The sequence below is a fragment of the Papio anubis genome, chromosome 1 (assembly GCF_008728515.1).
Source record: "Papio anubis isolate 15944 chromosome 1, Panubis1.0, whole genome shotgun sequence".
In the NCBI taxonomy this organism is placed as follows: Eukaryota; Metazoa; Chordata; class Mammalia; order Primates; family Cercopithecidae; genus Papio; species Papio anubis.
Window position 1 is genome coordinate 128406275 of NC_044976.1, and position 144100 is coordinate 128550374.

General features: G+C 39.5%; 3 protein-coding genes and 1 pseudogene across 29 annotated transcripts; 1 reads left to right on the plus strand and 3 right to left on the minus strand.

Moving 5' to 3' along the window:
- Positions 1-7142: 7142 nt before the first annotated feature.
- Positions 7143-38310, minus strand: FCRL2 (Fc receptor like 2). Of its 5 annotated transcripts, XM_003892856.5 has the most exons (12): positions 36963-38307; positions 35697-35717; positions 30316-30573; positions 29774-30058; positions 28411-28698; positions 27226-27504; positions 26850-26966; positions 11049-11076; positions 10273-10358; positions 9957-10022; positions 8285-8313; positions 7143-8188 (listed from the first exon to the last, which is right to left on the minus strand). In XM_003892856.5, the coding sequence occupies exons 1-12, from the start codon at positions 36991-36993 to the stop codon at positions 8150-8152; spliced, it is 1527 nt and encodes a 508-aa protein (XP_003892905.1). In that variant the 5' UTR covers positions 36994-38307; the 3' UTR covers positions 7143-8149. The 5 variants fall into 5 exon arrangements, with proteins under 5 accessions (XP_003892905.1, XP_009182252.1, XP_021780872.1 ...); XM_009183988.4 differs by lacking the exon at positions 27226-27504 and having other exon boundaries at positions 36963-38309; XM_021925180.2 differs by lacking the exon at positions 35697-35717 and having other exon boundaries at positions 36963-38308.
- Positions 38311-54905: 16595 nt separating this feature from the next.
- On the minus strand, positions 54906-80318 carry FCRL1 (Fc receptor like 1). 23 transcript variants are annotated; one of them, XR_002516875.2, is made up of 12 exons: positions 80109-80318; positions 66917-66937; positions 63669-63935; positions 62199-62486; positions 61737-62015; positions 61294-61410; positions 59910-59937; positions 58530-58612; positions 58301-58308; positions 58050-58189; positions 57465-57493; positions 55776-56541 (listed from the first exon to the last, which is right to left on the minus strand). XR_002516875.2 is itself a non-coding variant. In XM_009184009.4 (12 exons), the coding sequence occupies exons 1-12, from the start codon at positions 80137-80139 to the stop codon at positions 56483-56485; spliced, it is 1272 nt and encodes a 423-aa protein (XP_009182273.1). In that variant the 5' UTR covers positions 80140-80318; the 3' UTR covers positions 55776-56482. The 23 variants fall into 23 exon arrangements, 17 of the variants coding, with proteins under 17 accessions (XP_009182268.1, XP_003892906.1, XP_021780940.1 ...); XR_001894683.3 differs by having other exon boundaries at positions 57465-57496; XM_009184009.4 differs by having other exon boundaries at positions 58128-58189.
- A 10972-nt stretch (positions 80319-91290) lies between these two features.
- CD5L (CD5 molecule like) lies at positions 91291-101711 on the minus strand. Its single transcript, XM_009184042.2, has 6 exons — positions 101447-101711; positions 99144-99170; positions 95873-96193; positions 94148-94489; positions 92940-93260; positions 91291-91718 (listed from the first exon to the last, which is right to left on the minus strand). Exons 1-6 carry the CDS (start codon positions 101472-101474, stop codon positions 91714-91716), a joined length of 1044 nt encoding a protein of 347 aa, XP_009182306.2. The 5' UTR covers positions 101475-101711; the 3' UTR covers positions 91291-91713.
- Positions 101712-125983: 24272 nt separating this feature from the next.
- On the plus strand, positions 125984-126847 carry LOC101019217 (annotated as a pseudogene).
- The last annotated feature ends 17253 nt before the right edge of the window (positions 126848-144100 follow it).

Below are 144100 nucleotides of genomic sequence, written 5' to 3' on the forward strand. Positions count from 1 at the left end.
TATTATGAAATTCTAGTAGTGAATTTTCAGCTCTAGAAGTTCAGTTTGGCTCTTTCTTAAAATGACTATTTCTTCTTTCAGCCCTTGGATCATTTTACTGGATTCCTTGGATTTCTTGGATTGGATTTCAACTCTCTCCTGAGTCTTGATGAGCTTTTTTACCATTCAGATTCTGCGTTCTATGTGTGTCATTTCAGTTATTTCAGAATGGTTAGGAACCATTGTTGGGAGGCTCCAAATGAATCGACTCATTTGAAGGTAAGGAGCTATATTAGTCTGTTCTCACATGGCTAATAAACACATACCTGAGACAAGGCAATTTATAAAGGAAAGAGGTTTAATTAACTCACAGTTCCATATGGCTGGAGAGGCCCCCACTATCATGGCAGAAGATGAATGAGGAGCAAAGTCATGTCTTACATGGCAGGAAGCAAAGAGAACATATGCAGAGAACTCCCTTTTATAAAACCATCAGGTCTCGTGAGACTTACTCGTTATGACAAAAACAGCACAAGACCTGCCCCCATGATTCAATTACCTACCATCAGGTCCCTCCCACGGCACGTGGGAATTATGGGAGCTACAAGTCAAGATGAAACTTGGGTGCGGACACAGCCAAACCATATCAGCGGACATTCTGGCTTTTAGAATTGACAGAGTTCTTGTGCTAATTCTTTCTAATCTGGGAGGGTTGGTGTTCCTTTAACTGTGGCATAAGTTGGATATAGTCAGTTGGCTTCATTTCTGGATGCTTTCATGGGGGCAGGGCTCTGTATAGGATCTTTATGTGTGGTGAAGTCTTGCACTTGGTTTCACAAGTGTATATATAATCAGGGTAATTTTTGGTCTTGTCATTTGCGCTGCAGTTCAGTAGATGGCACAGAGAGTAATGGCTGGTAGCTAGGATAATACCCAGCCACAGAGCTCTTTGGTACTCTCATATTCCAGACATGCTCTGCAATGGGAGGTGGGGGGAGATTGCTCACTCACTAAGTACATTCCTGGGCTTTGGGGGAGCCCTCTCTGGTCACTGGCACCATGTGGCATTTCTTTTGTTAGGTGTTCCAGGCTGTGTGTGCTCTCCTGGGCAGAGGCCCTGGCACGAAGATAGGCTATACCTTTTCTGAACCAGCCCTGTAAAGGGAAGCATGCCTCATTCCTGACTCAGCCCAGGGACTCATGCATCTTGCCCCTCTCAGTGCTCTGAGAGTGGAGACTCCTCCCCTACTTCAGTTCCAGCCAGAAATCTTGACTTGGTACTCCTAAGCTGTGTGCCCCAGCCCTGGGGATGCCAGGACATCCTGCAGCTCAGGGTCAGCCTTCAGCTGCACTGGAGAATGCAACGTGCTCCCAGGTCACTGGAAAATTACTAAGGCGGAGTAGCACACTCAGGTTGGGCTATAGAGGCTGCAACATACACCCACCACTGTGAGGTGGCTAGTGGGGCATGGCTCCTGGAAGGAGCCACTGGGCAGAAGGGTTTGCAGAACAAATACACCCTGGTCCCACAGGGTCACTGGTCTTACTCTCTTCCTGGCTCAGCCATCAGCTGAGGCCAGTGCCTGCTGGAGGGTGATGGGGAGCCCAGAGGGATTGGAGCCTATGGCTATGCTTTGCTGGAGCTGCCCAGTGCACAAAAGCTGCTCCCAGGCTTTGGATCATCTGAAGTCTGTCTCTGCTCCCTGGGGAGATCCCCCGCCAATTCACATGTAAATGGGGGACACAAGGCCCCCTGTAACTAGGGTCACAGAGGTCCATGGTGAGAGTGAGCCATCTCTCAGTTCCCCTGCTCATCTATTTCCCAGGAGCCACTGGGTCTGGGAGCTAGCCCTGGTGTTCAGATACCTCACACAGGGTTCCCAGCTTCCTCCTTCAGCATCTGCTTCAGAGTCACCTCTTTATACACTCTTGACATTTTCTCTTCATAGATCTGACCAAACTATGCTGATTTACTCAACGATTTGTCCTCTCTAAGTGGGGGTGGTGCTTCTTGGCTGAGTCTATTAGAGAATCTTGTCCAAAAACCCAATTGCATATTCTTGAGCAGACTACTCAATCTCCCTATCCCTCGGTTTCCTCAACTTTAAATGGGGGAATAACCTATAAAATAATTATGAAGATTTAATAAATATTGGTAAATTGCCTAGCCTCTGGCATATAAGTAGCACATTATAAGTGGTTATTACATAAAATATGCACAATTATTACTCATACTTCAAATTCAGTATAGGAAGTTTCAAAAAGCTGAGAAATGAGGATCTCTAATCAAATAACTTTCAGAGACAGCAATCAGAATTTTAACCACAATGCCTCTTTGCTTAACCATCATATAATTCCCTCTCCTAACAAAGATAGTTCATCAATGGTAATAACATAGGTGACTATGGGCTTGGGTCTGATATTTAATTTGCCCAGAAATAATTTAGTATGCTGTACAAACTACATAGAATAATTTTAAAGTTCATCAGAAAAAAAAATAATCTAGAATGGTTATAATTATTGTAACTATTCAAATTTTTATATTGAAATGATTCTATATACATAGGAAATTACAAAATAATGTACAGAGAAGCCCTGTGTAAGCATAACTCAACATCTTTCTATGAGAACATCTTGAATAACAGTACAGTTCTATCAAAACCAAAAAATTGATATTGTTACCATCCACAAATTTTCTTCAAATTTTACACATTTTTAAAAGTCGTGTGTGTGTGTGTGTAGTTTTATGCAATTTTATCCCATATGTAGCTTTATGTAATGACCACCATAATGATCAGGAGAAATAACTGTCATCACCAGAGGACTCTCTTTTGCTACATGTTCACAGTCACACTGGCCTTCCTCCACTCTTAATCTCTGGTCTTCCTCCACTCTCAGTCTCAGGTTTCAATCACTAATCTCTTCTCCATCCATATAATTGTGTTATTTAAAAATGCTATATTAATGGAAGTGTGGAAATAAATGGAAACCAATCTTTTTAGATAGATTTTTTTCACTCAGTACATCCCTGGAGAACCATCTTTGTATATATCAATAATTTCTTCCTTTCTATCGCTAACATTCCATGGTATGAATGTGCCAAAACTTGTTTATTCATTCAGTGAAAGACTTTGGGGTTGTTTCTCGGTTTTAGTTATTATGAATAAAGCTTCTATAAACACACATATACAGATTTTTCATGAACATAGGTTTTCATTTTCTCTGGGATAAATGCTCACTAGTGTGATTGCTGGTTCTTATGACATACACATGTTTAAAAAGGAAATGCCAATTGTTTTCCAGAGCGGTTACCATTTTACATTCTCACCAGCAATGAATGAGTGATCCAGGTTCTTTGTCTCCTTGCCAGTATCCCTTGTATGCCAGCACTGAGAAACCTTATTCGCGTGAATAGATAGATTGGAATAAAAGGACTTTTTATTAAAAAAAAAAATAAAAGTTTTACACGATTTTTCTGAGACTTGTCTGAGGATCATTAATGTGTCTTTATCACTTAAAGACACTTTGCTTAACCCAATTATGCAGGAAACATTGAGAAAAATAACAATACACCAACCTGCTTGATTGTCCTCCTTAGAAGCTCACGTAAACAGTGATCTCCTTTAACTGGGCATTGGTCCTGTCCAGTGATGGCTATAGGTAGGCACCATGCCCATGCCTTCAGTATTCTGATAGCTGCTGGCTCTAGGGTTAATTGTAGGGATGAGATTATGCCATTTTTTGATAACCCCATGGGACATCCCAACTCTCAGTCCTGGATGCTCAGAGAATGTCATATCTCCTGGTAAGATGACACGATTACCATTTTTCATTTTAGCCATTCTGATAGATGTGTACTGATGTCTCATTGTTAGTTTAATTTATATTTCTCTAACAGCTAATGTTGAATAACTTTTCATGTGATTATTACCTGTTTTCTGTATGTAAATCCTCTTTGGAGAATGTTCACGTTTTGTCCATTTTTAACTTGGATTGTTTATTTTTACTGTTGCATTTGATAGCTCTTGATAATGTCTAGATACAACTCATTTGTTGGATATTGGATACTAATATTTTATCTAAACCTTTAAATTGCTTTTTCATTCTATTAACAGGATCTCTTACAGAGTAAGATTTTTAATTTTGAAGAGATCCAATTCAGTGACTTTTTCTTTTATAAATCTTTTCTATTCTTTGTTTTAGTGTCAACTCTAAGACCTCTTTACCTATTCTTAGTTCATCCCAAAGATTTTTTTCATGTATTTTTTTCTAAATTTACTAAATTTTTACATGTTACACTTGAGTATGTGATCCATTTTGAATTAATTTTTATGTAGGATGTGAGATTTAGATTAAGGTTCATTTCCTTTGCTTATGGATGTCCAATTTCTTGAGTACTATTTATTGAAAAGGTTACACTTCCTCCTTTCAATTGCTTCATAGACTATCAAAAATCATTTGAGCATATTTGTATAGGTATGTTTTGGAGTCCTCTGTTCTGTTCCACTGACCTATGGGTCTATCCTTCCACCAGTAACATCCTGTCATTATTACTGTAGCTATATAATAATCCTTAACATCAGGAAGAATAATTTCTCCCACTTTAGTAATTTCTCTCAAAACTCATTTTGCTATCTAATATTTTTAACAATGGCTAATGAGGAAATATCAGCTATAATATAATAATACATCTTAAACTCTAAAAATAAAATAAGCATGATAGCTGCCAAGAATGGATAGACCAAAATAATGGAACAGAATTACAGTTCAGAATAGACAGTGAAGATGAGAAAAAAGTGATATGTATATAAATTTAACAAATTATAGCCAGGCACACTGGCTCATGTCTATAATCACAGCACTTTGGGAAGCCAAGGCTGGAGGATCACTTGAGGCCAGGAGTTCAAGACTGGACTGGGCAACATTGTGAGACCCTCATCTCTACAAAAATATTTTTAAAATTATCTGAGCATGGTGGTATGTGCCTGTAGTTCAAGGCAGTAAGCTATGATCATGCCACTGCACTCCAGTGTGGGTGACAGAGCAAAACCCTGTCTCAAAAAAGAAAAAAAAAAAAGAAAAAAGAAAAACAGTAAAGAAAGTATCATAAAGAAGAGAGATACTTATTTCAAGATTATTATCATCCTTGTGATTATTTTTATTTTCATGCTGAATTTCTTTTCTTTTCATATTACCATTAAAATGACCAAAGAAACAAAAATTATGAGAAATGTACATAAGCACAATGACACATATAAAACAGAAATTTTGAGAGATTTCATGTAGATGGAACCAAATAAATGGAAATACCTTTGAGTGTCCCTAGGAAAGACCTTCATAGGAATTAAGCATCCTAAACATCCACCACCTAATTTCTGATCTCTGAGCATCCAGGACTGAAAGTTGGGATGTCCCATGGGGTTATCACAAAATGGGACAGACAACCTCATCCCTACAATTAACCCAGGAGCCAGCAGCTATCAGAATACTGAAGGCATGGGCATGGTGACTACCTACCGCCATCACTGGACAGGACCAATGGGCAGTTAAAGGAGGTCACTGTTTAAGTGAACTTCTAAGGAGGACAGTCAAGCAGGTTGGGGTATTCTTATTTTTCTCAACGTTTCATGTGTATTTGGGTTAAACAAGGTGTCTTTAAGTGATAAAGACACATTAATGATCTTTAGACAAGTCTTACAAAAAATTGTGTAAAACTTCTATTTTTAAAAAATAAAAAGTCCTTTTATTCCAGTCTATTCATGTGAAGATTTCTCAGTGCTGACATGTGTCTATTTTAAGAAAATTAAAATAGAGTTGAGGGTTGAGATTTTTGCAAACTTATATCCTATGTGCCTAACACTTGGTTCTTATAGATTTTCAATAAATGTCTGGTGAATCAGTTGACTAAATTTATTCACGGATATATGTTTCAATTCTAAAATGTTAAAAAGTACTCCACTGAGTCATTAAGAGGTGGATTTTAATACAATTTACCTTTTTATGTTTAATGATTTATTTCCATGGTTTTGGTCAGTTTTGTACCTATAATAATTCTAAAGATAATTCAATGCAGAAGAAATGTTTTAACACAGAGGCTTATGATCACAGAAATTTTTTAAAATGAAAGTGATCAGTAAAGTATTTTCAGAAATAAAGATGAATTACATTGCACCTAAAATTTTGAATGAAAAAATGCCAGTGAAAATGTGCATTCACAGCCATAAAATTAAAAAAAAAAACCAAACTTGCACACAGTGAAGGGAACAATAGAGGGCAAGGTGGGGATGGTTAATGGGTACAAAAAAAATAAAAAGAATGAATAAGACCTACTTATTAATAGCACAATTATAATCAGTAGTAACTTAATTTTGTATTTTACAGTAACTTCAATAATGTAACTGGATTGTTTTAAATGCAAAGGATAAATGCCTGGGAGGATGGACACCCCATTCTTCATGGCATGATTATTATACATTGCATGCCTGTATCAGAATATTTCGTGTACCCCATAAATATATACACTTACTATTTATCTCATGTACCCCATAAATATATACACTTACTACATACCCACAAAAATTTTAAATTTTTCTTTGAAAAAGAAGAGAACAATAGAAGCTGGGGCCTCCTGGAGGGTGGAGGGTGAGAAGAAAGTGAGGATTGAAAAATTACCTATTGAGGGCTGGGCGCGGTGGCTCCTGCCGGTAATCCCAGCACTTTGGGAGGCCGAGGCCAGCAGATCATGAAGTGAGAAGATCAAGACCATCCTGGTTAACATGGTGAAAACCCGTATCTACTGAAGATATACAAAATTAGCCGGGCATGGTGGTTAGTGCCTGTAGTCCCAGCTACTAGGGAGGCTGAGGCAGGAGAATGGCGTGAACCAGGGAGGTGAGCTTGCAGTGAGGTCGAGATCACGCCACTGCACTAACCAGAGCGAAACTCCGTCAAAAAAAAAAAAAAAAAAGAAAAAGAGAAATTACCTATTGAGTACTAGGCTAATTACCTTGGTAACAAAATAATCTGTACACCAACCCCTGTGACATGCAATTTACCCATATAACACACCCACAGATGTACCCCCTGAACCTAAAATATAAGCTGGAAGAAAAAAAAAAGGAAAATGTGCATTCACAGAGAAAAGAAAATATGACAGTATCGAATCCATAGAATATTTATATTTTATTCTATATACTTATAAAAATAATATCATAGTTTATTGCAAACACATGTTTACTATGTGAAAAATCACAATTTTGCAACTGTAGGCATACGTTGGTGATATTGCAGGTTCAGTTCCAGACCACCAAAATAAAGCAAATATTGCAATAAAGCGAGTCACACAGATTTTTTTTGTTTCCCAGTGCATATAAGTTATGTTTACACTCAACTCTATGCACATAAAGAAGAAAATCTGGAGGAAATGGCTAAATTCCTGGAAACATACAATCTCCCAGGATTGAACCAGGAAGGGGCAGAAACGCTTCCTAGACAAATATCAAGCTCTGAAGTTGAATTAGTATTAAAAAACTTACCAACCAACATAAAAGCCCTAGACCAGATGGATTCACAGCTGAATTCTACCAGATGTACAAAGAATAACTGGTACCAATCCTGCTGAAACTATGCCAAAAAATCAAGGAGGAAGGGCTCCTTCCTAACTCATTCTATGAAGCCAGCATCAGCCTGATACAAATATTCTGGCAGAGACACAGTGGAAAAGATAATTTCAGGCCAATATTCCCTATGAACATATTTGCAAAAATTCTCAACAAAACATTAGCAAACTGTATCCAGCAGCACATAAGTAAGTTAATATACTACTATCAAGTCGTGTTCTCATCACCTCACAGTAGATGAAGGTGAGACCTTGTATCTCTTGCTTATTCTTCCCTCAACCCTTTACACACTGATTGCTTAAGAGAAGGTAGCAGAAATAATTTACTTGCACAGTGTCTGAATGTAGTAACAGTTCAATGAATATTAATGAGTAAAAGAAGATATTGGAGAAGGAACATGATCAGAACAAAAATGATGACAGGAGGTGGCTCCTGAAGCATGTTGTGGCTGTGGCAGGTGATAAGCCTCGAGCATTTACATAAGGTTTTATGGCAAGTCTTAATGATGCCCCATCCTTGTTGTTGATCTTCCCTTCTGATTCCTCCAAGTGTTATGATTTCTTCACAGAAGAGTAGATGACTTGGGAGTCCTGGGAGAGACATACAGGAATAAGGAAAGAAGTGATCAAGAAAATAAATAGGGTGGAGGAAGGAAAGATGAAGAACTTCCAAGGAGTCTAGCTCACCTTGTTCTCCAGAAGTGTCCTGATGTTTGCTGTTAAGAAAAAAGTAATAGTTCTGAGCTCTTGCATTCTTACTTAGGCCTCACTCCCAGACTTTATGCCCCAGGGCATATAACTACTATGCTTAGTGTGTGGAATTCCATTTTCTCCTGTTCTGTAAAATCCTTTCTTAAAGTTGTTAATGCTGAAGTCCTTCTAAGACTCTATCCATCTTCCAAGCCCTCCACCAGCACTTACTAACGAAGTGCTTCTCTTCTCTAAGGCAACTTCCCATAGGTCATTGTCTTTATACTTTTTTCCTCTTGCCTTCTCTATTACAGCACTCTGTCAGGGCTGTTTCCTGTTGTTTCTTCATGTTCCTGAGATAACCAACCATGTGTGGTTCACCTCAGTACATAGAAGGAAATTGGAGTCGAATCATAGATAACAGAAAACAGACTCTGAATCATACAGTATTTTGAGTCTGGTTGCAGGAGCTGCTTAGTGATGTCTGCTTCTTTTCCCCTTTTTCCAGGTATGCACAGTGGGATGACATCCCCTTCCTTTCCCTGAAGATTTACAGCCAGAAACTTGGAAAATGACTGCACTTTTTGATTCTGCTAGGCTGGTCAGACAGAGAAAAAGAATGCTAGAGTAATCAACTCCCTATAGGAAGTTGAAGTGGCACAAATCTAAGCAAGGCAGGCAGAGGACCCAGCTTCAGAGGCTCAGAGGAGAGTAGCTAAATGACTACTGACCAGGAAATCAGCCAAGCTGTCAAGAGCCACTGGCTCCATCAGAGGCAACCAGGAGCACAGAACAAAGGATAGCTTTTAGGGTTGTTGGTATAAGGGTTATAGTTTTAAGGGCACTGGAGCAGAAGCTTAAAGGACACTCCTCTGCACTGCTGCAGAACTCAGCAGTTCCTGCAAAACTACATGTCGAAGTGAAAATTCTCTAGGTCATGTTGATTTATTCAGTTATTCCTCCCATCCCATATGAAGACTGCAGATCCTTCAAAGGAGACACTTTAATGACCCTGTTCACCTGAGAGAATTCCTCTTGGACTTTAGACATGCTCACTCTTGCCTGACTTCCTTCTTTTGCCTTGAATCTTAGATTCTCCCTGACTATCTAATGCCATTCAAATGAAGACTTATTATACCATCTCCCTATTTTTTTTTAAGTTTGGTTTCTTCATAAGAGCCTACCTCCAGGTATCTCTTGCTCCCTCCTGGATCAACAGATTTCCTATCAAGGGCAAGCGATGTATTAAAGCCTCTATTGCTGGCCGGGTGCAGTGGCTCACACCTGTAATCCCAGCATTTTGGGAGGCTGAGGCAGGTGGATAACTTGAGGTCAAGAGTTTGAGACCAGCCTGGCCAACATGGTAAAACCCCGTCTCTACTAAAAAATACAAAAATTAGCTGGGCATGGTGGCACATGCCTGTCATCCCAGTTGCTCAAGAGTCTGAGACAGGAAAATCGCTTGATTTTCCTGTCTCAGCTCACAGGAGGAGATTGCAGTGAGCTGACATTGCACCACTGCTCTCCAGCCTGGGCAACAGAGCAAGACTCCTTCTAAAAAATAGATAAATAAATAAATAAATAATAAATAAATAAAGCCTCTATTGCATACAATGCATGACTTTCCTGTGAATATGCATCTGACAAGAAGCACTTTGTAGTTTCTCACCTGAGCTTTCTGGCTGCTGGATGCTCCAGACCTGAGAATAAACCACATCCACATCTACAGAGCCCACTGCAGGGAGAAGACAAGAGTTCACAGATGTTAGTGGCCAAGGGTTCACTTCACACACATCTTCCCCATCCCTGGCTTAATGATTATATCCTTCCTCCCAACCCCAACATGATTCTGAGAGAGTCATTTATTTATTGAGAATGGCTGGGCCTCAGGGGTTGAGGTGCTTAGACCACCTAATGGTCTCTACTCCTGTCTCCTCTTTCTTTTCTGCCTCAGCCTCAGAGCCCCTCCCAGTGGAGACACTCACCATTGACATACACTGGCTGCAGCTCCTCCATTTTTGGGATTGGGCTTGAATAGGTGAACTCCTGAGGATTCAGCCTGCAATCACCTCTGTGAGAAAGTGAATTAACTGCATGATAGTCCCCAGGGCAGTGAGTGAGAACAGAAGGGAGACTGGCTGAGGAGAGAGCAGGTAAAAGCCCTGCAGTCATGGCTCTCTGCTTGGGTGATTTGATGGCCCTTTGTATAGACTGTCTACTTGGATATGGCCAAAATGTTCTGTTCCTTATCTTGGCTTTTTCAAAAGTTATAAATAAGACAATGATATTGCTCCAGAATCTTTTTTTTTTCTTATAAACTGTCATAAAACTTTGCCTGCCTTTTTCTCATTACTTTATCTCTCTCACTCCTTCTTGTACTCTGGACATATACTATATACCTATAGCACAGTATGTCCCTTGAGGAAATACACTTTTTGTGTGTATGTTCATTCCTCTAAATAGCTAACAAAAACTTACTTATACATTAAAGATATTCAATAATCTTGAATATATGAATTTATGTATTAATTTAAATGTATGTAATCCTATACAAGATAACACCTAGGATCATGTGGACCACCTTAAGACAGTGCCTTGGTGGCATAAATGTAATGCAGTAGAGACAAGAGTAAGTATTATAGAAAGATATCATGTTAATTACATAGCCTCAATCTCAACATACAAGCAGAGTACAGTAGGTATTTAAAACTGAATGAAGGAGACCTCTAGAATTAAAATTTTTACTAGGAAGAGTTCTCACCTAGGTTCATTAGTGGCAGAACTTTCTCCTGAAATGCAAATAAAACAAAATTCATTTCAGAGAAGGAAGCTTTATCTCTTAAAATTTTGACATGATTTAACTACATATAATCGGCTGGTAAGACATAGGATATAGAAGAGTAATCCAACTGTATTTCATCTAAATGGCTGCTTATATATTCCAACACAACTAGTTGTCAGTAAAATAATTCATTCTTTTTTCCCCACTGATTTAAAATGCCACTTGAAATGGCAAACCTTGCATGCACTGGTAACTGTTTCTTGATTTTCTATTCTGTTCTATTGTCTCTTTGGCTATTCATGTACAAGTACAATGTTGTTTTAACTATCATAATGTATAACATATTTTAACCGTTGATGACTGATTTTATTTTATTGCTCTTCTGTATTAGATTTTATGCAGCCATTCTTAATATTTAAACGTTTGATATTTGCAACACCTAGTCTGTAGGAGTGACCTTGGGGCTAGGCTGGATATTGACATTTGTAAGGCAAACTAGGCCATCTCTTGTACCTTTTGCTTTGTGGAGAGATGTAAAACAAGAAACACAGCATATTAGCATAGATGTATCAGCTGTGTCTTTAGAGAGAATCCTCATAGTGATCCAGGAGATATTTTCTAGTCCTCCAGTTAATACCTCAGAAACAATGCCACATAGATGTGTATAGGGGCCACCCTGCCTCAAAAGCTTCATGCTTGGTAGAAATCAGTATCACTTGTAACACCCATGAGTGTATGTGTGTAGCTTCCAGAGGTCACCACTACAAGAGACATGCTAAATTTCAAGAGTTACATTGCACTTGGGGATACCCCAGCTGTGCTTCCCATCAGGCTTATATAATCCTAGTCAAAGTCCTCCCAGTTTAGATGCAGTTTGCCAATCATGGAAAAGACTGCTAGTAGCTCAGTCAATATTTCAGCTTTGTTAGGCTTTACAGAAAATAGAGCTAGAAAATTAACTTTGATTTAGTTTGCCAAGGAGAAGGTAAAACTTCTTTATAATTAGCTTGTTTAGTCTTCAAGGAAAGGCATGACCTCAGAATTGTCTACCAAGCCAAACCGTCGTTAAAGCATAAGTCGGGGGAGTCGGTCATATTCAAACATGTATTAAATAAACGTATATGTTTCCAACAACTCCTTCTTGAAGAAATTACTTTAAAATAGACTTCAAAAATAGTTCTACTATCTAAGCACTTTTGAATAATAACAAAATCTGGTGATACATTGGCTCACAAAGAAAACCTCCAAAATATTCCAAAAATCAACATGGTACACATAATATTCCTTGATCATAATGGAACTGGTAATTCATAACAAAACTTGAAAAAAATTGACATATGTCTATAATTTATCAATTTAAAGGAAGCAAGTCTTAAGTAACTAAATACATATACAAATATATAAGAAAAAAAGAAGACTATCTAATTTGTTCAAAAGAATAAAACTAACAAAAATAGAAGGCAATAACTAACAAAGATAAAAGCAGAATTCCAGAATTAGAAAGAAATATTGGTAGATAAAATAATAAATTCTAAGAGTTTTACCATACAGGAGATAGAGGCACTATCTTTCTAGATGATTACATTTCAAAGGGACGGCTTCCAAGTCTTAGAGATAGACATTTCTGGGTTGTAAAACTGGCAAGAGGCTAAGAGAAGATTTACATCTCAATGAGGCAGAGAAAGAATTTACAATCGCAAGTTCTCTAAAGCAAATGCTCTAAGAAAAGGGAGATGAGGAGCCTATAGTCAATTTGAGGACAATATTAAGGCCAGCTTGGTGTGGGGAGGAGAGCCCTGTGTAGACACATGCCTGAGGAATCTTAAGGAGCAAACTTTCTCTTGACAAGCAGATAAAGGAACATTTATTTCAGGGGAGATATGGTCATCTGCTGGAGGCAGGAGCTGCATTTTTACAGGTGGGTGCAATGGTGTGCGAATGTTTCTTGTGGATGGACTTGAACCCTGTGGAAGAGAGGCATAGCTTGAAGCCATTTCAAAATCTGGCCAAGAGGACTTCCTGAAGAGGTATGGGGTTCCAAAATAAGGATGGAGGGGAAGGGGAAGAAGGCTTTAGATTCTTAGAAACTGAAGAGAGATGTTAAGTGCTCAGCTGGAGAAAAATGAATCACCTGCATCACAAGATGCAGGCAGGTAATGTTAATAGTTGGGGGGCTCTGGAGAATTCAGAGACACACCCCCCAAATAGGAGCTGATTTTCTCAACCCAGCAAACCTGGAAAGTCAGCTTTTTTGGAGCCAGGAAATCAGTGCCAACCATGGGGGCTTCAAAAACAGAAGCAACTCAAGGAAAGAAAGAAACATCTGGCCAGAACCCTTTCTGTATTGCAGAAGGCTGGCCTGAAGAGGGTCTGAGATGAGTGGGTGGGAGGTGAATGCTTTAACTTTGAGATTCAGAAAGCTGATTAATGAACAAGCACTCTATGGAGAAACTATGTTTTTGCTGTTGTTTGCCTAAAATTATGTAGGAGTGATATGGTGTGGCTGTGTCCCCACCCAAATCTCATCTGGAATTCCCACATGTTGTGGGAGGGGCCCAGTGGGAGGTAATTGAATCATGGGAGCAAGTCTTTCCCGTGCTGTTCTCGTAATAGTAAATAAGACTCACAAGATCTGATGGTTTTAAAAAGAGAAATTTCCCTGCACAAGCTTATCTCTTTGCCTGCCACCATCCACATAAGATGTGACTTGCTCCTCCTCGTTTTCTGCCATGACTGTGAGGTTTCCACAGTCAGGTGGAACTATAAGTCCAATTAAACCTTTTTCTTTTGTAAATTGCCCAGTCTCAGGTGTGTCTTTATTAGCAACATGAAAACCGACTAATACAAGGAGTAAGTGGATGGAGTATGGGCCTGCCTGTGATTTCTACCAGAGTCGGGGAAAATATAATCCTCCAAGAGTATGAATGGGCAGTGGAAAAGGAAGATAAAAAATTAAGTTTTATGGTTGCACTCTAAGAGCACCCTTGTTCGGTGAATCAGTTATCATACCAAAAATTAATCAATATCTCAGGAATAAACTTAGCAAGAAATGATGAAAGCCTATATAAGTAAAACTCTAAAATACTATGACTCAAAATTTACCAAAAGTAGACACACCCTTTGATAGAAAAATTTCTCATTATAAAGCTGTCAATTCTTCCTTAATTAATCTCAAAATTTAAGAGAATCCTAACAAAAATACTTTATTGAGAGACACTGATTATATTGCTTGTGGGGAAAAACAAATAAGCAATAATATCCAGAAAAATTCTGTAAGAATAACATAGTCATGATGGGAACAACCTTAATGGAAGAAAAAAATGTATTGTTATAAAGCAAAGGCATACAAGTCACATACACAAACACACGTATGCACATACTGATATACACACAAACAGAATAGGGCTTCAAAGTTAGATCTGAATACTATCAGATACTTAGTATAGCTGAACTGCTTTTATCCATAACACTTCTGTCACTGTGTGTGTGGGGTTTTTCTTCCCCATACCAGCCGATTTTCCAACTCTTAGGACACTAATTACAATTAAACTCAGTTCTGACACTACTCAGAGTTAGTGCAGACCCCACAGGTAAAGGGGCGTGTCCCGCAAAACTGCCCCCCGCTCCAGATGCCAATAATATGTCATGGGCCTCATATCCTTCTGATCAAATGGCTATAAATTGGAGATTCCCAGGACTCCTTCCTCAGTTTCAATAATTTGCTATATAGAGCTCGAAGAAACACTTCAGTTACTCTTACTGGTTTATTACAAAGGATATTATAAAAGATACAAATATACAACCAAATGAAAAACATTAGGTAAGACAATGTCTGGAAGTGTACTGGAGTGTCTGTTCCCAAGGGAATGGGGTGCTCTATCCTCTCAGTACACTGATGTATTCACCAACTGGCAAGTTCCCCAAATCCCATTGTTTAGGATTTTTATAGTTGTCCAATTACATAGGTATGATTGATTAAATCATTGGCAATTGGTGGTTAGATGAATCTTCAGTCACTCTCCTGTCCTCAGAGGTCCAGGGGTGGGGTTCGAAGTTCCAACCCTCTAATCACAAGGTTGGTGTTTCTGAAAACCAGCTCTCATATTGAAGCTATCCAGGAGCCCCTCTGTTGAGGATCATCTCATTAACATACCAAAGACACTCAACACTTAAGGAATTCTTAGAGTTTTAGGAGCTCAGCAGTCAGGAACTAGGGACAAAGACCAAATATATTAAATAATTTCTTCTTATGTCACAATACCAGAGGATATTATAAAGGCATCACTTTACTTAAAAAAGATAATTAAACAAATTGCACAGAAATAATGAAATAGCTATCTGAAAAAAAAGATTAGATTCTAGTTCAGTACTTATTTAAAAAGATTTCTGGATGTGTCACAGATATTTGAACCAGAGCAACTCCATCTTGAATAGGAGTTGGGTAAAATGAGGCTGAAACCTACTGGGCCCTGTTCCCAGACAGGTAGGTATTCTAAGTCACAAGATGAAATAGTAGGTTGGCACAAGATACAGGTCATAAAGACCTTGTTGATCAAACTGGTTGCAGTAAAGAAGCCAGCAGAAGCCCAAAAAAACCAAGATAGAAATAAGAGTGACCTCTAGTTGCCCTCACTGCTATACTCCCACCAGTGGCATGATGGTTTACAAATGCCATGGCAATATCAGGAAGTTATCCAATATGGTCTAAAAAGGGGAGGCATGAATAATCCACCCCTTGTTTAGCGTATCATCAAGAAATAACCATAAAAATGGGCAATCAGCAACCCTTGGGGCTATTCTGCCTATGGAATAGTCATTCTTTTATTCCTTTACTTTCTTAATAAACTTGCTTTCATTGTACTGTATGGACTCGCCCTGAATTCTTTCTTACTTGAGATTCAAGAACCCTCTCTTGGGGTCTGGATCCAGACCCCTTTCCAGTAACAGACGGATCACAAATTTAAGCATAAATATAAAATGACATAATTCTAGAAGAAAATATGGGCCTGGCACAGTAGCTCACACCTGTAATCCCAGTACTTAGAGAGACCAAGACTGGTAGATCACTTGAGCTCAAGAGTTCAAGACCAGCCTGGGCAACATGGAGAAATCCCATCTCTACAAAAAATACAAAAATTAGCCAGTCACGGTGGTGCATGCCTGTGGTCCTAGCTACTCAGGAGGCTGAGGTGGGAGTATCACTTGAGTCCAGCAAGTTGAGGTTTCAGTGATCCGAGACTGCACCATTGCACTCTAGCCTGGGTGACAGAGCGAGACCCTGTCTCAAAAAAAAAAAAAAAAAAGAAAAAAAGAAAAGAAAAAAAACAAACAGAGAACATTTTTATCATCTAAGAATGGGGAAGACCTTCCAAAATAGGTTACCAAACCCAGAACCCATAAAAGAAGATATTGATAAATTAGAACACATAAAAATAATTATTTTTATAGTAAGAATTTCAATATGAAAGGCAATGCAAAGTGCAGACTGCAGACCCTTTTCACTATTCATACCTCAGACAAAGAGCTAATATATTTAGTATAAAAATATAATCTACAAATCCGTAAGAATGAGATTAAAAACCCAGCGTAAAATGATGAAACTATGTGAACAAAGAGCTCACCATAAATAGAAACATAAATAAAAACTACAGGGCATTAATGTTTCTCAATTGAGAAACAGGCAAAAAGTCAAAACTTACAACACTGTGTGGCTAGTGTGTCATAAACAAGCATGTTTATGACATGTCCTTATGAGAGTATAATTTAGTGCAACTATGAGTAACCCTTGACAATATCTATCAAACTAGAAAGGTATCTAATTTCAATCTAGAAATTTTATTTATAGGAATTAATTCTACAAGCATACTGTACATGCAAGAAATGACATCTAAAAGAAAAATTATTGTAGCATTGTATCATGTAAAACAACTTGAGATCATCTAAATCTCCATCAATAATAAATCATTAACATTAAGATAACTATTGCAAATCCATGAATAGAATGCTTTGCAACCAGTAAAAAGATATTACATTTCTATATATATTTATATCAAATAATTCTCAAATAATATTCATAGAAAAGTGAAGTATAGCATATAGTATGTTATTATTTGTGTGAAAATAAAGAATATGTATGTATACAAAGACATCATGTAAGTCTAAAATATCTCTGGAAAAATAAATGAGATATTGCTAATAGTGGGAGCCTCTGAGGAAGGGAACCAAGAGGTCCAGGAATAGGTGTAAGAGAAAGGATTACTTTTTACTGTCATATTCTTTGATATTGTTTGAATGCTTTACTAGATGTATTTGTAACATATTTATTCAGTTATTTATTTTAAAGAAGAAATAAAATATATTGGGCCACTCTGAAAAGGACTATATTGATAGTTTATTTTAGTTTATTTTAGGTTGACATAGAGGTATCATGGTCCTCATGATAAGAGATTAGCCAAAGAAAGAAAGCATTACTTTCATTAGGCAAGAGCCACTGCCTTGTCCTTATATTTCTATGCTGTACAAGGCTCAAAAGTAAATGATTTAGGGTATGGCTAATTTTTATAGGCGTCCGAGGACCTTCATGGAAGGAAAGGGATACTCTGACTTTCTTTAGTTATTAAATCATCTTTTGATAAATTGAGGAGGTCCCAATTAAGTCATCTACTTGAAAGAAAAAATTGTCTTAAGTGAAACTCACCATGAAATAAATTGCCAGTTTGGGATATCTGGCCAGGCATGGTGACTCATGCCTGTAATCCCAGTGCTTTGGGAGACCAAGCCAAGAAGATCATTTGAGCCCAGGAGTTCAAGACTAGCCTTAGCAATATATAAAGTCATCTCCAGAAGTAATTAAAAAATTGGCAAGGCATGGTGGTGCACTCCTGTGGTCCCATCTACTTGGGAAATTGAGCCAAGAGGATCACCTGAGCTTGGGACATCAAGGCTGCAGTGAGCCATGATCATACCACTGCACTCTGGCCTGAGTAGCAGAGTGACACTTTGGAAAAAAAAAAAGGTTGGATATCTGAAGATCAAAGCCATGAACTGAGATTGAAAACTTCTGAAGCAGCCTAATTTTGGAAGCAAATTTAGTAGACAATAATTTTGTGTGGTTATGTGCTTGTAAACTAAAAAGTAATAGGAAGATAGTATGTGAGGTAACACATATGTTAATTAGTTCAATCTAGCAATTCCACAATGTATACTTATTTGAAAATATCATGCTGTACATAAATATATACAATTTTTATCTGTCAGTTAAAAATTAATTAATTTTTTTTTAAAGTTACAAGAGTGGGAGTGCAGGTCAAAAACCATGTGGTAAATCCACGCAGTAAAGGCTCTCAATTTGTTCCTATCTTCTTGTATGCATTGTTTTGCAATGTGACTCTGTCATTTGTCAGCAAAGAGGTAGACAGTATTTCTCTACCGCTTGCATTTGGTTATGACCATACGACTTACTTTTTGATCAATAAGACAGTAACAAAAGTGACAAATTAGGAGGCTTATATTAGTACTTGTCCTTGTTTGGGCACATTTATAGACTAAATGTTTGTGTCCTGCCCAAATTCCATATACTGAAGTACTAATGCCAAATGCGATTACAGTTAGAAATAGAACCTTTATAGAAGTAATTAATTTTAAGTGAGGTCATAAGGGTGGAGTCCTGATACAACAGGATTAGTATTCTTATAAGTAGGGATGGGTTGATGGGTACAGCAAATCACCATGGCACATGTATACCTATGTAACAAACCTGTACGTTCTGCACATGTACCCCAGAACTTAAAGTATAAGTTTAATAAAAGAAGGGACAACAGAGAATTCGCTCTTTCTCTCTGCATGTACACAAAAAGAATTCATGTGAGCACATAGCAAGATAGTAGCTGCCCACAGCTAAGAGAAGAGGCTTCAGAATGAAACTTATCTTGCTGGCATCTTAATCTTAAACTTCTCAGCCTTTAGAATTGTAAGAAAATTAATTTTTGTTCTTTAAGCCACCCAATCTATGGTATTTTGTTGTGCTATCCCAAGAAGACCAAAACAGACACCCTACACTGTCTTCACAGGAAATAACAACTATTCTCTTTTGTAAGTATAAAACAGTTGAAGATGGTCTTGGTGTATCATGGCGTAGATCTGAGGTAACTTTCTCATTTTGTGGGCCAGGAAACAGAGCAGAGTTGGTTACCCGCATAGAGGGTGGCTATATCACCCCTGAAAGAGCAGTGATGAGGCAGGAAGCTCTATAAAAGAATAAGGAACTGGGAAGATATTCTGGGAATAAAGTAGCAGAGAGGGGTGCAGAAGTGTAATATCACACTTACTTAGATCATCTGTTTAAAAAATAAAACTTCCATTGAACTTGAGAATAGTGGCTTTCACAAAAGGGAAAAAAATACCTAGGAATACAACTAACCAACAAGGTGAAAGAACTCCACAGCAAGAATTACAAAACACTGCTGAAAGAAATCAGAGATGACACAAACAAATGAAAAAACATTCCATGCTCATGGATAGGAACAATCAGTGTTGTTAAGATGGCCACACTCTTCAAAGCTATTTACAGATTCAAGGCTATTCCTAGCAAATTACCAATTACATTGTTTATAAAATTAGGGGGAAAAAAATCTAAAATTCATTTGGAACCAAAAAAGAGCCCAAATAGGCAAAGCAGTCCCAAGCAAAAAAAAAAAAAGAAAGAAAAAAAAAAAAAAAAGAAAAAAGCTAGAGGGATAACACTATACAACTTCAAACTCTATCACAAGGCTACAGTAACCAAAACAGCATGGTACTGCTACAAAAACAGATACACAGACCAATGGAACATATTAGAGAACACAGAAATAAAGCCATTCAACTACAACCATCTGATCTTCTACAAAGCTGATAAACACAAGCAATGGGGAAATAACTCTCTATTTAATAAATGCTGATGGGATAACTGGTTAACCATATGAAGAATATTGAAACTGGACCACCACCTTTCACTGTATACAAAAATCAACTCAAGATGGATCAAATTCTTAAATGTAAAACCTAAAACTATAAAGATTTGATATGGTTTGGCTGTGTCCCCACCCAAATCTCATCTTGAATTGTAGTTCCCACAATCCCAACGTGTTGTGGGAGGGACCCAGTGGGAGGTAATCGAATCATGGAGCTGGTTACCCCCATGCTGTTCTCGTGCTAGTGAGTTAGTTCTCATAAGATCTGATGGTTTTAAAAAGGGCTTTTCCCCCTTTGCTTGGCACTTCTCTCTCCTGCTACCCTGTGAAGAAGGACATGTTTGCTTCCCCTTCTGTCATGATTGTAAGTTTCCTGAGGCCTTCCCAGTCATGTGGAACTGTGAGTCAATTAAACCTCTTTCCTTTGTAAATTATCTAGTCTTGGGTATTTCTTTATAGCATTGTGAGAACAGACTAATACAAGACTCTAGAAGAAAACCTAGGAAATACCGTTCTGGACATTGGCCAAAGATAAGACTTCATGATGAAGACTCCAAAAACAATTGCAATAAAAACAAAAAATTGACAAATAGGACCTAATTAAACTAAAGAGCTTCTTCACAGCAAAAGAAACTAACAGAGTAAATAAACAATCTGTAGAATGGAAGAAAATATTTGCAAACTGTGCATCCAACAAAGGTTTAATATCTAGAATCTACTAGGAACTCAAACAAATCAATAAGCGAAAACCGAACAACCCCGTTTAAAAATGGACAAAGGACATGAACAGATACTTCTCCAAAAAAGACATATATGCAGCCAAAAATCACATGAAAAAATGTTCAATATCACTAATCATTAGGGAAATGTAAATCAAAACCCCAATGAGATACCATCTCACACCAGTCCGAATGGCTATTAAAAAGTCAAAAAATGAGATGCTGATGAGGTTGCAGAGAAAAGGGAACACTTAACACATTGTTGATGGCAATGTAAATTAGTTCAGCCACTGTGGAAAACAGTCTGGATATTTCTCAAAGAACTTAAAATAGAACTACCATTTGGCCAAGCAATTTCATTACTGGATATATTCCCAAAGGAATATAAACCGTTCTACTGTAAAGACACATGCATGCATATGTCCATTGTAGCACTATTCACAATAGTAAAGACATGGAATCAACCTAGATGCCCATCAATAGTATACCAGATAAAGAAAATGTGTTACATATACACTATGGAATACTATGCAGCTATAAAAAATGAGATTATGTCCTTTGCAGCAACATGGGTGAAACTGGAGACCATTATTCTAAGTGAATTAACACAGGAACAGAAAACCAAATATCACATGTTCTCACTGATATGTGAGAGCTAAACGTTGAGTAAATATGAACACAAAGAAGAGTACAACAGACACTGGGACCTATTTGAGGGTGGAGGGAGGGAAGAGAGTGAGAATTGAAAAGCCACCTATTGGGGCCAGGTATGATGGATCACCCACGCCTGTAATGCCAGCACTTTGTGAGGCTGAGGTGGGTGGATTACTTGAGGCCAGGAGTTCAAGACTAGCCTGGTCAACATGGTGAAATGCCATCTCTTCTAAAAAAAAATACAAAAATTAGCTGGGTGTTATGGCAGGTGCCGGTAATCTCAGCTACCCAGGAAACTGAGGCAGGAAAATCGCTTGAACCCGGGAGGTGGAGGTGGCAGTGAGCCAAGATTGTTCACTTTCCAACCTGGAAGACAGAGTGAGACTTCACCAATAAAACAATAAAAGAAAGAAAGAAAGAGAGAGAGAGGGAGGGAGGGAAGGAAGGGCTGCCTATTTGGTATCATGCTGATTACCTGGGTGACAAAATTATCTGTACACCAAACCTGCAACACAACTAATTTACCCATGTAACAAACCTGCACATGTACCTCTTGAACCTAAAATAAATGTTGGAAGTAAAAAATAAAATAAAATACTGGCTTAAATGTTTACTATGTGGAAGAAAATTAATGAGTGTCCAAAGTTTATTTCACCTGTTGTAGTAGATAAGCATAAGAAAGCATTTTCCAAGAGTTTCAAAGCTATCATTGAGATTCTGATGTGCCCCATGTTTGTCCGGTATCTGATAGGTTAAAATAAATAACACCTTACTGACATAGGTGAAACTTATGCGAAGAGAATAGGTAAAGCCAGGTGGTGCAACAAAGGTAGGTTTCAGGCTTAGTAGATATAAGTTCTGGTCTGCCCTCTACTGGCTGAGTGACCACAAAAAAAAAACCTACTTAAATTCCCCAAGATTGTTAGACATAGAAAATAAGATACTTAGGTTGGGAGCGGTGGCTCACACCTATAATCCCATCACTTTGGGAGGCTGAGCCAGGCAGATAGCATCAGCTCAGGAATTCGAGACCAGCCTAGGCAACATGGTAAAACCCCATCTTTACAAAAAAATTAGGTGGGCATGGTGACATGGGCCTGTAGTTTCAGCTACTCAGGAGACTGATGTGGGAGGGTGGTTTGAGCCTGGGAGATCGAGACTGCGTGAACCAAGATCGTGCCACTGCACTCCAGCCTTGGCAACAGAGCAAGACCTTGTCTCCCCAGAAGGATACACTTAAAAATAACTTGATAATTACAGATAATATATGTAAACCTGCCATATGTGGTTTACACAATAATTGGGTCATTGGTAATTTTTTTTGAATTGCGAAATAGTAATAGGGCTCTCAGTATGACAAATCATTCTGATTTATCTAAATTCTTGACATTAAAAATAATATGTTACAAAAACAAATAGTCATGCTGAAAATGTGAAAAACACGGCAGCTTAAGGAATATGTTGGTTGTAAAAGGTAGATGCCTTCAAACTTCCAGTAGTGGTTACTGAATGCATTTGAACCAAATCTACTAAGGACAACTAGAAAAACTGGGCAAAAGAGTTTTAAAGTCTGTTTACAAGCATTGAAGTGGTAATAAGATAGTGAAGACTTGAGGAGACAAGAGAGCAGAGAGTATCAGGGAGCGTGAGGACAAGCCCACCCAACATGATTTTGCCCTTCCTCTGACCATGCCAGAGCACACAGAATGGGGGCCAGGGAATTGCCCAGCCCAGTGCACCACGATGGCACCTAACACTCTTCCAGGGGACCTGAGGTTGGGCTTACCAATTCTGCCACTATCACCACAACTGATACCTACCCGCATGCACCATCTGCAGGTCTGGAGTCTGACCTGCCCAGCCTATCACAGCTACTACCAACACCAGTATGCACTGTTTGGGACTCAGAGGGTGGACCTGCCACTGCCATTGCCCAAACCATGCTGGCTGCCCAGGGGCCTGAGAATCCTTTCACCTCCCTGGCCCAGCATTGCCACTTCAGGTATGTGACTAAGTCACTTGGAGGACCAAGAATTGGCACATTTTTTAACACTTTTATTCAAATTATTGGGGTACCAGATGGCAAAGACAGAATGAAAAGGTTAGAAAACCTATTTAACAAAATAATAGATGAAAACTTCCAAAGTCTAGCAAGAGATTTAGACATCCAGATACAAAACCTCTTAGATCCCCAAGCAGATACAATGCAAAAAGGTTTTTCCATGGCACATTATAATAAAACAGTCTGAAGTCAAATACAAGGACAGAATTTTTTAAATGGCAAGGGAAAAACCTCTAGTCACCTATAAAGAAAAACAAAACAAAACAAAACAAAACAGAAACACACTCCAACCTTCCAGGCCAAGAGAGAATGAGATGAAATATTCAAAGTGCTAAAATAAATAAAGTGCCAGTGAAGGAAACCAAATCCAGCAAAATATTCTTCATAAATAAGGAGAAATAAAACCTTTCCCAGACAAGCAAAAGTTGATGAAATTCATCACCACTAGCCCAGCCCTGCAAGAAATGCTTAAGGGAGTCCTAAACCTAAAAGCGAAAAGACAATACTTACCATCATGAAAATGCATAGGTATAGCCAGGAGGTGCAACAAAGTTAGGCTTGGTAGTCAGGTACTGATTGAATAAACATTGCAAACCACTTAAATTCCCCAAGATTGTTAGATGTAGAAAATACACACTAAGAGAAAAAACAACAAGGAATACACAAAACAACCAGACAACAATTAATATGACAGGAAGCAAACTTTACATATCAATAATAACCTTGAATGTAAATTGATTAAATTCTTTACTGAAAATATATAGGCGGGGTGCGGTGGCTCACGCCTGTAATCCCAGCACTTTAGGAGGCCAGGGCGGGAGGATCATTTGAGGTCAGGAGTTCCAGACTAGCCTGGCCAACATGGTGAAACCGCGTCTTTACTAAACATACAAAAAAATTAGCCAGGCGTGGTGGCAGGTGCCTGTAATCCTAGCTACTTGGGAGGCTGAGGCAGGAGAATCACTTGAACCCAAGAGGCAGAGGTTGCAGTGAGCCAAGATTGCGCCACACTCTGCACTCTAGCCTTGTGACAGAGCAAGACTCCACCTCAAAATAATAAATAAATAAATAAACAACAGTTAAAAAAAAAGACAAAAATAAAGGGATCAATCCAGCAAGAGGTTATAGATGATATATATGTACTTAACACCTGAGCACCCAGATTCATAAAGTAAATATTACTTAAAAAAGAGAGATAGACTTTGATACAATAATAGCGGGGTAATTCAACACTTCACTCTTTGCATTAGACAGATCATTCGAATAGTAAATCAACAAAGAAACATTGAAATTAAACTGCACTTTAGACCAAATAGCCTTAACAGGCATTTATAGAACATTTTGTTTACATTTACAGAATATACATTTTTCTCACTTATACATGGAACAGTCTCCATAATAGACCATATGTTAGGCCACAAAACAAGTCCCAACAAATTATTAAAATCAAAATCATATCAAGTATCTTCTCAGACCACAAGGATATGAAACTAGAAATCAATACCAAGATAAATTTTGAAAACTGTACAAATAAGTGGAAATTAAACAACATGCTCCTAAACAACCATTGGGTCAATGAAGACATTAAGATGGAAATCAAAAATATCTGAAACAAATTAATATGAAAATGTAACGTACTAAACCCTGTGGGATACAGCAAAAGTAGTGCTAAGAGGAAAGTTTACAGCAATAAACAACTACGTCAAAAAAGTAGAAAGAATTCAAATTAGCAATCTAATGAAGTACCTCAAGGAACTAGAAAACCAAGAACAAACTAAATTAAAAATTAGCAAAAGGAAAGAAATGATAACAGAACAGAACCAAATTAAATAGAAACTAAAAAAAAAAAAATACAAAGGATCAATAAAACAAAAGTTGGTCCTTTGAAAAGAAAAACAAAATTGATAAACTGCTAGCTAGACTAACCAAGAAAAGAAGACCCCAATAAACATAATCAGAAATGAAAAAGCAGACATTACAACTGACACCAAATAAAAAAAAATCATCAGAGATTATTGCAAATAAACAGGAAAACCTACAAGAGATGGATAAATTCCTGGAAACAGACAATTTACCAAGATTGAATCAGACAGAAATAGAAAACCTGAGTAAACCAATAATGAGTGGCAAGATTGAACCATTAATAATCAGCTTCCTAACAAAGAAAAGTCGAGGACTGGATGGATTTACTGCCAAATTCTACCAAATGTATAAAGAATTAATACAAATCCTCCTCAAACCATTCCAAAAAAATTGAAGAGAGGGGAATTCTCTCTAACCCATTCTACAAGGATAGAATTACCCTGATACCAAAATCAGACATGAATACAATCAAAAAAGAAAACTACAGGCCAATATCCCTGATGAACATAGACACAAAAATCTTCAACAAAAGATGGAGAGGGGCGCAGGGAGAAAAACCTAACTTCTGAAATCATTTGTTCCATGGAGCATTTACTGATTGCAGAGAGAACACCAAGAGTCTTGTGCTTTTGACAGTGTTTTGGGGTTTGGAGACATAGCAGTTTCGAACTCATGGTGTTATATGTGGAAATTTTAAAAATATGGTTTAAAATTCTTTGACAGTTCTCCCATTTAGAGATGAAGTCTGTGCCCTCTCCACTGATACCTGGGCAAGTTTGAAGCACCAGGACATAATAAAATTGCCGTAGAAGTGACACAACATCATACTTTTTGGAATTCATTGATTAAATGTATTGCAGCTTCATTATCACACTTGCTTTTTGGAGCCTGAACCAAAATGTTAAAAGTTTGACTACTTTAAGGTCATCATGCTGTGAGGAAATCCAGGCCATGTTGAGAGGCTGCATATATGTGCTCTAGTTGACTCTTAGCTGAAATTGCAAACTATAGCCGGCATCAGCGGCCAGACATATGGGTAAAGATGGCTTCTTATGGTCTATATCATGGATCCAAGAATTCAAGGAGTCATTGCTCTTTTCATAAAGAAGGTGGCTAATAAGAAATGGATAAATAAAAAGAAAAAAGAGCACATTAAATTGTTTGCGTTCCTTTAAATCTGGCTCCTTACTCCATTTTGCTCTGTTGTACATAAGCTAATTATACCAGTTGAAAATTACTAAATGGCAATTAAAAATTAGACTTTTTAATTTAAAAGTCAAGCATGGAGGGAATGTGTAAATAATTTAATCTCAAGTGACTATGCACGGGGAACAACGACATATTGTATAATTAGCAGTATGACCACATTGAGCATTGCACAGAGTCTTGCAGAATTGTGAAGCATAAAAAGAAATTATTGGATTTTGGAGCGTTTTCTTTTCTTTCTTTCTTTTTTTTTTTTTTGTAATTTCAATCTGTATTAGTAGTGGAAAGGTCAGAGCAAAATATGGAAAATCCAAATAGTAGATACAACCTGATATCTTGTGGAACAAGGAATACAACAGCAAAGCAACACCAATGAAAACAAGGACACCAAACAGTCCCCAGAGAACTCCAGCTGTCATGAGGTCTCTTCTATGGCCATCAGGTCCTAAGGAAAGAAAGCAGTGCTTCAGCCCCAGAGGTTAAAGACTTGGGCCCTTCATATAAATGCTATATAGGGATGGTAAATACAAATTCATGTAAGAGATCATTGAAGTGGAGTCTGTACTCTTCAGGTTGGTGTGGGGAGAAGAGAAGCAACTGGACGCTGAGATCACGTTCTCCCTCTTCACACACAGCAGACATCTCCAGGCTGGTGAGACACAGCCATTGTCACCAAACTCTGTATCCAGGTAACACCCACCCACCTGAGATGGAGACTGGCACTGCCTCACTGTGCTGGGCCCCCAGGCCATTGTCAGCCTCACAGGAGTAGTTTCCAGAATGTTCTGCAGTCAGAGAGAGGTTGAAGGAGGCCCCTCCTCCAGAGGGGGCTGAGCTGTTCCCCAGGGTGACATCCTTTTGATAAAATCGGTACAGGATTGGGGGAGAGCCTCTCAGGGCCTCACAGTGAAGCTCCAGCAGGTCCCCCACTGCAGTCTGGGCCCCAGGAGACCTGAGGGTGAGGACGGGGCGAGACACTGGAACTGACAGACACAGAGGGGCTATCAGAAAAGATTTGTGATGCTGCAATAGATTCACAAACTGCCATCCTGCAGGCTCAGCAAAGGGCCTGGCCCTGTGGCTGTTGCATACTTTCCATTCTCACATTTCCACTAAAACAGTTAGAGGTAATTTTCTCAACAATATATTTAGATGTTTGAGGGGAATATTAGTTCTGGGTGCTGCCTACAGACACGGTCATCTGCTGTTCTCATCTGATTGTTTTCCTGTGCCCATCCAGCTCCCTTCATATTTCTTTTTTTTTTTTTTTGTATCCTATAATTTTTTATTAGGAAATAATTGTGAGATTTCTATAATATTATAGTTGTTCCTGGGAAAATTGATACATAGGAGCATTTCTAAGCATGTATTTAGGTATGTTTGTTCAGCCCAGTTCAGGACTGTAGGACTGGGTTAGAACGAAAACGGCTACTTGGTTACACCACCAGGTAATTTTCCACACCAGTAAATCACCAATAACATGGCTCCAAATGTCTCCCTTTGGGTGCAGTTTCGGCAAGCTAGAAACACTCTAATCACTCTGAAGGAGATGACATAAAATGAAGCCGGTTGTTACCACTGTGAACCTTTTAGATCCATGATACTTCCTGGCCCAGAGCCCAAAGGTTTCATGTAATAGGTGTTTTATTATCCTATTTTAGGAGTGCAAGAATGCTTTTGCTTCATAATCAATTACAGCCCTCTTTATATTTCCTTCTACAAAAAGAAACAGGTCAGCAGTCTAACCTGCAAGGGTAACCCATTTTCAAATTGCTTTTGGTTCTCCACAACACTAATCCCTGGGGCCTCCTGAAATTTCCTCAGAACTTCTGTGTACCATGACCTTGGTTTGGGAATTTCTGGAAAATATGAATGAGAGTATCACTCACTTCTCACAGGGATATTCACCACTTTGCTCTGGATAGACTCATGGCCGTTGTCAGCTCTACAGTAATATTTGCCGGCATCACTCTCCTTCACAGCTGGGATCTCCAGCTCTGCTGACAAGGAATGCTGGGTTTTCATTCCCAGACTGGTTCCTGTGGCCTCTCTGTACCAGGAGAATGTGACATTTCCTGTACCCGCAGTCACTGAGCAGAGCAAGATCAGTTTTTGTCCTTCAGTCACCTGTCCCCCGGGGGCCCGGGTCTCCAAGCTTACGTTAGAGATGGGGATTCCTAGATGGATATAAGATAACAGGTGAGAACTCTAAGGGAAACTCTGGCGACAGAGTTTGACTGATTCCATTCTCTAATGCAAGGAGTGGGAATGTGGATATTGTATAGATAATCCATCATAAGCATTCACATGGAGGTAGGGAATCTATAACAATTATCCTTGAGGAATGTGGATAAAGATATTTGTATGTCCTAACCCTGGCCAATTTCATGGGTAGTAATATTTAAAGAATTTGTGATGGATCAGCCACTCCATGGGACAGGAAACTGTTCAATTTTTTGGATGAGTCACAGACACCTGTTGCGCAGAATATAGAGGGGCACTGATATCTTCAGTCCTGCCTTGGAAAAGTCATTATTCCTAACCAACAGTCCCAATAATAATTCCTCTATCATTCTTAATTTCAAGGTTCAACCAAAGACAACTTCTCCTCTGACCACTCTGCTCATTCACATCTGCTTTTCCTGATGCTTCAGGTAGTACTATATGTTTATATATATATAAACATATATATATATATATGTAATCTTTCTCTTTTGTTGTTAAGTAATATTCACTGATCAAACCTTCATTGATCACTGACTGTATGCCTTGGCATTTAGTAGTGGGTGGGGCACTTCAAAAGGCAAACCACCCTTTATATATACATATATATGTATATATATATGTGTATACATATATATATATGTAGCACCACATTGTCTTCTGGTAAGTCAATTTGTGTTGCAATCTCATCATGTGGAGACATTTGGAGGGCCATTAGACAGCAGGTGGTTTGCCTTTTGAAATGCCCCACCCACTACTAAATGCCAAGGCATACAGTCAGTGATCAATGAAGGCTTGATCAATGAATATTACTTAACTAACAACAAAAAAGAAAGAGTATAAAGGGCTTAGTCCATTTCTGATTCTTATGCAGTAGAAAGCCAGGAGCAATCTGGAGGGATTTTCTAGCTTAATTTTCACTTTCCTAAAGGACAGGAGTTGAACAAAGAAACAAAAAGACTAGTAGTTCAAGCTGAAGCTACAACACTCCTATCTTTTTTCTCCAGTCTCAGCTTCACTGATACTTGCTTTGCACGTGAATCTGGGATTGGAGGCTCTGTTTTCTGATCCTGTGAGTCACCGTTTCTGCCTCACACCAGTAAGACCCTGTGTCTTCACTCCACATGGCAGGAATCTGGAGCTCCGGGGAGCTGCTCCATCTTGACCCCAGGACCTGATTTTCTCTGAAGAAGCAGAACTGGAGTTGAACATCCAACCTCTGTGGAGAGAGCTGGGTCTCACATTTCAGGCTCACTGGACCCCCTTCGATGGGCTGGAAGGAGCTGGCTGTCAGCACAGGGTGTTGAAAGAGCTCTAGAGAGACGGATCACAATAGTCCCCAAAGCAGTGAGAGCTAAGATTCCTGCTGAAAAGCCCCTGGTAAGAAGCAACCCCAGCAAACTGGACATTCAGAGCCAGACACCTCTCACCCATCATGGCTCCCATGATGGTCGAACCACAAGCACTCCCGTCTATATCTGGCCCATGAGCAACTTTCCCCTACCAAGTACCCACCCTGCTTGCTGCCATGGTCTCTTACCCAGCCCATCCCACAGAAGTGAGGGTTTTACCTTGGACTTTTATCTTTACTATATTTGAACGTTTATCCCAGAAAAAGACGTTTCCTTTGGTACTACAGAAATAGTTACCACTGTCACTTAAAACTGCACTTTGGATAAGGAAATCTGAGACTTTTTTGAAAACAGATAACTCTTTGTTATCCTTGTGGTAAGTCATCTTCTGAATTTTCCAGTTCTCTACTCCCTGGCATTTCAGAACTATGCTGTCTCCTTCGAAGACAGAAGAGGGCGCCACAAGGGTCAGCGAATCTGCAAGAGAAGGAGGGAAACTGGATTTGCAATTCCTGCAGAGAACCCAGACAGACTCCATTGGCAGTGAGGTGGTCTCGGGCATAGCTTCTACTTCTTTAGATAAGGTGGAGGTTCCAATCCATGCCTTAATAACTGAGAGTTTCATCCCATGTTTCCTGAGGGGATATCTTAGCTTGTACTGCTATCACAAAATTCCACAAACTGAGTGGCTTATCAGTAACAGAGATTTATTTCTCACAGTTCTGGAGGCTGAAAGTCTGAGGTCAGGGTGCCAGCATTGTCAGGTTGTGGTGATGGCCATCTTCTAGGCTGCAGACTGCCAACTTTTCTCTACACTCACATGGTGGAAAAAGAATCAGCTAACTCTCTGGCCTCTTCTTATGAAAGTGTTAGTCCTATTCATGAGCGTTCCACCCTCATGATCTTATTACCTCCCAAAGGTACCACCTACAAATACCATCACATTGGGATTAGGGTTTCAACATATGAATTTTAGGGAGATACAAACATTCAGTCTATTGCAGGGGTGTCAAGGTAAACATGGTTTTTTAATGTTCATGAAGGAGTGTTCTGACAAACTCCTCATCTTCAGCCTTCTCCATCAGTGACACCACACAGGGAAACCATTGCCCTCAGTGGGCACTTCATTTTCTCATGCCCCATACCTTCATCCAGCCCTCAGAACTCTACACTGTGTTATAAATTCAGGTCCCATGCCCTCTCCTTGCCTCACCAAATAAAAACCATCAAGTAGTGTGGATTATTGGGAATAAGCCAGTTACTGGAATAAGATCCAGTATCTTTAATTATCTACTCGAATTCTCTACTCAAATGCCTTCAGAAAATTTTTCTCATCCATTCAGAGAAGTAGAGATTATTTTTAATCCAAGGCTCAGTTCCTAGAGAAGGATCATATAAAGAAAAAAGCTATTGCCAAAGACAAATGTCCTCCCCAGAGGTTGCTTTCCTCAGATTGATCACAGGTTCTCTAATTTTGACCCTGTCACTTCATTTATTTATGGTACCAGACTATGTTTTGTGTCTATGACATCTTCATGATATTTTGTGATTGTAGTAGAGGATTCCGGCCACAAAGTAAGGAATTAAGTTATACCTCAAATAAAAATCTTCCTTATCACTATTCGATTGTATCATGACTGTCAGATGTGTAGTAGAAGGAAGCAGAAGTCAATAACATAAGAGATGTGATGATTCATAAAATACTACTACAGAGCTACAGCTAAAAAGCCACAGGAAATCTGTGGCATTTGGAAGTATAATTTTTGGCAAAATGTATGGCTTCCTACTGGCTATTTCAACAGAACCAGAATTACCTGTTGGACATTGGGAAACAATCTGATTTTGTGTGTGTGTGTGTGTGTGTGTATAATTAGAAGGGCAGAAAAGGTGGGTTGGAGAAACAATTAACTTAATTCAAGACTTGTGCCCTCCTTTGCAAATGGATACTAGATCTCATGGAAACTCCACCGTGGGACTTGGAATCAAGCCAACTTTTAAACCACTGGTACAGTCTTCCTCCACAAACAGGAAATATTCCTGTAGAGAACACCTCTGGAGATAGGAAGAGGAGTTATAATTAGTGACACTGTTGAAAAGGGCATGACAGGCAGCCTCACTGGCTCTGGCTGCCACTGACAAAGTGAGACTTTGAGTTGGTCGTTAGGAATTATTCATATCCTCAAACTGCTTGGTAAGAGGCAGACTGCCCCAAGAGCAAGCCAGAGGATGCAGAGCAGTGAGGAGCGGATGATCCTGAGTCCATAATGGCAGACCAGCAAGTGGGAGCAGCAGGGTGAGCCGACTTGCAGCTCTGAGAGGAATCCGCTGGGGAGAGGTGCTAAAGCTCAGAGGCCTGGAAGTGAAGATGCAGCCAGAAAGAGTCATCATCACCACCATGAGATACTGCTTGATTTCAGTTCTCACAACGTTTAACCTAATGGTGAAGAGCCAGATCACACTGTTTTGAATCCAAGTCTACTATTATTGGCTGTGTGATACTGGACAAAGCACTTTATTCTTTGGACCTTGGTTTTGTAACCAAGTATCCTATTTTTCTAAGAAAAGAAAAAGAAGTATTTTTACCTTTTTCATGCAATTATAATTTTTACCTTCTCTCCATCATCCACTCCTTGCACTGAACGTGTATCTAGCTGTGTTTACTTAAGAGGTTCCAGAGACAGAAACTCGAACCAGGTGCCTCTAGAACTCTCTCCCACCAGAAGCTTGCCTCAATTTACAACCTAGTTCTGCCCACACTGGTGCCAGCCAAATCACTTGACAGATGACATCCAAAGCAAGTCACGTAGACTGGCACCACCTCGCTCCCTCCCCTGCATGCTGTTCACATCAAGTCCCCCTTTAAAAGCCCTTGCCTTCTGCCCCAGAAGTAGAAGTGGTACCCTCAAGGCAGAAGCCTGTACTACTTCCCCTCAGCTAAGTTTTGGAATTAAAAAGTCACTTTCTTTCTACCAGATCTCTCTCTTATTCATTGGACTTTGCAAGCAGTGAGCAGCTGGACCTGTGTTCAGTTACAGTTTCTCATCTAAGAGATGGAACAACAAAGAGCATTTGCCTCTCATCAGGCTGCCTTAAGGATTCTGTGAGAGAAGCACACAATGGTGCTGGCATTTATGGACCACTCAGTGAGCCACAAATCTTCACAACCGTAGCGGGGGATGTCTTTGTTGCAGAAGCTAATGATGGCTGAGGAGGAATAAGAGGACATCATAACTGCACTTCAAGAGCAACTAAAATAATGGGTTTCAGGTCTGTGAGATGGGGTGGACTCGGGGATACTGAATAAATGAAGGTGACTTGAAGTCAAACCCCCTGAGAGTGATGTCCTACCTATGGGGTAGACATAAGTTGGTCCATAGTTTCATATCAGGGAAGCCCAAAGAGTCAGAATAGGGTTTGTGTGAGAGTTTGTATCCACTTGCTTCTAGCATGACTGTGACTGCTCCGATGCCAACCACCTGGCAGTTTGGAGGCCTCAGCAGAAGAGTGCTGGCTCTACACTGGCTGTCATTGTGGTGCAACCTCAAGAGTTCTAATCTGTGTGCACCATTAGCAGAGTGCAAGGAGTCAGAGGCCCTAGAAAGGGAGGGCAACAAGTCTCAAAGCTGACTTGTTCATCCTCAGGGAGTTCCAAGTCCTCCAGCAACTGGCTGAGAGTGGCTCTACCTGCAGAGGTGCCCAATAGAATCATGCTGACCCCCAGAGAGTACAGAGGAGAACTGCAGTGGAGGGACAACGGTAGGGGGCTGGGAGAACAGAGAAGTTCTCTGTAGAGCAAGTAAATAGGAGCACAAAGATTTAACTCAGAGCAAGATGTACAGGACTGAAGAGTTTTTTCACAAGTATTTCAGTGAAAAATATCTTTACCAGAGCAACAGCAAAAACAAAAAGCAAATGGTATTTCTCAGAGCTTTGTATGTGAGGGCAAGGTCGCAGGTGGTAAGTGCAGTATGTAGGTGGGGCTGAAAAGAGGAAATGGGATAGAAGACTGCGTTGAGGCAATGGATGGGGACAGAAAGACCTTTACAGCTGCTCTGCTGAAAAGCATGTTCAAACCTTGGAAGGGAGTGTATTTCTCAACAGACCAGAAACTTTTCTCTGGAGACAAGACTGGGGTTCAGAGGCCAAGTGACTGCCCCAGCCTGCATAGCAGGTATGTAGCAAAGCCATGATTTCAGTTTGTTCTTTCTGGCTATATAAGTCCTGCTCTTTCCAGTACATCATGCTGAACTAAGTTCTCTCTTACTCTCTTTAAAAAGAAAAGATCTCAAACTTCTGAAGAACATCTCAGTTTTCTGAGAAACTCTTGCTAAAGGAAAGGAAAGAGAATGAAGTGGCTGTTTCCCTGTTCTCTGAACGGTTGTAGGTGATTCACTTCAGGGAGCCTGCTGCCTTGGCATGATTCCACTAATGGTCAGAAACCTCCTAAGTATTAATAAAGATTTCCTCTAATTTCCATCCAGACAGATAGTGGAGTGATGGGTATCACAGGGTGGGACTCCGGGACCGTATGTGGGACTGAATGAATGCAAGAGACCAAACTTTCTCCTGAGCAAGCTCCAGGTAGGACCCCTGAATGTCTCCCTGGACACTCTTGTTCCATTCAAGGTGAGACCGGGATCTACTTTTCCCCACATTGTTCCTTAGAGCAAAAAGAGCCCCTTCCACTTGGTAGCCAGCATTCAATGGGCAAGGGAACAATTCTCCCTTTCTTTAGATTTTGTCTTGGCTCATGTGAAGATTCTGTATATAGAATAGAATATTTTTCCCATTGACTTTCTTCACTGAGCACAGATTTAACTCAGAAAGAGTGAAATAAAATTAGCTTTATTTCACTCTTTATGATTAGAACAGTAATACATGTATTTTTTAAAAATCAAAACTAAATACTAATTCTAGAGCAGGGGTTGGCAAATTGTGGCCTGTGAGCTGGCCAACACTGTTTTGGTAAATAAAATGTTATTGGAACACTGACATCCTCATTCATTTACATATGGTCTATGGTTGTTTTCCTGCTACCACAGCAATGGCATTGAGTAGTTATGGCACACACCTGAAAAGCTTAGCCTATTTACTCTCTTGCCTTTTACAGGAAAAGCTTGCTGACTCCTGAGCTAGAGCTAGAGAAGCAATGAGGACACATGTTTATTCTGGCTCTGCAGAAGTTTGTATTTCTGACATATTCCTCTATAAATAACTGTTTTAAGAACTGTGAAAACATTCAGCATTCAGCCAGACAATAATGAGGTATTACAGTCCTATAGGCAGGAAAGTAGTTCTCTCCAAATTGTTCTTTTCTTCAATCTGCATGCTTTCTTTCAGATATTACTGCCCTTCTTAAAACCAGGCTTTTAAAGAAGAGGCAAGCATGCAGGGTCTTGAGAAGGTTAGGTGGTACCTGGTCACCCAGACGTGCAAGCAGTGTTGGAAACAGATTGCGTGACCTCAGAATATGTCAGCCTAGAGGGCAGTAATATTAGGACATCTTCACAGGCTTTCCAGAGCCACCTCTATAGAATCCTGGGGTAGCTGGGTGACTGGTATGCCAGAGACCAAGAACAACAAAGACAAGGAGGACTCACCTGCCTGTTCAGTGACTGCAGCTGTGAGGAGATCAAAAGCCAGAGATTAGCACACAGCATTTGCCCTCATAATTTATAAATTTACATTACTGTGGTAAATTGCTCAAAAACTTCTTTCCATTTTTCCTTTCTTTTCTATTTCCCTGATCTCTCATTACTAATAATTCAATCTCCTTCGAGCACATATCTAACTCATTAATTGTAGTCACAAGGCAAGTTGCAAACCCAACGCTTGACTAAAGGGATTGTCGAGAATACCCACATTGGATATTTAGTGACTCTCCTTGATTTCATTTTCCTTCCACCATCCCCACCACTCTGTCTCACACTCAGACTTTTCAAGTAGTAGATAGACATGACAACATGATCACAAAAGGCTCATCAGGAAACATACACTGTGAGAGTTCCAAGAAATCAATAAATCAGTCTCTTTCCAATGGCCATATTTCATGTTAGGGCCCTTTTATTCCAATAACAAATATTTATTTAGTGCTTACACAGCATAGAGAAAGGGATCTTATTTACTCTCTCACCCAGGCTGTAGTACAATGGTACAATCTTGGCTCACCACAACTTCCACCTCCCAGGTTCAAGCAATTCTCCTGCCTCAGCTTCCCGAGTAGCTGGAATTACTGGTGCCTATCACCACGCCCGGCTAATTTTTGTATTTCTAGTAGAGATGAGGTTTCACCATGATGGCCAGGGTGGTCTCGAACTCCTGACCTCAGGTGATCCACCCGCCTTGGCCTCCCAAGGTGCTGGGATTATAGGTATGAGCCTCCGCACCCAGCCAGGAATCTTACTTTCTAGCAGCAGCTGTCATCTCCCTCGTCGTCCACGATTAAACAGAGGAATATTAGCAAGGGGTCTCAATGCATCTGCTGAACCCAAATCTTATAGATAACAATTGAATAATCGGTGTTCATGGAGGAGAAGGGCAGTGCTAAATGCTAATATTATGAACATTTTACTATGAGAATATTATATTACTCAATGAGATCTAAGATACCAAAATAGCAATTCATGACCAGCAAATGGTAAAGTGGTCCACCTTGAACATTAAGCATTGTGCTTAATGCTTAATGGATGTGCTGCAATTTCACTGTCCTCAGCCTACTTCTTTGCATCTGCCTCTGAAGCCCAAGCTGCAGGCAGAACCTGAGCATCCCCACCAGTCCCGGGGCTCTGATAAAACCTCCGACCTTTCGGGAGCGGTAGACCTCATTCTGCTGCCACCTCACTTCTCAGTCAAATTATTGAACTCACCAAAGATGACCAGCAATGACCACAGCAGCATGAGGACCTAATCCAGCTATTTGAAAGGAGATGTACTCTTGGCCGCCAACTGGAGCCTCTGAGCAGGCGATGAAATGTGCCTTTCAGAATAGGTTTTGTATAATTAGCAAAAAAGGAAGTAGAATAGTGCCACAATGTTTAACCATTATCTTTGTCCTGGAAGGGCTAAATCAATCATAGCTGATTCTCTCAATGCCAGAGAAATTTTGTATCTTGACACTCATGATAATACCTGGCATTTACATATGGGTTGTAATGAGTCAGACACAATTCTAAGTGCCTCGTGCTTACAAAGTTATTTATTACCTTCAGCAAGTTACTGAAGTTGGCACTATCCCCTTTCACATGATGGAGGAAATTGAGGCACTAGTAAAAGTAAGTGTCTTAGTCCATTGGGGCTGCTCTAAAGAACACCTTAGACTGAGTAATTTATAAACAACATAAGTTTATCACTCATAGTTCAAGAGGCTGGGAGGTTTAAGATCAAGGCACCAGTAGATTCAGTGTCTGATGAGGGCCTGTTTCTCATAGATGGTGACTTCTATATGTCTTCACATGATGGAAGGGGCAAAAAAGCTCCCTCAAGCCTCTTTTACAAGGACAGTAATCCCTTTCGTAAGAGTTCCACCCTCATGACCCCTAAAGGGTCATGTAATAAAAGGTGGGTACCTTTTATTACTATTGCATTGAGGATTAAGTATCAACATAAGAATTTTGCCAGGACACAAACATTCAGACCACAGCAGCAAGTGAAATGACCGAGATCAGCATAGTCAATTTCTAGTAGTAACAGATCTGGGATTCAAACCCAGGCAGCCCAGTTCCACAGTCTGGCTCTTAAACATTGTACCCTATTATCTTGGTATATTGCTTCTCAGTGTTCTTAAAATAATAAGACCATTGTTTCAATAGCTCATATTTCTTAAGTAAAATTTTTCTTAGTCAATCACTGACTTTCTAGAATGAGATTTTACTAAACTTCAAAACACTTGCACTATATTGCTGAAAACATTGCTATCTTTCTAATCTGTAATCAAAATATTGCCTATTTCTAAACTGCATTGCTTTTTGTACCCCAGGCTGATCCTAATATAGTTATCTCACACAAAGCAAAGCATGTGTTACGTCAACACCTATTATCACACTCACTTTGATCAGATGTAGTCCTGGTGGATGCTGTCTCATAAATGAACCTTATGCAGGATGAGACTCTAAACCACAGAATCACAGGTGCTTATAAATGAGGGATTGACTGAAAATATTCATAGACTCAGTGTTACCTGTTCAGGTACTTAACATTTACCTGAATACTTAACATTGAATTGTTAACAATTGAATATTTAACATTTTATTATATTATCATGGTTTTACTTTGAGAAATGCTAATATTTATATGTGATGGTCATTAAAGCCTTGCTTATAATAATGTTAAAAGAAAATACTAAAAATATCTCACAAGGAGAGATGTATGTTAAAAATAAGTTACATGCCAAAATGCTGTGGAGAACCAAACAGCTGTTAAAATAATTCTGTGGAATAATATTTAATAGCAAGATGTCTAGGATATATGATTTAAAAAAAAAGTGGGCCGGGTGCGGTGGCTCACACCTGTAATCCCAGCACTTTGGGAGGCGGAGGCGGGTGGATCACGAGGTCAGGAGATCAAGATCATCCTGGCTAACACGGTGAAATCCTGTCTCTACTAAAAATACAAAAAATTAGCCAGACATGGTGGCGGGCACCTGTTGTCCCAGCTACTCAGGAGGCTGAGGTAGGAGAATGGCGTGAACCCAGGAGGCAGAGCTTGCAGTGAGCCAAGATCGTGCCACTGCACTTCAGCCTGGGCGACAGAGCGAGACGCCATCTCAAAAAAAAAAAAAAAAAAAGAAAAGAAAAGAAAAAGAAAAAAGGAAAAAGTGACTATAGAGTGCACTTTATCTGCTGCACATCATCCCCCGCTCTCCAATAAAAAGTGTCTGAAACAATTAGCACCACAGAGTTACTGTAATTAAATAAAAAAAAATCTAATTAAAGCTGATTTTTACTTTCCTCATTTTGCTTATCTGTGTGTTCTAGTATTCTTACAATAAACATATGCTATTTATGTACTTTTTAAAGATTCATAAAAAAACTAGGTTTTATGGCCTCTCTCATCTTAAAGTGTTGAAAACAATACTACTTTAACTTTCTGCATAGGCAAATGGTTTGCATGTGTTTGAAAGTACAAGTTGCTCTTTCCCAGGACCAAAGCTAGTCACTGATCTTATCATCAGGTCTTGCCTACTGAATGGGTTACTAGGTGGCCTATAATTCCTTCCCATTCTGACCAATCTGGAAACTATAGAAATTTTGTGGTTGGGAGGGAATTAAGGAAAGGAGCACAGAGAGGATCATGAAAAGGATGGTAGTGGATTGGTGGTAGATACAAGTTTTTCATAGACATCAAGGAGATTTTTCAAAATATCCATATCCCTTCACTGATTTCTATATACCTCTATGGAAATGTGGCCTCTTCAGTTAAGAATCAATATTTCTTAAGGTATTACCAAATGGTATGAGGTAAAATTCAGTTGGTATAAAAGGTGCAGGTGGAAAGCAGCAATAAGGAGGTGGGTGGGCCACAGAGGTGGCAACATATCCTCTATGATGGTGAACATGTTTCATGTGGGTGCTACTCTGTATTTGACAGATCGCAGTAATTTACATGTGAATAGGGCATATCCTAGAAGCATAGCTAAACTTGAATGCACAGTAGGCACTGTGACCAGAGATTAAGAGGCTTAATAGACACTTGGATGGCGGGGGAGGCGTGGGCAGGGGAAAGTAACTTAAAAATTAAGGCAATAGTGGCAGAAATAAAATTATGTGTTTGGAGGTTTGATCAAAGTGAGAGATAACAATACTTTTTGTGCAGGGATATTTTGCCACCAACAGGAGGGAGTCACGTATCAGAAAGAAGCAGCATTAGACATACATATAAATGCCTCTTGATCAACCAGGTAAACCCTTAACATGGAGATTCCACAGGTGGTAACATACTGAAGCCTATTCTGCCAGATGCAGAGCAACAGTCATCTCTGTGAACCATGTTCAACGTCCTGAATGGAACACAAAGTACAGTGCCTAGTTGGGGCATGCCAGAACTGAGACAGAGACAAACAGAGCCTTCAAAAAATATGTCAGAATAAAACAAATCACACCTCTTACTTGATGAATTTGATTACTAGGACAGTTAGAGTGGGAAATTAAAAAATGAAACAGGTTAACTTCCAAGATCCCTAGATAACATCTTTTGAGCTTGGGGTTCCCAGGTCACTATGAGAGAATTAAATATCATAATATATGTGAATTACTTATCATAGTAATTGCTCCATAAATGGCAGTAGAAGTAGTCATAGTCATGGTCATCATCATTGTTATGGCAGCAGTGGTAGTAGCAGTTTTAATAATTACTATAATTACCTTGAGCAGCATGATATATCTTTGCTGAGCGGGGCTGTCCCTAATAATTTCCTGTCCAAGATAGTAACTAGATACTTTCTGAGTTCTATGGAGGTGATATTGATTGTTGAAGAACTTCTGGGACAGAACTGGTTAGACCAAATATTGTCTATGCAGACACTCTCCAATGTAATTTAGACAGAGCCAGGCCCTTCTGCCCAGAAGATTTTTTACAATGAAATTTATTATTTCTAGAAGTCCACTAGGGCTCTGCATGGAGCAAATAGCATGAAAGAGAATTCAGACTGTTTAAATGCTTGGAAGCTAGTGGTCATTACCTTCATGGAAGATATGAAGATAATGATACCCCAGAGAATCAGAGAAGACAAGAGTAAGTTGAAGTTTTAGATAGTGTATCTCTAGGGGACTGGAGTTTAACAAAGTTCGATTTTTTCCTCCTTCATGAAGATTATCAGTTCCTTTAGTAGCAATAGAAGCTATGGTAAATCCTTACTAAAGAAGGTATTACTATTCCTACGGTGGAAGTGGAGGGGAACCCAGCCTTGGTGTCTGAAGGGAGGCAGAGACGCAGGAAGACTTAGGGAGGCTCATAGAAGACATCAGAGCAATATCTGTGGTGGGGAGCAGCATTCTCTCCACGTGTGAAAATACCTCCTAGCAAGTGGCCTGGGCTCTCTGAGAACAGCAGGTGGGGAAAGATGCCTAGAGGTCAAATTCAGTTCACAGCTTTCTACTTTCTGTTTTAATTGTAAATGTGTGGGCTTTCCAGAAGGTGGATGGGTTATGACTTTTCAGACAAGAAGGCCAATGACCAAGGGAAGCTGTGAACCATGGATCGTCAACTACACCAACCCTTAGTAGAATCACCCACAGCAGATTCCTGTGGGTGTCTTTCTGGCAGACTGGTGAGGATCAGTTGTGTTGTAGTAGAAGAAGAAAGCAAGAACCAAGATCCAGATTACACTGATGGCTTTCTGTCTTGTTTTACCATGTTTTTTGTTTTTTGTTTTTTGCTCACTCTTCTAACACACTCTGCTAATAACTTTTTCACAGTTCATAAAGATATGATTCCCAAGCAGAATCATTATTCATTCAGTCATTCATTCATGCATGCATGAAGCCATGCATTCAGTTACTCAGTTGAGTTTTATTCAATGTCCTGTACTTGATGGGCAATATACTTGGCACTAGACATACCCAGATAAAAAGATATAGTCCATATCCTTATGGAAATTGCATTCTAGCATCAGAAGACTAACAGAAAAGAGTAAACATACTTGTGTCCCACTGCTGTGGTGGAGCTCTGTACAGTATGTGAATGGACACAGTGGAGATTAAGGAGTAAAGGCTTCCAGAAGAAATGAATATTGAGAGATAGGTAGATTTTAATCAAGCAAATAAGACTTAGGAAGATGTAGAAGTTCCAGGCCTAGAAAGCATCAGGAGCATGGTAAGAGGTCAGGAACCCATTCAGGCTGCTCAGATATCCACAGGCACTTTAGAATGGCAGATCCAAAGGTACGAGGAGGAGCATCACAAGAGGTAAGGCCCAAAGGTGGGAAGGTGGGAAAATTTTTATATTTTCATAGGGTAGAGGAGACACCCACTGCATTCCCAGGAAAGAACACCATTAGATAAAACTCTTTCGTTCCTTTTACCATTGTCCCTTTATTCCTACTATTTGTTCCTCTGCGTGGGAGGAGAGGCTCATCTGATTGGTGAGTTGGGTTGAATATGTCAGCTCATGACCTTGTTCTCTCTCTTCACTTGTTCTCAAACAGAAAATAATATCTTCCTGCTCATTTACTTATGTGTAATTATCTCAATGAGTTGCCACAGAAGCCAGGGTCCTCTGCTGTCTGAACACAACTCTCCTAACAGTAAGTCCCAAAGCCTATTGATAGAAAAGTAGAGAAAATCTCCATTTGGCTCAAATATAAGTCACATGATCTAGTCTGGTATGGTCATTATTAAAGCTGATATTTTGTCTCCAGTCTGACTTTGTCAACTTAGTTCCAAACCTGGAGAAGAGACATAAGGTGAGTAGCACCCGTAAACTCCTAAATATTTCAAGACTAATGGTGGCATTTCAACCATGATCAGAACATGATCATTTTGAATTGGGAAAGCAGGGTGTATGTGGACTAGAGGGAATAGAGCTAGAGATCAATAGAAGAGATGTATGGCCACTGATACCGTCCAGGATAGAAAAGACGAAGGTTTGAACTAAGGTGGTTCTGATGAAGAGGAGGAGATAAATTTTGCCAGAGTCAAAATCTGCAGAGCTTCGTGCCTGATTAGGGGTGGGGTGTAAGAGTGGAACCAGAATCCAGAAAGATATCTAGGTTCCCGGACTTTGTTTTTACTGAGTGACAAATCTGCTTCAATTTTATTTACGGCAGCCTGCTCTGCTTCTCTGGATTGAAATCTTATTTTTTTCCCTCATAATCCTTTATCCCCAAGATTCCTCTTAGAAGCTATCCCACACTTCCTGTGACCAAGCTCATTGCAATCTCATTATATAAATTTTGCAGGGATCTGCCAGATGAGCTGCTTCCTCATATTTTGTCTCAGCTTTAGCCTCCTTTCTTCTTTCTTCTCTCTTTAACCATCTCACTCAAATTTAGCACTGTCATTTCCTCAATGCCATAGCGGCAGATTTGTCTGTGTCTTACAGGAAACTTACACACCTTGTGACAAGAAACCACCATTATTGATCTGTCCAGGAAAACTAGTCATAAGAACAAGGTATAAATGTATAAATGGCCCACTGATGAAGGAACCCAGAACTGAGACAAGGATAAGTCAAAGGGTGGGATCAGTTCTAGAGCTAACTTCCAACAATTTCAGTGTCTGTGCGTAACTAAAAATAGGATTTTCTTCCAGTGCTTCTCAATTAATTAAATTTTTCACTTTTATCTGGCATCAGATACATAGGAAACTATAAAGAAAAATAGTTTAAAGATATAATTGTGGTATTGGTGGATACAATATTGGGAGAAAGAAAAAGGTTTTGGTTGCAAGGGAAAGATGATTATAGAATAATAGCTCTCCACAAATACAGAGAAAATTAAGGATCATCAATATTATCAGAAAGTCTCTGACTCTAGCCAATTGAATCATCAGTTACTTATAATGGAAGACATGATCCAAGATGGCAAACTAAGCACTAGTATTTAAATTTTCTTACTTTCAAAATCCCCTTAGATGATGAAAAAATTTAAAAATCAAAATAAAATTCACCACCACTGGGAAAACAAGAAGTGCGGAATACTAGTTCTGGCAGGTTTGGGTAGACTAAAACACCTGAAAATTCTCCCACTTTGAATTCTCCCACTTAAATGCTTGTAAGTGATGAATAAATATTACACATTATTTAAATACATAACTATATATGTAAGAAAGAAGAGAAATTCCCCCGTTGTAGATAAATGAGGAAGTGAAAGCAGAGTGTTAAACATGTAAATTGGCATTAGCGTTTCCCTGAGAGGAGTAAGGGAGGAAATTAAACAGTAGCTACTTTTTTTTTTTTTTTTTTTTGATGGACTCTTGCTCTGTCGCCCAGGCTGGAGTGCAGTGGGGGCAATCTCAGCCCACTGCAATCTCTGCCTCCCAGGTTCAAGTGATTCTCCTGCCTCAGCCTCCCAAGTAGCTGGGATTACAGGCACCCGCCACCACGCCCGGCTAATTTTTGTGTTTTAGTACAGATGGGGTTGCATCATGTTGGCCAGGCTTGTCTAGAATCCCTGATCTCAAGTGATCCACCAGCCTCGGCCTCCCAAAGTGTGGGATTACAGGTGTGAGCCACCACGCCCAGCCAACACTAGATACTTTTTATAGGCTTAGTGTTTAAAGTCCATGTAGAACTAGGAAACAAAACCTTAAGGCTTCAAAAGGAAGAAACTTGAAACTAAAACACCTGCATAAAGTGTGAACCCTCAAAAGACTACCTTTTAATAAATGAGTGGTGGGTCGGGGGGGAAAATCCACCCATCAGCACAGAGAGATGATAAGCAAGTTTGTCTTTGTATGAGTTCTGGGAAAAACATAAAATTTCCCCTGAAATAACTAGAGCCCAGAACCATGCCACATCAATATGCGTGCTCTGGGAAAGTCCAAAGAAGGAATTACCATAAAAATTGTTCCTAGGCCAATGAAATTTCCAGGGCTCAGCAGAAACAAATGCAAACTGGATTTTGAAGGACACAGCAGAAGCCCAGGCCACAGTGACACCAGCAAGATGGCAAACTAGAAGATATTAGGCTTCATCCTCCCTCTCACACAAAAAAGATAGTTATCTATGAATGATAATAGCCTTAAGAGGGCTCTAGGGTCCGTTTAAGAATTTACAGCAACAGATTCGATTTAAAAAGGAAAAAAAGAAGAATGATTACACAGAAATAATTTCTGGGGAGAATGGTGTACCTAAGACATCTGGAGATGGCTAGAAACAAAGACAGGCTGGCGCTATTCAGATCAGCCAGGCAGTAGGTGGCCGGCTCTGCAGAAAACATGGGCATTTTCACCACTAAGGCAACCAACAGCCATCCCTGCTGCAGACTCCCAAAGAGAAGATGCTGCTGCATGCCACCTTGCACACCATTATCAGTGCAGCAATGAGGATGCCTGTGCCCTAAGCACACCACGCCAGACTCAAGCCATGGTTCCTCCACGTGTGACCATGCTTCAGACCCCAACTCTGTGCCTTTTTTCCATGGACACTATACATCAGACACTGGTGCCACTACCACTGCAAGCATGCCCTCAAGATGAACCTGGCAAAAAAGAGACCCTCTTAGCCATGACTTCCCCAGTGGAACAAAAAGAGATTGGAAGGACCACCATAGCCTTCACCACTGAAGACCCTAACAGCTCTCACTATTGCTGAGGACACCTACTGCGTTGGCCACTGAGAATACCTGCAATCTTTGTCAACACCAATCTCAGCTGACAGAGCTGCATGGAGACTAAACTTCTGCACCTTCAGTGGAGCTAGAACTGCTGCACTCCTTCACCCCCAGCTGGTACCTTTGTCCCATCTCAAGGGGAAGATTTTTCTCTGCTAAAATCAGTCTATAAAGTCTAGAAGAGATGACTGCTCCATCAATGTGCAGACATCAAAGAAAGGCAACAAGAAAAAAACAAGAAAACAAAATACCACCAAAAATTGCATGCCTGTAATCCCAGTTACTCGGGAGGCTGAGGCTGAAGAATCACTTGAAGCCAGGAGGCGGAGGTTGGAGTGAGCTGAGATACCACCACTGCACTCCAGTCTGGGCAATTTAGTGAGACTCTGTCTCAAACAAAACAAAACAAAACAAAAACAAACAAACAAACAAAAAACCCAATGATCTTCCAGTAACTGACACCAAAGAAATGAATTCCAAATTTGCCTGACAAATAACTCAAAATAATTGTTTGGAGAAAGCTCTGTAAACTACAAGAGAACACCCAAAGAATTTAACAAAATTAGAGAAATAAGATATTAACAAAATGGAAAATTTAGCAGAGGGATTAAATCATTTTTTAAAATAAATTCTAAAGCTGAAGAATGTGATGAATGAAATGAAAAAAAGGCAATAGAAACATCAGTAGCAGAATTGAGAAGCAAAAGAATTTGTGAATTTGAAGACATTATTTAAAAAATATCCAGTCAGTGGATAAGGAAGACTGAAAGAAAAAGAGAAAGAATTCCTATGGAATTTATGAAACAGCATCAAGGCAGCTAACATTTGCATTGTAGGAATTTAATAAAGAGAAGAGATCAAGAAAAGGACCAAAAGTTTATTTGATGAATGATGTCTGGAAACTTTCCAAATCTAGGAAAAGATATAGACATACAGGTACAGAAAGCTCAACTATCTCCAATCATATTCAATCCAAAGAAGGCTACACCAAGACATTTTGTAATCAAACTGTTAATAGTCAAAGACAAAAAGAATCTTGAAAGCAACAGGAGAAAAGAAGGTCTTATTATAAGGGGATCCCTAAAAGGCTATCAGGGGATTTCTCAGCAGTAATTCTGCAGGCCAGGAAACAGTGGGATGATATATTCAAAGTGCTGAAAGAAAAAAAAATGTCCAAGTGGCTAGGCACAGTGGCTCATGACTGTAATCCTAGCACTTTTGGATGCTGAGGCTGGAGGATTGTCTGAGGTCCAGAGTTCAAGACCAGCCTGGCCAAAATGGTGAAACCTCATCTCTAGTAAAAACACAAAAGTTAGCCAAGTGTGGTTGCGGGTGTCTGTAATCCCAGACACTCAGGAGGCTGAGGCAGGAGAATCACTTGAACCCAGGAGGTGGAGGTTGCAGTGAGCTGAGATTGCACCACTGCACTTTAGGCTGGGCAACAAGAACAAAACTCCGTCTCAAAAAAAAAAAAAAAAAAAGAATAAAGAAAAGATATTCAACAAAAAATACTTTATACAGCAAAGCTGTGCATCAGAAATGAAAGAAATACTTTCCCAGATGTGCAAAAGCTGAGAGAGTTTATCACCACTACATCTACTTTATAAGAAATGCTCAGTGGAGTTCTTCAACCTGAAAGAAGGGACACTAACTGATAACATGAAAACATGTAAAGTAGAAAACTCACTGGTAAATATTAACTCATAGTCAATTTCAGAATATTCTAGTACTGTAATTGTGATATGGATGTCATTTATATCTCTAGTGTAAAGGTTAAAATGCAGAAGTATTAAAAATAATTTATAGCTATAATAATTTGTTAATAGATACACAATATAAAAGGATGTAAATTATGACATCAAAAACATAAAATGTGTGGGGAGGTAAAAAGTATAAAGTATTTGTATGCAATCCAAATAAAGTTGTTATCAGCTTTCATTGATATAACTACAAGATGTTTTACATAAGCATAGTGGTAACCACAAAATAAAAATAAAAACCTATAATAGGTATATGAAAGATAAAGAGAGAAATTAAAGCATACATACCACTACAGAAAATCATCTAATCACAAAGGAAGACAGCAGGAAAGGAAGAAATGAACAAAGGATCTATAAAGCAATCAGAAAATAATTTAACAAAAGACGGTAATAAATTTTTACTTATCAATAACCTTGAATGTGAATGTGTTAAATTCTCCAATCAAAAGATATAAAATGGCTGAATAGACTTTTTTAAAAGACCAAGCTATATGCTGCCTACAAGAGACTCACTTCACCTTTAAGGGAGCACATAGACAGAAAGTCAAAAGATGGAGAAAGGTAGCCCATGCAAATAGAAACCAAAAGAGAGGAAGAGTTACTATATTTATGTCACACAAAATAGACTTTCATTCAAAAACTATAAAAACAGATGAAGAAGATTATTAATAATAAAAATGGGTCAATTCTTCAAGAGAATATAGCAATTATAAATTTATAACCACTCAATATCAGAGCACCTAAATATATAAAGCAAATTGAATTGATATTAAGGGAGAGATCAACTGCAATAGAATAATAGTAAAATTATTGAATGTTCCACTTTTGACAATGAATAGATTGTCAAAATCAATAAATCCCATAGGCTTTCTTTATTCCTTTCCATTATTTTTTCTCCTCTGATTGGATATTTCAAATAACCTGTATTTGAATTCACACATTCTTTCTTCAGATTCTCAATTCTGCTGTTGACACCTCTATATGCTTCAGACACAAAATCAGCAAAGAAATATCACACTTGACCTACACTTTAGAGCAAATTGACCTAACTAACATCTATAGAACATTCCATTGAACAGTAACAGAATAGGTATTCTTCTCAAGTATACATGAAACATTCTTCAAGATAGATCACATGTTAGGACACAAAACAAATATTAATAAATTTAAGAAGATTGAAATCATATTGCTGATTTCAACCACAATGTTCCAACCACAACGTTATGAAACTAAAAATCAAAAACAGGAGGAATGTTGGAAAATTTACAAATATATGAAAATTAAACAACACATGAACAATCAATGGTTTGAAGAATAAATCAAATAGAAAATTAACAAAATCTCAAGACAAACAAAAATGAAGATATGTTCTAAAACTTATGATATGCAGCAAAAGCAGTTTTAAAAGGAAAATTTGTAGCAATAAATGCCTACATCAAAAAATATAAGAAATACCTTAAATAAACAACTTAACATGATACCTCAAGAAACTCGACAAAGAAGAACCAATTAAGCCTGAAAATCAGTAGAAGGAGGAAAATAACAAAGATTAGAGTAAAAATAAATAAAATAGAGACTAGAAAAAAATCATTGAAAAGATCAATGAAACTAATGGTTGCTTTTTGAAAAGATAAAACTGACAAAGTTTTAACTAGACAAGCATAAAAATAGACAAAACTGAAATAAATAAAAATTACAAATGAAAGAGAAGACATAACTGATACCACAGAAATAAAAAAGGTTATAAGAGACTACTATAAACAACTATATTCCAACAAATTGGATAACCTTAAAGAAACAGATTAATTCTTAGGAACATACAATCTACTGACATTGAACATGAAATAATAGAAAACCTGAATGGGCCAAAAATGAGTAAGAAAATTGAATCAGCAATTTAAAGAATCTCCCATCAAAGAAAAGCGCAGGACCTGTTACCTTCAGGGCTGAATTCTACCAACAATTTTTAAAAAGAACTAACACCAATCCTTCTCAAACTATTGCAAAACATTTGAAGACAGAATACTTCTAAACTCATTTTACAAGGTGAGCATTACTCTAATACCCAAACAAGACAAGGACACTACAAGAAAAGGAACTACAGGCCAAAATCCCTGATGAACATAGATGCAGAAATCCTCAACAAAATTCTAGCAAACCAAATTCAGCTGCACATTCAAAGAATCATTCACCATAATATCAAGTGGAATTTATCCCTGGCATGCAAGGATGATTCAACATAAGCAAATCAATAAATTGATACATCACATTAACAAAATGAAGTACAAAAACTATATAATCATCTCAATAAATGCAAATGCAAATAAATGCAAAAAAAAGCATTGTAAAACATTTAGCATCCTTTTATAATAAAAACTCTCAACACATTAGGATAGAAGGAATGTACCTCAACATGATATAGGCCATATATCACAGCCCACAGCTAACATCATACTCAACAGTGAAAACTTAAAGCTCTTTTTCTAAGCTCAGGAACAAGGCAAGGATGTCCACTATCACCACTTCTTTTCAACATAGTTCTGGAAGTTCAAACCAGAGCAAGTAAGCAAGAAAAAAATCCCAAAGGCATCAAAATGGAAAAGGAAGAAGTACAGTTGTCTCTGCTTGAAGATAACATGATCTTACACACAGGGAACCATAAAGACTCCACCAAAAAACTGTTATACAGTAGTATACAAGATACAACTTTAACATACAAAATCAGTAGCATTTCTATACACTAACAACAAACTATCTGAAAAAGGAAATCAAGAAGACAATCCCATATAAAATGGAATAACATACTTAGGAATAAATTTAACCAGGTAAATGAAAAGTCTCTATACCAAAAACTATAAAATGTTGGTCAAAGACATTGAAGAAGATACAAATAAATGGATTGAAAGAATTAGTACTGTTAAAATGTCCATACTACCCAAAGAGATTACAGATTTAATGTAATCCCTATTAAATTTTGAATAAAATTTTTAACAAACAGAAAAAAATCCTAAAATTTGTATGGAACCACAAAAGGCCCCAATACAAAAAACAATTTAGCAAACTAATTCTGCTAAAATTTAATGCCATTTAATTTGACATGGTGAAATTTGTTCTTGAGCAGAAAGAACAAAGCTAGAGGTATTGCATTACCTGATTTCAAAATGTACTCAAAGCTTAATAATAAAACAAGCATGGCAACGGCATAAATGCAGAAATATAGACCAATAGAACTGAGTAGAAAGCCCATAAATAATTTCACAAATTTATGCTCAATTGATCTTTGGCGAAGTACACACAAGAACAGGAACAAGAACACACAATGGGGAAAGGACAGTGTTTTCAATAAATGGTGTTGGGAAAACTGGGTATCTACATGCTGAATAATAAAATTGGATGCTTATCCTACACTATACACAAAAATCAACTTAAAGACTTAAATGTTAAAACTTGAAACTGTAAAATACTGGAGAAAACATAAGGAAAAACTTCTTGACTTCAATCTTGACAAAGATTTTTTTTGGATCTGTTCCCAAAATTATCGGCAAAACCAAAAAACAAAAAACAAAAAAAACCAAAGACAGTATCTGTGAACCATATACCTGACAAGAGTTAGTATGCCAAATATATAAGAACCTCATGTAAACAACAAGGAAACAAATAATTCAGTTAAAAAGTTGGCAAAGAACCTGAATAGATATTACTCAAAAGAAGACACACAAATGGCCAGCAGGTATATAAAACAGGTATATATTAAACATTACTAATCATCAGAGAAATGCAAATTAAAACAACAGTGGAATAGCACCTCATACCTGTTAGAATGTCTACTATCAAATAGACAAAAGATTACAAGTGTTGCCAAGGTTGTAGAGAAAAGGGAATTGTCTGTGGGAATGTAAATTAAAACATTCATTATAGAAAACAGTATAGTAATAGAGTTACCATATGACCCAGCAATCTCACTACTGGGTTTACATACAAAGGAAATGAAATCAGTATGTCAAAAAGATATCTGCACTCCCATGTTCACTGCAGCATTACAATAACCAAGATATGGAATCAACTTCCCTGTCCATCAACGAAAGAATGGATTTTTAAAATGTGGAATGTATACACAATGTAATACTATTCAGCCTTCAAAAAGAAGGAACTTATATCATTTATGACAATGTAGATGAATCTGAAGAGCACTATGTTGAGTGAAGTAAGTCAGGCATGGAAAGACAAATACCACATGATCTCACTTACCTGTGGTATCTAAATAACTCCAATTCATAGAAGCAAAGAATACAATGGTGGTTGCCAGGGATTGCGGGGCAATGGGGAGTTATTGGACAAAGGATGTAACATTTCAGTTAGAAAGTTTTGGAGATCTATTATACAGCATGGTGTTATAGTTAATAGTAATGTATTCTATATTTGAAGACTGCTAAAAGATTACCTTGTAAATGTTCCCACTATAAAAAATGGTAAGTATGCAAAGTGATGTATATGTTAATTAGCCAAATCTAATCATTTCACAATGTATACATATATCAAAACATCACATTGTGTACCACAAATATATACAATGTTTATTTGCCAATAATGCCATAATAGCCTTCATACACACGCAAAAAATAAAGGAACCCAGGCCACATGGAATCCCCACATTGTACAGGACACTTCTCAATGTAAAATCACAAAATCTACCAAACTACCATAAACAAGGTTTAAATACGTGAGAGGAAGAAAGATTGGTAGAGGCTAGAGTTCAAGACCAGTCTGAGCAACATAGTAAGACCCCATCTCTAGAAAAAGAAAATTAAAACTTAGCTGGGCATGGCGGTGCACCACTAGTTCCAGCTACTTGGGGGGTTGAGGTGGGAGGATTGCTTGAGTCCAGGAGTTTGAGTTTGCAGCAAAACTATGATCATGCCACTGTGCTACAGCCTGGGTGATAGAGTGAGATTCTGTCTCTAAAAATATTATAATAAATATAAATACATTAAATAAATAAATATAAATAAAATAAAATATGTGATAAACTCAGGATTAAATGTCTAAAACTTCAAGTAGTAGATTTATCTGAGAATTACAGTGTATTTAAACTTTAAGCTTGTTAAAAATCATAAAATCAAGTGTTAAGCCAATAATAGTAAAACACAACAAATAACAAAAAACTCTGTGAAGGAATGATAATAATGCCAATAATAATTTATTTTTTGAGGACTCAATGTCATTTCAGGCACTGTCTTAAGCATTTTCACAAATAATTTTACTGAATTACCAAAACAACACTATATTTATTTATGTACAATTGTTATTTCAATTTTACACATCAAGAAGCACAAAAGGTTAATTAATTTAACCAAAACTGGAGAGCTAGTAAATAATGGAGGCAAAATGTAAATCCAGACAATCCTCTGAAACCATCCTTTTAACCATTTTGCTAATAAAATCTCAAAAAATGTAATCATTGAAATAGAAAATAAATAGGTTAAACAATAAAATAGATAAACAGTTGAAGAAAGAACTAGCAAACTGGAAGATATAGATTAAGAAATTACCTAAAATGCAATGAGATAATGAAATGAAAATTTGGCAAGACTAATTAAGAGTCATGAGAATAGAATGAAGTCTAGGAAACTTCTAACATAAATTTCTGAGGGAAAGAATTCAAATAATGCTGCAACGCCTGTAATAAAGTAATAACCAAATATATTTTTTTCTTTTTTTTTTTTTTTTTGACCGCGGGTCAGCTCTGTCGTAGGCTGGAGTGCAGTGGCGGGATCTCAGCTCACTGCAAGCTCCGCTCCGGGTTCACGCCATTCTCGACTCAAGCCTCCCCAGGTAGCTGGGACTGCAGGCTCGCCACCTGCATGCGGCTGTTGCCGCCATTTCTTAGTAGAGAGGCAGGGGTTTCACCGTGTTAGCCAGGATGGTCTCGATCTGCTGACCACAAATTGATCACCCATCTCACGGCCTCAAAGAGATGCTGGGATTACAGGCTTGAGCCACCGTGCCCGGCCAATAACCAAATATTTTCTAAACTTGAAAAAAGGCATGATACCTTCGACTTGAGCTATGAATCTCTAGCAAAATAAATCCACATTTAGACAAATCATAGTGAAATTGCATAATATCAAATATAAAAGTCTTAAAGGCAACTGGAGAGAAAAGATAGATTAATTATAAAGAAACAACAATTAAATAGATTTCTCAAAGAAAGCAGTAGAAGCTAGAAGACCATAGAATAAAATATGACAACTGTTGTGCACAAAGCTATGCTATTGATCTTAAATTCTGCTTTTGGACTTTTTGGACAAATAAACTCACAGACCCTATCAGAAATGATGGGAAAGTTTAAGTTCTTAAAGAAAGAAATTGATTAAGAAGAAGTGGAATGTAAGAAGCCATAGATAATGTTTAATGTGAGTATTAAGGTAAAGAAGGGATGATCATACAATACAAACAAGTTCAAACTCCTGATCACATGATACTCCAATTTCATCCTTTGAAGCCCTCCATGAGCTCCAGGCACATGGCACTGGCAGGCAAAATAAAAAATGTAAAAAAGCTGTGTTAGTTTTATGAAAGGAAAATGAAAATGTCCATGGACCAGAAACAGAAAATCAAAACAGAAAATGTAAATGGAGAAAATAAGAAAGCAAGGATATCAAGAGAAAGAACATGAAAGCATGGAAATAGAAAGTACAGAGCTCTGAGCTGGGACTAAATTTGATGTGCCTGAGGAAACCTGAGGCTAATGTGTTTGAAGTGAATTATGCAAGGGGAAGAGTGGTAGGAAGATCTGTAGTATTAGTTGGAGTCCAAAACAGGCTTAGGTTGAATTTAAGTGAGATAAAATAGAATAATAATAAAAGGGAAAAGAACAGACTATTTCAATAAACAGTAGTGAACAATTTATATGTTTGAAAAAAAGTTAAATCCCTACCCCTCATTTTAAATTAAAAAAATACATAAAGATAAAAACAGTAAAAGTTAGATTCCTACCTCATACCACATATACACATAATGTATTGAGTGAATATATAATAAAACTATGGAGGCATTGTAAGAAAATATTAGAATGTTTTATAACACGGCAACATGGTCTGATAGAAAATGACAGAAATATAGGAAACTTAGAAGCCAAGATTTTAAAAAATTGAGTTCAACTGTGCAAAAACTAACCTTCCATATTTTAAAATTCACTGTAAACAAAAAGTGAAGTGAAAGATTGTACAAAAACATTGGCATCATGTACAATGGAGAAATGGTCAAAAGCATAATGTTCAGTAGTTGTTTTCAGAGTGGCATAAATAGACTGGACATGAGTATGAGGGAACTTTCTAGAGTGATGAAAATACTTTAAATCATGATAAGGGTTTGGATTACTTGAATGCATACATTTGTCAAATTGATGGAACTATGCACATAAAATCTGTGTATTTCACTGTTATAAATTATGCCTTAATAAATAATTCCTATAAAAACTGTAAGAAAAACACAAATAACATAGAAAATGGGCAAAGGCTGAACACAGGACTCTTTCTCTCTCCTGCTGCCATGTGAAGAAGGACATGTTTGCTTCCTCTTCTACCATGATTGTAAGTGTCTGGAGGCCTCTCTAGCCATTTGGAACTGTGTGTCAATTAAACCTCTTTCCTTTATAAATTGCCCAATCTTGGGTATGTCTTTGTTAGCAATGTGAGAACTAACGAACACACCCCACAAACTGATTTCCCAGATGTTATGGGTGGAGATATAAATTGATACAGCCTTACCTTAGAAACATTGAAGACTATTTAACAAGAATATTTAATATGCATAATCTAGCAATACTAGATTTACAAATTTATCCTTCAGATAGTCCAGCAGGAGTGCATAATATGCTTGTACAAAGACATTTGTTTGAACTTTGTTTTTATAATATGAATTTTTTTGGAATCTCCTTAATGTCCACCAGTGGTGAGAAGGATTAAAATATATTATGATAGTACTTAATGCCACTGAACTGTACACTTAAACATGGTTTAAATGATCAATTTTATGTTATGTATCTTTACTACAATAAAAAATAAAAAAGTTATGATTTATCTATATAACACACTACTATTGAGACTTTTAAAATAGTATAATAGATCTATTTGAAAATATTTCATGATGGTTTGTTAGATAGGTATACTTCTAAATGTTTATATACTTACATGTATGTATAAGTATGTACACAAAAATAGAAAATTATCTAGAGAGCTACCTGTAAAGGTTTTAGCAATAGTAAACATTTGTGTTAACTTACAGGAAAGACTTTAACTGTTTACTTTATATACCTCCAAATGTTTATTCATTCATAAGAATGAGTGTCTGGTTGTTTTAAAATTAAAATACATTGCTTGAGCCCAGGAGTTTGAGACCAGTCTGGGCAAAATGGTGACATCTGGTCTGTACATAAGACGAAAATCAGCCAGGTTTGGTGGCATGTGCCTGTAGTCCCAGCCACTTACGAGGCTGAGGTGAGAGGTTTGCTTGAGCCTGAGAGGCAGAGGTTGCAGTGAGGCGAGATTGTGCCACTGCATTCCAAATTGGGTGACAGAGTGAGACCCTGTCTCAAATTTAAAAAAGAAAAAATAAGATATAGACTTCAAACCATATTACCAAGATTTCAAAAATTTTGTGAATAAAAAAAGACACACTGTATTTATAAAGCTTCTAGGGGCTGTAGTAGATACATAATTTTGGATGTGGTATAGGTTGGCCTATATATACAGAATATGTGACTAAAATTAAGTGTAATCACAATAACTTTTTATGTAACTTTGTTTTAATTCTAATTTGGTAACAGTGACTCAAAATAAATAGAATCATATTTTAGGTGGAAACTCGATGACCCATGTAAGTGGCAGGGCTGGAGTTCTGTGCTGTCTGGGCAGAGAAAGCACTTGGACTGAATGATGATGGTCACAGCTCTCTCTGTGAAGTCCTGCAGAATCACTGACCTTGAGTTCATGTGCTCTAAGCTTCACTGTCCCTCCACCCCAAGATCCTAATTTATTTTATTCCATCCTGTTTTCTCTTGTAAATAGAAGAGCACAAGTTGACCTTTCTCAAAAGAGCCAGCAGGAATCTGGTTCTGATAACAAAGTTCCTGTCACTCCTGTGTCTATTGGTTCTCCTAGGTAGTTTCTTCAGGGCTGCGCCAACTTCACTTCACAGTAGATCAGTAGATGAAGGAATAGTGCCATGGAGAATAGCATCCAGAAGAGGTATACTGGAAAGCTAATGCCCCAGGATCTCTGAAGAACATTATCAGGTCTGAGGCTTGGGGTCATGGATGGTTTTCAAAGGGCAGAATCCTCCATAACCTTACATAGCGTCTTCATAGTCCACATCCGTAATGTTTGCTTTCCTCAGCCTGGAATAGATGTCTAAGGAAACCTGGAAGCAAAGGTTAGGACTAGAACAGGGAAGACAAGCAGAATATGCCTCCACTGGTCCTCTTCCCCAGTCAGCTTGGATGCATCTTATCATGGCTCATCACACAATGCAAAAATCAGGGCCTCTTGAAAAACTGTGGTCCAAGGCCAGCATTTTCAGAGTGCCTGTATCCCACTGGCAGACTACAGAGATGATCCTGATAAGCTGCAAACTGATGCAAACATACAATGCCTTTCCTCATTCTTATGGGCCATTGTTAGGCAGCCCCATGGGCTGTCATCTTTTAAAAGGTTGTCAGAATTTTATGTTCATAAATTAAATTTAGCATGTCACTGGAGTTTACCAAGGATTTGAATTTTGTCCTGAGATATTTGGCTGCCACACTACACTAGACAAAACTGCAAAGCACCTACTGTTTTTGCACACATGCACAGAGTTGGAATTTCTGCAGTTTTAAGAAAGTATTTTTGTATCAGCTATATCTTGAATTATTCAAAGTTTACCAAATGCTAATTTTTAGTGACACAAATTACTATTAACTTAGGTTTGTTCAACATTAATTTACTTCCTGTAGATTGTTTGGTTAACCTTATAATACAAAATGATGGATGTATGGCTCAATAATATTTTAGGATAAAGATTTTCCAATAAATAGAATTTTGAGACTAGGTATGCACCCTAGTTTAACTAAAAATCATTCATGTGTGCATTGCTAAAGTAAGTGAATTTTTAAGCCTCCAAAATTTCCTTGTACAATGACCCTTTATTGTTGTAACTACATGTTTTTACCTCAATTGCGTTGGGAGATAGAGAAGAGGTAGACCATGGGATTTTTGCTCTAAGTGGCTATAATTTAAGAAGTTTGAGAACCAGTCCCCAGAAGAAAGAAAGAACATGGAGAAGAGAACAATAGAGACTCTTACCTGGTCCTCCATATGTGTCCCCAGGGTTTCTGCTGCGGAGAAAAGGCAAGTGCTGTGACATTCCACTTACATTTAAAGTCCTTCATTAAACTTGTGTTAAGAAAAGCTTCTTCCTCTCCCATCCATTTCCCATTAATTGATTTCCATTAATATTTTCTGTCTTGCTTTTCTGCTTATCACAAGTATGATTCCCTTAGTAGCCAGAGGAAAATTGGCAGCCTGGGGGTGGGAAGGTAAGTAGAGCCCCTATGCCAGGAAGGGCCTTTATACGTCTCAGCTATTCTGGGCCGACCATGTGTAGGATGGGACAAAAGCACCGGCTAGGCAGCTGTGCTGGGGTTATGAGGAGCGTGTCAGGCTACTCAAAGAGGGCAGGCAGAAGCCATCACCTCTGATGCTGCCACATGACTGGGGAGTGAGGCATAAAATGTAGGCCTTACAATGACACCTTATTGTTAACTACATGTTTTTACCTCCATTGTGTTGGGAGGTTGGGAAAAGGCAGGCCATAATGGGATTTTTGCTCTTTCTAAGTGACTATAATTTAAGAAATTTGAGAGCCCAGCCCCAGAGAAAAGAAAGAACCTTAGCATTAGCTCTGGGCTCTACTCAAGGTAGCTCCAGACCCAAGGACAGCCATTAAGTATACACGGTGATGCTCACAGCCTTCTGCTCTGAAGAATGCTGTTGTCTGCCATGCACAGCCACTGATTGTTCTCTTGGTTCTAGGAAAGACAAAAGTTAGAGACGAATTTACTCCCCCGTGTCTCACCTGCTGCTGATTCCTGCTCCGGCTGGTTATAGTACACCAACGAATAAACATCATGCCCACTTACAACATTCACTGCAAGAGAAGGAAGGAGACTTCATGACACAGCTCCTGATTCCTGTCTTTAAAATTACTCCATACCTTCCACCTGTCACAGCCATGAAGACAGATAAGTCATTTGTTTGTAGTAGAGGCTGGGGCACAGCAAAGTCAGGTCTGGCTAGCAGATGTTATCCCATTGTCACTTCCCAAGCTTGCTGTACCAACTTTGGCCTGGGTCATTTGGAAAGGCTCACCATTTTCATATGTAGGCTGTAGCTGTCCTGGGGTAGGTGAGTTGAGGTAGGGGAACTCTTGGGGCACAGGGCTGGGAAGGCTCCTGCAAACACAGAGACACATGTTACTTATCTGAAATTACATCCCAGATAATGCAGATATCACACTGAAGGAGAGAAGCCTATGACAAATGGTCCTGAGCAGAATACTGAGTTATGGGGAAATGAGCAGCTAGAAGGCACAGCAGTGTGGCACGAGCCATGGCCCTCTGCACAGGCTGTGGGGCACTGCAGACCAAGCACATGAGCGTAAGGCATGGTATTGCCCATTCCCAGAATAGTGTCATTTGCATCATGAGTGCTCCCTAAATATTAAACGAATACATATTGACTCACTCCAGATGGAAAACACTTTGCTTGGCAGAACAAGCAATTTGAGGAAGGGGCAAAAGAAAATGCTTCTTCTTGTGCAGGTACCAGTGAAAGAGTGCTACTCTCATTTGAAAAAAAAAATCTGTTTATTGTTGGCATAAATGATAATGCATTATATTAAAAAGACAACTAAACATTGGTATCTCTAGATGGGAGTATTTTAAAAAATATTTTCCTCCTCTAAACATCTAAAGAATTTCACCAATAACTGTTCGGTATGTTTATTCCTGTCTGTCTTACATTCCAGAAATGTACATGTATCTTACCTACCCTAAAATACTTTAAAACTTTCCAGAGCTTTTTATATTTTCACACCTCTCAGCACTCAACGGAATGGCTTACAGATCCTCACATATTGGTTGACTGATTGAATGAATGCATGATCCTGGTGAAAGCTATGTGATTTTATTTTTATTTATTTATTTATGGGACAGAGTCTCGCTCTGTCACCCAGGCTAAAGTGCAGTGGTGCCATCTTGGCTCACTGCAACCTCCACCTCTCAAACTCAAGGGATTCTCTTGCCTCAGCTTCCTGAGTAGCTAAGACTACAGGCATGCACCACCATGCCCAGCTAATTTTTTGTATTTTGGTACAGATGGGGTTTCACCATGTTGCCCAGGGTGGTCTGGAGTCCTGAGCTCAGGTGATCCACCCACCTAAGCCTCCCAAAGTGCTGGAATTACAGGTGCGAGCCACCGTGCCCAGCTGCAATGTGATTTTAATATTCTGCAGTGGTATTGAAAGGGATCAATAGGAAAAATGACAAAAAGATTTAAAATTGTTAATGTACGAAATCTAAAAGAAGGGAAGTGACAATGAATTGTTCAAAGCTGCCAGTAGGAGAACTCAGGAGTGAGTTCTGGGTATAATAAAACAGAAAAAAAAAGTTCAGGAGAGAACAAATCTAAATCTATTTTTAAAATAGATTTTTCTGCGTTATTGGCACATACAGCGAAAACAGGCCTCACCTGAGTGGATCCCTGGTTGAACGTCTTCCTGCAAAACAAACAAATGAGCATACACATAAATGGAAGAACCCTCACTGTGAGTGCTCTTATACACCCTGCACAGGGATATGCCTCATGCTTAGATGCCCATTGCGGGTGCCACTGTGTGCCCAGCAGACATCCTGGCAATCATTTCCAGAGCCTTCATTTCACAGACGGAAACTCGAGTCCTGAATAATTAAGTGAGATTCCCAAAGCCAGTTAGTACCAGATCTAGGACCTGGGACCCAAGTCTCTAAACTTGTACATTTATTGTATGTTTTGGTTTTGTTTTACAACCACACCACCCAATCTTATGGTGACAAAAGTCCTTGGAGGCAGGTGCTGCCATAACCATGCTATAGATGGTGTGAGGTACCCAAAGATGTCAGAAAAGCTTGGAATTTAAATGAGAATCTCGTAGTGTCCTCTCTTGCCCTGTCTCCAACTTCCTCAGTGAAGAGGAGACCAAGGTTAAATATATAAATAAATATGTAATTACCAATCGTGATAACATGTGAATCTAAATAACTTGGAACTCATAACGGGAGAGGACAATTGCAGGCTGTGCAGGCCAGGCAAAGCCTCTTGGAAAAAATGACATTTCAGAGGAAAGTTGAGAAATTTCCAGCAATAAGTAGAACATGTGGACATGTGAACGTACATTTCAGAGAAAAGAAAAAGCATGTGACAATACTTGAAGTTGACTAAGAATTGATGCACTGACTTTAGTACTGGGACATAGTCAGGATAGCTGGAACTGCTAACCATATTTCTCTTCTGTGGCAAATTATTTTAAATAGTTACATTTGTTTGTTTGTTTGTTTGTTTGTTTGAAAGAGAGTCTTGCTCTTTCACCAGGCTGGAGTGCAGTGTGCGATCTCGGCTCACTGCAGCCTCCGACTGCTTGGTTCAAGCGATTCTTCTGCTTCAGTCTCCCAAGTAGCTGGGATTACAGGCATGCACCACCACACCCAGCTAATTTTTGTATTTTTAGTAAAGACGGGGTTTCCCCATGTTGGTCAGGATGGTCTCGATCTCCTGACCTCTTGATCTGCCCACCTCAGCCTCCCAAAGTGTCAGGTGAGCCACCACCCCTGGCCAAATCATTACATTTTTGTATAAAAGTTAAATCACAGAAGCACAAAATATCACTCGAACCTCAATTGATAGCACATGAGGGGTGGAGAACTTTACCAAAAATGTTACACTATGTTAATAGGCACTGTTCCTACCTGCTGGGGTTTTTGGCAGATTCACAGGCAAGGTGGTTAACAGCATATACATCTTTTGCGGTATACATGTCACAATTTCAGTGAAAACAAAGATCACAGTAACAAAATGCCACTCTCTTTTAAATACTAACCTATTTTTCTTTTGAGGCCGTAGCAAAATAATAAGGCCACAGTGGCAGGACCAAGGGTGCCGAGGAGCCCCTCAATGACTCCTGAGGTAAGATGATTGCTTCTGGCCCCAGTAGGCACTAGAGGGAGAGACTTGTGCATGATCTGCTCAGAGGAAGGGCTTGGGGCTTAGAGAGCAGACATCTTGGGTGTGGGTTGTACCCAAGGTCTGCTCTTCCAAGTGGCGATTTATTTGTCTGGGAACTTGTGGCTTATCACATTTATGAAAAGAGAAGAGAGGCACCCAACCTTGAGTTCTCCATGCCCCTCCGATACATCACTCATGATCACACAGAGGCCCCACCATTGGTAGCACACCGCCGGAAGCATAGTGGAACCAGCAAAACTCTCCCAGGATGCTGGGAAGGAGACATTGACCAACACAGTTCCATAGCCTGAGCTATACCTGTGAAGTTGAGTGTCACCTCCTCACTGCGCTGGGCCCCCAGGCCATTGTTGGCCTCACAGGAGTAGTTTCCAGAATGTTCTGCAGTCAGGGAAAGGTTGAAAGAGGCTCCTCCTCCAGAGGGGGCTGAGCTGCTCCCCAAGATGACATCCTCGTGATAAAACCAGTACAGGATCGGATGAGAGCCTCTCAGGGCCTCACAATGAAGCTTCAGCACATCCCCCACCACAGCCTGGGCCCTGGGAGCCCTGAGCATGAGGATGGGACGAGACACTGGGACTGAGGGAGATAGTAGACTGTAAGAGACAGTCTCTGACAATGCAGCAAACCCATAATCCCTGTCCACCGATGCTCAGCCCCATTGAACTTCCTCAGCATGCCCCAGGGAAACTTTGTGTGCCCCAGGGAAACGTGGAGCCCAGTTTGTGACTGGCTGGCTGAATGGAGGGTAGTGGAACTTACTTCTGACAGTGATGCTCACCAGCCCACTGGGTCTGGGACCATAGCCATTTTCAGCTACACAGTAGTATTGCTCAGCATCACTCTCCCTCGCTGTAGGAATCTCATACTCTGCTGTCAGTGAACGCTGGGTCTTTGTCTGAAGGTTTAAACCTATAGCCCCTTTGTACCAAAGGAAGGTGATGTCTCCTGTCCCCATAGCAACTGAGCAGATGAGGACCAGTCTGTCTCCCTCCATCACCTGTCCTCCTGGGGGCTGAGTCTCCAAGCTCACATCAGCAACAGGGACCCCTGTGTGAACACAAGATGACATAGGAAGACCCTGAGTAGGGAGAGTTTCAAAGACAGTAAGTAGATGTGACAGTCCTGAAAACAAAGAGCCTGAGTGAAGTCAATGACATATATAGCTTAATTTGGGTGAGGGGGAAGGGTCTGCTGATTGGTTGGGTGATGGTGATAGGATAAGAAGGACACCATAGTATTATTATAGAAGGTGTAGCATCAGCTCTCTCCTTAGAACAGTGTGACTTCCATTACCCAATCTCTCAAACTTTCATTTTTTCAAGGCACAATAGTATAGTAAAGTGATTATAAGTCCAAATTGTAAATCGAACTGCCTTGTTTGAAGAGTGGTTCCAACTCTTTTACTTGCTGTGTGTGCTTAATCAAATTACTCAACTTCTCTGAGATACAATTTCCCATATGTAAAAGATTGCTGGTAATGACAGTTATCTTCTGCAGTTGGAGGGTTCACAATTACACAATATCTGTGAAGCATTAGGACAGGGACTGCCATGTATAAACTGCTCAATGATTATTGTGGTGGTGGTGGTCCAGTTTCACCAGTATTGAGTTTTTAGCAAGTGTGGGAGAGCACAGCCTTTTGGAAGTATTAGACATTTGCTTCATGGCACAATAGAATGGCAGAGGATGTTGGAATTGTCAACGCTGATGTGGAATAACAAGATGAATTACAAAGCACTCTTTTCTTTCTATTTTTTGGAAATAAGCTCCAACTGCCCTTCCATAAGCCCTGCTCCGGTAACCTATTCTACACATTCCTTCGGCAAAGCCTTCTCTGAGTACCTCAGTCCTTTATCCCCCTTGTCTGTAGTCAACAGCCAGTCCTACACAATGCAGCATCATATATTTAACCCTAGTCATTCAGAGTGCTGGCTGAGCATCAACTTCGTGTAGTCAGGGACCAAACATTATGCAGCTCTTCTCCCCACACCCTCCAGCACAGTGAAGACACACAGTAAGGGTTTCCTAAATACTCTCTGTTTGCCTGAATGGAAACAGACTGAATAACGGAAGATCCCTTAAGGATCCTAATAATGAGAGAAATTCAGGAATATCTTTCAAACAGCTCCTACTCTTGCAGAGATATAACCCATAACAGTGAGGATTAGCCTCTTGCCACTGTCCTTCTCAGCCTATGTATCCTGGCAGACTGACCCCACTGACACTCACTGTGCACATTTATCTGGGATCTCCAGCTCCTCAAGACTTTGGATGCCATTGTCTGTGCCTCGCACCAGTAGGACCCTGAGTCTTCTTTCCACATGTTGGCGATCTGGAGCTTGGGGGAGCTGCTCCAGCCCGGGCCCAAGGCCTGGGCATCTCTGAAGAAGCAGAACTGGAACTGGGCATCTGAACTCCGTAGAGAGGGCATCTTACAGGTCAGGGTCACTGGGCTCCCCTCTGTGGGATGGGAGGGGCTGACTATCAACAACAGATCTAGAGAGAGGAATTAAACACAAATGATTAATGGAGTTCAGAGTTTCTGGTAAGAGGCACTTTGTGTCACAGCACTTGCCAACAAGACTCAAAGAAACAGCCAGTTGGACACACAGGCCACTCCACATGCCTCCACCTCCCCGCACTGGTCCATGGGCCTTCCATGAACTCACCCTGCTCATGCCTGGTACATCCTGCCCCTGTGCAGTGTTATCTTGCAGAAGGCAACCCTTACCTTTGACTTGGATCTTATTATTTTTTGAAGTTCCTATCCATAAACCAAAAGTACCTTTCTTGAAGCCAGTACAATAATATTGAAGACTGTCACTGGAGTTGGCATTGGAGATGATGAAGCTTGAAGTTTTATTCAAAATGAACATGCTTCTTTTATCCTTGTAAGCCATATTCATTATCTTCTTCTGTTCCCTTTCCCCTGGCATCTTAGAACCACACTATCTTTTTCAAAAACAGAATATGGGACCTGCAGGGTTGATCTGTCCAGGAAAGACATAGGAGAATCCAATCCCCTCATCGCTGACTCTGTCCTGCCCCTATTATTGCTGTTTCCATTAGAAGCAATGGGGTGTATTTGCTTGGAAATGCCCAGTACCCATCATCCACACAGCTTCTCTACAAACCTCTGTAGAAACCATGATCTAAAGAGCTAATTTAATCCTTTGGGATATTAGGGGCTCTTTTCTTTTTCTTTTTCTTTCTTTTTTTTTTTTTTTTTTTTGAGACAGGATCATGTTCTGACTCTCAGACTAGAGTTCAGTGATGCTATCTCAGCTCACTGCAACCTCAACTTCCTGGGCTCAAGCAGTTATCTCACCTCAGCCTCTCAAGTAACAGGGACTAGAGACACATGCCACCAAGCCCAGCTCATTTTATTTATTTTTTTTTTAGAGACAAGGTCTTATTCTGTTGCTCAGGCTAGTCTCAAACTCCTGGGCTGAAGTGATCCTACCGCCTTGGCCTCCCAAAGTACTAAGTACAGGGGTGAGCCACCGCTCCTGGCCTGGGGCTCTTTTCTGGTGATAAGATGATAAAGTTGTGCTCTGCTCTCTCCTCATCTCCCCAGTTTGCAGCAGCCCGTAGAAATGTCACAACACCTAATAGATATGGGTTGTGTGGACATTTGTTTATCCAACCCTCAGAGCCTCTGCCTCTTGAAAAATATTATACTTTCCCTAAGACAAAACTTCTTTCTTTCCTCACTAGAAGAAAATGACAAGTGCTTTGGATTAGTAAGGGGTGATTCCTAGTTCAATATCTGTAATCTCTAAGTTTTTTTTCTGCTGAATTTTTTTTTTTTTTTGGAAACTTTTAAACATCAGTTCCATCCATAGTACCAGAATATTCGCTTTGTCCTAAGGCATGGAATATCTTAGAGTCACTGTCTTTCCTTGGAAAACTGTGGTCCCCGGAAGACTGACCAGTAGCACAGCTCTTGGAGCTAAGCAGGGCAATAAATAAAAAGGTATTTAGGCTAGGCGTGGTGGCTCATGGCTGTGGTCCCACTACTTTGGGAGGCTGAGGCTGGTGGATCACCTGAGGTCAGGAGTTCAAAACCAGCCTGGCCAACACAGCAAAACCTTGTCTCTACTAAAAATACAAAAATTAGCCAGGCATGGTGGCATGCATTTGTAGTTCCAGCTACTCCCAAGGCTGAGGCAGGAGAATCACCTGAACCCAGGAGACAGAGGTAGTAGTGAGCTGAGATCACACCATTGCACTTCAGCCTGGACAATAGAGTGAGACTCTGTCTCAGAAAGAAAAAGCGGGGGGGCATTTAGTATTTGGGCATCTGTAACCCACTATTCTCAATGAGGCTAGAGTGGTGATGAAGTGGGAAATTGGACAGGACGGATTGCAAGGGTCTGGAACTCAGTCTTACAGCTCAGAACTTGTTTCAGATAATTCTTAGATAGCAGAGACTAACTGGAAAATACCTGGTGACAGAAACTTGGTTTCCTCATCTTTGATATGGCTTTGGATTTCTGCTTAGGCTAGGATTGGGCACTTGGGCTTAGGGGTAAAGATGAGACCAGACAAAAGGCATGCATGGTATTAACACAAGTCGTGAGTTAGACTTGGACAAACATTAGATAAGGAACCTAGAAGGCTAGACTGACTCTGAATCTCTCTGAATCTTTCTGGTCACAGGAATTGCTAGGGTACTTGAGAACCTGTGTTCCCTAGTTGCACTTGCAGCCGATGTTCTTGAGGTGGCAGGACAATCTCTTTTAACTCTGTGGCTAGTATTTTCTGCACAAGATAGCAATTTTTACATTTTTAACATTAAGCATGATCTAATGAAGAGTCCTTGGTGGGGAAAGGAAGTCTCTGCTCTCCTCCTCTGGTAAAGGTAAGACTTTGAGTCAGGATCAGAGCAATGAAGTAAGTTTGCATAAACCAGAGTCCGAAAGAGAAAATGAGTTGGGGTAACAGGTGTGGCTGCAGAGGAGAGCTAAAAATAGGAAGGAGGCAGCAGTACTACTTCATTCCACACATGGCGGGAGGATTCACTCTAATGTTCTCCGTGGATGCGTGATTTCGGCATTTCCTTCATCATCCATGGTGATACACCCAGCCGAGGAGCACAACTGGGAATTGGAACTCCTGAGGCTGGGAGGACAGAGATGCTTCTAGCATGAATCTTCAGCACCCTTTGCCTTCCTTGTGCAAACAGTGTCTCCCTCCCTGTGCTGGGACTTCCCAGAAATAAGACTGTGTTCTTGAGGTCAGAGCAAGACCTATTCACCCCACTGAGCAGACATGTGTCAGGTGCAGAGACTGATGTGAAGACAGAGCAGCCCAGGCCCAAGAGAGTCACTGATGTTTGTACACCTCAGTAGTTGTCACCCTGATATGTTTTGGGCAGGAAGGGGCTGCTAAGACAGCAATCCACAGGCCTCCTGTGCTGACCTAAGTAACAAAATACCCACAGACCTTGAAGAAGAAAAGGAAGTGCAACTCACCGGCGGGTTCACAGAGTGGAGCTGGGAGAGAATTCAGCAGAGATCAGTACAGAGCAGCAAATCCCACACATCTCCAAAGTTTAAATCCTCCGAGAGCTTCCCCAGCACCACACCCTCCATCCCTTGTACCCTCCCTGCATCTCTCTCTTCCTCCCTCCTTCCCTCGTTCTCTCTTCTCCCCTTCCTTCTTTCATCTTCTCTTCCTCCCTCCTTATCTTACCCCCGCTTCTTTTCTTCTTTCTCTCTGCTCCTTTCCCCATATTCTGCATCACCCACAGAGCACCTACCCACAGAACAACACATGGCTCTTTTTTATGATCAGAAAGTAATTGCCAATGACTTGTGTTGTCTGTGATTAGGAGGTGGCGTCTTTACTAATTACTTAGCAGCTCCCTCTTCAAGTTCCTTATTCCCACTCCCACCTCCTCCTCTCAAAAGTCTTGAGGGTCCAGCTTTGTATTGACTGTTTCGTGGGAACAACAGAGTCAGGCAAGGAGAGTGCAAAGCCTCATACTCAATGCATAGAGACCCTTTGTTTACCAATTTCAGATCAAAGGAGGCTTACGTACAGAAAAGGAATTCAAATTTCTCCAAAAATTCTCTTCTATCCAAAGGATTTGACCATAATATTATGGCTCAATAATGAAGAAAAAAAAATTCTGGGGAAAATGCAGGCTTTGTAGCTGGATGACACAGATTTGAGTACTGGCTCTTCCTCTTACAAGCTGTGTGACTGTGGGAGAAATGTTTCACCTCTCTGTGCTTTAGTTTCCTTGTCTGTAAAGTGTAGATAATAGTAGCACCTACCTCACAGAGTTTTTGTGAAGCTTAAATAAACTGATATTCTTAAGGAGCTTAGACTAGTGCCTGGAATTTACTTATTCAGTAAATATCGTGTCATTACTATTATCTATTTTAGCCAAGCTTGGTTTGAGACACTTACTTTTTCTTAGGTTAAATGTTTACTTGAATAATTAGTTCCTTAGGTAAGAGAAAATAATCAATAGGAGATACTATAAAATCATATTTTATACATTTATCCATTCAACAAATAATTTGAAGTGCTCACTGTATGCCAGACATTGTGCATGGCCCTGGAGTGATGGGAGTGAACATGAATGATGATCTTTGATGTCAAGAAATTTATCGTACAGTGGGAGAGAGCCAATTTAAAAATAAGTATATAATATTCTTTCAGAGAGTGATTGGTGCTCTAAGAAAAATAAAGCAGAGAAATAAGATACAGAGCATCTTAAGATGGTCTTAACTGTTTAGATAGATTTAGATAGACTCAGTAAAAACCTAAATGAAATCAGGAAACAAGTCTTCTGAATATTTGGGAAAGAGCATCTGTGGCAGAGAAAACATCAAATGCAAGTATCCTGAGGAGGAAATACGCTTGTACAAGGAGGAATGAGAAGGCAAGGGCGCCTGGAGCTGACCAAGTAAGGGGGCAGGGGGTGGTTATCGGTGTCTGAGAAATAGGAAGGATCCAGTCATGGGCACTTTATGGACTTGGCAATAGTTTTGGATTTCATTCTAGGTGTGATGGGGAACTATGGACAGTTCTTGCTTAATTTACAATATCACTCTGACACTGTGAGGAAAACAGTATAGAAGTGCAAGAAAAGCAAGGAGAACATTAGTGGGAATTTAGTGTAGGGGAGTAAAGATAGTGGTTCAGATTAGACAGTGCTGGTGATATGAAATGGTCAGACTTTAGTATAAATTCTAAAAGTAGAATTAATAGGAATTGCTATGGATTAAATAGAAAGTGTAAAAGGAGAGAGAGGAGAATTAAGTATGCCTCTTAGATTTTTGGCCACAGAAACTGGAAGAATGGTTGTGACATTTCCTGAATTGGAGAAGTTGTGGGGGAAAATAGGTTAAGTTTTGGGGTGGTGGTAGTACAGGTGGAAGATCAAGAGATCTGTTTGAGTTTAAGATGCCTGTTAAACACCTGATGTTAAGTTTAAGATGTTTATTAAGATGTCTATTAGATACCAGAATGTAAGAGGTATTTAAAAGAGAGGCCAAAGCTGGAGAAATAAGCTTGCATTTAAGCTTTAAGTGGCACATGAGGTGACATAATTATATAATTTGGGGAAGTGAGTATGGATGAAGTCTAGGTATCAACTTTGAGGATATCCAACATTTTGAGGTCAGCAAAGGATCCAAGCCAGATGCCGTGGCTTATGACTGTAATCCCAACACTTTGGAAGGCTGAGGTGAGAGGATTGATTGAGGCCAGAAGTTTGAGACCAGCCTGGGTGGCAAAAAATAAATTAATTAATAAAAAAAAAACAAAACAAAACAAGTTTGCTGAAGGGGATGGAGTTTCACTCTTCTTGCCCAAGCTAGAGTGCAATGGCACAATCTCGGCTCACTGCATCCTCCACCTCTCGGGTTCAAGGGATTCTTCTGCCTCAGCCTCCTAAGTAGCTGGGATTACAGGCATGTGCCACCACAACCAGCTAATTTTTTTTTTTTAATTTAGTAGAGACTGGGTTTCATCATGTTGGTCAGCTTGGTCTGAACTGTTGTCCTCACGTGATCCACCTGCCTTGGCCTCCCAAAGTGCTGGGATTACAGATGTGAGCCACCCCACCCGGTCAAAAAATTGTTTTAATTAGCTGAGTGTGGTTGCATGTGTCTCTGGTTCCAGCTACTCATGGAGCTGAGGCAGGTGCATCACTTGAGACCAGGAATTCAAGGCTGCAATAAGCCATGACAATACCACTGCACTTCAGTTGGGGCAACAGGGTCAGACCCTAACTCTAAAAAAATTAAATAATTTAGCAAAGAACCTGAAAAGCAACAGATACTGAATTAGAAAGAAAACCAGCAGAATATGATATTCCAGAAGCCAAGTGAAAAGTATTTCCAAAAAAAGAGTGATCAAATGCCCCTGAGAAATTGAGTAAAATAAAAAATTAAAATTGACCCCGGATGCAGCAACATAAAGATGGTTGATGCTATGTGCAAGAACAATTCAATGGAATGGTAAGAATGAAAGACTGATTTAAGTGGGTACAAGGAAGAGTGAGAAAGAATTACAAGGACTTAGACGAGTTTACCAGGGGTTAGGAATGGGGGAAGATTTGACTATAAAAGGGATTGAGGGCATAAGAAAAATTTTTTCTTTTATTTATTTATTTATTTATTTATTTTTTGAGACAGAGTCTCACTCTGTCACCCAGGCTGGAATGCAGTGGCATGATCTCAGCTCATTTGTAACCTCTACCTCCCAGGTTCGTGCAATTCTCCTGCCTCAGCCTCCCGAGTAGCTAGGACTACAGGCATGGACCACCACACCTGGCTAATTTTTGTATTTTTAGTAGAGATGGAATTTCACCATGTTGACCACGCTGGTCTCGAACTCCTGACCTCAGGTGATCCACCTGCCTAGGCCTCCCCAAGTGCTGGGATTACAGGCTTGAGCCACTGCGTCCAGCCAGGAAATTTTTGAAGGGATAAAAGTGTCCTGTATTTTGATTCTGCTGGTCGTTATGTTGCTCTAAATCTTTGTCAAAACTTATAGACAGTGTTTCAAAAAAGTAAACCTTAATGTAATGGAAATTAAAAATAAATATTAAATAAAGAATGAAAGAAAGTGAAGCAAAGACAGCAACTCACTGAAAACTTTATGTTTTGCTTTATTTTATTTTTTGAGACAGGATCTTGCTCCGTTACTCAGGCTGGAGGTCAGATCACTGCAGACTTAACCTCCTGGGCTCAAGTGATCCTCTTACCTCAGCCTCCCAAGTAGCTGTGACTACAAGCATGTGCCACCATGCTACACTGTTTATTTTTTATCTTTATTTTTTATCTTTTGTAGAGACGAGATCTTGCTATGTTGTCCAGGCTGGTCTCAAACACCTGGTGTCAAGCGATCCTCCTGCCTCAGCCTCCCAAAGTGCTGGGATTACAGGCATGAGCCACCACACCTGGTGCACTGAAAACTTTATAAAGGGAGACAGAAAAATGGTGTAGTAAATGGAAGCCATATTTCTAGTATTTTAAGGGAAAAGACATTGTCGGTGATGTTGGCAAGATGGCTGACTAGAGGTGTCTATTACTCATCCCCTTTCCTCCTAAAATATACTGAAACAATAAGGAAACAACTACATTTTGACTGGAGTGTCTAAAGGAGAGCACTGAAGTACAGCAGGGGAGTGGCAGAAACCTTGCGGAGCACAGAAACTCAGGATGGCTACATAAAGAAGGCAATGGAACACCCTGCCTCTGCAACCCTGTCTCCTCAGTCAGGATCAGCTTGGAATGCAGGCTGGGATTCAGGCCTAGAAGGGGTTTTTCCCGAAAACAAAAGGCAAAGAAGACCCCAGAAGCCCCCATTATATCTGTGGACACTGGCAGTCTTTGTTGCTGGAGTATCCTGCAGTTCTCACAGGCCCTAAGTCCAGTTTTGGAATCTGCCTGGAGTTCATATGGCTGCATTATGCTAGAGTAAGAGCCCATACTGTGGCTCCTCCCATCCATAACCCAAGCTACTACTGCACAGCACCATCTTGAAACTAGAGCAACTACTAGAGTGTGTTCTGTTCTTGGGGGCAGTAGTCACTGCATCTATTCATCCTTGAGGCTTCACCATCATTGCATCATGCTTACACACAGTAGTACACCATCTGCTAGCCAAGCTGCCCTGCATCCTAACCCATGGGAACAAGCTGTCTAGGAAGCACTCCATTTTCTCCATCCTAGTGGCTTCAGTGCCCCAACCCCAGGGACTCAAAATCTAGGCTCAGGGAGACAGCTGTGATCCTGTCACTTGAGTCCACATGACACTCTGCCCTGCCAAGGAACAGGCTGTCTTGCCCAGTGGGGAAGTCAAGCCTTATCCAGAAAACCAGCCATGTGCTTGCCTCCTTGGCATATGAGCCAGTCGGGCATCCTGCCTCTAGGGAAGCCACAGCTGAGCCAGCAGACCAATTGCATGCCCCCTTGGTGTGAAAACCAGCCTGGCACCTCACCCCTGGGGAAACACAGCACCTGCCAATCTGTATTACTCTGCTCTTCCTGGTCAAACAACCTAAGTGTCCTGCCTGGATCTGGACTAGCCCTCTGAAGCCTGAGCTGCTGACGCACACCATTTCCTTGGTGTTATGGTGTGATATGGGGGAGTGAGCCCAATATTGTCCTGTTCCCTGCTCTCCAGAGCTGAAGCCACAACTGCATCCTATCACCATTCCAGGATTTTTGCTGTCACTACACCTGGCATCATAGAGCCAGGGCCACTACTGTGTCCCACCACTCCAGGGTCCAGAGTCACCACTATGTAATACACTCTCTCCTGGTGCCTAAGTTGCCACTGTGTCCATTGACTCTGGGATTTGATTTGTACTTGTGATATGCTTCCCAGTGTCTGAGCCTTTGGAAAGCCCTTTATCCTTAGAGCCATAACAGTGCTGTATCTTGACCCCCCAGGATCAAAGTCACAGCTACAACCTTGCCCCTTGACTTCCCCACTGGGCCTGAGATACCGGAGAGTGCTTCAGAGTCACATTCTTTGCCTTGGTGAAAGAGCTGTGTCCATCTATGCCTAAGACAATGAACCTACATCCAGGCACAGATGCCACAGCAGTGGCACTGTGTGCAGGACAATGAGTGCAGGACCACAACCACCTCAAGCATCTGTGCCCTGGAACACAGTACTACCGTGCCTGCCTGTGACCCATGCTGGGAACGAACACCAAAAGAGACCCTCTCAGGTATGAGGGTCTATGAGGAAAAGAACAAGAAGATCCCTAAAGCTCTTGCCACTGAGAACTGTAACAATCTATCCTGCCAACCACTACCCCCAGAAACTCCTACAGTCTAGGACACTGAGGCACACACAAGCATTGCTGACATTGATTACTGCTGAAGAAATTACACAGAGACCACACTACTATGCTCACCTGGAACCAAACCAATGCACCTTCCTCAACTAAGGATCCATCGGTGCCCTAGGATCAATCTGCAGGTGAAAGTCTTTTCTTACAAAAGCTACTCTAAAATTGAAAGAGGAGACTCTTCCACCAGATGCACAAATGTCAAAGCAGGAACACAACAAACATGAAAAAGCAAGGAAACATGACATCACTAAAAGAACAAAATAATTTTCCAATAACTAACTGGAGATTTATTAATTGCCTAAAAAATTCAAAATTATAATCTTAAGGGAACTCACTGACTTATAAGAGAATACAGATGAAAAGTTCAATAAAATCTGGAAAACAATTTATGACCTAAAGAGGAAATTTGAAAATAGATAGCTATCATGAAAATAATCCAAACAGAAATCATAGAGCTAAAAAATTAAATGCATGAAATAAAAATTACAATTGAGAGTTTCAACAGTAAACCAGATAAAGAAGAAGAATTTCTTTTTTTTTTTTTTTTTTTTTTTTTGATGGAGTCTCGCTCTGTCACCCAGGCTGGAGTGCTGTGGCTGGATCTCAGCTCACTACAAGCTCTGCCTCCCGGGTTCCCGCCATTCTCCTGCCTCAGCCTCCCGAATAGCTGGGACTACAGGCGCCCGCCACCTCGCCCGGCTAGTTTTTTGTATTTTTTAGTAGAGACGGGGTTTCACCGTGTTAGCCAGGATGGTCTCGATCTCCTGACCTCATGATCTGCCCGTCTCGGCCTCCCAAAGTGCTGGGATTATAGGCTTGAGCCACCGCGCCTGGCAAGAAGAAGAATTTCTAAACTTGAATACAGATCTTTTGAAGTACCTCAGATAGCTGAAGAAAATTTTTTTTTAAATGAAAAAAGCCTACAGGACTTTTGGGACACCATTAAGTGAGCAAATATTTGTATTATTAGAGTAGTAGAAGAAAAAGATACAGAGGAAGTGATGGAAAGCATATTTGATAAACTAGTAGTTGAAAACTACTCAAGTCTTGGGATGAATATGAACAACCAGATCCATGAAGTTCAAAAATCCCCAAATAGATTTAACCCAAAGAGGTCCTCTCCAGGTACATTATAGACAAATTGTTAAAGGTCAGGTAGAAATAGAATTCTAAACACAGAAGAAACATCAAGTCACACGTAAGAGAATTTCTATAAGAGTATCATCAGATCTATCACCAGAAATCATGCAGGCCAGGAAAGAATAAGATGATATATTCAAAGTGCTGAAAGAAGAAAACTTTCAGCAAGAATACTATACGCAGAAAAGATGTCTTTCAGAAATGAAGGAGAAATAAAGTCTCACCCACACAAGCAAAAGCTGATGGAATTCAAGACCATTAGACAAGCCTTAAAGTAACTGCATAAGAGAGTGTTCCAACCAGAAGTGAAAGGACAATAATTACTCCATGAAAACATGTGAAGGTATACAATTAACTGATAGAGGTAAATTGATCATTAAATTCAGAAAATCTCATTACTGTAATGGTGATTTGTAAATATTTCAAATCTCTAGTATGATGGTTAAAAGTGAAAATGGTCAATAATAACTACAGCTGTGATAAGTTGTTAAGAAGTATACAATATAAAATATGTAACATAAGGCAACAAAAATATAAATTATGGGGGCAATGGAAAATGTCTAGACCAAAGTTAAGTTATTATCAGCTTAAAGTAGTCTATTATAACTATAATATTTTTTATATAAGCCTCATGGTAACTGCAAAGAAAAAATTGACAGCAGACACATAAATGGGAGAGAGAAAAGAATCAAAGCCTAGTGCTTCAAAAAATCCACCAAAACACAAAGATAAATAACAAGAGAGAAACAAAGGAATGAAAGATCTACAAAACAATTAGAAAGCACTCAACAAAATGTCAGGAGTAAGTCCGTACATATCTATAGTAACCTTGAATGTAAATAGATTAAATTATTCAATTAAAAAATATAGAGTGGCTGAATGGATTTTAAAAAACAAAACCCAACTATATTCTGCCTGCAAGAAACTCTACCTGTAAGGACGTACATAGACAGAAAGTAAAAGGATGAAAAAGAAATACCATGAAAATGGAGAACAGGAATAGCTATGCTTATATCGGATATAATAGAATTTAAGTCAAAAACTATAAAAAGATGCAAAGAAGGCCATTGTATAATGACAAAGGGGTGAATTCATCAACAAGATATAAACGATTTTAAACATATATACATCCAACACTAGAGCACCCAAATATACAAAGCAATTTTATTAGATCTAAAAGGAGATATAGACTGCAATATAATAATAGTAGGGGACTTTAACACTCCACTTTCAGCAATGGAAAATCATCCAGAAAGAAAATCAACACATAAATATCAAATTTAAACTACACTGTAGACAAAATAGATCTAATGGACATTTATAGAACATTTCACCCAACAGCTGCAGAATTCACATTTTTCTCATCTGCACATGGAACATTCTCAAGGATAGATTGTATTTTAGGAAACAAAATGTCTTAACAAATTTAAAAAGATTGAAATTATATGAAGTATCTTCTGACCACAATGGTGTAAAACTTGAAATCAATAACACAAGGTACTTCAGAAACTTCACAAATACATGAAAATTGAACATCATGCTCCCAAAGAACCAATGAGTCAATGAAAAATAATTTAAAAAGAAATTTTAAAATTTCTTGAGGCAAATAAAAATGGAACCACAACATACAAAAATCTATGAAATATAGCAAAAACAATTCTAAAAGGGAAGTTTATGGCAATGAATGCCTACATCAAAAATAGAAGAAAGATCTAAAATAGGTAACCTAACGTTTCACCTCAAGGAGCTAGAAAAACAAGAACAAATTCAGCCCAAAATTAGTAGAAGGAAGGAAATAATAAAGACTATGGCAGAAATAAATGAAATAGAGACTAGAAAAACAATACAAAAGATCAATGAAATGAGTCAGTTTTTTAAAAAAGATAAAATTGACAAACTAGTCAGACTAAATAAGAAAAAGGAGATAAAATTCAAATAAAATCAGAGATAAAAAGGGGGCATCACAGCTGACATCACAGATTATAAAGGGTAAAGGATTATGAGAGACTATTGTGAACAATTATATGCAAAGAAATTGGTACCTTAGAAGAAATAGATAAATTCCTGCACACATATAACTTCAAGATTGAATTATGAAGAAATAAAAAATCTGAACAGACCAATAACAACTAAGGGAATTCAATCAGTAATAAAAAGTCTTCCATCAAAAAGGAACCTAGGACCTGATAGCTTATTGCTGAATTCTACCAAACATTTAAAGAACTAATACCAATTACTCTCAAACGATTTCAAAGAAATTAAAAGAAGAAAACACTTCCATACTCATTCTAAGAGACCAATATTACTTTGATGCCAAAACCAGACAAAAACACAACAAAAAGAACAGGCTGATATTTCTGATGGACATAGATGTGCAAATTCTCAACAAAATGCTAGCAAACCAAATTCAACAGAACATTTAAAAAATTCATTTACCATGATCAATGGGATTCATTTCAGGGATCAAAGAATGGTTCAACATGCAAATCAATAAACATGATACATCACATTAACAAAATCAAGAATAAAAATCACATGCTCAACACATGCACAAAAAGCATTTGACAAAATTCAACATCCATTTATGCTAAAAACTCTCAGAAAATTAGGTATAGAAGAAATGTACCTCAACATAATAAAGGTCATATATGACAAGTCTATAGCTAATATCATACTGAATGGGGAAAAGTTGAAAGCATTTCTCTAAAATCTAGAAAAGACAAAGATGTCCACTTTGGCCACTACTATTTAACATAATAATGGAAGTCCTACCCAAAGTATTAGGCAAGAGAAAGAAAGAAAGGACATCCAAATTGAGAAGGAAGAAGTTAAATTGTCCCTGTTGGCAGATGACATAATCTTATATGTAGAAAACTCTAAAGACTTCACCAACAAAATTTCATCTAATAAATGATAAAGCTCTATGTCACTGATTTGGGCATCAACTTCACCGATGAAGTTGCTGGATAATAGATAGATAGATAGATAGATAGATAGATAGATAGATAGATAGACAGACAAAACATATAAATCAGTAGTGTTTCTATATACTAATAGTGAACTACCTGCAAAAGAAATCAAGAAAACAATCCCATTCACAATAGTTATAAAATAATAAAATACTTAGGAATAAATTTAACCAAGGAGATGAAATATCTCTATAGCGAAAACTATAAAACATTAATGAAGAAATTAAAGAAGATGCAAATAAATTGAAAGATATAACATGTTCACGGATTGGAAGAATAAATATTGTTAAAATGTCAATACTACCCAGAATCATCTACAGATTCAATGCAATCTCTATCAAAATACCAATGACATTGTTTTCAGAAATAGAAAAAGCAATCCTAAAATCTGTATGGAACTAACAAACAAACAAACAAATAAAAAACCCTGAATAGCCAAACAACCTTGAAGAAAAGAAAAGCTGGAGATATTACACTACCTGACTTCAAAACTCTAATAATCTACAAACCTATAATAGTCAAAACAGCATGGTACAGGCATAAAAACAGACACACAGACCAATGGAACAGAATAGAGAGCCCAGAAATAAGTCCACACATTTATAGCTCACTGATTTTCAACAAAGGTGTTAAGAATGCATAATGTGGAAAGGACAGTGACATCACTAAATAGTGTTAAGAAAACTGGATATCCACTTACAGAAGAATGAAATTAGATTCTTATCTCTCACCATAGACAAAAATCAACTCCAAATGGATGAAAGACTTAAATGTATGACCCTGAACTGAAACTACTAGGAGAAAACATGGGGGAAAGCTCTATGTCACTGATTTTGGCAGTGATTTTTTGGCTAGGACCTCAAAAGCAAAAGCAATAAAAGCAAAAATAGACAAACGGGATTACACACAACCAAAAGGCTTCAGCATAGTAAAAGAAATAATCAACAGAGTGAAGAGACAACCTACAAAATAGGAAAAAGTACTTGCAGTCAAAAAATCTGAGAAAAATTAATATCCAAAATACGTAAAAACTCAAACAATACTAAGAAAACAACCCTATTAACAATGGTCTGATTCTCAAAAGAAGACATGCAAGTGGCCAACAAGTATATTAAAAAATGCCCAACATCACTAATCATCAGAAAAATGCAAATCAAAACCACAATGAAATATTACCCCATACCTGTGAGAATGACTATAATCAAAAAGACCAAAGATAACTAGTATTGTCAAAGATGTGTAGAAAAGAGAATCTTCATGTGCTGTTGGTGGGACTGTAAATTAGAACAGCTATTATGGAAAACAGTATGAAGGCTCTTAAAATATAAAAAATGGAGCTACCATATGGTTCAGCCATCCCACTACTGGACATGTATCCAGAGGAAATTAAAGCAGCATGTTAAAGAGACATCTGCAGTCCCACATTTATTGCAGCACTATTCACAATAGCCAAGACAGCATCAATGTAGATGTTCATCAAAAAAATTAATGGATAAACACAATGCAGTATATATACATGATGGAACACTATTCAGCCATAAAAATAATGAAGTCCTATCATTTACAACAACATGGGTTAGCCTGAAGGATATTATGTTAAATGAAATGAGGTAGGCACAGGAAGACAAGTACTGCACTCTCTCACTCATGTGGAATCTAAAAACGTTGACTTCATAGAAGGACAGGGCAGAATGGTGGTTACAAGAAGCTTGGGTAATAGTGGGGAAGGAGGAATGAGGAAAATGTTGCTCAATGGGTATATAATTACAGTTAGATATGGGGGGGGGGTGTCCAGAATAGACAAATATAGAGAGACAGAGAGTAGACAATGATTGCTTGTGGCCACTGAATAGAGCAGTGAGTATAGGTGAGGGGGTTGGAAAAAGAATTGGGGATGCCTGCTAGTGGGTATGGAGTTATTTCTTGGTGATGAAAACTTTCCGAAAATGATTGTGGTAATAGTTGCACCACTCGGTGATTGTAATTAAAAACCACTGGATTGTATAGCTTAAATGGTGGATTGTGTTATATGTGAATAATATTTCACATATGTTTTAAATAAAAGGTACTGTAGCATGTTTGTATACTTATGAGAATAATTTAGATTGAAGAAACATATTGATGATGGAGCAAAGTTTTTGAGAAAGTAAGAGGGTCTTGGGCCCAATGCACAAGTGGAGAGTCTTGTCATCAACAGGATGAGGGGCAATATATTCGTGGTAGGGGAAGAGAAGGCAGCGTATGTGAATGCAGAGGTGAGTAGGTTGACAGCAACAGAAAGATGAGAGAGTTTTCTTTTGACTGCTTTTATTTTCTCAATGAAATATGAAGCAAGATTATATAATGAGAGTGAACAGAGAAGTTTGAGGTGACAGGATAAGGTATGCAATAGTGATCATGGAGCAACATGGATTATGAACATGTAGGATAATTGCCTGGCATTGCTGCTGGCTACCTGAGATTCAGGGGTCCTACACTTAAAAGGTTATAAGTCAGCAGGGTTGTGTGTTTAAAAAGAAAATCCCATTCAGCTGTTTATGCCTGGGAGTGAAGCATGCATAAAGGCATGTAAACCTGAGAGTGCTATGGGGGAAAAGAGATGAAGGTGTACTCAAGGGAGTGTTGTGTGGTGAGCTGCAGAATCTGAGCTGAGTACCATGAGAAGTGAGCACATGAAGTGTAGTCACTGATAATGGAAAAGTAGTCCTGGGGTAATTGTTGGAAATAGAGTGCGGGAGAAAGTGAGCTAGAAACACAACTTAGTGGGGGCAGCGGGGGATGTATACTGAAAACAAAGGATCATAGGATGATAAGTTCTAAGGTTTGACTGTGGGAATGGGGAGTCAGAGAGGGATAAAAGGAAATAATGTTGGTAGTAAGAAGGGCAAGGAATTCAGAGGTCAATTTATTATGTAGATTTTTTTTTTTTTTTTTTTTGGCAGCTGTTGAAAACACTAAGAACAAAGACAATTATTGATGGACAGGAAGACAGACAGGGAACACTTCCTATGACATAAAAACTGAAATGATAGTTTTTTTGAAAATTCTGGCTTTTTGAAGTATCTACAACTTTTTGCCTGACTCTGAGCCCTCAATGGAAGTGGAGATCTGAGCATCCCTGAGCATTACCTGACAGAACTTTAATCCTAAGAAGTCCTTACAGCCCTTCAGGAAGCAGAGCCCAAGCGTGAATGCATCCCATACCCTGCTCTGAGTCGTCCAACTCACCACAGATCAACAGCAACAGCCTCGGCAGCATGAGGACCAGGTCAGGGATGGTACCTAGAGATGCCTCTCATCAAAAAAAGAATGCACCTCAGAGTCGAGCAGCAGCAGCTCATCAGAGGTTTGAGGAAGTTGAGATCAGAAGTCACCCTTCAGCAGAAGTAGAAGGAAGAAGAGCCCTCCAATGACCAGTCTCCATTTCCTCTTCTATGAAGGCTGAGAAAATTAAAGATGATCCTTTTTAAATACAGTTTGATTCAATTCCACAAGTTGCAGATAATAGTACACGTCAATATTTGAGGGACTTTTTCAAGAATTCGGGTATTTCAAAGGAAGTTTTCTAAAGGCAGGTTCCTACTTTGATGAGTCTCATCGGGTTATGGTCCTGCTGAATTTCATCTTTGATACATCTACAACACTTTTCACCTTTGATAGGGATGTCTCCTGGATTGTTTCTAATCAGCACATTCTTCTTGTTCAGCAATATGGTCCCACTATGCCAACTTTCTCTAGTATAGTCATATTATGCAAACACATCATTAAGCCAGGGACTGATGGGGCTGTCACCCAGGCTGTGTGCAGTGTCTGACCCTTGCTGCATATGATGACTTGTGTACAGGGTCGACCTATTCATACAGATATACGCTTTGATATTTAAACTTTCAGTGTACCAGTAAATGAGCATGAAGTCACTGAAAAATAAAATCATGGCAAATTACAATCTGGGGGATGTTTGAAAATGAAACACAGAAAATAAACATATGCAAATTAGCTTCAGGGCACTTGAGAAGGGTTCACCGTTAGTACTAACTCTGGGATTTGTAAAATTGCCCCTCTTTTCCCTCAAAATCAGGGTACTACCTGTAATCTCTCCCATTGCTACCTTTAGCACATTAGGACTACCAGTTCTAGGCAAGTGAAGCCTAGATTAGGGATTGGAGGAGAATAAACTATCTTAATTTTCAACATTTCTTAAATCCGTGAGTGTCTAGGATTAAGAATAACTAGAACACGTGGAAAGTAACCTATTAGGGGAAAGATGCTATCAGGCAATGATGTCTAAGTCCAGGTACCCAGTTCAACGAGTATGACTGAGAAAAGAAACTAGTCAGTGATACGCAAAACTAGAGGGAAAAGGGAGCAATGTTGGTAACCAGGCTAACAGCGAAAGTGCTAAAAACAAATAGGTATCCCATAGATTTATTTATTGGCTTGGGAAAGCCTGTGTGGGGATACGCTTGCTTAGTGTAAAGTTTCAGGATCAATGCAAAAATTTCTCCTGAAAGAGAATGTAGAGCCCTCTAAATCCAGGGTGTAAAGTTGTTTTTGCATACACCGTGCTGTTTCATCTCTCTCTTTTTCTTTTAATCTGTTGGGTTTTTAATGTTTTAATTGACACATTGTAATTGTACATATTTATGGGGCACAATTTGACGCTGTAGTATAATACATATATATGTTGCACAGTGATGATCAAATCAGGGTGGTTGGCATATCCATTGTCTTGTGCAGTTTTCATTTCTATGTGGTAAAAACATTCAAAGCCTCTTTCCTAGCTATTTTGTAATATATAATATCTTACTATTAACCATAGTCACCCTGCTGTGCAATAAAACACCAAACGTTATTCCTCCTATCGAATTGTCACCTTGTACCCGTTGACCAATCTTTCTCTCTCTTCCCTCCCCATTCCCTCCTCAGTGTCTGATAAATGTTATTCTATGCTATACCTCCGTAATATCAACTTCTTATTTTTTTCAGATTCCACATATAAGTAAGGTCATGTGGTATTTGTCTTTCTGTGTCTGGCTTAGTTCACTTAATATGATGTCCTCCAGGTTCATTCATGTTGTCACAAATGACAGGATTTCATTTTGTATGGCTGAATGGTATTCCGTTGCATATACCACATTTTCTTTATGGATTCATCTGTTGTTGGGGCCTTAGGTTGATTCACATCACATCTCTTCCTGTGTGTCTTGCTCCAGTGCCTTCACAAGCTGTTCAGATTAAAATGTGTTTCCTCCTCCACAGATGTAAAGGCTGTAACATTATTTGTTAAGCTCTCTCACACTTCTGTTTTTATAATGTGATAGTTCATGCATGCACACAAAAAAGTAACATGAATATAAATTGTGAAATACTATGATGAAATGAAAAACCATGAGCCTATCCCCAGACTGTTTAAGAACCTGAACATAACTAATATGATAGTATTGCATCTATTTCAGTGTGCCTTTTCTAATCCACTCCTTGTGTACTCTCCAGAAGTAACTACCACTCTCAATATTTTGTTTATAGTTCTCTTTCTTAAAAATCAGCTTATTGAATTATAATTAATACACATGGAAATGAACCCATCATAAGTATGTAATTCAATGATTTTTGACAAACATACACACTGATGTAAATGCAGTCACTGTTATGATCTAGAACATTTCCATCATCTCAACAGGTTTCCTTGTGTGCCTTCCCAGTCACCCCAAACCTCCCAGAACTAGGTAACTCTCCATCTGCTTTCTATAGATTTGATTTGCCTTTTCTAGAATTTCCTATAAATTGAAACATATAATATTTACTCTTTTGTTTCTAAGTTCTTTCCTTTGGCATAATATTTTTGAGATTCATCCATGTAGTATGAATAAAGCTGCTATAAACACTCATGTACAAAATTTTGGGTAAATATTCCAGTGTGGAATTATTGAGTGAGAATATGCTTATCTTTTCAATAAACTTAAATTACTTCCCTACGTGATTTTTGCTATTTTACATTCCCACCAGCAGTCTGAATTCCAGTTTCTCCATATCCTCTCCAACTTCTTTTTTTAAGCCAATTCAATGCATGTGTAGAGATATCTTATGAGTTTAATTTGCATCTTTTGTTGGCCAATAAAGCTAAACATTTCTCATATGTTTATTAGCCCTTTGTATATTTTCTTCCTTGAAATGTCTCTTCATATTATTCTCCTATTTATTCATAAGGCTGCTTGTCCAATTTTTGTCAAAAAACAAAAACAGAAAAGGGATCAGAATTATCTAATTTTGGTAAAGCCCAATTAATCATTTTTTTCTCATATGGCTAATGCTTTTTTTTTTTTTTTTTTTTTGAGACAGGGTCTCACTTTGTGACCCAGGCTCGAGTGCAGTGGTATGATCATGTCTCGCTACAGCCTCAACCTGCCAGGCTCAAGTGATCCTCCTGCCTTAGCCTTCTGAGTAGCTTGGACTACAGGAGCGCACTATCATACCCAACTAATTTTTTAATTATTATCTTTAATAGAGACAACATTGTGTGTAGTAAAGACAAATCTATATCCAGAGTAAGTGTCTATTCCAGTAAGGACAAAACACTACCCCTTCCATGATGGAAGTGGTCCCATGTAGTCAACCTGCCACCTGGTAACTGGCTGATTACTCCGGGAAGTAGTGCCATATTAGGGACTCAGCGTGGTCTCCACTGCTGGCATATTAAGCACTCCAAGGTGGCTGTAGCCAGGTTGCCCTTGGACAGTGCAAGCTCATGATGCTGAGCCCCTGCATTAACTCCATCTTTCCACCATGACCACTTTGTTCATGAGCCCATTGGGCCACAACAGGGTTGGCTGGGGAAGGGGGCTCACCCACTTCCACAGAATGCGTCATTTTATCCACTTGATGATTAAAGTCCTCCTCTGCTGAGGTCACCCTTTGGTGAGCATTTACATGGAACCCAAATATGTTCACATTTATTTTGTTCATTCAAAGAGGTCTATCTACATATCCCATCTCAAAATTTCCTTATTCACCAAACTTCCAGTCATCTTTCTTTCAAGTCTCTGACCATCCAGCCAAACTTGCCCACAGCCCAAGAATTTCTGTAGCGTTGCACTTCAGGTCATCTCTCCTTCCAAGTAAAGTACACAACCAGGTGCACTACTTTAAGTTTTGCTGACTGAAGATTTTTTTTTCACCACTGTCTTTTAGGAATGTCTCAGGAATGTGCTACAGCTGTCCACTTTCACGTGGTGACTGCATATTATGTAGAACCATCTATAAATCAGGCCAGAGAGTCTTCTCTTCCTCTGTCAACTGATTGGAGGGAACTCCCCATGAAGCCACAGGTACAGGCTGGGAGAGAGAAGGCAGTGTAGCAGGAGTGGAGATTGTGGATATTTTAACCGCCTCTTCATGTAATATCACTGAGGTACAAGGCCCCTAAATTATTTTCAGATTTATTTCCCACCCTCTGAAACAAAAATGTCTTACCAATAAGTCTAGAGCAGCTGCTACTTCTCACACATTAGATTCAATCAGCATAATGTCATCAATGTAATGGACCAGTGTTATATCTTGTGGAAGAGGCAGACACTCAAAATCTCTGTGAAGTATGTCATGATATAGGGCTGGAAAATTGAAATGCTCCTGAGGTAGGACAGTGAAAATGTAGTGCTAGCCTTGCCAGCTGGAAGCAAAATGCTTCTGGTGAGCCCTATTGACAGAGATGGAGAAAGGGGCATTTTCCAGATCAGTAGCTATATGCCAGGTATGAGGGGATGTGTTAATTTGCTTAAGCAACGAAACCGTATCTGGTACAACAGCGCAATTCATGTCACCTCATGGTTAAGCTTATGATAATCCACTGGCATTCTCTAGGACCCATCTGTCTTCTGCACAGGCCAAATAGGTGAGTTAAACAGAATTGTTGTAGGAATCACTACCCCTGCATCCTTAGTGGTGTCACAAATCTCTGCAATTCTTCCAAGAATGCAGTCTTGTTTTTAGCTTACTATTTTTCTAGGTGGAGGCAGTACTATTGGATTCTACTTGGACTTTACCATCACAGTAGCCTCATTCCACAGGTCAGAGAAACAATGTATGGTCTTTGTCAGCTGCTGAGTATACCTATTTCAATTATGTATTCCGGAACTGGGGTTATAACCACAGGATGGGTTCAGGGACCCATTGGACCCAATGTGAGGCAGACCTCAGCTAAAATTCCATTGATCACCTGAACTTCATAAGCTCCTACTCTGACTTCTGGAGCACAATTATGTTTTGGGTCTTCTTTATTCAGAATGAATTAGGGCCAGAATCCAATAGTCCCCAAGAAGTCTGATTATTCTCTTTTCTCCGGTGCACAATTATCCTGGAAAAAGGCTATAGGTCCCTTTGGAGAGGCTTTAGAGAAAGATTACTAACAAATTTTTGGTATTGTACTGGTGTTCTTCCTCAAAGGGACCTGCCCTTTCCTTCGTTCAGGAGGTTCTAGCTTTGTAAATTGGCTCGACTCTAGAAATTGATTGAGGACTGTGACTCTCTGTTTCTATGATTTAGGTTAGACTGTTGTTTGCTAGACCTAAAATGTTTCTGTTTATATAGATCAAGTAAGAAATTAGTAGGCTTCCTGTCTACTTCAATTCCAGAAACACATGATGATCTAGTCAGTGTCATAGGTCTCTGTGAGTCAGATTATTCTGATGGTTGCTTTGACTTTGTTGTCCACTTTGGTAACCACACCTACATAGCCTTTGGCAGTTAAATGCTATCACTTGGCCCCTGCCATCCTGGGATCCAATTGCTCCTATTGCATTTTGATTCCCAATTCAGTGACTGCAATTTCCACTGCAAGGCCAACCTACAGAGAAGAGTGATGACCATTTTTCAGATGCCAGGGCTCCCCTCAGAAATTTATTTCTCACAGCTAATGATAAAATGTATGTCTTCCGAACCATTCTAGTATGTGTAAGTAGGTCTTAAATGATAAAACCTCTTTAACAGTCCACTTTCCCTAAGTCATTGAATCTCTTCTTCTACATTAAACCAAGGCAGTGTGTGCTGCCTCACTCTTTGTGGGCCACCTTTTGTTCCACGTTTTGTCCTACTAACCAAACAAACTGCGAGAGCCCTTTTCACCTTCCTGAGCTGCAAGATTAAAGAATGAATATATACTTTGTAAGCCCATATCAATAAATTATGCCTAATCAAACTTAGGTTCCTTTCATCATTATCTTATACCTTTAGTATTCATTCCCACATGTGTTCCCTAGATTTCTGTCTGTTTGAATTAGAAAAACTCAAGCAGTTCTTTTGGAGTGTAGTGTGACTTCCTCATAGGTCAAAATTTATATTCACCTTTAGAGGCCTGTTGCAATGTGAGTATAGTTATAGATCTACAATCAAAGAAAAGTGGTAGGAGGGAAGGAGTGGGTCCTGAGGAGAATCAACATTGTCTTTTATGACTCTGGGGAGGCCATACAGTTTCCTCAGGCAATGCAAGTTTAGTCCCTCAGATGGAACAGAGAGGCCAGTACCTCTGGGTGTGGATACCACTCTGCCAGGTGTGGTTAGGCTCCCTTAGAGTTTTCTCACACATCCCCATCCTAACTTACAGGATCTCATTATTTCCCAATCAATGCCTGCACTTTAATGGTAGATATGCTGAAGTTCCAGGGGGTTAAATTGTTTTGTAGTTTAGCCAGTTGCACAATTAAAATCCAGCATTTGATTTTCAGTAATCTCAACTCTGTAGCTACAGGAGATAAGGGTCTCCCTTCAGAGCGCATATAAAATTTTCAGGTGACTAATGTGGTAATTGAGCTGTGAATTCAAATCCCTGAGCTCATCTCTTTCTTTCACCACTTTGTCCAGTAGTATTAAGAGTAACCAGCTAATCTCATTGCATTTGTTAGTTTTCCAAAAATGTTTGAAAGTGTCATAAACATAGTCACTCAGCTTCTTGCTTCTTATGAGTGGTTGATTAGGAATATCTAATGTGTATATTTTTGTATCTTTATTACCAATTCAAGCCATGAACAAACAGTGCTATCTTTATTATTGTAAATAAAGTTACCATGATTTTTATATCTAATCAGATTATAGAGCCAATTTTAGAAACCCCATAACCAATTCAGAAAATTTATCCTTAAAATTCCATTCCTCTAGAATCTCTTTCAGTACCAAAATCTGTATTTTGTCAGAGTTCTTCACAGAAACAGAACAAATGGGGTGTGTGTGTGTGTGTGTATGTGTGTGTTACAATTTATTTAACATTGGTACATACAATTATGGAGGCTGGGAATCTGCTGTGTGTAATGTGGAGACACAAGAAAGGTGGTGGTGTAGTTCCAGACTATGTCTGATGGCCTGAGAACTAGACCTGATGTAAGTTCTGATCCAACTGTGAAGGCCTGAGAATCAGGGGCACCAAGTATAAGCCCCAGTCCAAGGGCAGAAGAAGATCAATGTTCATCTCATGCAGTCATGTAGACAGTAAATGCTCCCTTCTTCTGTGTTTTTCTTCTATTCAGGCACTCAGCAGATTAAATGATGCTGACCTACACTAGTAAATGCAACATGCTTTACACAATCTACTGATACAAATACTAACTCATCTGGAAACATCTTCACAGACACACCTAAAAATAATGTTTAACCAAATATATGGACACCCCATGACTCCGTGAAATGAACGTACAGAATTAATCATCACAGATAGTTTCAGGGAAAGTATTAAGGAGGAGAAAAATAACCAAGACAGAGCCCAACCAGAGGTATCTGGGTAGGCAGCATAAGGTGGGGTCCAGAGGCAAGCATAACTTAGTTGCAAATTCCCATAGTAGAATAGTTAAAAGTGCCATTATCACTTCTAGTTTATTATCATTGCAACTTTATTAGCTCTTCCTCATGTCCCATTTTTTCTAGAACCCAGAAGAAGGTTTATATTTGGCTTCTGCCTCAACCATTTCACAGTATAACTCAAATTAACCTTTGATGGAGGAAGGGAAGAAATGAAGAGTAAGTGGAGGAGGAGTGATTGAGTGGTTCTGGGTTCTATGTGGAGCAACAACTTAAGACTCATTTCCTTGCAATGCCCTAGGAAGACAGTGGGACCTCAGAGGGGAGTACCTCTAGGGTGCATCTAGAAAATGTAGACTTCATGGTGTCAAACCCAATAGTCAATTCATCTTACTTGGTCCAACAACGCAGTCAATACATATCTCCTTGTTGAAACACTTTCTTCATTTGGTTTAAATATACCAGTCTCATGTTTACTCCTACTTCACTGTCTTCTACACCTGTGATGGACAGGTCTTATGCATGCTGACAGCTTCCCTACTCAAGTGTCCATGTGTCTTAGCTTTTCTACCTGTAATTTTCAGTGTTACTCAGGAGTTCACTCAGCCCATACACAAGGTTTAACACCAGCAGGAGCAACTCTCAATCAATGGGATATGAGATTTGGTAGATAAATACTTCAGCTTACTCATTCCTTGATGAGAATATTTTGAAATAATTTTTACACAGTGCCTCAGAAGACCCCCAGTGAGATGGAGACTCAGTTGCCCCTAGCAGTAACCAACTTATTCATGCTCACTTTATTGGATTTTATTTCTTTCCTACTAACTTTCCTCAGTCTCTCACAAGTGTTTCCTGAAATTATGACCTAATAAAAAATCTGCACCTAAATCCTCGTTTCAAGGCAATCCAAGCTAAATGTTGGATTAAATGTTGGTTCTCTGAGGCTCTGTTCTTGGATCTCCTCTCCTTTTCTGTCTCACTCATTTTCTTGGGACTGAAATTCTTTAGTCTAATGACTTTGAATACTATGTATGTGCAATGGTTTCCCAGATTATGTATCCAAGCCCAGACCACTCCTCTAAACTTTTATCTCCACATGGAGATCTAATAGGTATCAGACTTAACATGTCTAAACAAAGCTTCTGATAGCTGCTCTCCAAAAACTCTGCTCCTCTGGAAGATTTACCACAATTGAGTAAATCTGATGCATTAGAGGAAAGGAGAGAAAGCCCATGTGGAGGGAATGTGTTGTTAGAGGACAAGAGTAGCATGAGATGAGGTTGGAGGAGTAGGCAAGGACCAGATTACGCACAGGCATTTAAGTCAAAGTAAGAAGTTTACATTTAACTCGTGTGCAATGAGAAGCTCTCAAAGGCCCTTTAGCAGGGTTATAACCTGATTTAAATTACGTTTTAACAGAGAAATGAGACATTGAGAATAATTGAAAGTTCATCAGGTAACAAAGTCGAAGAGGGCTTTTCCAACAGAGGAAACAGGAAGCATGAATCGCTATCAGTTCTGATTTGCCTATCTTCTATAAACCACCTTCACTAGACCTTTAACTGATCTGTGTTTTAATGCGGAGGCCATGAGCTTTAAATGTCACCTTTGTAAAAGAATTATTGGGCATTTATACAACCAGGTCCACACAAAAGTAATATCTTGGAGTAATAGAAATAGATATAGGCCTGTGTTTATAGCCCCAGTCCTTATCTTTTCAGATCCATAAACATGATTTTACAAATGCAATGAGAGTCTATTCATTAGTAATAACTAGGTTTAGCTACTCAGCCTTACAAAAAATTAATGAATTATCATTTTATGAATTTAAAATAAATATATTATCTGGCGTTCTTTTGGTTGGAAGTACAAAAACCAACATAAGTCAACCAAAAACTTCAAAAAAAATTATTATGTACAATATAGAAGTTTGTCACAGAACCAAAGGCCAGGAATGCCATTTGACCCCAGGAAGAGACAAAAATGAGAAACCAAAAATACTTTCTGGGTTTTCTGTGTGTTTCATCTATGTTCCCCTCTGAGCATCTGTTTCATTCTTACTCATATATTTCTGTGGAAGGGCTTCCTCTGATTCTCTGATCCATGTGGTAGAGCATTTTCTTCCCTTCTCTGAAGCTAGGTTTCTCTACCTATTTTCCTCTGCTAGCTTTTAAATATTTATTAAACAAATTGAACTACAATGGAACCACGGGTTAGGATACAGAAACACACTCCAGTGTCATTAGCAGTCATGGGATCCCATAGCCAGTATTCAAGAGTCTAGCTCTTTCTGTAGGCAATCTGTCTTACATTTCCTATCTGAATAATGCAGAGTAAACATGACAAGCATGCCCTGAACCTAATGAACGGACAAGTCTGTCAGCAAATAGTATCAGTTCCATGCATTTCCTTAGGGACTCTTTTTTCAGAGGACCCAGTTATTCCACCATTTCAGCTTTACAATGTCAGAAATTCATTCTCTCTTCAGTGTTTTTTCATCCTTCATTAAAATCTAGTGCCTTAAGAATGAATCCTCTAGGACAGGTAGTGACTTAGGGAATCAGAGTTTTGCCTCCGGACTCCCAGCCAAGTGTTGGGCTCTCTCCCTCCCATTCTCCTCCCGTCCCACTGCACCCCTCCTCCTACTCTCTGTCTTTCCTTGACTGTTGAACTGTTTTGGCAGAGTTAATTGAGTAAGGAGCCAGAGACCACTGTGATCTGGGTTAGAAACATAAACACATTGGTTAGAAGAAAAAGCAAAAATATGTCAGATACAGGCATGGCATTAGAGTTGGCTTATCAGAGATGTGTTAGCCTGAAGTGCAGGAGCAGCAGAACTGACTTTGGGAACACAGGCTGGAGCAGAAATAGACTGGGAGACAGTTCCACACCCAGAGGACAGCTTTTTACACATATGGTTGTATTTGCTGGAAAGTTCTCTTCTACTTAACCCTGTATGGGAGACTGCCGTGGAGAATCTGACACAGCTGCTTCTCCATGTGCAGAAAGAGCCTATCACACAGAGAAGCAACTGTTGAGACTGTGAAATCTGATTTATTAGATAAGTGTAAATGTGTAAATGTAGCCATATAATAAGTACTCAGTCTAGCGTCAGAGTCTAAAGTTGTCAATTTTTACAATCAAATCTTGATTCTCTTATTTCTGTCTTGCCTCAAGCTTACAGGCCCCAAAGACTCAGTTGATAAAGTGAAAATGATATTTTTCACTTTGCTTGGCATAAGACACAACTTTATCCCTCTCTGACCTCTTTCTGCCTCTTTCTTGACCTTTTCCCAGTAACCAATTATTTTTATTTGAATAAAGTAAAATGTATCTTTGACATCCTTCTCATTAAACGTCAGCCATATTGGCAGGTCGTACAGGGATGGACAACAAAGATTTTTACTGGGGCAATCAGAGGATGAAACATCGTTTTTAAGTGTCATGAAAAGGTCTAGGATTATAGGACACTGCTCTGCTCCTGAAAGAATTGTCTACTTACACTAAGAAGTAACAGAATAGTGAGGTGTTGCTATTATGATCACCTGAAACTTGAGGAGAAAAAAAAGTAGTTCAATCAAAAGAATTCTAAGCTTTCCCCCAAGTTTCAAGAAAATGTCTACCCACATTTTCCTTCAAATGTTCCTTTCATTGTTTCATTTCTTTAATGTTGTTTGCAGACATAGATCTTGCCTTAGTAATGGTCTGTACATTCGGTCAAAGTGACAGGTCTGAGGATTCCAGGCAGCTTGGGAAGAGGCATGAAAGGCCAGAACCAACGTCAAGGGGTCAGAAGTGAGCACAGGACACGCGGAAGCTCATCTTCCCCAGCAAGAGGGAACTCAACAGCTCACATCTACAGGCAGCAATGGGGGCTGCTTGTCCCTGAGAACAAGGCATAAGCCCAGTATTCAGACTCCTGAGGGGATGAGGGAGTAGTGGCTCAAGCCTGAGCCCCAGAATGAGTACAAGGATAATCAGGGCTCAGGAGAACAAGCAGAGGGCAGGCAGGGCTAGTGGGGCCAGGTCAAGCATCAAGAACACCAGGATGTTATCCTGTAAAGAGAAGAGGAAAATGCAGTAAGGATGGGTATAAGGCCAGGAAGGAATTACTCACTTGAAACTCACATTAGCTAAGGGAGAAGTCTGGGGCTCAACACAGGAAAAAGAGCTAAGCTATGTACAGATCCCACACTGATGTGAGCCAGGCCAGAACCTGGTGCAGTATCCCAGGGACTTACTCAGCTAGCTCCATGTGCGTCACAAACAGTACTGATATCTATTAACATATCTTATCCTCAAATAATCACAAAGTCTTTGAGGTAAACTGGACAAGCGTCTTTCTATTTTACCCATGAAAACACTTAGGTTCAGAGGAGTTAAGTGATTAACATTACACAGCTTCAAAGTAGCAGCAGCAGGGTCAAACCCTAGCCTCCTGCAGCTAAATTTATTCATCTCTGGGCACTAACTGCTTCCCATATTCCTTGATCAACTGTCAGTTCTTATCTAGTTCCGGAGTCAGTGGTTTAACCAAGTAGCCCCGCATGGATTACACAGTGGGGCTTCAGACCCCAGGCTCTTTTGAGTCAGCCACCCAGGGGCTGCACTTGCATTTTTTAACCAAATTGGGACAGGGCTTCTTCCTTCAATCCCCTGAAGAAGTCTATAGTTCAGGGCTGGTATTGTGGTCTCTCTGATAAGACTCTCTCATGGGCATTCTCAAAAAGCCCCCTACCATAGTTCCACTCTCACAGACTAATTTAAAATCTAGGAGTGATGGCAAATAGAATGAGGTAGAACCATCTTTCATAGTTTAACTTAGAGTTTCAAGGTTAGGGTCATCTAAGAGAATAACCTTGGGTTGAGAGTAAAGACTGTTTATTATGGTTCTGCTATATGATTTGAAAGCAATTTTAATGATTTTGAAGAGTTGCTTAGTTTCTCCAACTTTCACTTTATGTTTAATATAAAGACGTTGATCAAATAATTTTCAGAACACCTCTTGTTTTTACATTCAATACCTGTATGTTCTCACAATCAATACCTGTATAGTGTCAGCCCTACCTCTACCCACCAGCCCCAGGAATAAAACCTACCACAGGACCTGGACTTCCAGCCATATCCCTGGAAGTACTCACAGAGCAGGTGATGACTATGAGCAGCTTCATGGTGCTTGTGGAGACACCCTTTTCCCCAGAGTACACCCCCACCATTTCCTCTTCCTTTATCATCCTCCTTGACAGCCTTTGTGAACTCTTCATCTGTAGGACTTACCTGAGCAGATGACAGCCACATCTTCCTGGTGGGTGCAGTCGTGATATCCCCAAAATCTGTGCTGGCACTGCTCCAGGGACTGCTCCTCTCCTAAGCAACGAACATCATCCAGCCAGATGCGGCCAACCCCAGGGCCATAGCTTTTCCGGTCTTTGAAGGACGGGGAGAGGGACTTCCCACAGCCCAGTTGCTTGCATACCACCTGGTCCTCCTTTTCTCCCCAATTATCATCACAGACAGAGCCCCATACGCCCTTGTGCAGCACCTCCAGTCGCCCAGAGCAGAGCTTGTCTCCTCCTACTAGTCTTAAGTCAAAGGGATCTGCAGGATGGGGGAGGAAGTCAGGGGTTGGAGACAGGAAGGGAAAGGAGAAAAAATAAATCATTTATTTTTAAAATTTTTTCATTTTGTATTCTTTGTTTGTTTGTTTTGAGATATCATCTCACTCTGTTGCCCAGGCTGGAATGTAGTGGTGTGATCACTGCTCACTGCAGCCTCAACCTCGAGGGCCCTAGTGATCCTCCCACCTCAGCCTCCTGAGTAGCTGGGACTACAGGTGCATGCCACCAAGCTCAGTTTTTCTTTTTATTTTTTAGGAGACAGGGTTCTACGTATGTTGCTCAGTCTAGTCTCAAACTCTTGGGCTCAAGTGCTCCTCCCACCTTGGCTTCCCAAAGTGCTGGTATTATAGGTGTGAGCCACTGCAACTGGCCAATAAGATCATCTACATCCTCACCACCCCCATAAGTACATTTGAAACTCTCCACCTGTATTTCTGTGATTAGAGCTCCTTCTCTCGCTGTCCATCAGGTTCTAAACCCTGTTGTACAGTTCGGCTTCCCTCACAAGGATCTTTTCATTTCCCCATCTATTTTATAAATCTAATATTTATAAATGACATTCTAATAAGTTTTAAAAATTGAAGAACTTAACAGATATATAGAAAGATGTACCTTGTTCTTACAATACAGAATTCAAAATAATAAGAGTTCATATTAATATAGTGCTTAATATTTAAAGCATTTTCAGATACAAAATTGGGTATCATTATATCCATTTCAAAAACAAAGGAATTAGCTATCTGCCCAATTAAATAAGTTTGCAATGGTCCTTTGGTGCATGAGTAGCTCTTTGTAAATACTGTTTGAATGAGATTTCACATAATTAAATCCATGAATAAACCTAGTCTCTGGATGCACAGGCATTACCTTCACATTTGACCCACGTGTCTTCATCATGGATGCAGGTGCTCTTCCCCCAAGGCCCAGAAGGGCAATCCTGAAGGGTTGCTTCTCGTCCTGAGCATGACATCTGGCTCAGCCAGATGGATCTTTGGCCCTGGGCAAGCTTCTTGCAGCGTTTTTGAGTCCGTACAGCCCTCCCACATCCCAGCTGCCGGCACACCACCTTTGCGGCCCGGAGGCTCCAGCCAGTCTGGCACACACTATACCACCGGTTCTGATGCTTCACTTCCACGCGTCCCTTGCAACGCCCAGGGCCATCAGCCAGCCTGACATTCTCTGGGACTGGGGATAAAGGGATCTCTGGGTCTGAAGGGAAAGAAAGAGAATGTGTCTGTTCCCTGCCAGAACATGGTCTTCTCAGTAAAGGGGGCCCAATGGACACATCTCTCAGTTCTTGGTGTTCAGTACAAGGCATGCTAAAGTGCTTAACACTGCCTCATAGATGCCTGCTGAAAGAATGAATGAGGGAATTAATGAAGAAAATGTAATTTCCAAATTCCAAGTTGAATCATTATCATTTCTGTAGCATTTTAGTTTTTCAAATTGTTTTCACATTCAACTTGTCATTTGATCCTCACAAGAGATCTTGTATAGACTTTTAAAAATAAATTCAATAACATACAAGATATGTCCAACACCAAATGCCTTTTGGTTCACTGTTGGCGTTGCAAACTAAATATATCAGATTAGTGCTCCCAACCCTCAATCTTTCTAAAAAATAGGATTGAGTCTTCAATGTCAAGGCAAAAGGTGACTGTTTCTCTAGAAACAAATTCTGTGGGGAGACAAAGAAAGAGGAGTCACGAGCTCAAGCCTGTAATCCCAGCACTTTGGGAGGCCGAGACGGGCGGATCACGAAGTCAGGAGATCGAGACTATCCTGGCTAACATGGTGAAACCCCGTCTCTACTAAAAATACAAAAAAAATTAGCCGGGCGAGGTGGCGGGCGCCTGTAATCCCAGCTACTCAGGAGGCTGAGGCAGGAGAATGGCGTGAACCCGGGAGGCAGAGCTTGCAGTGAGCTGAGATCCGGCCACTGCACTACAGCCTGGGCAACAGAGCGAGACTCCGTCTCAAAAAAAAGACAGAGGAGTCACGGACTACCTCCTCAGTCACATCGCTGTCTAATGAACAAAAGAGAAGAGACTATTCATACATAGAAAGCAAGTATACGGGGGGAAGTAAAGGAACACAGACCTGTTTGTCTATATATCTTTCTATCATCTATCCACCTGTCTATTAGATTGTGTTAGTTTCCTATGAGTATCTCCTGTCTACCTGACTAGAAGATAAATTCCTGGAAAATTGAGACTATTTTTTAAAAAGCATACATTGTACTTTGTGAGCTCATTTCTTCCCCCATAACTCCATGCCCAGCTCCAGATACAGGATACTCTATTCAACAAATGTTTAGTGGTGTGTATGTTGGCATGTGTGTAAACAAGAGAAACAAGTTCTCGTATAGATTGAAACTAAGATAAAAGTATTTGGTCAATCAAGTAGAAATAGCAGTTCTAGGTGAAGATATTGTTTATCTCCAGCACTGACAATTGGGAAAGTATGAAATGTGGGGAGTGAGGGGCCGATTAGCCATTGTACGAAAGTCTGTGGTGGGAAGTGAAGACAAACAAGAGTGGCCACGAGGGGTATGGCAGCTGGCAAGTGGTCCGGGGCCCCTGCCATACTCACTCTCACACAATGCCCCAGCATCTTCATTATGTAAACAATTGTAAGCTTCTTCTTGCTCACATTGAGCCAGTGTATCTTCTGTTCCTGTGCAACTGACCTCTTGGATGAAGACCTTTTGCTCGTTTTCTGCTGGTGGCTCATATAAAATACCACTGGGGGTTCCGTTGGCCGCTCCACAGCCCAGCTCCCGGCACACCACAGCCACATCCTTAATGTCCCAGCCGTCATCACACACGGTGCCCCACTGGCCATTCTGTCTCACCTCCACCCGCCCTTCACAGCGGTGGAGGCCCCCCACCAACCGCACTCCAGATGGAGACGCTACAAAGAGACAAGTTGTTAGCTAGAGGCCTGAGAGGAGCTCAGAGAGTCCTTAGGCATGTACTCAGTCAATCTGGGACTCTTCCACCATTCAAATGGTGTAGAGTGTTGAGGAACTAGAAATGAGGGATCAGAAGAAAAGGTGAGGAAGAGGAGCTTCAGAACTCCATCTCTGAGTTCTGGTTCTGCTACAGCCTTAATGGTACCCTGCCAAGAAATTCTACTTCAAGATACCTGGACATGACTGCTGGCATTTTCAGATTGAAGATTAAGGAAAAGAGGTTGGTTGAAGATCCAGCAGAGTTTTAGATTCTCTAGAGGTCAGAATCAGAAGGACCTAAAGAGATCATAAAGTCCACCCCATTATTTCACAGATGAGGAAAATCATCCTCATGAAAGTGATGGTCTTATGGCTACATTGTCCAAAAGAGGAAGCCCCAGGCCCGAACAGAGCTGTAAAGAGAATATCTGTTGTGTTTTTCTCCTTGACTCTGTCTCTCTCCATGGCAGCCAGATTGAGGCAGAGTGTCTATAATTCAGGTTGAACAACCTAACTATCTCTCACTCTCAGTGGCCAATCCATGCCCATCCTTGCTGCTTCCTATGAAATTTGTTCCTTGTTCGAGTGCCCACCTCAGAAGAAATACAGAGTACTGGGAAAGGGAAGAGTCAGAGTCTCAGAGCCCCAAGAGTTTGATCTAATTCTAGGGACTAGAAGCATAAGAGAGGATCCACGGAATCTCCAGATAAGTTGTGAGAAATCTAGGACTTGGTTCAGTTTCATGACTAGAACTCTGGAAGTAGAAAAGACTAACAGAAGTGGGGTGTGATGGCTCATGCCTGCAATCCTAGCACTTTGGGAGGCTGAGTCAAGTGGCTCACTTGAGGTCAGGAGTTTAAAACCAGCTTGGACAACATGGTGAAACCCTGTCTCTACCAAAAAATAATAATAATAATAAATAAATAAATACAAAAATTAGCCAGAAATTGCTTGAACCCAGGAGTTGGAGGTTGTAGTGAGCCGAGATCATGCCACTGCACTCCAGCCTGGGCAACAGTGACACTCCATCTTGAAAAAAGAGAAAAAAAGAAAAGACTAACAGAAATTCTCTTCCTTCCACCAAGACATGCAAGGAGAGTAGAGATGGTTGTGTAGGGAGACCAGGGAAGAGCCTATTAGACAGCAAACACTTGTTAGGTGAGTGCTATATTTCTGTTTTGTTTGTTTTTTAGTGAACTCAGAGAACAGTTATGAACAAGAGAGATAGCATTGCTGCCCTCAAGAAGCTTATATTAAGCTTGGCAATCCCACCAAGCCTCTTGCAGCCTCAGAGCAATATAGCAGAGGCTGAATTTTCCATGTTTACATGGAGAGAGACAGTTAGCTGAGAGAGTTCTGGTGCACCAGGAGAGGTCACATTTGGACTGGAAGTCTATGGCCTATTGGAAGAGGAACAGCTTAATAAGGGCCAACATGGTTCACATGGGATGAGCCAGATTGCATGCATGGATGGAACATGACTGCTGAGGACCAGATTTCCCACAGACTGCCTTGTCTCAACTGCACACAAATTCCCCAGAGTTTAGAATCAATCTAAGAGAAGTAGTTCAGTGAGAAAACTCTAATCTGGCTAATTTTAAACTGCATCAGGAAGCTTATGTTTATTTCATGCATTTGTTTTTTTGTTTCTTTCCTTTTCTTCCTTAAATTTTTTTGGGAAAAAAATATATAAAAATGGAGGCTATAGATAGTAATTAAAAGTTAACCATAAAAAAATAAGACTTTTATATAAACCATAAAAAACTAAGAAAAGTTTTCATTTCCACACAACTGAGTTTAAGGCTCATAGATCTGGATAAAAATATAATTTAAGAGCAGTTACCCAAAAATGTTTTTTATTTTCATGAGTAGCGTGAACCATAAATAATTTTGGGGTCATTGTATCTGAGATTAGAGTTTGGATTGGCATTTTTGCGTACTACAGGAAATACTAGCTATCAGGATTAACAGTATAATTTCTTTCCTTGCTGATTACAAAATTCTCAATTTTTAATCAGTTTTCATTTTCTATGGGGTAGAAGACTAAAATAGCCATGGGAAAGAAGAAATAAATTTAAAAAACCAAAAAACAAAAAATAAGTAAGCAAGAAATTCAGGGAAAGAAGAAATAAATTAAAAAACAAATTTTTTTAAAACAAGAAATTCAGCTTGATGAAACAGAAGGACTGAGAAAAGAATAATCTGAATGTCCAGATGAGAACCCAGGAAGGTTGCATCCGTCAGGGTATAGAATTCTTCATACCAATAGCAATGTTTCTGGCTGCCCCTCTCTGGTAAAGTCTCTGTGATTAAGCAGAAAGGGAGACTGGAGGGATAATATACAAGAAACTGATAATCCACAACCCGTAGCCTCCCCTTCTATAAACTCACTCTCTCTGTGCACCCTTTCCTTGGGTTTATAATTAGTGCATTACCCAAAGACTGCCTGAGCAGGAAATCCAGCCTATACTCTGCTGGTCAAGCTATGTGCTGCAAGCAACAATACATTTCTAATTCAAACAACGATACCATTAAGCCTGGCAGGGGGACCTGGATATGCTGGAAACCAAACAGGAAGACACCGAAAGGAAGTTCATTTTTCAGGTATGCCCATAAGGCAGTGAAGTACATTCTAGACCTGAAATGAACCTAGCTCTGACTTGGATGCTGGCCAAGTGGCCACAGAAACCAAGTGGGGAGAGGTGCCCTGCCAGAATAAACCACCCAAACCCTTCTAAATTGTGGAGGTGGAAATCTGTCCACACAAGACTGAGTGGGTGAGGTAGGAAGCCAGAAAGGAAGTACGCTGGGCCTGTTTTGAACCAGTCTTTCTCTGTGGCTCAAGAAACTTCAAAATTTCCCCTCTCCTGAGCTTGAAGCCTCCCTCTCAGAAACCCCCAAAAATCTTACCTAGGAATCCAGGTCTGGTGCAAATGGCTGGTGAAGAAAGAAGGAAATGAGTGAGGTCAATTTCCAAGACTTTATTCAAAGAACACGACTCTCTAGAAAGCCTTCACAGAACCGTGTGAGATAAGAGTGGTAGATGCAGCACCTCCAATGTCAGTCCTGTTGGGACTTTCTTCTGGGATGACCATCCTCCAAGGACACAGGGACACTGGCTAGAAATCACAGAGACCAATTCTACCACAGCTAACTGGTTCGGCCTGTTTCCTTCACACACAGTGGTGGATAGATTGGTTTCCTATTCTAGTCAATTAGATTGATTGGTTATTACTGCCTGAAGTAAAAGTATGGTGATGCAGCCTCTTGGCTCAATAAGAAAGAGTGCTGGAGGCCACTGGGAAGATGCACTTGCTGGGGAAGATAAAGATGCCACGGTGGGCAGTGCAGAAAGTAGGGCAAAGGGGCAGGATATGCCTGTGTTCGTTGGCACAGCATTTAGACCAGGTAAGCAAACTCTTACTGTAAAAGGCCAGACAGTAATATTTTCAGTTTTGTGGGCCATATAGTGTCCGTTGCAACCAGTCAGCTCTGCCATTGTAGCCTGAGGACAGTCACATATATGTATGCAAATAAGGATGGCTATGCTACATTAAACCTTTATTTATTAGACACTGAAATTTAAATTTCTTGTCATTTTCATGCACCATAAAATATTATTTTTCTTTTGTTTTCTTTTTCCTACCATTTAAAATTATAAACCTCATCATCAGTTTGCAGGCTGTTTTAGTTGATTTAGATGAATAGCTCAGAAAGTAGCTCTATATGTAGTTCCAAACCTCCAGATTCCAGCACCAGACTATCTTTAACACATGGGAGTTTCTTCCTACAGGATCTCTGTATATTTGGATTCCTTTCTCCATAAGGTCCCTCTTAATGCTGCAGAGAGTCCTGAACCCTGTAACCTTCAGGAGTCCCTGAGGCCTATGCATTTTCAACTGCAAAACACCCACCTCCCCCATCTTATAGGATTTTTCGGAAGGAGCAAATATCTTTGGACCTCCAGCCTACAGTTTTTCAGGCAGATTCAAGTAGTTCAGTGGTTTACCCTGGAATATTTTCTTTTCTTGGTTTCCAAGTAACTTCTCATTACCCTCATTCCCTTAATCTTCAGAATGTGGCCACTCTCAGACTCAAGGAGGCCTTCTCTGCAACTGTCCAAAACTCAAGGTTATATTATACATAATGGGAAAAATTGCATAACCCCCACGCCAGCATGTGTACATGTGAAGGAAAGTGAGCATGGCAAGCCTGATATGTAGGTGCAAACGTGATATAGCCAGTAAGTGACTTGGAAGCTCTGCAGTAGGGTGGGTAACTGCAGAAGGATGGACCAGAAAGGCTTCATGAAGCAGGTGGAAGTGCAGATGAGCCTGGAAGACCCAGCAGTATATCCATGAGGGGCAGGACTAGCCGTTGAGTGGTGTGGGGGCTGTATGGATGTTTAAGATGTGGTCAGTCCCTTACATTGAACACAAAAGTGTCCAGTTGAGAGGCTTGCGTGGGCTTTGGTGATGCACTAGGTCAAGACATAAAAGTGGATGTGATTGATTAGTGTAGGGACTTACCAGGCCTTGTTAGATGCTTTATATTAGTTATCTTATAAAAAATACTGCTAAAAACCTCTGAGGAATGTAATCTTATCCTCACTTCATAGATGAGAGAGCAAGATTTCAGAGAGGTGTGGTAACCTACGAATTCATAAAGCTAAGAAATCAAAAAGGCAGGATTGAAAACCAGGTGTCCTTGGCTCCACAATCACCAGATTAACTAGGTTGATCTCTAGATTACTCTAAGCAATGAGAAACTGCAGAAAATTATATATATATATATAAAAACATTCTATGAAACACTTTTCAGAGGAAACCAGACAATATGATCAATGAAAGGTGATTGTCTTGCAGTTCTACTTCCTTTCCTGGCTCTACTTGCGGCTACCCAGTGCCCATTCATTTGTCTTCTTACTAATAGTACATTTAGGAACATTTATGTAAAAAGAGAAATGGGATAAACTATCATTACTTTGTCATTACAAATATAGGAAAATAGAAAAAAATCTGATAAAGTGAATTACAAATGTGTGTGGATTAAGTGGCTTTTAAGGATTAGACTAGTTACCAAATGTAGAAAGGAAGGAGAAGCTCACCCTTGAAAAACATCCAAATCTGTTCCAGGTTTGCAGGGAGAAAGTTCTCCTAATCAAAGTTCCAGAAAACTCTGAAGCCTAAACCAGCAGGTGCAGAGATACTCACCAAGGATCAAGGAGAATAGCAGAGCCATGACCAAGGCAGCTGAAGATGATGAGCTGAAATTTAAGGCTGGAAGGAGGCCCCCGGGCAGCAATATTTAGTTTGAGCTGCAAGTATGTTAAGAGGAGGGACAAAGACGGGTCCTGAGTGTGGTCAAAGCATTATCAGATGATCAGAAACCAATAGACTCAGGAGGGAGAACTGACAGAGCTGGACTTGCTGAAATCAGCATGTTCCAGAGGAAGGGAGGTGGCCAGAACTGGCAGAAAATTGCTGAAAACAAAGCAGAAACAGGCTGTCATGACTTGGTTCTGCTGTAAGTCCAGCTCCATCCATCTCTGCTACAGCCCCTTTGTTATGTAAACAGAGGAAACACCTCCCACAAAGAAAGGCAGGTACCGAAAATATGGTCATCTCTCAGTAGAAGACAAGGCAGTACTTAGTCTCCAAGGATGGTTTGCAAGGGAAGTAAGCCAATTTTTATTCCTTTACCCAAGAGGGAAGTGTCTAGAAAATTTGGAAGCCAGAAGCCACAGGATAAGTGCAGAGTTGCCCTTGGAGGCATACCCCATAAACCATAATCCATGGTGCCAATTTCCACATATAGGCCTGACTTTATTGGCTTCAAACCAGCTTTCTCAGTACTAAGCAGAGGGTCCAATATACAGATTGGTTATTTTTCTATGCTTGTGCTGGTGTATGCCCATCTTTGGAAGCTGGATGGAAACAGATCCCTGAGGCGAGGGGCATCATAATCATTGAACTCAAGTTGTCTGTAGGTCTAAGACATTACGGACAGAGATTAAGCAGTAAGACCCCCTCAGGCCCCTCTGCCTTTTATATTATTAAGTATAACTATGCTTCATGAGCTATTCTACTCCAGATTGATCAAGCAATCAATTTTGTATGCTAACATAATCCCTACATTCCAAGCAGGGTAATTGTTCCTCTACAGTGAGATATTTTTGCTTCTTTGTAACATTCAGGTCACTCAGCGGAAATCTTGGTTCATTGTAGCATTCATTTTTATTTCCGTGTTTCTTCACTTACTTAATGTTGTATTCAAGGAAACGTTTTTAACACTCATGAATGCCAGGCAGTACAGTGAAGAAACAAGGGATAGTTTTGCACTGTAAAAGTATATGGTCTAGGAGTTGTGATAGCATGTGGAAACTGCTGTTAAGAGAGAAAAGTATAAGAAACTTTGGAGGCCAGGCAAGGTGGTTCATATCTGTAATCCCAGCACTTTGGGAGGCAGAAGTGGGAGGATTGCTTGAGCCCAGGAGTTTGAGGCTGCAGTGAGCTATGTTCAGGCCACTGCACTTCAGCCTGAGTGATAGAATGAGACCCCATCTCCGGAAGAGAAAAGAAAGAAATGAAATGAAACTTTGGAGGAAATGGTTACTCTGTTTGGAGCTAATCAGAGAAGACTTCACAGTAATGATGATACTTGAGCAGGGGTTTAGGATGAGTTAAGTGGAGAATCTGAATAGGAAAATATTTTGCCATGCATATGCAGACAAGTGAAATAACATTACTTATTTAAGGAATCACAGGTAATTTGGAATGACTGGATTATAGCCTGCTTAGTGATCAGGGGCCAGGGGTTACTGATGTTGAAAGTAAAGACACTAGATGATATGCAAGTAGCAACAAGAGCCAGATAACTGAGGGTCTATTATGAATGGGTTTATAAATGCTAACTATTCATATCCTTCCCTCTCTAGATTCTGAAGTGACACAGTAATAGGGACAGAATTCAGAAAAGCTTCAAAATATCATATTTACTGTTGATGAAGCTACATTAGACTGCCACTGGGATCTAAGGTTCTATGCATTTACCTTCATTCTTCAGGAGCCAGATGTGCACAACTGAGTTTACCCTTGGAAAAAAAAAAGACTGTGTGTGGCCTGAGGGAAGACAAACCTATTAGCAAACACAGGTTTCATAATTCAGAAATATATTTTCCCCATTCCATGTGGAAAATTGAGTGAAGGAAGAGGAGAAAAGAAAAAGAAAACTTTTCCCGCCAATATAGTATTTTATGAAGAGGTATGAGAACATGAAGAAAGGAAAAGGAAGCTTTTTAGCCAGGAAGGACATTATCCCACAGGACACAGGAAGTCACCAAAGGGTGTTACACATTTGAGGTATGTATTTTGGCTGCAGCACTGAGGAGGATATGGGATGGAGGAGACCAGTAATGGAACATTAAGACCCATTAAGAGATTACTGCGCCAGAGAGAGCAGAGGAGGACTTCAGTAGGAGGTAGAAGAACGTACCTGAAACCTACTGTGTTTGGAAGATAAAAGTTACTTAACATGAGCGAGGAGGCTGTATTGGCTGGAAGCTTCTAAAAAGTGGTAAAGGTCTGAAATAATCACTAAAAGGAAAGGGAGTCTGAAAAAAGACAACTAAATTATCTGTTTTCAGCATTGGGTAGAAAAACTTGCATTTGTAAGCAACATCCATGTGCCCAGTTGTGGGATCTTCTCAGGCTGCAGTCAGAAGGCTGATGTGAGAGGCCCATAAAGCCAGAGTTCAAGCTGAGGGACCCGCCCAACTGGTGCATGAGGCTTAGAGAAGACCAGGACATGGGCTGATGAAAAGTGAAAACAGAAAGAGGTTCTGGGAAAGGGAACCTAAGTGAGGGAAGTGCTGGGGAAAAGGAGAGTGTTAGAAAGTTCAAAGTATAGGAAGTTGTTCAGAGATTTGGAGAGAAGTGCTTGAAGTTTCAGAGAAGCTGTTCTGGGCAAGACCAGGCACAAGCCAGTGTATGAGAAGAGAGTGAAGGAAGAAGTTTCAGAAGCTGAGGGGTTTAGGGAATTGAGAAGTGGTTATCAAGAAGAGGACCGCCAAGAAGAGGGAGGTGGAATGGGAGGCACAGGTTGGGGAAGCCCAAAGCTATGCGGAAGTAGATACCTGTCTGGAGGACATCAATACATGACACACAACAAAAGCTAGAAGACACTCTGAGGGGCCCTCTCAGGGAGGGCAAGCTTCCTGTCCTGCAGGTTTGGCATCAAGGTGAAAACCCTCAGATAAATAGTTGAGTATGTCAGTTGTGGCTCCATGAGAGTAGAAAACCATCCAAATTGCTCCCCCTTACACATCAAGTGCTTAACATGCAATAAATGATTGCTGAATCAACAAATGCATGCAGGAATGATTGTATCGTGAGACGGAACATCACCGAGCCTTTAGACTGACCAGAAATGCCATCTCTTGGCTCTATTCCTTGTCCACATTGTGCTTTCTGGTGGCTGGGACTGACATTCTGAGACTCCCAGGCCAATGTTTTATAGGCAATTGATCTAGAACACAGGGTTTTGATGGGTTTGGTTGCTCTTTCCTGTGTACATCTGCAAACACCTCTAAATAATCGCTTTGATTCTCTTCTGTTGCTCTCACTGTGTCCCTTCTCCCTCCCCAGCAGTGACCAAAATGGAGGAGAAGCTCAACATTATGTCACATGAGAAATAGATCCAGGACTTGGGGTTCAGGGAACATAAGCACTGTCTTCAGACACTTAAAATAAAATTGTTCTGTGGGATTTGTGAGGAGTAAACACCATGTACGTATGGAAACTACAGTTGACACAGGTTTGAACTTGGCTGGTCCATCCACTAATACACAGATTTTTTTCAACAAAATACAGAGGGCAGATTTTTCACACATGCAAGAACTGAGTATCTGTGCATAATAAGGAACGAGTATATATAAAAAAATTTAAAACCCATCATAAGAAAAAAAAAATACAGAATAGGTTTCCCTAGAGACCATAAGCTCTCTATAACTGTACACATTGAGTCACATTGCCTGTTAATAGATCCATTATTTATGGTTGGTTATTATTAATCCTTTTTTTATATCACTAATCTTAAGATTGTTTATGGCAAAGAAAAATCCAATCACTCACAGAAAAGAGGCCCTAAGGACTTAGGAGTTAAAACTCCAGCACCAACCCTGTCAGCTTGGGCCCTTGTGGATGCTGCAAGGCAGACAGGACACCTGCACTGTGGCCTCCCTCAGGGTCATGACAAAATTGCAATGGCTTTTCATTCTTCAGGTATCTGCAATGAGGGATCCAAGAGGACAGAGAACAGATGATAGCAGCCCAAAAGCTGGAGTCCACAGGGAGGGAACTCAGGGAGCCTCCCTGTCCAGGGTGCCCTGGTTGAACCTAGACTGCCTGCCCACATCCTGCTAGCAGCAAAATCGGCCCTATCTGTCCTTGTGTCCCGGGTGTGCTCTGCCCTGGAACTTCTACCTGTGCTTTTCTGGACTTTCCTGGAACCATCTTCAAAAAGCAACATTACAGTGCAGAGGCTATGAGCATGGGTTTTGGGTGCAGGCAGACTTGGCTTCCAGTTCTCACTCAGTAACTTACTAGCTGTGGGACCCTGTACAAGATAGATGGGTCCTTTCTTGGTAGCTTTGTTGACAAGATCTATGCTTTTTTTTTTTTTTGCTAGGATGATCAGTTTTCATTTCTTCCTTTTAAAAACTGAACGTTTAATTAATTTAATCTTGCTTAATCCACATTCATGTTCCTCTTTTAAACGGGAAATCATAAGTGACAGGAAAGCAAATAACTTACAGGGTCACACCTCAGAAGCACTCTGGAAGCACCCTGCAAAGAGGTCAGCTCACTTCCAAAGGCTAATTAGCCTTGTCCAGGCACCTTTGTGCCCCAAAGTCGAGTCACTGGACACATATTCATGCTGAAAGCCCACATTCTCATGTCAGAATAAATGGTTCAGTACAGGACTCATGAAGAAAGAGGAAAGAGGAGCTATCCAAGGAACTGGTCTGGCATGGGAAGTATCATGAGGGTTACTAGACATCACTGCACTTTGCTGCCCCTGCATGGAGAACATTACACCAGTGCAAAATATGAGTTTTGTAAAAGAGTCACATGAACAGTTTTCTCATGAGCATTCCCTACTTAGCCTTGATAATATTGTACTGTGAAATTCCAATCCCTCTTTACCAAGCAGATCATGATTTTCCTTAATCCATGTGATTGAGAGAACCATCTGTTCTACCTAGATCCCCCACACCAATTTCTCTTCTTGAGGGTCTGCCAATCCTCTCTGTGTGTCCACATCATTTCTGTCACATGTGGTCTCGGGGACCGGGGGAGGGGGGTGTAGTTTCCTATTTTCAGCTCCTGACTCCTCTTTTATTAACTGGTGTTCACCACCTACTCTTGAAAACAAGTTGGAAATGGAATAAAGAGATAATAATGATACAGGAGATGGCTAAATGCATTTAGGAGGAGGGGGGAAAGGAAGAGCAGACGGGGGTTATCCTCCATGACCCCTTATTTCAGTCCTCTCAAAGATGGTAATACAATTTTTATTGAATATTACTAATTTAACCACAAATATTTAGTGATTATCTCTTGTGAACCAAGCACTGTCCTAGGCTCTAGAAAAGAGGAGGACAAGAACTAGAGTTGGTTTAAACATAGTCTTTAACACACAAGCAGTAATTAAATTAAAAGGCAGTAATTAATTGAATTAAAAGGCAGTAATTTTGAATGCTTCAATATAAAGGTAAGAAACTTGGGATGGGATGGGTGCGGTGGCTCATGCCTGTAATTCCAGCATTTTGAGAGGCCGAGGTGAGCAGATCACAAGGTCAAGAGATCAAGACCATTCTGACCAGCATGGTGAAACATTATCTCTACTAAAAATACAAAAATTAGTTGGGTGTGGCAGCAGCGCCTATAGTCCCAGCTACTCAGGAGGCTGAGGCAAGAGAATTGATTGAACCCAGGAGGCGGAGGCTGCAGTGAACGGAGATAGCGCCACTGCACTCTAGCCTGGGTGACAGAGCAAGACTCCATCTCAAAAAAAAAAAAAAAAGAAACTTGGGATAATTATTTATTCATAGTCCCTATTGTATTCTTGCAACTATTAGTACAGTATCTATCCTTAATATTTGATTAATAAATATTCTAATCAGGGCACACCCAAGATGGCCGAATAGGAACAGCTCCAGCCTCCAGCTCCCAGCATGAGCGACACAGAAGATGGGTGATTTTTACATTTTCAACTGAGGTACCAGGCTTATCTCACTGGGTTGTGTCAGACAGTCGGTGCTGGTCAGCAGGTGCAGCCTGACCAGTGAGAGCTGAAGCAGGGTGAGGCATCACCTCCCTGGGAAGTGCAAGGGGGAAGAGAATTCCTTTTCCTAGCCAAAGAAAATTGAGAAACACAACACCTGGAAAATCGGGTAACTCCCACCCTAATACTGTGCTCTAACAAGGGTCTTAGCAAATGGCACACCAGGAGATTATATCCCACACCTGGCCCAGAGGGTCCCACGCCCACAGAGGCTCCCTCATTGCTAGCACAGCAGTCTGATATCTAACTGCAAGGTGGTAGCAAGGCTGGGGGAGGGGCGCCCGCCATTGCTGACAGCTTTGAAGAGAGCAGTGGTTCTCCCAGTATGGAGGTGGAGATCTGAGAACGGACAGACTGCCGGCTCAAGTGGGTCACTGACCCCTGAGTAGCCTAACTGGGAGACATCCCTCACTAGGGGCAGACCCACACCTCACACCTCACACGGCTGGGTACACCCCTGAGACGAAGCTTCCAGAGCAAGAATCAGACAGCAGCACTCACTGTTCAGCAATATTCTATCTTCTGCAGCCTCTGCTGCTGATACCCAGGTAAACAGGGTCTGGAGCGGACCTCAAGCAATCTCCAACAGACCTACAGCTGAAGGTCCTGACTGTTGGAAGGAAAACTAACAAACAGAAAGGACACCCACACCAAAACCCCATCAGTACGTCACCAGCATCAAAAACCAAAGGCAGATAAAACCACAAAGATGGGGAAAAAGCAGGGCAGAAAAGCTGGAAATTAAGAAAAGTCAGAGGGTATTTTGCAGTTCATCGCCAGCAACAGATCAAAGCTGGACGGAGAATGACTTTGATAAGTTGAGAGGAGAAGGCTTCAGCCCATCAAACTTCTCAGAGCTAAAGGAGGAACTACATACCCAGTGCAAAGAAACTAAAAATCTTGAAAAGGAATGGAAGAATGGATCGCAAGAATAATCAATGCAGAGAAGGCCATAAACTAACTGACAGAGATAAAAACCATGACACGAGAAATACATGACAAATGCACAAGCTTCAGTAACCGACTCAATCAACTGGAAGAAAGAGTATCAGCGATTGAAGATCAAATGAATGAAATGAAGCGAGAAGAGAAGCGTAGAGAAAAAAGAGTAAAAAGACATAAACAAAGCCTCCAAGAAATATGGGGTTATGTGAAAAGATGAAATCTACATCTCATTGGTGTGCCTGAAAGTCAGGGGGAAAATGGAACCAAGTTGGAAAACACTCTGCAGGATATCATCCAGGAGAACTTCCCCAACCTGGTAAGGTAGGCCAACATTCAAATTAAGGAAATACAGAGAACACCACAAAGATACTCCTTGAGAAGAGCAACTCCAAGACATATAATTGTCACATTTGCCAAAGTTGAAATGAAGGAAAAAATGTTAAAGGCAGCCAGAGAGAAAGGTCGGGTTACCCATAAAGGGAAGCCCATCAGACTAACAGCAGATCTCTTGGCAGAAACTCTATAAGCCAGAAGAGAGTGGGGGCCAATATTCAACATTCTTGAAAAAAAGAATTTTCAACCCAGAATTTCATATCCAGCCAAACTAAGTTTTATCAGTGAAGGAGAAATAAAATCCTTTACAGAAAAGCAAATGCTTAGAGATTTTGTCATCACCAGACCTGCCCTACGAGAGATCCTGAAGGAAGCACTAAACATGGAAAGGAACAACCAGTACCAGCCATTGCAAAAACATGCCAAAATGTAAAGACCATCAATGCTAGGAAGAAACTGCATCAACTAACGAGCAAAATAACCTACTAATATCACAATGACAGGATCAAGTTCACATATAACAATATTAATTTTAAATGTAAATGAACTAAATGGTCCAATTAAAAGACACAGACTGGCAAATTGGATAAAGAGTCAAGATCCATCAGTTTTCTCTATTCAGGAGACCCATCTCACATGCAGAGACACACATAGACTCAAAATAAAGGGATGGAGGAAGATCTAACAAGTAATTGAAAAACAAAAAAAAGCAGGGGATGCAATCCTAGTCTCTGATAAAACCGACTTTAAACCATCAAAGATCAAAAGAGACAAAGAAGGCCATTACATAATGGTTAAGGGATCAATTCAACAGGAAGAGCTAACTATCCTAAATATATATGCACCCAATACAGGAGCACCCAGATTCATAAAGCAAGTCCTTAGAGACTTACAAAGAGACTTAGACTTCCCTACAATAATAATGGGAGACTTCAGCACCCCACTGTCAACATTAGACAGATCAACGAGACAGAAAGTTAACAAGGATATCCACGAATTGAACTCAACTCTGCACCAAGCAGACCTAATAGACATCTACTGAATTCTCCACCCCAATTCAACAGAATATACATTCTTCTCAGCACCACATCGTACTTATTCCAAAATTGACCACATAGTTGGAAATAAAGCACTCCTCAGCAAATGTAAAAGAACAGAAATTATAACAAACTGTCTCTCAGACCACAGTACAATCAAACTAGAACTCAGGACTAAGAAAATCAGTAAAAACCACTCAACTACATGGAAACTGAACAACCTGCTCCTGAATGACTACTGGGTACATAACAAAATGAAGACAGAAATAAAGATGTTCTTTGAAACCAATAAGAACAAAGATACAACACACCAGAATCTCTGGGACACATTTAAAGCAGTGTGTAGAGGGAAATTTATAGCACTAAATGCCCACAAGAGAATGCTGGAAAGATCTAAAACTGACACCCTAACATCAAAATTAAAAGAACTAGAGGGCCGGGTGCGGTGGTTCAAACCTGTAATCCCAGCACTTTGGGAGGCTGAGATGGGCGGATCACGAGGTCAGGAGATCGAGACCATCCTGGCTAACCCGGTGAAACCCCGTCTCTACTAAAAAATACAAAAAACTAGCCGGGTGAGGTGGCGGGCACCTGTAGTCCCAGCTACTCAGGAGGCTGAGGCAGGAGAATGGCATAAACCCAAGAGGTGGAGCTTGCAGTGAGCCGAGATTCGGCCAATGCACTCCAGCCTGGGCGATAGAGCGAGACTCCGTCTCAAAAAAAAAATAAAAAAAAGAACTAGAGAAGCAAGAGCAAACACATTCAAAACCTAGCAGAAGGCAAGAAATAACTAAGATCAGAGCAGAACTGAAGGAGATAGAGACACAAAAAACCCTCCAAAAAAATCAATGAATCCAGAAGCTGCTTTTTTGAAAAGATCAACAAAATTGATAGACCGCTAGCAAAACTAATAAAGAAGAAAAGGGAGAAGAATCAAATAGACACAATAAAAAATGATAAAGGGGATGTCACCACCGACCCCACAGAAATACAAACTACCATCAGAGAATACTATAATCACCTCTATGCAAATAATCTAGAAAACCTAGAAGAAACGGATAATTTCCTGGACATTTACACTCTCCCAAGACTAAACAAGGAAGAAGGTGATTCCCTGAATAGACCAATAGCAGCCTCTGAAATTGAGGCAATAATTAATAGCCTACCAACTAAATAAAGTCCAGGACTAGACGGATTCACAGCCAAATTCTACCAGAGGTATAAGGAGGAGTTTGTACCATTCCTTCTGAAACTATTCCAATCAATAGAAACAGAGGGAATCCTTCCAAACTCATTTTATGAGGCCAACATCATCCTGATACCAAAGCCTGGCAGAGACACAACAAAAAAAGAGAATTTTAGACCAATATCCCTGATGAACATCGATGTAAAAATCCTCAATAAAATACTGGCAAACCGAATCCAGCAGCACATCAAAAAGCTTATCCACCATGATCAAGTGGGCTTCATCCCTGGGATGCAAGACTGGTTCAACTTATGCAAATCAATTAACGTAATCCAGCATATAAACAGAACCAAAGACAAAAACCACATGATTATCTCAATAGATGCAGAAAAGGCCTTTGACAAAATTCAACAGCCCTTCATGCTAAAAAAACTCCTCAATAAATTCGGTATTGATGGAATGTATCCTCACAATAATAAGAGCTTATTTATGACAAACCTACAGCCAATACACTGAATGGCAAAAACTGGAAGCATTCCCTTTGGAAAACTGGCACCAGGACAGGATGCCCTTCACCACTCCTATTCAACATAGTGTTGGAAGTTCTAGCTAGACAATCAGGCAAGAGAAAGAAATCATAGTATTCAGTTAGGAAAAGAAGAAGTCAAATTGTCCTGCTTGCAGATGACATGATTGTGTATTTAGGAAAACCCCATCGCTCCTTCAGCCCAAAAATCTCCTAAGCTGATAAGCAACTTCAGCAAGTCTCAGATACAAAATTAGCCGTGCAAAAATCACAAGCATCTCTATACAACTGAATAACAGACAAACAGAGAGCCAAACTCATGAATGAACTTCCATTCACAATTGCTTCAAAGAGAATAAAATACCTAGAACTGCTAACTTGATAAGGGATGTAAAGGACCTCAAGGAGAACTACAAAACCACTGCCACTGAAATAAAAGAGGGACACAAAACAAATGGAAGAACATACCATGCTCATGGATAGGAAGAATCGATATATCGTGAAAAATGGCCATACTCGCCCAAGGTAATCTATAGATTCAATGCCATCCCATCGCTACTCAAATGAGTTCTTCACACAGAATTGGAAAACTGCTTAAAGTCCAAAGTATGGAAACCAAAAAGAGCCCGCATCTCCAAGACAATCCTAAGTCAAAAGAACAAAGCTGGAGGCATCACGCCAATTGACTTCAAACTATACTACAAGGCTACAGTAACCAAAACAGCAATGGTACTGGTACCAAAACAGAGATATAGACTACTGAACAGAACAGGAGTCTCAGGAAATAATACTCACACATCTACAGCCATCTGATCTTTGAAACCTTGACAAAACAAGAAATAAAGATTTCCATCATTTAATAAATGGTGCTGGGAAAATTGCAGCCATAAGTAGAAAGTCCGATCCTTTTCCTTACTCCTTATACGCGAAAATTAATTCATGGATTAGAGACTTAAATGTTAGGACCTAAACTATGCAAAACCCAAAGAAACCTAGGGCACTGTTCAGACACAGGCATGGGCAGCAAAGACTTCATGTCTAAAACACTAAAAAGCAGTGGCAACAAAGCCAAAATTGACAAATGGGATCTAATTGAACTAAAGAGTTTCTGCACAGCAAAAAGAAACTACCATCAGAGTGAACAAGCAACCTACAAAGAATGGGAGAAAATTTTGCAATCTACTCATCTGACAAATGCAGCCAATATCCAGAACCTACAAAGAACTAAACAAATTTATGAGAAAAGCAAACAACCCCATGTGTTTCAGGCTTATGAGCAGACACTTCAAAAGAAGACATCATCCATATAGCCAACAGACACATGAAAAAAATGCCTACTCATCACTGGCTGACGAGGAAATGCAAATCAAAACCACAATGAGATAGCATCTCACACCCGCTAGGAATGGCAATCATTAAAAATAGGAAACAAATAGGTGTTGAGAGGATGTGGAGACATAGGAACACTCTACACTGTTGGTGGGACTGTAAACTGGTTCAACCATTGTGGAAAACAGTGTGGCAACTCCCTCAAGGATTTATGTCCAAAACACGGACCCTGCGTTTCATCCCATTACTAGGTACACATACCCAAGTGGGATTGCAAATCATGCTGCTATAAAGACACATGTACACACGTGGTGCTTCTTATTGCTGCACTATTCACAATAGCAAAGACTTGGTATCAACCCAAATGTCCATCAGTGACAGACTGGATTAAGAAAATGTGGCACACATACACCTTGGAATACTATGCAGCCATAAAAAGGGATGAGTTCATGTCCTTTGTAGGGACATGGATGCAGCTGGAAACCATAGTTCCCAGCAAACTATCACAAGAACAGAAAACCAAGCACTGCATGTTCTCACTCATAGGTAGGAATTGAACGATGAGATCACTTGGACTCTGGAAGGGGAACATCACACACCGGGGCCTATTGTGAGGAGGGAGTTGGGGGAAGGGATAGCATTAGGAGATATACCTAATGTAAATGATGAGTTAATGGGTGCAACACACCAACACGGCACATGTATACATATGCAACAAGCCTGCACGTTGTGCACATGTACCCTAGAACTTAAAGTATGATAATAAATAAATATTCTAATCAATCCATATTTAATAATTAATTATAATATTAAAAATTAAACATCAAAAATAATGGTCTCAGTTCTGGCAGAAGCCCCAAGGCCTGGAAAAATAAGTGCTAGATCATTTGTTCAAGACATGTTCAAATTTTATAAAACTGGTCACTGCCATCATTAGCCCATCTTGCCCATCTGGGCTTTATTCAACAATGCCAAGAATTCATTCATTAATAAGAAATATGTATAACAAGGAATTTTCTTTAAAAAAGTTTTCAGTGTACTGTGTACTTTCTTCTGCCTTCCCCTAAACGAACCAAGAGAGGGACTTGGAAAATCCATGAGAAATTTCTGCTCAGGTCCACTGAAGTTTAGAGGGACCTGGTCTGCTAGCTGGCTCATATCTGTAAGCATCTGAAGGTGACTAGCTGGCCGGAGCTGTGTCAGGAATCTCCTGTGCACTCGAATGAATTTATTTATTTATTTATTTATTATTTTATTATTATTTTTTTAAATTTGAGACAGTGTCTGTCTCTGTCACCCAGGCTGGACTGCAGTGGTGCGATCACAGCTCACTTCAGGCTTGATCTCCTAGGCTCAAGTGATTTTCCTACCTCAGCCTCCTGAGTAGCTGGGACCACAGGTGAACGCCACCACAACTGGCTAATTTTTCTGTATATTTTTGTAGAGGTGAGGTTTTGCCATGTTGCCCAGGCTGGTCAAATTTCATGCAAGAAAGAAACATGTTTTCTAGGATTTTATGTGGACCAGACAGGATCATCTTGAAGGTGACGCTACACAGAGCATGGCTGGGAGAGTGAGGTGACCCCCTCAAGAGGAATTGTGTGAGGAAGATCCAGGAGCAGTAGGGGCATTATAAGTAGTTGGCCATAGGCATCATAGCATCAGGGAACAGCAGGTGGATGAGTCTCTGAAAAAACTACAGAAGGATTGCTAGAGAGGCAGCAGGTGACAGGGCACTCACTCAAGGGATACCAGCGCCACTGTAGCTGTCTTCTTAAAAAGACTTTATCCTTCATGGTTAACCCTCTTGTTCTGCCCCTGCTCCTTCTTTAGGGACCCAAAATAGCAGCTAATGGGTTGGGAAGGAAGTGAAGCAAAAAGAGAGAGAAAACTAATAGGATCTCCTCTTTCTCTGCTGCAAGCTTCCAAGCAGAAGTCAGCCCTGTGCTGAGACAGAAGCAAGAAAGAGGCTGTCCTATGAGGAAGTCGCCCTATAAAAAGAACCAGATTTGCTTTTTGCTTGCTTGATTTATCGTTCTCTTCCTCCCTCCCTCCTTCTCTCTCTCTCTTTTTGTCTCTCTCATTCCTCTCTTTCTTGCTTTCATTCCTATCTGAAGAGAAGACTACTTAATTAATAACTGAAAGTGATTGGAAATCTTACAAGGTTTGCTTGAGATTTCCTCTGGTAGTGGAAAATTTAAAAACACTCAACAAAGTGAGTTCACAGGTAAGTTACTGACTGATAATAAAATTACTTTGTGTTTGCACCCTACCAAATAATGTAATGGACTGAACTTTGCCTGTTTAGTCAGCAATGCTCTGTGGGGAGGAAGCTTCTTTTGGGAATGAGAAAAAGAGATGAGTGTTCCATCAAGCTTGGCTGTGTGGGAACAGCCACCACCCAGGTTACAGAGGAGCAAAGGACATGGTGGTGATAATGTGACTCCCATTCAAGATAAAAACTCTAGGCTAATAAACATGTGTTTTGTAAACGTCTATGGTCTGATATGGGATATAGTACAAAGATACTCTTAATGTCAGACATATGTGAAAGAGAGAGTAAAATCTTACATACTGCAGTGCAGATGTGCAAAAATATTAAACTTTCGTTTTTATCTATAGCCAACCACATCTTATTTTTGAGTTCTCACCGTTGCTCATAAGAAAATGTATGCCAATTAAATTCATATATTTAAAAATTTATGCTAATTAAATATATCTCAGACTTGGCTAATTTTAAGTGGCTGCTTTCCTAATTCAACCTCTTTTGGATACGTAGTCAGTGAATTTCAAATTTAAACTCCCCAAATAGTTGTTTTGTTCCTTTCACAAAAAGACTCCTTTGTTTTCCTTCTGAAGATGGCAGGTAAAAGTAAAGGAGGGAGGCACAGGCTGGGAGTAGGGGAGGAGGCATAGAAGGCACTTATTCTCCTGAAGGTAATGGAGCCAGGCCTATGAGCAGTGAGTTTCCTCATTGGTCTCTTTGGTGTTTGGGACACCCTGGACTGCGGTCTGCTGAGGTGTGGCTAATTCTGTCCAGCCTTTCTGAGGTATTTTGCTGGCACCTACTGCCTATTTCTGTGACATTCACCATATCTTTTAAATTATTACTATCCCTTTTTCATAATCTGCAGCCTTTTCATCCAAGCCCCAGGCCTCTGCCAGGGTCTTTTCATCATTTCTGGGCACCTGCAGCAGCCCTGGAAGTCCTGCATTTTTGATGTGCCCTCCCTCAGGCCCATTTATCTAGAAGCCTCCCTTGAACCTGCCACTTCATAGATGCCACAATGGATGTGGCAAGGCTATGGAGCCCAGCCAGACCACTCCCTCCCTAGGTAGGACTGTGAGAGTCAGGATCTGCCTCAGACTGGCCCAAAGTTGGAAATCTACTAAGGAAGATATACATTCTCCAGACTTGAAGCCCAATCCATGCCTGAGGTTGGGGTGGATGTAAGAGAAGGTGAGGAGAGGAAAGGTGAGCATCTTCCTCACCACACCTCCTCCCTACTCTGCTCTCACAGTATGTCTTAGAGATAAGTAAGCGTTCTCAAGTAGGAAGGCATAGACACTGAAACTTCTGAGAAAAAATTAGCTATTTTGTGTTTACAAGATAATGGGACCATTTGCTTTTATGTCATGAAAGTGGGAAAAGTAGAGCAGGGACCAAAAGGAAATGTGTGGAGATTGAAGAGCTTCTCAGAGCATGCAACACATGCAAACAGTTTTGAAAATCACTGCTTTTTGGTCCACGCCTATCTTTCAGCTCAGGCCAGCTTATGGTCCTGACCTGTCCTGCTCTTTGCACTCTAGAAACTGAGGGTCAGCTTGCCCAGCAAAAGGAATGGGGTTGCCTCTCTAGGTCCTTGGATAAGACCATACTATTGTGACTAGATTGCAATACTTCAACAATGATCTTGCAGGACCACCTGGTCTGGCCTGGGCCTTCCTGAGGCTGCAGAGTAACAAGAGTATGCGTTAAGGGTGCTAATATGAGCTCATCTACTAGAAGGCCTAGGCTCCTTCCCAAATCCAGAATTGCTCCATGTATCATTTCCTCTTTGTGTTCCACAGCTCCAAATTTCCTTGAGTTCTCTCTCCTGCCCCAAACTAGCTTTGCATCAGATAGAATTTCCACAAATCCCATCTTTCTAGGTTCTCTCAAAAATAAGCACATAGACAATATTTCTTTTCACAGTTTTTCTACTATTATCTTTGGTGTCATCTAATTGCATAGTCACAAGGGAACTTCATGAGCACAGACTTATGATAAAGAGAAGATGGAGTAGGACTGCCATTTTCTAATTCAGCAAGAAGTCAAGAAGTATAGGATAGGTACGAAGGATAGTGAGATCTGTAAATATGTGACCTTTATAACTTCTCTATGACTTGCTTAGCTTTATTCTGCTTTTTTGTTGGCAAACTGTAGCTAAGCATGAAATAAAATAGAAGTTTTCAGGGTCAATGAGAACATTTTATCTGGCTACATAAAAAAGATGATTGCCTTTAGCATATTCAGTGCATAAACTATGTCATGTACCAGACACTGTGGTCAGTACTATGAAGGAATAAAGATGAATACAATAACAGTATCTGCTCTCAAGGAGGTTGCAGCTAGTGGGTGAGACTGATTCATAAGTAGTAGATTGTCATAAAAGAAAAGTTGAAATACAGATAAAATGTGTTCAAGAAAAGTAAAGTGAAATCCAATCCAATTATGAGGTTGTCCTTGAAAGATAAGTAGAGAAGCAATAGAGGAACATGATGGCAGGGTATTTCATATTAAAGGGAGAGCCTTATCAGTATCATACAAGGGCAGAAGCCTAAATATGCTTATAAAATGAGGAAGTGAGCCCCGTGATTCAAGGGTGGGGTGTGTAAAAGGATGTGATGGGAAAGGAGTCTGGAGAGACAAAGAAATTTGGTAATAAGTACCATTGAATCCTTGGGTAAGAAGTGTGGTCACTGATGTGTCATCATTTGGGAATGATAGACTGGCTTAAACAGGGAAATGGTATAAATAAAACCAGAAAATAACTCTGGCTGACTGTGAGTGGTGGGCCAAGAGGAATAATATCCTTAGCAAATATTAATAATAGTATGGAGAGAGCCAGTGAGGGCTTGAGTGGGGAGCAACAAAGGAAAACAGAGAATCACTGAAGTGATTATAGTAGAACCAGAAGGCGCTATGTACAGCAGTATCATTCCTTCCACCAAAGGAAAATCAGAGACTCCACTGTTGGGGCTACATTTATAGGCTCAAAGAACCAACAAATGTCAAATCTAGAAGGGGTTCATGAGATTATGTTGTTTTGGCAGGTGGAAAAACTGAGAAGCCAAGAGATGTCTACTGACCCCAAGCTAGTACTGTGTCCACCGTTCCAGCAGTTCCTTAAGTGTAAGAGTGTAGCTTCCCACCCCTGAGGTCAAGGGCCTGTGAAGGCCAATATTTCATGCTCTTTTTAGGTTATATGTACCTTAATGTACTCAGTGTAAATGAGTTTTAGTTCACATTCTTTTCTGAGGCTTTGAGGTCAGAAAAGAGCTTCTTGTAAAAGAGATTAGAGAAGAAAGGATGTCTGAGTAAGAGAAGAGGTGCAGATGAGGGGATAGGTATATTAGTTTCTGAGGACTGCTATAACAAATTACCACAAATTATCACAAACTGGTGGTATTTTGAGCTGGGTTGGGTAGTGGGTGCCTATAATCCCAGTTACTCAGGAGTCTGAGGTTGGAGGATTGCTTGAGCCCAGGAATTCAAGGCTGTGGTGTACTGTAATCCTACCTCTGCACTACAGCCTAACTGACAGAGCAAGATGCCATCTCCTAAGAAGACACACACACACACACACACACACACACACACACACACACCAAAATCCACAAATTTATTGTCTCACAGTTCTGGAAGCTAGAAATCCAAACTCAAGGTGTTTGATAGGAATAGAATTGAATCTGTACATTGTTTTGGCAATGTTTTTCACAGACTTAGAAAAAAAAAACTATTCTAAAATTCATGTGGAATCAAAAAAGAACCAAAATAGCCAAAGCAATCCTAAGCAAAAAGAACCAGCCAGAAGCATCATGCTTCCCAACTTCAAACTATACTACAAGACTACAGTAACCTAAACAGCTAGTAATGATACAAAAACAGACACAAAGACCAATGGAGCATATTAGAGAACCCAGAAATAAAGCCACACACCTATAGCCATCTGATCTTTGACTAAGTAAACAATAACAAGCAATGGCGAAAGGACTGTCTATTCAATAAATATTGCTGGGATAACTGGCTAGCCATATGCAAAAGATCGAAGATAGACACCTTCTTTTCATCATCCACAAAGCTTAACTCAAGATGGATTAAAGATTTAAATTTAGGACTCCAAACTATAAAAATCTTAGAAGAAAACTAGGAAATACCCTCCTCAACATATGGCTTGGCAAAGAATTTTTTGCTAAGTCCCTAAAAAGCAATCGCAACAAAAACAAAAATTGGTAAGTGTGACCTAATTAAACTAAAGAGCTTCTGTGCAGCAAAAATCAACTCAAGATGGGTTAAAGACTTAAATGTAAAACCTAAAACTATAAAATCCCTAGAAGATAACATAGGAAATACCATTCTAGACATAGGCCCTGGCAAAGATTTCGCGACAAGAATGCCAAAAGCAATTGCAACAAAAACAAAAATTGGCAAATGGAATCTGATTAAACTAAAGCACTTCTACATAGCAAAAGAAACTATCAACAAAGTAATCAGACAACCTACAGAATGGGAGAAAATATTTGCAACTATGCCTCTGACAATGTCAAATATCCACCATCTATGAGGACCTTAAACAAATCAACAAGCAAAAGACAACCCCATTAAAAATGAGTAAAATATATGAACAAACACTTTTCAAAAGAAGACATACATGCAGCCAACAAACATATAAAAAATTCAGTATTACTAATCATTAGAGAAATGCAAATCAAAACCACAGTGAGATACCATTTCATGTCAGTCAGAATGGATATTATTAAAAAATCAAAAAACAACAGATGCTGATAAGACTGTAGAGAAAAGGCAATGCTTATCCATTGCTGATGGGAATATAAACTATAATAGTTCAGCCAGTTTAGATTTCCAAGCTGTGGTTTGGAGATTTCTCAGAAAACATAAAACAGAGCTGTCATTCAACTCAGCAGTCCCATTACTGGGTATATACTCAAAAGAATAGAAATTATTCTACCATAAAGACACATAAGGGCAAATGTTCATCACAGCACTGTTCACAATAGCAAAGACACAGAATTAACCTAAATGCCCATAAATGGTAGACTGGAGAAAGAAAATGTGGCACATATATACCACGGAATACTATGCAGTCATAAAAAAAAGAATGAGATCATGTCCTTTGCAGCAACATGGATGGAACTGGAGGCTATTATCCTAAGCGAATGAACAGAGGAACAGGAAACCACCCCAATGCCACATGTTCTCACTTATAAGTGGGAGCTAAGCATTGAGTACACATGGACACAAGGAAGGGAACAATAGACACTGGGGTCTATTCAAGGATAGAAAGTGGAAGGAGGGGGAGGATTGAAAAAATATTTTTTGAGTACTATGCTTATTACCCGGGCAATGAAATAATCTGTACACCAAACCCCTGGTGACACACAACTTGCCTATATAAGAAACCTGCACATGTACCCCTTGAACCTAAAATATAATTCAGAAGTAAAAAACAAAAATGAGATCAAAGTGTTGGTAAGGCCATGCTCTCTCTGAAGCCTCTAAAGGAGGATCCTTTCTTGCCTCTTCTAGCATCTTGCAGCCACAAAAGTTTATTGGTTTGTAGATGCATGATTCTAATCTCTGCTTCCACCTTCATATAGCATTACCTCTGTCATTTGCGTCAAGTTTTCTGTTTTCATAAGGATATCAGTCATATTGAATTAGAGTCTACTCTAATCAACTGACGTTAACTTGATTTCCTTTGCAAAGACTCTATTTCCAAATTAAGTCACATTCACAGGTACTCTAGGTCAGAACTTCAACATATCTTTTTGAAGAGTCATAACAGTGGGGCACTGGAGACAAACCTGGCTGCACACTGTTTTTCCAGGTTGAATCTAGTAGTGAGAACTCTGCAAGAAAAGGTGTAAGTCTGATTCACTCTCAGAAGATTCTCTATCTTTGCCATACCTGCAGATGTCTGATCTGAATGTCAGAGGGCAAGCAAACAGTGAACACTGTCTTCTCAATTAGGTAGATGAGAATAGCAATGAGATTTACATTTTCTTGCAATTAAACAAAGCAACTGACTACTAGGGAAATCTTGGGGAAATTTCTACCCAAAGAAACTAAGCAGTTTTATCCCATTAGGGCATGATGACTTGAATTTCAGATGCAAGGGAGATAGTGTGTATGTTTTTGTATCAGCTGGTAGCAACAGGGAAGTCCTTTTGCCCCATTTGTAGAGTATCCCCATGATGAAGGCAATCTTATTACTCTAAAATAAGTGAAACTTACTGAAATGACTAATAGACCTTAACTAGATGACAAAAGGTCAAGGTATAAAGGAAAGAGCCTTCCACATATTCAGAGTGTTGGAGCAGGAAGGAAACTTAGAAATCAACTAGCGCAGGAGTTTTCCCTCTATGAGAAGAATGACCAGGTTCAGATTTGAATGAAGGAAAGTGTTGTTGATGTTGGACACAATGTGGGGGTAGAAGAGGAGAGAGAGAAAAAGTAGGAGAGATTTTTTTTGAGGCAAACAGCCTTCCTCTGGGTTCATTCATGACTATCCTTCCCTGCTTTGAAGGTGGCCTGATGGCTCCTTCTAGTCTGTGAATCATTCAGTAAGGACTCAATCTAATTCAGTTCCTTTCTCTTCAAATGGAAATTGAGGGCAAGAAAGATGCAGTGACTTGGCAGGGGTCACACAGTGGGGTAGTGTCAGAGTTGCCTCTGGAGCCCTGGATTCTGATTCTTTCTAGCTCATTGTGGTATCTTTCACCCATATCTCGTGACATAATACAAATCTGTAAGTGAGTCTTCCCAGCTTTTCATTAACTTCCCAATGTAATGAGAAGATTTTGATATAGAGGTGATGGGCACTGGATCAGGGAGCATTGGTGTAGATTTCTGGAATTATGACCACCAATATCCACTTTTGACTATCTTCCCTGTGTGTATTACAGTCTTCTTTTTGAACTGCTTTCTATAAGGACATTATATCACGTGTTAAAAACTATTATATTGACATACTGCTTTACTGTGTGACCTTGAACAAGTTAGATAATCTCTTCGGACCCCAGTTTTCTTTCTTGAACATTGACAAATAATGTAACTGGTATATTAAGCAAGCAAAACTCATGCAACTTCTCTCTGCTAAGGTATGTTCACTTCTTTCCAAGAGTCACATCTCTCACATAAGTAACCTATATGTGTTCATGGAACACAAATTAAGCATTCTTTATTCCAGCAAACTCTAGGAGAGCAAGGCCTAGAGAGCTGAATCATCTTAATAGCTTTATTCAGCCTTTATTCATGATTTAAAACAAAACAAAACAAAAAAACTCTCAATAAACTAAAAACGAAAGAAATTTTTTATGTTGATAAAGGATAATGATGAAGAACCTGTAGTTACCACACTAAGATTAGAAAAAAATCAATAAATTCTATTCTCACTGCCTGTATTCTACATTGTGTTATCTGCCCTTGCCAGTGCAATGTGAAAAGACAAAAATTATAAAAGTCATAAAAATTGGAAAAATAAAGAGGTAAAACTGCTATTATTTGAAGACAACTTAGTTATGTTCATAGAAAATATATGGTTTCTACCAAAAAAACACCTACCAAAAAATAATAATTTATCAAAATTGGAGGATTTGAGGGAAAAATACAAAGTCAGTTTCCTTTTAATAGGTTAGGAGCAAAGAAATGGAAAATAACATTTCAAAACAACACCATTTACAATAGCATCAACATATATTAAGTACCTAGGAAACGATCTAATGAAATACTTACAAAACTGCTGCACTGACAATGACAAAGCATCACTGAGAGAAATTTGAAACCTAAATAAATGGGGAGTTATACCTTATTTGTAGATAGGCATATTCAAAAATGTTATGAATCTCTTCTCCCTAAATTAATCTATAGATTTAGTGCAATCCATACCGAAATCCCAGTATGCTTTTTTGAACATGTTGAATAGCTACTTCTAAAATTTGTTTAAATGCAAAAGTTTAGAATATTCAAAAAAATTTTAAGAAAATAAGTAATGTATAAAATGTCTTCGACACTCTGATTTCAAGACTTAATACAGTAATGAAGACAGTATGGTATTGGCATAATGACGTACAAATTGATCAATGGAACACACAGAATTTGTACATAAAACCACATACCAAAAATCAGTTTTTTTCTTTTTAAAAATATTTATGTATTTATTTATTTATTTTTGAGATGGAGTTTCACTCCGTCACTCAAGCTGGAGTGCAGTGGCACTGATCTCAGCTCACTGCAACCTCCACCTCCTGGGATCAAGCAATCTTCCTACCTCAGCCTCCCATGTAGCTAGGACCACAGGTACATGCCACCACGCCTGGTTAACTTTTTGTATTGTTGGTAGAGACAGGGTTTCACCATGTTGCCCAGGCTAGTCTCAAACTTTTGAGCTCAAGCAATCTGCCTGCTGCAGCCTCCCAAAGTGCTGAGATTATAGGCATGAGCCACTGCACCCCAGTTGATTTTTTTTTAAACCAAGGTGCCAAGTCAATGCACTGAGGAGAAGAAAGACTTATCAGCAAATAGTGCCAGGTCAACTGCCTATCTGTATGGAACACAAGAACCTTAGATTTTTTTTCTGAATACAATAATAATAATAATAACAATTGAGATAGATCACAGAGTTAAGTACAAGACACAGTTCCATAAAGCTTCTAGAGGAAAACATAGGAAAATGTCTTGGTGGCCTAAGGGTAAACAGATTTCTTAGAAAGGAAACAAAAAGCTTTACTCATTTAAACAATATGATAAATTGGTTTTCATCAAAATTAATTTTTTTCTTTTAAAGGACACAATTTTTAAAAGAGCAGCCAGAATAGAAAAAAGATATTTGTCCCTTGACTATTACAAAAAATTCCTACAAAACAAAGATAAAAGATTATGAGCAATTCAATCAAAAGTGGCAAAACTTTTGAACAGACACTTCACAAAAGAAGACGTGTGAATGTTCAATAAGCATGTGAAAAGGTACTTAACCTCATTCATCATCAGGGAAATGTGCACTAAAGTTACAATGAAGTATACATCGTATCCACCAGAATGTCTCTAATTGAAAAGATTGACAACACTAAATGTTGATGAAGATGTAGAGCAACTGGAACTTTCATATATTGCTAGTGATGATATGAAATGGGACAGTAACTTTGAAGGACTGTTCAGTATTTCTAAAATTAAACGTACACCTACCCTGTGACCCAGCAATTCCCTTCCTAATGTTTATTCCAGATAAATAAAAATATATGTCCTAAAAAGACTTATACAAAAATGCATATAATGATCTTACTCATCATAGTCAAAAACTGGAAACAACCTAAATGTTCATCAACAGGAGGATAAATAAATTTCAATATATTCACATAGTGGTGAAATATTTAACAATTTTAAAAGGTAAACTACTGATACATACAATAACATGCATGAATTTCACAAACTTTATATCAAATGAAACAAAGCAGAACAAAAAAGAATACACTGTATGATTCCATTTATATGATGTCTAACATCAAGCAAAACTAATTGATAGTAGTAAACATCAGAAAAAAGTTGGTCCAGGGTGAGAAATGTGTACTGAACAGAAAGAGGGATAAGAGAATTTCTTGGTGTGATGTATGTTCTATATTGGAGGCTAGATAGACACATGGGTAGATACAGTTGATCCAAATATAGATATCGGCATAGATAGATGTGGATGTATATATGAAATAGTGGATTAATTCCACAAATAATTATTGATCAGCTACTATGTACAAGGTACTGCTGTGGACACTGGGGATCCATTAGTGATTAACACAGACAAAAACTCTTCTTTCTCAATAGGGTTCACATTCTAGTCAGCATGTAATCAAATTAATTAGCTGCATTATTATTTGAAATAGGCAACAATTAGAAACAATCTTTATGTCCATCAACAGAGGAAAGTTTAAATTAATTATGTTACATTCTTGTAATGGGATATTATTCAGCTATAAAAGTGAGTAAATTTTTTATGTACTGGTGAGAATAATCTTTAAGACTTCTCGTTTACTGAAGATAGTAAGATACAGTAAAATGTGTATAGTGTGCTGCCATTTGTACAAAAATGAGAAGCAAACATATATGTACTTAGCTATCTGTTTATGCATAAAATTTCTCTGAAATATTACCTAAGCAATTGATAAAATAGGTTGCTTCCAAAAGTTTGTCTTAACTAAATGAGGATATGCATGATCTTTCATACATTTTAAATTTGGAGCCATGTAAATATATAATGTTTTTAGCAAATAAATAAAACAACAATTGTTTAAAATATTTTACAATTGGAGAAAGCAAACACACATATTTCTTTTTTTTAATTATACTTTAAGTTCTAGGGTACATGTGCACAATGTGCAGGTTTGTTACATATGTATACATGTGTCATGTTGGTTTGCTGCACCCGTTAACTCATCATTTACATTAGGTATATCTCCTAATGCTATCTCTCCCCCTTCACCCCACCCCATGACAGTCCCCAGTATGTGATGTTCCCCACCCTGCGTCCAAGTGTTCTCATGGTTTAATTCCCACCTATGAGTGAGAACGTGCGGTGTTTGGTTTTCTGTCCTTGCTACAGTTTGCTCAGAATGATGGTTTCTAGCTTCATCCATGTCCCTACAAAGGACATGAACTCATTCTTTTTTATGGCTGCATAGTATTCCATGGTGTGTATGTGCCACATTTTCTTAATCCAGTCTATCATTGATGGACTTTTGGGTTGGTTAAAAGTCTTTGCTATTGTGAATAGTGCCGCAATAAACATACATGTGCATGTGCCTTTATAGCAGCATGATTTATAATCCTTTGGGTATATACCTAGTAATGGGATGGCTGGGTCAACTGGTGTTTCTAGCTCGAGGTCCTCGAGGAATCGCCACACTGTCTTCCACAATGGTTGGACTAGTTTACAGTCCCACCAACAGGCAAACACACATATTTCTAAGCAACTTAAAATCCTCCATAGCCAGGGTCGACTAGGTACTGAGCGTGCCAGGCTCTGCAGAGTGGAGATTTAAATCCAAGGTCATGGCAAAACATCTGAAGTTCATCACCAGTGCTGCGATGGTACAGGAAGGAAATGTGGAAGGTGCATACAGGACCCTAAACAGAATCCTCACTATGGATGGGCTCCTTGAGGACACTAAACGTCCACGGTATAATGAAAAGCCATGCCACCAGTGACAGAGGGAAAGCTATGAAAGGTGCCAGCAGATCTACAACATGGAAACGGCTCCAAGATCAACTTCTTGATGTGAAAGAATCGGGCAGATCTGTGGCAGGGTTGCTGAGGCCTGTGGATGGGACACCCAGTATGAAACCCTCATCCAATTTTGTCTCCATCTCTTTTCTTTCTACAATCTCATTTCCTATTACCGTTCTCTGCAATAAACTCAATCACATGTTTGCAAGAAGGCCTCCACATATAGAAACAATCCCATTAGTCAGCAGTGAACCCTGTCTTTTATTAAGTGAAAGAAGAAACTGAGTCTGAAAGTAGTCTAGGAGTAGAATGGTATTTGCTAGGGCTGGAGGAGGGGGCAATGAGGAGTTATTGTTTAATAGGCACAGAGTTTCAGTTTGGGAAGATGAAAAAGTTTAGGAGATGATGGCCGGGCATGGTGGCTCACACCTGTAATCTCAGCACTTTGGAAGACTAAGGCGGGCAGACTACTTGAGACCAGGAGTTCAAGAAACCAGCCTGGCCCATATGGTGAAGCCTCATCTCTACTAAAAATACAAAAAAAAAAAAATAGCCAGGCATAGTGGCAGGTGCCTGTAGTCCCAGCTACTTAGGAGGCTGAGGCAGGAGAATCACCTGAACCTGGGAGGCAGAGGTTGCAGTAAGCCAAGGCCATGCCACTGCACTCTAGCTCAGGTGACAGAGTGAAACTCCACAAAAAAAAAAAAAAAAAAAAAAACCAGGAGATGGATGATGGATGGTGATGGTGGTTGCACAAAAAGGTGAATGTGTTTAATGCCACTGAACTGTATACTTAAATGGTTAAGATGGTAAATTTTATGTTTTACTACAATGAAAAATTTGTTGAAAGTAAAAAAAAAACAGTCCTCCATAGCTGATAGGATGGTGTAAATGTAAATTCATTTCTGAAAAGTTGGCTCTGCCTCTCATAGTAAGTTCAAGGATCCATTAGAGTGGAATGCCCTCTGCTGTTATAGATAAACCTTATTTTTTTCTTTGAAAGAGAAAGCTCAGCTGCTGACCCACCCAGGTGAGGGCTCCTGCTGGTTATTACTTTGCCCCTTTTCCTAGGTGATCCGTACAGGATCATCCTGGTTGTACACTGCACAACTCCAGCAGAGGCAGTCAGTCCCACTGAGCACAATGTGAATGGTACCTACCCCAACTTCCCTAGGAGGTGTACATGGCACAAACCGCATGGCAGAATATGGTGTTCTGAGGCTACCCCTATTGTGAATGAGGACAAAGAAGAACAGTGAGTCAGGCCTAGTCACTACCTGAGTTTTCCGTGTGTGTCTCCTCCTGCTCGGGTCCCAATCCTTTGCAAGGCCTGGAGTCCTAGCTCTCCCACCTGGACAAGATTGCTTTCAGGTATTACAGTCTTCTTGTGATCAGTCTGCTTCCACAGGCCTGTCAAACTATCCAGGTTCTTGCTATAGATAGGATTTCAGGAATGTTTCTTCTGGGGAGCAGTCTGAATGGGTCACGGCCAATGACTTAGGTAAGTGGGCAGTGTTTCATGAATTCATTCAGCATTAATTCAGCACCTGTTAGGTGCCTTCGACTATGCTAAGATGTAGCAATTATATGGAGAATGTGATGAGATACGGCACTGGAGAAAGTTCCCATTCCAATCAGATAGGGACTTTAGTAGAGTAGATAGATCAGGTAAAGGGTAGAAATGTATGGCAAGCTCTGCTTAGGTACACTGAGACTGAAGAGCTAGTGGGACATCCCTTCAGATGCTGATTTTGTATAGTGTTTGAAGAGCTTCTTGGCTAAGAAGTTAACCTGTGCCCACTGCTGGGATTCAGCTAACTGGCATTTCCAGTGGAGTGATGAGACAGAAGTCTATTTACACACTTTATTCCTCTTTATAATCTAAATACATGCTGTTCTCTCTATTGTATCATTCTTCTTCATTTCACCTTCACAGAACTAATTAGTCCATGTAAAAAAGGAAGACAAAAAATCAATAAGGATGTAGAAATGTGAACAGTACTATCAGTTAACTTTGCCTAATAGGTATCTATATAACACTACATTCAGCAAATGTAGAATGTATATTTCAAATGCATACAGAATATATTCAAGACATATTTATTTTTATGGTCCATTAAGTATCAAAGGATTTTAACCAAATTTCCTACAAAGGAGATTTGTAGGATACCTCCACCTCCCAGGTTCAAGCAATGCTCCCTGCCTTTCAGCCTCCCAAGTAGCTGGGATTACAGGTGCCTGCCACCACAACTGGCTATTTATTTATTTATTTATTTAGACAGTCTCATTCTGTTGCCCAGGCTGAAGCGCAGTGGCACGATCTCGGCTCACTGCAAGCTCCGCCTCCTGGGTTCATGTCATTCTCCTGGCTCAGCCTCCCAAGTAACTGGGACTACAGGCTCCCACCATCATGCCCTGCTAATTTTTTGTATTTTCAGTAGAGAACGGGTTTCACCACGTTGGCCAGGCTGGTCTTGAACTCCTGACTTCAGGTGATCTGCCCACCTCAGCCTCCCAAAGAGCTGGGAATACAGGCATGAGCCACCAAACCGCACCAAGCCCACAGTTCTTAATAATGCATGGATCAAAGAAAAAAGCTCAAGGTGAATTAGAAATTAAAAACACATGTCAAAAATTTGTGGAAAGCCGCTAAAATGGTACTAAAAGGAAATTTCACAGTTTTAAATGTTTATAAACAGAAAAGATTGCTAGAATTTATTATCTAAAATTCTACCTTAATGTAGTGAAAGTTCAAGTAAACCCAAAATAATAGAAGAACGGTAACAATAAAGATAATAAAAGTTGGTATCAATGAAATAGAGCAAAACAACAATAGAAAATCATAGTAAATCTAAAATTGTAAAGATAACTAAAATTAATAAATTTCCAGCAAAACCAAAAAAGAAAAAATTCACAAATTACTAATGCACTATCATACTAATGTAAGAATGCCCAGAGCTATGGATGTAAAAAGGATAATAAGGAATCATTGTAAACAACTTTATGTCAACACATTCCATAACGTAGATGAAATAGAAAAGGTCTTCACTGTCCACAGCCACACTCTGTGTGACCAGTGTCCACCTGCTGCTTCCTTCTTTGGGGCAGCATTTTTGTGGTTTCTTCACAGATTTCCCCACCAGGATCTTTCACTTAGGATCCCCTGACATTGATGAAGCCGGCTATAGCCAGCTACTTAGAACATTCCCCTTATCCCTTGACTTCCAGTGGACTTCCCCTCCACATGCCCTCTGCTGAGGTCACCTCATCCTGCATCCTTGTGGACAAGGTCACTTTCAAGGTGATCCAGTCTGGTTCATAGTGAACCATAGGAAACATGCGCCTTTCCTGCCAAACTCTGAGTGAGCAGGTTATTCCTGATGCAGTTTCATCTTTGCATTCTGTTATTACAGGGAGCTTCATCCAGTTGCTCACATTTAGACTCTTTCAAATGTAAGTCAGATACCAGTATCAGGGCCTTCCCAACTCCAGAAAGAACGCAGTCAGCTTTGTAAGAGATTTTCTGTAACCTCCATCATTTTGTTTGAGAGAAGAGGGTGGAAGATGATGTAACATATAAAAAACTCTTTTAAAAGTAATTCCTTACTACCAATCTATTCTTAGAAAATTCTTTTCCTTCTCTTAAAAATCTAGAGGCTCATATGGCAAAAGCAGTTTTCCAATCTCTTAGCATTTTTGACACAAGTGGTCTATAATGTATTTTCTTGCACATTTGGTCTGGTACTTATTTTTCCAGGTGTGCCAAAACCTCAGTACTGCACACAATAAAAATCACAATTAAAATTTTATGAGAGCAATATATATTTTATTAATAATAAGGAAAATATAGGAGAGTATTACACCACCTCCACCCACAACAAATGCCAAAATAAATACTCATTGAACATTTTGGTTCTCCCTAATATTCTCCTTCACAATGTGATGTAAAACAAGCCTTGACCCTAAGCTTGACAAACAGATGACAGATACATAGGTAAGTAGATAGATGATAGACAGAAGATAGATAGATAGATAGATAGATAGATAGATAGATAGATAATAGATAGGGTGGTAGATAATTTTTCATCAGCTTTAATTGCCACTCATGATAGATTGTAGAAATAAAAATCTATTCCTTCATCATGTGCAACATCTTTACAGCTTCTCCCTTCAAAAGATGGAATTTTTCTTCACTCCTAGAATCTGGGCTGCTTTAATAACTTGCCTTGGCCAATAGGATGGTAGTGGACATGTTGCAAGCAGAGCTTTGGAAAGCATTTTCCCATTTCAGGCTTGCCTTCTTGCTGCTCTGGGAAACTCTGCTGTGATGCGAACAAGCCCAAGCTAACTACTGGATGATGAGAGACATGTTGCCCACCACCTGTCACCCCAGGAGAGGTACCTGACTGTCCTACAGCTGACCACAGACCCATGAGTGAGTCCAGCTGAGACCAGAACTGTCCAACTGGGCCCAGTTCAGATTGCTGACCTATAGAGTTATGAGTTAAACAAACAGCAGTTGTTGTTAGTTGCTACATTTTAAAGTAGTTGGCTACATAACAATAGATAACTGATATGCCAGTTTTACATAGCCTTAATAAATGCTCTGTTTTTAAGTATTTTAAGGAAGGATGAATTATTTATTTACACTAAAATTTACAAGGGTACAAGGGGGCTATAAATAAATTATTTTCCTCTCATTATACCTACACTGTAGCATTACTAAGTTCCGCCTCTCTCTATGGATTCTTTATCCTGACAGAAGAATCATGGTTCATTCATGAGTATCCTGTTGCTCTCTTTCCATAGAGCCTAGCACAGTGATTGATACACAGTTGATAATCAACAAATATATGTTGACTAAATTAATGGTGTTTGAATAAAAATAAAAAGAGACTTATTCTAAGTATCGAGAAAATTAGGAATGAAAAGAGAGAGAGCATATTCTTTGTCTTTTTCACCTTAAATCTTAAATTTTCTTTCTACATTTATTTTTTCGTGTATATAAAAAACACTAGGATCTCCTCCACATATTTTCAGCCTACAATTCATTTGATTTCATCTCTTTATTCCTCATTTCAAAAAGTGGTGGCATGCTCTGAAAAAGGTAGAGAAAGTCCTGATATGGAATAATAATAGTGTAGGTACACAGAAGATGACCTGAAGAATCTGGAAGAAGTGGACTTCAGATAGGATTAGAACAGAAAGTATTCTCTTTGTTAACGTGAGTAAGGAAAATCACCATTTTCTTAGCAAAGAAAGACTGGAATTAAGCATCAGAAACTACTGTATCATATTCTTAGTTGCTACATAAAAGATATATTTGAGTTACTCTATATACATCTCATTACAGAGCATAGATTTAACCACTTGTAATGAATTCTTTCATTGGAGGGGCATAATATTGACATAAGACCTGACAACACCTGTGATGCATCTCAGTCCTGTAAAAGAGCCCTATTTGCTTTTTTCTTTCCTCTCATGAGCCCCTGTACTAAACAGTTTATTCTGGAGTAACCAGAACAGGAGCTTTTTAACCCGAGAATGACTATCTTAAATAAGGTCTACATTTAGATTAAGGCCGGTCAAAGAACCCACTTAGGGTACAGCAGGGGCTTAGGCCATCAAGATTAATAAATAACCTGAATACACCATGACAAAGTCGGGTTTTATATCAGGAATTTGAGGGTGGTTTGACATTGGAAAATATGTTAATATAATTTACTGTATTAATAGGTTCAAGGAGATAAATATAATTGCCTTCATAAATGCTGAAAAAGTCTGATGAAACTCAACAGCCATTTCTCGTAAAAGTCTCTTAAGAAAACAGGAATTTATAGATGCTTTCTTAACATGTTACAAGTATATTTACCTAAAATCTAAAACGAGAATAATATTTAATGAGAAAATATTGAAAGTAGTTCCACTAAAGTCATAAAAAAGGCAAGAATTCTCACTATTTACCATTGTTCTGGAGGCATTATTCAAAGTAGTTTAAATAGAGAAAACAGTTAGGTGTATACGACATAAACAAGAAAAAAAGGCTATTGATATCTACAGATAACATTATAGTACATCTGGAAAACATTAAGGATAAATGGTAAAGATAACACAATAAAATAATTTAAGAAAGTACCAAGATATAAAATTAACCTGCAAAATTAATAAAATTTATATATCCAAATACTGACACGTATTGTTGGAATTATGTTATTAAAAACATTTGACAAAAAAATGTAAACAGCAATAAAAACTCATACTTAGAAATAAACTTAACATGTATACCAAAAGTATCTGAGACAGGTCTCAATCAATTTAGAAGTTTATTTTGCCAAGGTTAAGGACATACTCACCACATACTCTGGGGAAGTCCTGAGAACATGTGCCCAAGGCAGTCAGATTATAGTTTGGTTTATATATTTTAGGGAGGCATAAGACATCAATCAGTACAGCAGTCCCCAACCTTTATGGTGCCAGAGACCAGATTTTTCCACGGGCATATATTACTATAACAACATTAGCAATAATAAAGAAAATTATTCCAAATGCTAAAAAATAAAATAAAAATAAATATGTAAAAAAATAGATATATTTTGGGGTAAAACACTTTGATTTCTTTTAGGGACTATTATCTGTCATGTTGTTATCATATTGCTACAAAGAGTGCTTTGTCAGTCCTAAGGTCTCTGTTTTAATGTTAATGCTGGTCAGTTGTGCCTGAATTCCCAAGGCAGGAGGGCATAATGAGACACATCTGACCCCCCATTCCCATCATGGTTTATACTTATGTTTAGGGTTAACTTTGGAATGTCTTTGGCCAAGAGGAGGGCTCCATTTAGTTGGTTGGTTGTAGGGGAGGGATTCGAATTTTGTTTTTGATTTACAGAAGAGATGCTCAAAACCTAAAATCACAAAAGTACACTGGAACAAGTGGAAAGACATTCTTATTTTTGGTTAGGCATCATCAAGCTAGGCAAATTCCCACTAAAGTTCTTACAAGGGAGAAGAGAGGACTTGTGCTTACAGTGGAATGGTAAATGGCAGTGGAGAGTGTTTAGGGAGTGCTGGAGGGGGAAAATCATCCTTTTTCACTATTGCATTAAAAATTGGCTCAGGAAATTAGTGGAATACCTGTGGGATGAAAGTTTGATGAGAAGCAGGATACTTGTTTGGTATTAAAGTGTCTCCTCACAAATTTCTTACTTAGTGCAAGTGGGAGAAAGTGTAACTACAGTGAGGAGAATAAAAGACCCCACCTTGACTACATAATGGAAACTGACATTGTCAGTGAGGGGCAGATGGACATCTTGAGCCTTGACTTGTGATACACTAAGGCAACAGCATCACATATGTCATTTTCTTGCTGGGAATTCATGAGAAGCCTCAGACAGATTCAAAATGAGAAACACCCTTTTCTTAAAAAACAGAGTCAAGGGAACAATGTACCAAATATATATATATATATATATACCTGTGGAAACGCTCCAGATTAAAGGAGCCTAAGAGACATAACAGTTAAATTACTGTAGACTGTATCCTCCATTGGATCCAGGAGGAAAAAATGCTATAAAAATCATTATTGGGTCAATTAACAAAATCACAATACAGGTGATAGATTAGATAATTATTATCTCTTTATACCATTTCCAGCCTCTTTTCAAGAGGCAGCATACTCCAATTGATAAAAGAGAAACTAAGACCTTGAAAAAAGAAAACATATTCCTCTGCCCAGACAATATGGAGGAAATACATGTGGATACACAGAGAAGTCTGGCAGAACCTGAAGAAGAGAAACGGGCTGAATAGAACAGATGGTTCTCTCAATCACGTAGATTAAAAAATTATCTCCTTGATGAGGAAGGCTTGAAGTTGCACAGTACAATATTCCCAAGGCTAAGTAGAGAGTGCTCATGAGTAAACTGTATATGTGTCTCCTTACAGAGCACTTATTTCACCATTAACATAACATCACCTCTTCAGGTAGCTCTGCTTTACTCTCTTCTTGTGAGCCCCATACTGACTCATTTATTTTGACATTAACAGAATAAGGGCTTTGAACATGGAAATTTCTATCTTTCACAGGGCCTGGGTTTAGAATCAGAGATGTCCAGGGAATAAGCTTTGAATCACAGAAGGGCTAATTAAGGCTAATAAGCAGTAGGAAGCAAGCTGGCCTCCCTATTTAGTGCTCCTCTGAGGTGTGACTCCGTCAGCTACTTGCTTTACTGTCACTTTTGATTTCCCATTTAAAAGAGGAACATGAATGTGGATTAAGCAAGGCTACTTAAATATTTAATAAAAGGTGGAAATGAAAACTGATCCCCCTAGCAAAATTTAAAAAGCATAAATCTAATCAACAGAACTACCAGCAAAGAGCCAATATATGTTGTTCAAGGCCACACAGCTAGTAAGTGACAGAGTGGGAATTAGAACTAGGTCTACCTGGCTCCAAAACCCAAAACTCGTGCTCTTAGCTTCTGAACTACAATGCTGCCTTTTTTTTTTTTTTGAGATCACTGTGTCACCCAGGCTGGAGTGCAATCACTGCAACCTCCACCTCCCAGGTTCAAGCGATTCTCCTGCCTCAGCAACACGAGTAGCTGGGATTACAGGCACCCACCACTATGCCCAGCTAATTTTTGTATTTTTAGCAGAGACAGGGTTTCACCATGTTAATCAGGCTGGTCTTGAACTCTTGACTTCAGGTGATCTGCCTGCCTCGGCCTCCCAAAGTGCTGGGATTACAGGTGTGAGCCATCGTGCAAGGCCAATGCTGCTTTTTAAATATTATTCCAGGAAAGTCCAGAAAAGCACGGGCAGAAGTTCTACGGCAGAGCACACCAGGGACACAAGGACAGCTAGGGATGGTTTTGCTGCCAGCAGGATGTGGGCAGCCAGTCCAGGTGCAGCCAGGGCACCCTGGACAGGCAGGCTCGCTGAGTTTCCTCCCTGTGGACTCCAGTCTTTGGGCTGCCATAACCTGTTCTATGTCCTCTTGGATTCCTCATTGCAGATACTTAAAGAAAGGAAAATCACTGTGATTCTGTCATGACCCTGAGGGAGGCCACAGTGCAGGTGTCCTGTCTACCCTGCAGCATCCACAAGGGCCCAGACTGACAGGGTCGGTGCTGGAGGTTTAACTACTAAGTCCTTAGGACCTCCTTCCTGTGAGTGATCAGAAATTTTCTGCACTAATCAACCCTGAGATTTTGTGAATTGAAAAAAGTATTAATAATAATCAGCCATCAGTAATGGAGTATCTGTAAACAGGCAATGTAACTAAACATTTACAGTCATAGAGAGTTCATGGTATCTGGGTCAACTTATTCTATCCTCAGTTTTTTCTTCTGATGAGTTGACAGAAAAATGTTTTCCTGTAATTTCCATATATAGGTAGAGATTTCTCCTCAGGAATTGCACAGAGCAAATTTAATCTAAGTGTCTAAAGACGGTGATCATGTTCCCTGAACCTTAAGTCCTGGATCTGTTCCTCATGTGACATAATGTGGAGCTGCTTCTTCATCCTGGTCACTGTGAGGGATGGAGGTAGGTGAAAAAATGAGAACAACAGAAGAGAATCAAAGCTACTATCTACCAGTGTTTGCAGATGTACACAGGAAAGAGCAAACAAACCCACAAGAATCTAGATCTATAGCTCATAGAAAACATATAGCAGCCTAGGAGAGGCCGAATCATTCTGATAACTATCTCAGAACATCAGGTTTTGCCTTCTCTAGCCTAGAAAGCATACCCCCAGTGACTCTCACCGGTGGGCCCCACCCAGCTCCAAGGCCAATCAATCCTAAGCAAGACAAGTGCACATTAAGAGCCTCATCTTGGCCAACAAGGACTGAAATGAATCATCCTGGACTAATATTATGGTGGTGGGCCTCCTGAACGACCTGAAACCTATTAGCTCTCACACCTTTGATGATCCAAACTCTATCTTGACAGAGTACTTATTTCCTGCCAGTTGTTCCTCCTGAAGACACTATTGCCTTTATCTCCCAGCCCACACAAGACAATGTTGACATAACGGACAAGAAGTAGAGGCAAAGTTGGCATTTCTGGTGATCTAAAGGCTCTGTGATGTTCTTTCACAGATAATACCTTTATTCAAGCATTCATTGATTCAGTAACCATTTATTGCGTGCCAAGCACTGGAATTATAAGGGGGAACAACTTGGATGGTTTCCTACTTTCAGAGTCCACAGCCTAGTAATTGACCTATGCAATCCATAGAAGTTCAGGTGAAAGAAACTGTGCTTACAGGACTCTGTAAGCCCCCCACCACCTTTAGGTTACTGTTAATTAGGCAATCACATAGCAACAACAACAAAAGAAAAGTTCACTGGGAGAAATAACATTAGCTCATCCCAAGTTTGGGCCAGTGGAGCTCCTGAGGACTGAAACTTTGGAAACTATTCAAAGAGCCTCGGGGACAAGGGCTTCACAATGATGCCAAACAAACAGGACATGGGGCTCACTTTTCATTAGAGTAGACTGCAGGGTGTCTTCTAGCCTTCAGTGTGTGTCTTACATCAATGTTCTTCAGAAAACTGTCTACTTCCAGACAGCTTTGGGCTCTTTCCCTAAAATCCTGCACCACTTGTCTCAGCTGGCGGAGTCTCCTGTTACTAACCTCATCTCAATTCCCTGAACACCTTGGCTTCTACAACTTCCACCTTCCCTCTCTTCTATTCCTCTGTCTTGGACCTCATCATTGCCAGAACTGCTTCTCCTCTGAAATATGAAATGCACCTGCCAAACCTCTGAACATAGCTTCTCATTTCCTGAGCTTTCTAACACTTTCTTTTTCCCAGCTCTTTTCATTGAGGTCCCCTATCCCCTAACTTGTTTCTATTTCCATTTTTTTAACTGACCATTTGCTGATCTTCTCTAATCCTGATCCATGGTAAACAACTTGAGTTGGTCTCTTAACCATAGCCTAACTTGTCAGGTATTTGATTATGTAGCAATCTGTCTTTTAACCCTCTTTACCTCAGCACATCCTCAAGAAGGCAATAAAGGGAACGTCTCCATCTGTACTTTGTTACTGTCAGTGCAAACCCTGATGGAATCAAAACCTGCACTTACTCTTCATCCCTAGCCTTAAATTGAAGCCAAATGTTTCATAAACACTCAAATCTCAAGATATCAATCCTAAACCAAAGGTATTCTAGACCTACACCCGATTATGACTCTAATGCCAAAACTCCCACAAATGTTGTCAGAAACACAAAAGTGAATCCATTTTAATACTATATCTATTTAATCCAAAATCACATGGAAAAACTTTCTAATGACCCAGGTACTTGGGTACATCTCCTAAAACATATTTTAATGCCAACCCAAATACTAATTTTAGTTACCACGCAACATATTGACTTCAAAGTTGTTTCTAGATAATTTCTGTTCAATTCGATTTGTAACCAGATGTACTGGATAAAAATATACAAAAATCATAAACTAAAGTGTATAAAAATTATAACTTTTCTATGTGTATAATTAAATTTAATTTCTATCTCTAATCTCCATTCTGCCTACTGCCAAATAAGTAAATAGACATTAATCTTGCCAAATCAGGTTAATTTCAATTTTGTCAGGGTTTTCTCACTCAGCCTGATATTTCCCTCTCCCCCTTTTCTCTGAAAATGACTCTAGAATAACGGGCATGCATGCAGTGCAGAAAGGCACACGTTGGGGATCAGGTCCTTAGGAATCACTTTCTATCCGTGTAGGCGACTGGAGCATGTCTTTTGGCCTTCAGGCTAGATCATTTCTCCAGGTTGATACCTGTTAAGATGTCCATAACCCTGCAGGTCATTCCATGCAATTTGCTTCCTTGCCCCAAATATGGCCCCCAGAGGAGATTTTGTGGGGCTCCTTCAGGCTCACTAAATATAAATTCCTTAGGGACAGAGATGCCACCTAAGTTGTACACCATTGTTCTCCCAGTTTGTAGCATAATACCTAGAATATAATACAGATTCAGTAAATGTCTGCTGATTGATAGACTCTTTGTTCCTTGGTTCCCCCACATAGTAATCTCTAACCTGTTTCTAAGTCCTGGCAGAAGAGAGGATTTCTTGTTGTCCAGAGCTCTGTATATAAAGCAAGTATGAATTTGGATTTCCCACAACTTATCTGAAGGTTGAGTGGAACTGACACCCACACTTCTTTGAATTTCTTAAAACAGAGATTGGGTATCACATGTCATGACACTCCTGGATACCAATAAATTAGGTTCTGCTTTCTCATCAACATCCATTTTGACAAGGTAGCACTTTCAAAAATACCAAAATTCAACCTCCAAAAGTTTTGAACAGTAACACAGACTTTTATAGACTATCTCTTGAGGAGACAGAAAGTTCAGGGAGTGACATGATGGATATTATAATACACAGTACATTAAAAAACTTTTTTTATATTGTCCTTTAGAAATATCTCTTGTCAAACGTTGTCATCATTGCACCAGCTCACCCTAAATCTCTTATTTTTCCTAAGTTTTCAGCTTCCTTGTCTCACTTTAGACCTCCTATCCCAATTTCCTTACTCTCTTGCCCCTCCTCTCACTTGCCAGAGCTTTCTTTTATATTTTGTCTTTGTGTTCCTTCAAGTTCCCTCTCTTCATTAGAAAGACCCTAAAAGCTGCTACTTCAAATCCAGGAGCTGACATGTAAAATATACTGCATTCAATAATATGCTAAGTAAATATCTATTAGAGTTGTGCTCCTGCCAGCTAAAATATAAGGAGAATTTGAAAAGCAAATAATTATTAGAACCCAGTCTAGTGGTGGAGGCCTAGTGGGAGATTGGTGAGGGGTGCTCATAGCCTCAAATCAGACTCGAAATGTTGTTAAGATGCCCTTCAAATCCAAGGACACTGAGCTGCAAGTCCATTTCATTTATAGGACATGGATTTGAAGTCTCTATTGGCACAGAAACTATAAAACAAAACTCAACTTATTTTTTCACAGTTTTGTAAAAAACAATCCCAGAAGTCTTGCTCTAGATCTCATGCCTCAACCCAAAGTTCGGTTCTCTATGCAGCATCAGTGCACTGACACTGTAAAGTCAAGGTGCCTGGCTGGTTATGACAGAGACTTCCAGTTGCACATCAATTATTCAATCCCCCCTTCTTATTTGGTAAATGCAGAGGACAGCCATGCGACCAGATGAACATCCAGATTTCCCATCCACCTCTTTGCAGATGGGGTAGCCACATGACTGCATTATGCACAAGGATATGTAGGTTGAAGTTGTTGGGTGGTACTTCTGGGAAAGCTTTTGTGAATCTCTTTGAAATGATTCAATCTTTGCATGAATAGATATCTTTTAGGTGAAAGAAAAACAAGTTCCTAACATTTAAGCCATCATCATTTCAGGTTTTTGTAACTAGCAATTAAGCAAATTCCTAATATTTAGTAACTCAAAATTACATCGAGATGCTAAAATTGTTTTTTTAATGATTAAGGGGCTTATTTCAATGAAGGTGAAAATAAGAATTGAGATGATGAAGTAAACACATATTAATATTTTTCTACTTATTGAAAAGTGACCTTTGTATATTTGGTGTTTTGAATATATAAATTAAGATAATGTGGAATATTATAGTATCTAATAAATTAACTATGAGATTCCAATTTTTAAAATGTGTAACAAGTTATTTAGAATTGTTGGGGGGAATTGAGAGGAAAAACAATCAACATTTATTTGAGCTCTAGTATGTGTTGCACATGTTTTCTAATTAAGAAGGAATTTTCATTGTATCCTAGTGAAACAGTCCTAAATACTCCAAATTATCAGCATATTTTCTCAAAGATAGTATGTTTTCATAATACTCCATGGCTTCAATCTGATCATCTTAAATTTATGATTCTTATTTTTTATGTTTATCATCCTTTTGGTTCTCTTTTTCCTCTTCATTTAATAATTTATACAGCTCTCATTCTTCTGTTTAGTATGACAAAGAATAGAATAACCAAATTCAATAAGTGCAAAAATCTTATCTCTGTGTTTATAAAAATGCCCAGTGGTATGCACAGCAAACAACTTGCCAAATGCATTAAACGTTGAAGAGCAAAGGACCCTCAAGAGAAACAAGTATCATAACTAAGACTGTCAGAACTCCAAACCTCTGATAGGAAACTTCTTTGGTTAAAAACACAGGCAAGCATTATTGTAGCAGCATGTAATTATACCAGCCCATCTTGATGATGCTCTATCTCCTAACCACTGATTTAGAGAAATCACAGCACACCTGTCTATTTTCATGACCTGGCCTCTTAAGTGACCAATTAAATAAACCAAACCACTGGATGGTTGAGAAAAAATTTGTCCCATAGAACTGTGATTTGAAGTTAAAATTTATAAGAGAATTTTATTCAGTTTGTAAACATAATTGAGGAGAACTTAATAGTCACCGTATTTTTAAGTGCAAGTTATTTGATTTGTGATTGCTTGAGTACATGAGAAGATTTGTTAGACAATTTACTGGAAAACGAAATCAAATACAGTGCATTAGATTTAAAAACACAGTTTATTGCGGCACTATTCACAATAGCAAAGACTTGGAACTAACCCAAATGTCCATTGATAATAGACTGGAAAAAGAAAATGTGGCACATATATACCATGGAATACTATGCAGCCGTTAAAAGGATGAGTTCATGGCCTTTGCAGGGACATGGATGAAGCTGGAAACCATCATTCTAAGCAAACTGTCACAAGGACAGAACACCAAACACCACATATTCTCACTCATAAGTGGGAGGTGAACAATGAGAACACATGAATACAGGGAGGGGGACATCACACATCGGGGCCTGTCAGGGGGTGAGGGGCTGGGGGAGGGATAGCATTAGGAGAAATACCTAATAAAATGACGAGTTGATAGGTGCAGCAAACCAACATGGCACATGTATACCTATGTAACAAACCTGCACATGGTGCACATGTACCCTAGAACTTAAAGTATAATAATAAAAAAATAAAATAAAAATGCAGTTGAAAGTGTCTAGGAAATTTAACTAAGATATTTAAAAATTTCCTTTTCAAAATACTTGCTAAATTTTCATTCTTGTAAACTCATATTTGGAAGTATTACTTTAAACTGTAAGCATCTGAAAAGCCTTGTATGTGCCTCCAAGCCACCCTCAAATACACTCCAAACTTCACACTGACACTCTCCTTTGGTTATGTGAATCAGCCCAACTGAGCAGTACAAACAGAATTTTCCACAAAAGACAAGGATAAAGGAAATACAGAATATAAAACACTTTTGCTTTTGTCCCTGTCAACTTTTTATCCAGGGAAATTATTGTAATCTTTTCAAAGAGGTTTTTGAAATTTAATTGGGTCACTTAGGACCGCTGCAACTTCAAAGTTTATGCTCATCCTTGATATTATTTTGTTCTTACTGGTTTGCATGGCTCCTCCCTGCAGCCTTTTGGAGTGATTTTACCTGGCTCAGCCTACATGTGTTTGCCAGAATTCTTTTTAGAACTTTATATTTTGGAAATTTGTAACAGTCCTGATGAAAAATACATCAGCAGATCTGGTTGCTATCATAGGAACATCCGCCTATATCATGCCTCTTGATAAGTGAGGCATGTTCACAGAGCTTTTTTCTTAATGAGTGCCACCAGATGTCACTCTTCTCCATAACTAAGATCAGTGCCTAGGGTATCCTTGCCTTCTCAAATCCTGTGAAATCCTGGATTTGTGATCAAGTCTGTGCCATCCATGGGGAACGGTGTAGGCATCAACTGGACCTTTCAGGATCTCATTTAATCTCCAATAATGGACCTCCCACGTTGATCAACCTGTAATCTTCAGGAGTGTGCTCACAACTTTGTGTCTTCCTCTACCATCACTACTAGAACCCCCATGAGTTTTTCTCACTTATGGTAGCACATGACCTCTAATTGTGGTTTCAAAATTTATTTAATGGCATGCCTCACAACAGTCATTCAGTCCCTACAAGGCCCTGTCTTAGGTGCTAGTATAGGGCAGGGGGCTACCCAGAACTTTTCTCCTAGGAAAGACTCTAATTTATTGGGAAATTGGATATTCATGGAGGTTGTGGTTTGTTTGGTTTTTTTTTAAAGATAAAAAGAAAGAAAGGAAAGAAAAAGAAGGAAAGAAAGAAAGAAAGAAAGAGAGAGAGAGAGAGAGAGAAAGAAAGAAAGAAAGGAAAGGAAAGAAAGAAAGAAAGAAAGAGAGAAAGGAAAGGAAAAGAAAGGAAAGGAAAAGAAAGGAGAGGAAAGGAGAGGAAAGGAGAGGAAAAGAAAGGAAAGGAAGGGAAAGGAAAGACCTGTAGGGGGAGTTATTTTTTTTCCCCCACATCAATGAACTCAACTAATGCTCTAAGTCTGGTTCTCCGTCCGAAATACCCAGGTCAAAACTGCGTTATTTCCTCAATGGGCATTATTAAGATGTCACAGTTTTCTTCACAATATCTCTAACTTTGTGCGGGGTAGGGGGAGTATTTTCAGGAACATAATATCATGGGGATATATTCCTACTTATTTATGCCATAAGCCAGAGTGTGGTAGTCCTAGTGAAAGTTACCTCGTTCCTAACTGTATTAGAAAAGAAGAAATCTTATCAGACAACACAAAACCAAATTTCCTCAGTATCTTTTTTTTTTATACCTTTTCTCCCAAAAATGCATTCAGCACAGCACCTATTACTTCCAACACATTTTAAAAATCTCTTTCAATATTCTAGCTTTCTTATTGCATTACCTCCTCTCCTACTTCTAACCTCCTTCTCTCTTTTGCTTAAAATATTTTTCTTTTGCAGCTACTTCTGTGCCCTTTCTTATGGAAATGAATCACTTCATTCTCAGCTTCTAGTTTTCTTCCTATTATCTCAATCATGTCCAGACACTGAACAGAGCAAGCAAAGACATATATTTATAAAGAGAAACAGGAGAAAAGGTTGTATATTTATATTTATATATTTTTCTGGGCACAATGTAGTTAAATTAACAAAAGTAAGCATAAAGGATAAAATGCAATTGTAGTAGGTTATTTGGAAATAGGCATATTGCTCATGACATTGAAAAATGATAGTTTTTTTAGAAAAATAATTTCACAATATATGATAAGATCTGTTCAAATTCTTTCTGACTCAGTAATCCCATTTTAGAAATATACCCCTAAGAGGAAAATAAATGTCAAAATCTACCAAGATGTTTGAAACAGTGCACTGTGACATGAGGTAACAGAGGGTATCATAAACATTACATCTGATTTATAGCCAAAATCATTATGGAAGCTATACACATAGGATGCAGCCACAGGATTTAAAGAAAAATAAAGTACCGCAAAACTGATTCAACAAATGATAGAGGGAATATGCCATGGCCTAGTTCTTCCCAACAGGAGTAACCCATTCAAAAGAATTATTTATAGATTTGTTTTGATAAGTCTTGGTAGCTCCCAATTCCCAACAAGGAGTAGAAAGTAATAAGGTGGCAATCAGTGAGCTATCACCTTGGAAACTATGATATAAAAGGAGAACTTTAAAAGTAAGATTAATCATTAATGATGCTTAGCCATCATTTCTCTCTAAAACTTTTGATGGGTATCATCTGCTCCAATCAGGCACCAAAGCTCACTATAACTAGAGAAGTTTTTCTCAATTCATTGGATGTGGCA

Coding starts and splice junctions, on each gene's coding strand:
- FCRL2 (XM_003892856.5), bottom strand. CDS start 36,993: ATGCTGCTGTGGTCATTGCTGGTCATCTTTG. Junction 30,059..30,315: donor AGTAAAGATAAAAGTCCAAG/GTAAAACCCTCA, acceptor CCGTCTCTCTAG/AGCTCTTTCAACACCCTGTG. Junction 8,189..8,284: donor GGACACTTCTGGAGAACAAG/GTGAGCTAGACT, acceptor TGTCTCTCCCAG/GACTCCCAAGTCATCTACTC.
- FCRL1 (XM_021925196.2), bottom strand. CDS start 80,139: ATGCTGCCGAGGCTGTTGCTGTTGATCTGTG. Junction 66,938..80,108: donor GCTGTTGCTGTTGATCTGTG/GTGAGTTGGACG, acceptor ATTCTCTCCCAG/CTCCACTCTGTGAACCCGCC. Junction 62,487..63,668: donor ATCCCAGATAAATGTGCACA/GTGAGTGTCAGT, acceptor GTGTTCACACAG/GGGTCCCTGTTGCTGATGTG.
- CD5L (XM_009184042.2), bottom strand. CDS start 101,474: ATGGCTCTGCTATTCTCCTTGATCCTTG. Junction 94,490..95,872: donor TGCTGGGGCATTGTGTGAGA/GTGAGTATGGCA, acceptor CTTTCCCTTCAG/ACCCAGAGATCCCTTTATCC. Junction 93,261..94,147: donor CACGTGGGTCAAATGTGAAG/GTAATGCCTGTG, acceptor CCCATCCTGCAG/ATCCCTTTGACTTAAGACTA.